We start from the raw sequence: 126,436 nt of genomic DNA on the forward strand, positions 1-126,436 counted from the left end.
ATTTATATATATATATATTTACGTTATTATTATTATATACGTACTCTTTTTTCTTCATTGATTATTTTTGCTTAATGTTATATTTTAATATATATGTATATATATATATATATATATCTATGTATATACTTGTAATAGTTTATTTATATATCTATTATTATTATGTGTACATTTCAAACGTTTTATTCGATTACCTTTTTCTTTACTTTGTTTTTATTTCTTTGATGATCATCTTTTTATTCATTGTATTTATTTATTCGTTGGTTGTATGTAGATTATTAATGTTTCATTTATTTATTTTACTCTGCTTATTAACCCTTTTTTTCACTATTTTTATCTTCATTCTTGTTTCCTTTATTTTTCATTTTTTTTATTTTCGTTCTTTAACGTCTGTATTGTTAAGGGAATTTCAATCAATCAAGGGTAAGTAGTTCAGATCGATGTTTTACCTTTTAATTTAACTTTCAATTCTCTTAATTAAAGACAACTGGAAATTACATAGTACCGAAAGGGCAGTTCAAGGGTGCTAATCCTTCCTTGGCTGTAATCGACTCCCGAGCCCGACATATTTCCGGTAAGACGCAGATCAGGTAAGAAATAGGGTATCCGATCAACCCATTTATTTTTAAATAAATGATCGGTGGCGACTCTAACCCAATTCATTCAAGTCGAAGCCCAATTCCGGGGCCCAACCGAAAGACGGTTACGACAGCTTGGCGACTCCGCTGGGGACCTTTTTTAAGTGAGTCAGGCTAAGGTAATTTCCAGTTGTCTTTTTAATGAAAAGGGTAAGTTTGAACTTTAAGGTAACATTTCGATCCTTATTACTTACTTTTGGTTATATTTTTTCGAGTAAATAGTTGGACTGACCGTTTTCTAATGATTTCAGTTTTCCAAACTTTTTCATCCAAAGGCTCTATACCCGAGCTCCGAACCCTTTAAGTGGGGGTGAAAGCGACGCATTCGTGTGAATTTATTCACCGCATATGCCTAGCAAGTAGCCTTCGGGATTCATATACCTTATGTCTTTGTGTGAATTTATTCTCCGCATAGACATAAGGGAATGTGTCCCCTCGAGTTTAACTTAGTCCACACAAGCCTGTGATGGGTTTAGGACTAAGGGTCTGATAAGCCCAAGGGGGCACCAGCAAGGAGAACTCGGGTACCGTTTTTAGAACCTAAACCAAGAGACTTCGAAGGAATAGAGCCTACCCCAAAACCACATTCCAAAACCTAGGACAATTGATTCCTAACCATTTGTTTTTTTCTTATGTTTTTATTGCCATTTATTTCTTGTTATTTTTATTTATTTCCATTTATTTTTATTTTACTAACCATTTGCCTCTGTGTTTGTTTTTAGCATTTGCATCATAACAAGAGGCCATTGTTCCCTAAAAAGACGTTCATTACGCACAAAATAATCTGAATTAATGGATAAAGGTGTTGTAATACAAGAGATTAAAAACCCTGAGGTACGACTATGGTCCGAGAAGACTCAGAAGGAAAAGGGAGACAGTCTTCAAGACAGCTATGTGTCAGAGCTGGTTAGCTACGCCTCGATCAGCCTAAAGCAGAATGACGTACAAGAGCTCCGGGACATCTGGGACAGTTGGAAGAATGAGGTGAAACAGAAGTTCAGCCAACGGTACGGTGATGTTGCACTTTTGCTTCATGTTAAGATTGATGAGCCCTTAATTAGAGCCTTGGTTCAATTCTGGAACCCGGGATACAGTTGCTTCACCTTTAACCGGGAAGACATGGTGCCCACCATAGAAGAGTACACTACACTGCTGCATTGTGAAAACATCAAACTCGAGCGGGCCTACCTTAAGCACATTAAAAGTCAACCTTTCAAAAATACACTAGCTAAGGTTGCCGGAGTTGATGAAAAATGGGTAACTGACCGAGCTCGATGTAAGGGTAGTGGAGAAGGAATCGCTTGGCTTCATATCAAACAACTAATGAAGCACCATCCTGATGAATGGAAGACAATAGACATGTTTGCATTAGGTCTGTATGGTCTAATTTTATTCCCAAAGACCTTGGGATACATCGATGCCACCGTAGTGGAGCTATTCGAACAACTCTCGAGAAGGGTCAATCCAGCACCAGCCATCTTGGCTGAGACCTTTCGATCTCTCAATCATTGCCGAAGAACTGGCGGAGGAAGATTCACCGGGTGCATTCAGCTCCTTCAAGTCTGGATTCACAGCCACTTCTGGAAGACTGACGGGGTTGCCTACCGCCGTTTCAGCACCACCTATTCACCTCTAGGTGAATTTATTACCTTAAAATGGCATGAAGGCGCCTCGAAAGAAAAATGGATGAAGGTCTTTATACATCTTCAAGACCGAGATATTGTTTGGAGAGCCCCTTGGTTATTCCTCAGTGATGTTCTTTTTCGATGTGGTGACTCCGACACTGTGACCTTACTTGGACTTTGGGGAGCAGTCGGGTATGCTCCGCTATTAGCACTCAGACAATATGGAGCACGTCAGTTTGTCCCAGCAACATGCGGGTTAGCTAGGTCAGAGTTTGAGTATCACGGCGACAGCTATAAGAAGATGATCAAAGAAGTAGCCGATTCGTGGAGGAAAGTATTCCGGATGGATGTTGTAGCTGCCAGAAGTATGCTCACTCCGGATTATGTGGAGTGGCGAAGATTGAGAAAGAATGACAATATCCCTGTGCCAGACTGTGATGACACCCGGACCATGGAGGAACATCTCAGGCACGTCCCTTCTGAACTCGAGATAGCCAAGACCGAGTTTGAAGCCGTGAATAATGAGCTAAAGCAAAGAATAAAGGAACTTGAAGCTGAACGTTATCAGTGGAAGCTTGATGCTGACTCTCAGAAAGATCGGGCAGAAAAACTGGAAAAAGAACAAAAAAGAGTCCGTTTTGAGCTCGAAGACTTGAGAAAGGGGTATCAAGATAAGGTCAAGGATAACTCCAAGTTGAAGGTAACCTCTGAATACTGGAAAGACGAAGCTCATAGCCTGAAAAGGAAGTTCGAGGGGCCTGATGAGAGAGCTTGGAAAGAACAAACAAAGACTGCCCAAAGGCGCTTGGCAGATAGTCAATATCAGAACCAACGCTTGAGAGTTCGGGTAGCTGACTTAGAGAAACAGCATGAGAAAGATGGCAAGACGATAGCTGAGTTAGAAGCTATTATAGATGGGTTCAACAGGCAAGCAAACGAGCTTCAGATGGTGCCCTTCGACGGAGAACTACAATGGCGTTTCCGTTGGGAACAAGCACAACGAAGGGTGAGGGCCCGAGACGCAACCATCCGAGATTTCCTGGATCAAGTGCAAAAAGCATCCCGTCATCTTCACGGCCTAGCAAGGGAAGCTGGTGTGGTTCGACAAGGCATTCAACCAGCGACAGATGAAGGCAGAAGACTTGTCAACCTACTGGAAGCTGTTCGGGGTCTAGAGGATTTAGTCCGAATGTACCTTTAATCTGTTTTTATGTCTCTAAAAAGATAAAACATTTTTGTCTGAATAAGGATTATTTATAATAATGAACACTTTTCTGGATCAATGCCTCCAATTGCATACATCATACATTGCATTTCTTGCATTTTATATTTCATGTTTGTTTATTTTATATTTTCCATGTTTTTACATTCATATTAACTAACAGAACATGTCTCAGACACCGAGCTTACCACCGCAAGCATCAGATACACATCACCCGCACAATACTCGAGCAAAAAAGAGACAAATGGAAGCCAGAATGGAGAAGATCGAAGAACACATGGCAAGACTTCAAAAGGAGCTAGAAGATAAGATGGCTCAGAACAGTGAAAGTACTCTTGAGTCCATCAAGAAAAATCAGGAGTCCTTGGTCGACCAAATCGTAGCCAAGTTGTCAGGTCTACAGCAAGCTAGTGCATCAGGGGGCATCTCTTCCGAGGGGGTGGCCATACCACCAACCCCGCAAGTGGTTCTCTCACCCGGAATATTACCCGGAGACGCATCTGCTACTAAAGGGAAAGCAGCACTACCCGGGGACTCATTCGCTACCAAAGCGAAAGTTGCACCTGCTGTGAAGATACAAACTTCTACAATCATCCCTGATGATCATTCGGATGATTATAATGTCCCAGACTTTGACGAGGAAGATAAAGCCAAAAAGATGGAAGAAAAGATAAAAATATTAGAAGATCAAATAAAGATGGTCCAGGGAGACCATGATTATTATGGAGTGGACGCAATGGAGCTAAGCCTAGTTCCAGACTTGGTGCTTCCACCAAAGTTTAAAATTCCTGAGTTTGAGAAGTTCGACGGGAACAGCTGCCCTTCAGCCCATATCACTATGTTCTGTCGAAAGATGACAGGATATGGAGGGAATGATCAACTCCTGATCCATTGTTTTCAGGAGAGCCTGTCCGGTTCAGCTATTCGGTGGTACAACCAGCTTAGCCGAACTCATATCAAGACGTGGAAAGACTTAGCCAAGTCTTTCCTGGAGCAGTATAAGCATATCAACGATATGAGACCAGACCGGGTCATGTTACAAAGCCTGGAGAAGAAACACAATGAGAGTTTCCGACAATACGCACAGAGATGGAGGGATTTATCTGTGCAAGTTCATCCACCTTTGGATGAAAAGGAAACTAGAAAGCTGTTTGTACAGACCCTGAGGGCACCTTACTTCGGGCATTTGGTAGCAATCACGTCGGGGAGTTTTTCAGATTTAGTCATGGCCGGCGAAATGATCGAGTTGGCCATTAAACAAGGAAAGATTGAGGGAGGAGACTCCAGTAAAAAGCCTCCCACGAAAAACAAGGAGCGAGAGATCAACAATGTGAACACCTACAACGTCAACAAGGGGGTTACGATCTCAAGCTCAAATTCCACAGCAGCTGTACCATCCGGTACTTCTAGACAGAACCAGAGAGAACCGAGAAGAGAAAGGGAAAGGGAGCAGTTTGACCCCATTCCCATGACGTATAAAGAATTATACCAACAGCTCTTCGACACTCATGCAGTGTCGCCTTATCCTATGAATCCAATAAATCCCCCTTACCCGAAGTGGTATGACGAGAGCGCTCACTGCGAATACCATGGCGGTGTGCAGGGGCATTCGATTGAAAGTTGTCTCGCATTCAAGAGACTTGTGCAAAGAATGAGAAACAAGAATTGGATCACTTTCAACTCCGGAGCACCAAACGTCGCCCAGAATCCCTTGCCCAATCATCAGGAGACAGGAATCAATGCCATTACTACTGAAAGGGGAAGGAGAATTAAATCAAGTGTTTCGGAAATCAAATCTCCTTTGGCTTGGGTATGGAGCCAAATGGTAAAGGCAGGATTTCTTGCACCATATCCAGATACGACAGAAAATGAAGACGGTAATCATTGTTATTACCACAACAAAGAAGGGCATAAAGTGCAAGATTGCTCGGAGTTCAGATTGTTAGTCCAGCTCATGATGGATCGAAAGGAGCTGGAGTTTTATGAAGAAATTTTAGATTCTTTGGAAGCAGATGTTTGTGCCACCGGAGAATCATCAGATAGAAAATTTGGTAGGGGTAGTCCTTTGATAATTACCCCTAAGGCAAGCATGACAGTAACGACACCAGCCAAGGTGGTAATCTCCGCGCCTCGCCCTTTTCAATATAAGGACAATCGGCAAGTGCCATGGAAGTACGAGTGTCAGGTGAGTACTTCCGGAGGAGGTAATAGTAAAGTGGGGCAAAGACCACTGGAGCCGTTCCAGGAAGATGTGCTAGTTGTCAATGAACCTATAAAGGAGGAAGAAGCTAAAGAGTTCCTCAAGATCTTGAAGCACAGCGAATACAACATTGTAGAACAGCTCCACAACTTACCTACACGTACTTCAATGCTAGCACTATTTTTAAGCTCGGAAGCACACCGAGAAGCGTTGTTAAATGTCCTTAATCAAACGTTCGTGCCACAAGACATACCAGTCAGCAAGATGGATCGACTGGTGAACAATATTCAAGCTGATAATCTCATCTCGTTTTCAGATGATGAGATTCCATCCGGAGGAAGAGGCCGAACAAAGGCGTTACATATTACTACCTACTGTAAGGGGCACGCTTTACCAAGTGTCTTAATCGATAATGGTTCAGCCCTGAACATGATGCCTTCGATTACATTGAAGAGGCTACCAATCGATACCTCTCATATAAGAGCTTGTCAGAATGTGGTCCGAGCATTTGATGGGACCAAAAGAGAGGTAATCGGAAAAATCGAGGTACCATTGACCATTGGACCAGCCACCTATGAGGTTGAGTTCCTTGTGATGGATATCATGCCGTCCTATAGCTGTCTTTTGGGAAGGCCATGGATTCATCAAGCAGGTGCAATACCCTCCACGTTGCACCAAAAGGTTAAATTTGTTATTGACGGAGCCTTAGTAACTATCAACGCTGAGGAAGATATCGTGGCAAGCGTGACCACGGAGGCTCCATACATCGAAGTAGACGAGGAAGCGGTAGAATGTTCGTTCCGCTCCTTGGAGTTTGTGAATGCCACATTCGTGGCAGAAGGAAAGAGAATCCCAAGACCTCGACTCTCCAAATGCACAAGGATGGAGATCAAGCAAACCCTAGGCCGAGGCGCAAGAACCGGGAGAGGTTTTGGGAAATATTTGCAAGGAATGATCAAATCTGTCCGTCCTATCCCAAAATTAGACCAATTTGGGCTCGGATTTCAGCCCGGTTATCATGAAAAGAGAAAGGAAATCCAAAAGAACCGGGAGAGAAGGTTAGCCAGATTAACTGGAAACGAACTCCAATGGAAGCCTATGGCATTCCCGCCGCTCTTCAGAACATTCAAGTCAGGTGGTTATGTGTTTGAGACCACCACATCCGAGTTAGAAACGGCTCTGGAAGATCTGAACGTTAATGCCGTGACCACAGAAGATGTTGACAACGGAGATAGATCCGGGATATGCCTTCTGCCACATGGGTTCGTGCCTAGCAGTTGGTCGGTGGAAGAACTACCTGTGGTTTACAAGAATCTTTCAGAGTAATATTCGAACTATCCCTATTTGCCTATACCCGGGGCAATAGGTGATCTTTTGTAAGGGTGAATAAATGTTTTGTTTAAGTTTAATAAAGGATGCATTTTTTTCTTTTCCATGGCAAACAAATTTTTCTTTTATTTATTATCCATCTCCCTCATTCCAGTACTTCATTTCCAGTTACTCTCAAAGTTAGTTCTTGACCATTCCGTGTGGGATATTATCCTCTCAGACATACACATCTTCCTCCTTTCAGGTTCCCAGATAACGATAATGTGGGCACTAATGACCCTGATCCGGAGGTGGATTTTGAATCAACCATATGTCTTGGGGAATTTGAAGAATGCGATAATGAAGAAGAGTACAACTTGCCTACCGAATTGTTGAGAATGATAGAAAATGAAGAAAAGCAAATACTGTCACATGAGGAGGCGATCGAAATCTTAAATTTGGGCACTGAGAAAGATCGAAAAGAGGTTAAAATCGGCACAACTCTTTCGACTGAAGCAAGAAAAAACCTGATAGCCTTACTTCAGGAGTACGAAGATGTGTTTGCTTGGTCGTATCAAGACATGCCGGGACTATACACAGATATGGTAGTTCACAAACTGCCAATCAAACCAGAATTCAAACCAGTGCAGCAAAAACTAAGAAGAATGCGACCAGAAATGCTCCTTAAGATCAAGGAAGAAGTCAAGAAGCAATTTGATGCCGGTTTTCTCCAAGTGGCCAAATACCCTGAGTGGGTGGCCAACATAGTGCCTGTGCCGAAAAAAGACGGGAAAGTACGCATGTGTGTCGATTACCGGGACCTTAATAAGGCCAGTCCCAAGGACAACTTTCCTCTGCCACACATAGACACTTTGGTGGACAATACGGCCGGGAACGCCTACTTTTCATTCATGGATGGATTTTCGGGGTACAATCAGATCAAGATGCATCCTGAAGACATGAAGAAGACCACTTTCGTCACAATGTGGGGAACTTTCTGTTACAAAGTGATGCCTTTCGGATTAAAGAATGCTGGGGCAACATATCAGAGAGCTATGGTTACCTTGTTCCACGACATGATGCACAAAGAAATCGAGGTTTATGTCGACGACATGATTGTCAAGGCACAAACCGAGAATGAACATGTCAAGAATCTGAGGAAGCTCTTCCAGAGATTGAGAAAGTTCCAACTGAGACTAAACCCTAGCAAGTGTACCTTCGGGGTAACATCTGGAAAACTACTAGGCTTTATAGTCAGCAGGAGAGGCATACAGGTCGATCCTGATAAGGTTAAGGCTATCCAGAATCTACCTCCACCACGAACCCAAAAAGAAGTCCGAGGTTTTCTGGGCAGATTAAATTACATAGCTCGATTTATATCTCAGTTAACCGACAAGTGTGATCCAATCTTTCGCCTTCTTCGAAAAAATAACCCTGGGGCATGGGATGAAAACTGTCAGATCGCATTCGAGAAGGTAAAAGAGTACTTATCTCACACTCCTGTCCTGATGTCCCCTATCCCAGGAAAACCTCTATTCTTGTATCTCTCTATATTCGAGAGCTCCATGGGGTGTGTCCTGGGTCAACACGACGAGTCTGGGAAGAAGGAAAGAGCCATCTACTACTTAAGCAAGAAGTTCACCGATTGCGAGGTCCGATATCCTCCTATTGAGAAGGTTTATTGTGCCCTGGTCTGGGCTACAAAAAGACTTCGACAATACATGTTGTATCACACCACTTGGCTGATTTCCAAGTTAGACCCACTAAAATACATGATGGGTGTACCTGCTCTATCCGGAAGGTTAGCCCGATGGCAGATGCTTTTGTCTGAATTTGACATCGAATACGTGAGCCAAAAAGCGGTAAAAGGCAGCGCCATATCCGATTTTTTGGCAAGCAGAACTGATGAGAGCTATGAGCCGCTGGACTTTGATTTCCCAGACGAGGACTTAATGGCCATATCTTTAGAGGAAGCAAGCATTTCAACGGACGGTTCCTGGAGAATGCACTTCGATGGGGCATCAAATGCACTAGGACATGGCATTGGGGCAATTCTAGTCTCCCCAGAAGGGAGTCACTACCCATTTACCAGCAGACTGAACTTTGATTGTACCAATAACATGGCAGAATATGAAGCCTGTGTCTTGGGAATTCGGGCCGCACTGGGGCAAAATATAAAGACTTTACGGGTGTATGGAGACTCAGCCTTAGTAGTCTATCAGCTCCGAGGAGAGTGGGAAACCAAGGATATAAAGCTGTTAGAGTACCGAAAACTAGTGTTGGATCTGCTCGAAGAGTTCGACAAAGTCACCTTCCACTACGTGCCTAGAGAAGAAAATCAAATGGCTGACGCTCTAGCTACCTTGGCAGCCACATTCAAGGCTGGCGGGGAGTCTGAAATGATGTCAATTAACATGCAGTCGTATGAGTACCCAGCTCATTGTTACCAAATTGAAGAAGTGAAAGACGCTAAGCCTTGGTACTACGACATACTGCAGTACATCAAGCATCGGAGTTATCCAGAAAAAACCACTAAAATCGAGAAGAGAACCCTTAGAAGGTTGGCAGCTGGATATGTCCTTGACAGAGAGGTTTTATACAAGAAAAGCAATAACCAAGTTCTGTTAAGGTGCGTCGATGCTGAAGAGGCAAAAATGATAGTGGAAGAAGTACATGATGGGGTTTGTGGAGCACATGCAAATGGGCATATGATGTCAAGACAAATAATGAGATGCGGATATTTTTGGTCCACGCTGGAAAGTGATTGCATCAACTATGCTAGGAGATGTCGTAAATGTCAGATTTATGGAGACAAGATAAATGTTCCACCCCATCCACTTCATGTAATGACGTCACCATGGCATTTTTCTGTGTGGGGCATGGACGTTATCGGGCAAATCCATCCGAAGGCTTCGAATGGTCACCATTCTCGTAGCAATTGATTATTTCACGAAATGGGTAGAGGTTGCGTCATACGCCAATGTCACTCAATCCACTATTTGCAAGTTTCTGAAGAAAGAAATTATATGTCGGTATGGTCTACCTGAAAGGATTATCACCGATAACGCAACAAACTTGAACAACAAGATGATGAGTGATGCTTGCGAACAGTTCAACATAAAACATCACAATTCCACTGCTTACAGACCAAAGATGAACGGAGCAGTAGAAGCAGCCAACAAAAATATTAAGAAGATAGTGGAGAAAACAACTGAAACCTACAAAGACTGGCATGAAAAGTTACCTTTTGCTTTGTTCGCTTATCGAACCTCGGTACGTACATCGACTGGGGCAACTCCATTTTCACTAGCCTATGGAATGGAAGCAGTGCTACCCATTGAAGTCGAGATTCCGTCTCTCAGGGTCTTGTCAGAAGTCGAACTAGATGATGCAGAGTGGGCACAATCCAGATATGATCAGCTTAATCTGATAGATGAAAAAAGACTGAAAGCCATTCATCATGGTCAAATCTATCAGAAACGAATGATCCGAGCACACGACAAAAAGATGCGCCCGAGAATATTCCGTGAAGGGGATCTAGTGCTAAAAAGAATTTGGCCAGTCCAGAAAGATTTCCGAGGAAAATGGACGCCGAATTGGGAAGGACCTTATGTCGTGAAGAAGGCTTTCTCCGGAGGAGCCCTTATCCTGGCTGAAATGGACGGACCTGAGCTGCCGCATCCTATTAACTCGGACGCAGTCAAGAAATACTTCGCTTAGGATGAAAACCCGAGAGGGCGTCCTAAGTTGAAAAAAAAATAGAAAAAAAGAAGAAGAAGAAGAAGAACGTTTAGGGTGAAAACCCGAAAGGGCACCCTAAATTGAAAAAAGAGAAAAGAGGAAAAAAGAAGAGAAAATAAGGTGGGTTCAAGATGAAAACCCGCAAAGGGCGTCTTGCAACTAAGGATGGGTCCAAGTTGAAAACCCGGAAAGGGCGATTTGGATATCAACAGAGGAAACATCCCGGCACATGAATCTTCTACAAACTCAACAAATCAGAGAAATGTTGCACCCTCCCAAACGTTGTCGCATTTTCAAAGATCCTTCGGCAAAGGTTGCATTCAAAGTCACCAAACGGCTTTTCAACTCAAAAGTGCCCACGTTATCGAGATCTAAGACATTCATTTACACATCATTGTGTATTCGTTTTCTAGAATGTTTGCCATGTATTATTTGTTCTTCTCCTCCCTTATGAATAAAGACCATCTTTCCTCCAATTCCTTTTGAGCATCTTGAATTAGATTTAAACCTAATGGTTTATTTATTTTTATGAAAGATAATCGCATATTATTGTACAAAGATTCATTGAAAAGTATAGGTACCCAGAAGCCGATCAAGGCTCATACACATGCTTGAGATGGTTGAGGAGCATCTTCAAAAAAAAAAAATCAAACATTTGAAGAATTCAAGATCAGAGATCGGAACTTCAAGCTCAAGAGTCAACAACGACAGGCCACCGGAGATCGAGATTACTCTCCAGAGCCCAGAATAACATATGTTGCATATGCATTTTAGGCATACCTAAGAGCATGACATCCATAACATCACATATATGCATATCTTTGCAGGTTTTACCCAGAGCCAATTTCAACTTCACAACGAAGGATATTGGACTCCAGGCAACGTAAGTTCAACTTCACGACGAAGGGACCGCTGGTTGTCAACGAACATTTCTCAATTTCAGAGCCAATTTCAACTTCACAACGAAGGATATTGGACTCCAGGCAACGTAAGTTCAACTTCACGACGAAGGGACCGCTGGTTGTCAACGAACATTTCTCAATTTCAGAGCCAATTTCAACTTCACAACGAAGGATATTGGACTCCAGGCAACGTAAGTTCAACTTCACGACGAAGGGACCGTTGGTTGTCAACGAACATTTCTCAATTTCAGAGCCAATTTCAACTTCACAACGAAGGATATTGGACTCTAGACAACGCAAGTTCAACTTCACGACGAAGGGACCGCTGGTTGTCAACAAACATTTCCCAATTTCAGAGCCAATTTCAACTTCACAACGAAGGATATTGGACTCGAAACAACACAATTTGCTCAAGAGTAGATTTCAACTCCACGACGGAGGATATCTAACTCGAAGCCAAACTTCACAACGAAGGACTCATACTCAGAATCTTCCAGTTTTGACTCAACCTCACGACGAGGGAGTCATTTCATGATCGAATTTCAACTCTATGACAAAGGATAGTTGATGTAGACGAAATTTGTGTCTTTTAATCTTTGCTCTATTTTTCATTACACGATAATGAGCAAAGAGGGGCAACTGAAGACACTTAAATTCGTCCCTCATAATACATACATATAATATTATATTATGTTATAAGTTATAATATATATATAGTTTATTTACATTTTTTTTTCTCTTCTCTCCTTTTACAGGCCCAACAGTAATGACCCAAGTGACCCACTGGAGTTAGGGTTCCCAGAACCCTAGCAGTTTCCCCATCCAGCGCCGCATCACCAAGATTCCAGGGCTATCACGTCGCTCCAAGACCCCCATCACCGCACGTCTCGCCTCCAAACGACCGGAACTCTCGGCCACGCAAAGAAACAAGCAACAACAACCAACATCAGTGTTTTACTCTAATTTAAACTCTAAAAATAGCCATTTTTGGGCTATAAATATCATGTAAAGCACACAAGTTTGGGAGGACGAAAAATACACAAAAAAATATACTAGGCACGAGCACACAAAGAGAGATCGTGAGAGTCACAAAACTCAGAAGGTTGTAAAATCATTCGAAGCATTTTTCTTGAAAAGAAATAAAGGGTATTTTTCTTGGTCTTTTACCTTTGTTTTTGATTCGGTTCCCTTGCACTGCTTGCATGTTGTTGTTGTTGAGTCTCCTTTGAACCATCAAGAGAAACCTTTTGGCCGATGAACTCTTAGGGGAAGGATCGAGACTTTGATCTCAGTTCTACCCTCCCCCGAGGCCTATTTCGAAAAACCAGTTTAAGATTTGGGTTGAAGGCAAGGAGAGCTTTCGAAAAAAGCTTACCTTTTCGTGTTTGGCCGCCGATGAACGACGGCCGCCGCGGATCAGCGGCGGTGGCAAGGCAGCTTGAGGCGGCGCAGGGCCGTTTTCTGGAAATGAATGGTGGTATTCATCAGTTGGATGAACAAAAGAGAGTCTGAGTGAGGGAGGGGAGCCTTCGACGAGAGAAGAGAGAAATGAAATTTCAAAAAAAAAATATTTGAGTCATATAGTTAGCCCAGCGGACCAAACTGGCCCGACCCGTGCTTATATCAGATCCGCGTGTTTTGCTAAAAGGGGTAAACTTCGTTTTGGCTCCCTCTGTTTTGAAAAACATTCAATTTGGTCCCCAAATCGGTTGGGTAAACTTCATTTTGGTTCCCTCTGTTTTAAAAAAACATTTAATTTGGTCCCCAAATCGGTTTAATTCCCTTGGTTATATTCTGATTCTGCCATCTAACTTTATTTTGTTTCATTTTACCCTTTATACTTATATATTTTATTATATCTCGTATTTACTCTTTTATACATAGATATTTGGATTTTTATTTATTTACACTATAATATATTATATTCCTATTAGTTTATATATATACATTACTTATTTTTCTTTTATTACATGCTATTTATTATATATATATTACTCATATTTGCTTTTTTTATTTTCTTTGTTTTTATATTTTTTATGGATGTATATTTTATTTACCTATCTATTTATATTTTATATTTTTTTATATTAATACTTTTTGTTGTGTTTTACAAATTATTATATATGTATATATTATTTTTAATTTAACTATTACTATTATATTCTTTTTACTAAGTTATATATATATATATATATATATATATATATATATATTTACGTTATTATTATTATATACGTATACTTTTTTTTCTTCATTGATTATTATACGTATATTATTTTAATTTAACTATTACTATTATCTTCTTTTTACTAATTTATATATATATATATTTACGTTATTATTATTATACGTACTCTTTTTTCTTCATTGATTATTTTTGCTTAATGTTATATTTTAATATATATGTATATATATATATCTATGTATATACTTGTAATAGTTTATTTATATATCTATTATATTATGTGTACATTTCAAACGTTTTATTCGATTACCTTTTTCTTTACTTTGTTTTTATTTCTTTGATGATCATCTTTTTATTCATTGTATTTATTTATTCGTTGGTTGTATGTAGATTATTAATGTTTCATTTATTTATTTTACTCTGCTTATTAACCCTTTTTTTCACTATTTTTATCTTCATTCTTGTTTCCTTTATTTTTTATTTTTTTTTATTTTCGTTCTTTAACGTCTGTATTGTTAAGGGAATTTCAATCAATCAAGGGTAAGTAGTTCAGATCGATGTTTTACCTTTTAATTTAACTTTCAATTCTCTTAATTAAAGACAACTGGAAATTACATAGTACCGAAAGGGCAGTTCAAGGGTGCTAATCCTTCCTTGGCTGTAATCGACTCCCGAGCCCGACATATTTCCGGTAAGACGCAGATCAGGTAAGAAATAGGGTATCCGATCAACCCATTTATTTTTAAATAAATGATCGGTGGCGACTCTAACCCAATTCATTCAAGTCGAAGCCCAATTCCGGGGCCCAACCGAAAGACGGTTACGACAGCTTGTACCATTTTTTTCATTTTGTTAGGCAGAACTTGTTGCCATTCTTTCCATTATTAGCAAAAACACTAAAAGTTTATTGATAAATTTAGCTCTCAATGTCTACTTCTTTTGTTATTTTGACCATTATTTGTTTTTAATTAAATTTGACTATCAACATTCTAAAAATAAATGAAGTGTTATTTTGAATAAAAATATTAATTGTTGATGACTTGATGTTTTATATCGTAATCTATGTATATTTCACATAATTTTTTATAATTTTAAATTATTTATTAGTATGACATTTAGTATAAATAATATTATATTAACATGAAGAACTGTGGAATACTACAATAATTAGACTTTAAATCATTTAAAAAATTAATATTTTAATCAATATTTTTATTAAAAATTTAGTATAACTTTTTTTAAAAAAATTGAGGATTAAATTTATTATTATTCCAAAAAGCATCTCTCCCTATTTCCCTTTTCCAAATGGGTAATGCTTAGGGCAGCGGTCACCCCTGCCCAACATTTTCCCACTCAAATATTAACACCCAACAATTGTAAGTTTGTGAAAGATATCCCCAGAGTTTCATGTTCCATAACTTTGTCTTGTCTCTTGTAATTTGATTTTCGTTTGTGTTTAACAACAAAACCCTCTTCCCCTTCATTTTCTTCAATCTGATGCTTGGTTTTCTCGCCTTCAAATGATCCATTTTTGGCCTGTGATTTCTTTTAGTATATTTACTCATCTTTTCAGTCGAATTTAGTAGAGCTTAGCTTTAAAGTACTCACCAGGTTTAACCGTTTAACAAGTACTGGGATGACAGTTTCTTCTCTCCAATGAATCTCGTACCCTGCAAAATTGTTTGTTAAAGGCCTTCAACTTGTTCTCTCTTTCTCCCAAGTTTAGTATTCCTTTTCCCTTGTACTTCAACTACACCTCTTTAACTGTTCATCCACTACAACTTTTCTTTTTTATTCTCTCTTTCAATGGCACCCACCGGCAGAAGAGCCAGAAGAACATTGAGAAAAACGATCAAGCCACGAAGAAGTCATTACCGAAGGAAGCTTGCCAAGCCCACTATTCAAAAGACATCAGTGCTGTTGGAGGATTTGGTTTCCAATTCTTCCACCATAAGTTCAGATAATCTTTCCAAGATGGAGGGATTCAATATCCAAGGAGTTGATGATCATATCTCTACCACTACTATAAATCCTTGCTCAACGCCGAAAGCTCCGAGGTTTCGGATACCGGAGGTGGATACATGCCCTCTGGCACCCAAGAAACAAAGGGTTCTCTCCAATTGCTCATTGCAAAGAACACCTATTGCTTTCTTTGCTCCTCCGGATTTAGAGCTCTTCTTCTTCTTTGCACATAGGGATATCTCAGTCTGATGCCACAAACATAAACACCCTTTCAATAGTTTTAAGATTAGGTGTTTCTTCAGTTTGATTTCACTGAGTACAGTTTAAGAGCTTCTTCTACGAGTGTTTTAGGAAGAGGAAGGAGGAAAAGTTGGTAGCTATTTTGCTTAGTTTTTTGGGGCAAATTTTGTTGGGTTCTCAAGTTTGTAGGGTATGCTAATCACTAAATTTAGCTTGGGCTCCATCTCCAACTAAGTTTAGCTTTAATTCCTTCTTTTTTTTATATATTTTTCAAATGTATGCTGACTTTTGGAAGTGTGCAATATTGTAACAGTGTGGGTGTAATTTGAAGGTTTTTCAGTGTGATTTTTGTTTGTTTAAGTCAACTTTAGAAAGTGAAAGAATTGATACGTGTTCCTCCATTGTGCAAATCCTTGATGAAGTTCGTCAAGTTTTACCTATTTCTTATTTTGCCAAAATGGGATTATTATGACTACAAGACAGCAACTTTTGAGGGTCTGAGTTTCCTCCTACATGGCTAAGAGAATCCAATGAACAGACTCGTGCGGGTTTTTATCATTTATCAAAGTGGAGAATCCAATGAACTTTCTTAATTGGGCACTCTATCATCATCTTTCACAACTTCCCCCTCTCAATTCTCTATTTCTATCATTCTTCTTCCATTGCATGCCCTATAATGTATTTCTTTTGGCTTCTTTAACTGCTCAAAAAATATTATTATAGAATCATAATAAAATTATAATGATAAATAATTGTGTTTCCTTTTAAATTCATTAAGTGACTTCCGTGATAAAAGAAAATATTATTTGAGTTCAAGCAATTACATCTGCTGATAAGGGATATCAATGACTAAGAAATATTATATACATAATTTTATAATCACATCAGACTATTAATTTTTTTTTTCTTTTTATGCATAATGGTGATCTTTATTGACCGAAATGATATACATTCATTTAATTTCTATAATAATGTGATACATATACTTTTAATTGTGTCTAATGTGATGATACGTATACTTTGTTAAAACATAGGCTTAATTGAAAAACAAGTACTCAAATTATTCCTCTTGTATACTTGCCTAAAATTTTTGTTTCATCAAAGTAAGTGCCTAAAGTACTCATGTCAAAATACATATCACATTAAGTAATTTAAATATATAAATATTATGTTAAATATTTTATCAAACTACAAATGTAAAATGTAACCTAATTTTTTTAAGATAACATGTATTAGTAGCATAGTAATGACATTTGATTCTTGTTATTGTTGTTGTGGGTGCAACTTGCGAGAGCAGTCAGTATCGAAGTCACAACCAAATTTAACCTTTATGGACAAAGTGATATGTTTCACCACGGGCCTAGAGATGATGTGTACATGTATTTATAAAAATGCAGTTAGGAGTACAACTATCACTGCCTTGATGTATGATTAGATGACTGAAAAAAAAAGAGAAAACTAGTGGCCGATGCTTTTCATTTCAATGCCCCTCTTTGTCTCAACTTTTAGAAATGAATAATTGTAGGGGGGATGGCATACTTGCATTCAATATTGCTGCATGTCCCTCTGCTTAGTTTCAATGATGAGGTCCCCTTTCCCTCGGAGAAATCCACCTTTTTCACGCTGCATGTTATGATCCCTTGTTGTTTTATTAAATATTTTGAGTAGATTACAATATAATATTTATTCAGAATTTGTTAATCATTAATTACACTCGTAGATCTCAAAGAGAATCTATAACCTCTAAAATAATCTTTCCTTTTATTATTAGGCCCATTTAATGAGTTTTTATTGTTTGTTGTTTCTCTCATATATATTTATTCCATTCTCACTTAACTCTAAAATTGAACAGTCGCCCATTATTAAAATAAAATAATGTTTTTGGGATAGTTCGTGCGAATAATTAATGAGGGAGAATATGGAGCCTCGGAATGAGGAATTTTTCAAGATAATTAACTAATAGTTAAGTTCAGTGCATATGGATTGGTGTCTTTTCTTGTGAAGTTTAATTTCAATTTCCAGTGAAGAGTTTATGTTAATTATATAAAGCTCGCACAGGCTTTTACCTTGATTGTTGAAGTCAGTTTTGTTTAATGTTATCAGCTTTGCCTAACCTTTTTCTAGAATCCGAGGTTGCTCACTCCTTTCACAAATAGATAGTAAATTAGTAGCAGTAACTTTCTTTTAACTCTAAAGTTATCACCGAAGGTAACTTTTTAATCAACGTACGTACCATTGTTTTTTTAGAAACAAGAAATTCGTTGTGTTGCAAGCTAATTCCATATTACTCTCCTTTGCATGGTGGAAACCAAGTGTGTTTCTTAACCCTTCCATCTTCCCCTTTTTCTATTAGAAATAGTATAAAAAATTACTGAATGATAAATAACAAAAAGCACAGAAACGGCTCTTCACAATGAACAAAATCAAAAGGGCTTTATGTTTAAAGGATCACTAATTGTCATTTATATAGAAGGCTACCTTTAAGTATCAGCTGCTTTAGTTTTTCGTTTTAAAGTTCATATTTAAGGAATGATTATCTCTTTAGTAGTAATATTTTATTCAATGTTCAAACATAATTATTTTTATTTAAAAGTGTAATGTATCTTCCGACTATATTTAATACTTGTTGATTACATGTTGGTGTAGTTAAAGCTGCAAGAACACTGGACAGTTGCCTTTATCATTAATATTTTTTTGGATTGACGGAGAAAAATGTAATCTCTCATGACAGTAGTGAGAATAAGTATGAATCCATGTGTTGCCATGCAAATGCAACTGTCATTTTCCAGAAAAGAAAGATCAATGCTACCTAGGGATGGCAACTCAACCCGAATCCGACGGGTTCCGACCCGATCCGACCCGATCGGGTCAGATTTTTTTAAAAAAAATTTGAGTTCGGGTCGGGTCGGGTTGGGTTTTTTTAAATGCACTGTTCGGGTCGGGTCGGGTCGGGTTTATGGTAAAAAAAATCCGACCCGACCCGACCCGAAAAATATATATAATTTTATCTTATATATTTAGGGATAATTACAATAATATCCCTCCATATATAATTTTTTTCAATTAAGTCACTGTTTTCATTGAATTAAACTTTTTTTTTTATTATTTCGGGTCGGGTCGGGTTTCTAAGTCATATATTCGGGTCGGGTGAAACATTAATTTTGTCGGGTCGGGTCGGGTCACGGGTGGAGAACCCTTTCTTCTCGGGTCGGGTCGGGTGGCCCAAAAACCCGACCCGACCCGACCCATTGCCATCCCTAATGCTACCTTCATCTTTTCCTCTTTTGCTTTTTTTTTTTTTGTAATGAACACAGAATTGCTTTATCATGACCAACATATAATCTTAGCCTTAATTTACATCTATCCTACGCTGTTCACTTTCTTTCATTTCTAAAGAATTCCTGTCTTACTCTTGATTTTTTAGTTGTTGTGTTGATCTAAATTAAATTTATTTTTATAACAAAAATTACAATTTCAAAAAAAAAACAATTATACTTTAATTTGTGAGCACTTTTAACAATTAAGTATCAAAGTTGGCAACTCCATGGTTGATTTTGCCTGGAAACTGAAGTATTTATGGGTTGTTAACATTATGTATTCTTTGTTTAGGATCATGGGTGGTATTAGGAGTATCTGAATTTCTTTATCCAAATCCGGGTGAAGGATAGATATACTATGGAAATTAATATACTTTGAAAAGGCTAAAAGGTTGTATATACGTATCTCAAGACATTAAAGCCAACACTGTTAAGCATCTTCTTTTCTCAATGTGTTATTGTACTGCTTAAGGATCAGCGATGGATAAAAAAAAGGCTCTGCAGATTCTTTTTCAGTTGGATGCATCAATTGATCAATGCTGCTGCCTCTTCTATTCTTTTGCATTTCAATTATTAAATGAGCACCGAAAATGAAAAGGTGCAATTCCATTTCATCTTCTTTTTTTTTCTGACCATCCAAACAGATTCTTCTGGAAAAAACATGTGCCGGCTTTTGTCTAACTTTGCTTAGGCCATTGCATCCAAAGCAAAGAAAAGCAATTGCTGTGGCTCTTTAGACTGCACCAGGGATTCCATTACTACTCCACTTTAATTGATTCCCTCATAACATACATTCTCCCCCCCCCAACCCCAATTAGTATTCATTCCTAGTTAATTTAATAATGCTAATCCTCACGGTAAATCAGATAATTTTACATTTTAATAAGAGAAAATAAATACCATTAAATTGACATAATATATAAATATCAATATTATGTAGTTTATATTTAATAGCTTATGTTGGTAATACTCGGATTTAAATCATTTTTAATGCGGTTTAATTTACTCTTTTTCCATACATAAATTCGATAGTTACCAATTGTTTTGGTTGTTTGATTGCATCTTAATTTCAACTGCTTAATTTCAATTGTTATGATCGTTTGATTGCAGCTGTTATAGCTGCTTAATTACAATTGTGATCCAAGAAATCACCTTCTTTCTTGTTTTTTCTAAAATATTTTTTTATTTCTTTTAAAGCTTTATTACTTTCGAGTTTTGAAGAGAAGAGTAGTACGAGAGATTGCGCTAACTTCAATATCTATTATAATGATTATACACATCGGAGTGAATTCACTTTCAAAACAATAGTTTACCACAATACAATTGTTTATCTCCGTTCTTTGTTATTTATTTAAATCGTCCTATCAGTGTTAACGTCTCATCCTATAATAATCTATTTTTCAACAATATATATCAAACTTTGATATGCACACTGAAAATATTTTTATTTTATGAGAAAAAAATGCCTCAAGATACTCATCAATCTATGTAGTATATACCATATATCCGGTTGCAAAAAAAAAGTTTAAAAAAATGGATATTCAAAGGTAAGAATTGAAAAAATCTTTAATAGCACCCAACACTTAAGACATTTAAGAAAGCAAAGTTAGCATAACTTCTTTAATGTATACTCTTCTTTCTCTTCTTTTCCTTCAATATCTTATATTCCTTCATATTTTTTTCTTTTCCTTTTCTTTCCAAGATAAAAGCACTAACTCTATTTGGCATCTCCCAGTTAGGGTATCTTCAAAACCAATCTTTCAGAGGGTGGAGAGGGATGAACTTTCATGTATCTCCATTTGTTTTGTTTTTTCATAACTTTGGGCCACAGATGCCTTTGTTGAACATATTCTGGTGAGAGAATAAAGTATAAATTTGTCTGGGAATAAAACATCCTATTCATTGACAAAAGTTGGAGGTCCTGTTTCAAATACATGATAAAGGAAGAGATAAACTATACAAAAACAAAAACATGCATGCAAGATAAATGTACTGTGATTATTTTATGTTCTGGGGAAGAAAACCTCATTTTGCACCAAATTTAATTGACCCGAGAACTGCACACAATTATACTGCAGTCTGCAAGCAGATAATATGTGTGTGTGTGTGTATAAATACAAAGTGAATATTGAATAAACTCTCTTCTTTTCTTTGACCTTCCTATTCCAAGCAATGTAAGGAATACAAAGAGAATATTGAATAAATGATTGCAATAATTGTACGTAGTTCCTTGGTGAATTATAATGATTGATTCTTATCGTAATTATAAGGATATATAAATTTCTGTAATTGTAGTTTCGTTTACTATTGTACTGATTGATTTTAGTTGTAGTTATATAGATAAGGTGTATACATACATTCATATAAATATGTGGGTCTTTAAACTTTAGTGCTGTAAATTCTCTGGTTCTCCTTTGCTGAAATAGGGGAAGTGAAACAACTTTCTCCTCTTTTGCTTGTATTCTTCTTTTCTGTCTTCTTTCCTTTAAAACACATTCAAACATCAAAAGCATTGATCTATTGCCATTCCTTATTCACTGAAGAATAATGTTAAGGGGGGCTTTAAGATGACAAATTTTATGTTAACTTTGGTCCACAGATTCCTTAGTTGAACATTTCTTTAGTAATGTAAGATAAAGCATTAATATCTTTCTCATTTACAAATATTTTTAGCCTGCAGGAATATCCAGAATCCCGCCATAGAATTTGGATTAAAAGATTGATTAATTTCTTACATTCTTTCTGTCAGATGCAGAAAGAAAGGATTCGTTAATTGCATATTCTGTTCTTTCTCTAAATTCTCTCCAAACATTAATTTGCCTCCTTTGTACTGGAAAGCATATTAATTTGTTGGTAATTAATATAAAGAGGAAAAGAAATGAATGTGATGTTTTATACCAGAAATTTATGTTGCTGCTCTTGGTCCACAAATGACCCTTTATTCCACGTAAAACTATGCAAAGTGTTCCCTTCAAGGGAAAAAAAACTATGCAAAGTGTTTATATGCGATGTGAAGATGGTCTTGAAGCCAAAATCCATCAAGCATCTGGTTTCATCCCACCCCAAATCAAAATCGGACATTACCCATTCTGCTACAGTTGATGATGTCCCAATTCCATACATAAGTAGGGATGATCGGTCGATCGAGTGAGGAGTTTTGCTCACCACTAATCATGAGCATGTTCTGAAAAGTGAAAAGCAATTCACTTGGTTAAAGTACAAAACATCTTTGTACAACTGAAGAAAGCAAGGTCTTGTATATTTGAACACTAAATAAATGTTCCTTCCCAATTCTATCAACCTCAAGCTTCAAGTTATTTGATCTTTGAGCATGTTAAATTTCGCATGTTCTGCACATGTACAATATTTGTTGTTCTTGAAAAAAAAAACTAGTATATAAAATTATCATAATAATTTTTAACAGCTTATAATGATGTCGATTACCCAAAGTCTTTAATTCATCAACCAAATGTCATGTTATGCTTGAGAGTCGGCAGCTTTCAAAACCAATTAATTTGGCAGCTAGTGGCGGATCCAGAAATTAATTATAAATGGGGGTCTAAAATTTTAATTTTCTTTTCTTAAAAAAATTTCTTCCATTTTTCTTTAACATATAAATTTCACTTTTTTTTCTTAAATAATGGGACACTTGACCCTAGGGGCTTAGTGCATCCGTCCCTGGCAGCCAAAGTAATAAATAAGAGAATCGATGCATTGGAGGTATGGATATAGCAATTGAGTACTAATTGAATGAGATAATTTTTGTTTTGGACCTAAACTGATAGTTTATTTATAAGTTTGTTCCCTGAATTTAAATAATAAATAGTCTAACCATTTTAGAATCTCAACAATCCCATATCATTCCACAACTAGAGAAATTAGATAATTTTAGAAAAAGTTATTTCTCGTTTTATCAATAGAGAATTTTCATTGTTTTTTTCGTGTTAATTAAAAAAATTGTAATTCTTAATTTTATCATAATAAAATTATCTTATCATCGCTTGTGATATTTTATCTTATTTTATTTAGTAGATTTTTCACGTAAAATTTATGTATTATTTATCTTCATATTTAGTTTACCAAATTATCAATTACAATTTTACTTTATTCAACAATCGTATTCATAATAAGTGATTACTGAGCAATGTTTGAATGTGTTTATCTATTTATCGAAGTTCAAAGTGATTTAGAAGCCGGACGCGTTAAAGGTCCTACACTAAACATGGCCACTAAAGCATTCAATTATGGTACTCCGTTAGATTCTTTTCATGATGATATTGTGGAACTAAAGAAAATGTGTAAACATGCACACATATAAACAGATGAAGATATATAATGGAATATGGTGAGTCGGAATGATTGGCTCTACAAATGATGGGAATGCGAGAAGCAGATGAAGATGCATTCCGGTGGCTCTTAAATTCCGATGCCACCATCCTCAGAGCTATGACCCGTCTTTACAATAATATACAAAGTAATGAGGTACATATATTTAGCTGCCTTCTTCTATTCAGAGTTAATTCTAGACGAGGCCCTTGCTTTCAGAACATTGAACTTGGAATCCATGATGGTAAGCCAATCATGCCATGATCATCTCAGAGAATTTATCGGAAATGCCTTCAACTTTCCTTACCACAAAGGCGTGCGAAAAAGATCTATTACGAAAAAGATGAATAGAGAAATGATCTACTGCTCAAGTTTGCGAAATATGGTTTAATCGAGTGCAGTTGCTGCACCAGCAGGAACTTAGCCTTTTTTATAGGTACATTTACATCATTTGATTCAAAGATACCTAAGCATACTTTTATACGTATAATTACATTTGACAGCTGGTGGAAAGAATTAAGCATAGCTTCAAGATTTCCGCATGTGAGACAAAGAGACCTGTCGAGTTTTTCTTCATAGCTGTTGCAGCCCTGTTTGAACCACGTTTCGCACTTGCCCGCAATGTATTATGTAAATGGTATATAGCCGGACGCGCTATTAGACGACACCGACGATGCTTATTTGAACAACTCCAACAGTTGACCAAAGCAATGGAAAGGTTGGTCTGTATATTAGTGGTCTTTAAAAGCTTTAACTCTAAATTCAAAATTGTTGAGAGAGATCTCCTGATTTTGCTGTCGGTTCGAATCCCCGACAATCTGGTATTCTATTTAAGTTCGGATATTTTATCTCCCGACCCTCTAGCAGACTTGATCTTGTCAGTTAAGTCTCTTATCCCCTAGGTAAAAATACACTTTTTGTTACTTTTTTTCTTTTAATGTTCAGATACAGTAAGGATGCCATGGATGAGCTACAAGGGGACTACTTGAAAAGTCTATACGAGACTATCTTAAATATTTCTTATGAATTAGAGGAGCAAGGAAGGAAGGAAGTGATCGAAAGTTGTGTAGAAATAATGAAGGATGCATGGAAGGACATGAACGACGGTTTAATGGTGAAGCCAACGCCTGTCCCAAGGCAAATCCTCATGGCAGGTTTTAACATTGCAGGTGTTGTACAAGGATGGTAATGGACTCACATCACCACCAACATTACATGGCTCAAGTGCTATTTGATCCAATATCCCTTGAAGAATAGCAAATGTGTGATTTCCCGCTATTTAATGGGAAATGTATGGCTACTCATGTATTGCTGCACTCTCATACTTAGAAAATAAATTGCCTTTTTGAATATAAGTTGTAGTTTGTGGGAAAAGACTGAATCTATAACAAGCACCTCACACCTTTTTTGAACAATTCTGCCTAGGGAGTGGGGAAAGAGAATTGTACTCCTAAAGGATATTTAACTTGCAACCTAGGAGACAGTGGAGAAGAATTTTGCTCCTTTTTCGTTTTGAATTGAGACATTTCCTTGGACAAACTTGTATTTGCCACATTTTGTTGATCGGATTAGCACTATTTTGAGTGCATTTTGAGAAGATAAAATACTGATCCTTTACTAACCTCGCAATGGTGAGTTAATCAAATCATACTATTCAGTCCAGAAAATAAAACGTAAATGGAGATATGGATGAACACTTTACCAAAAGGTTAACACAAAATAAATATTTTCATGGGATGTATATTACAACTTCCAACTGCTCTACTGTTTGTGATGTAAACTTATCCTTTTCAACATAGGACTGTTTTTCTTTTTTATTTTCTGTTGATATTACACTCCCATTTTTCGACAAATTCCAATGTAAGGTGGCACTATAATCCATCTACCGAGCTTGAAATGATCTACCCCGCGGTATCATTACGATGTTGATCAGTTTCCTCAAGAATTCCGTTTTCATCGGTAGAGAATACAGTCTCTGATGTCGCCTTGCTTTCCATTGAATTGTCATTGCTTTCTGTTGCATTAACCATTGTTTGTTTCTCCATCATCCCGGATAGAGCCAGGCTTGGAGACCATTCAAGCACATCGTCGATTATGTTTGACATCCGTTTCTGATACCTGCAAGAGTGATATAAAAACTTCAGATTGTGTTTAGACAAATGATTCCAAGAACTCTAGCCCAGAAACATTTAACTGTTTACAATATAATTAAAATTCATTTATGGGGTCAAAACCACTCAAAATAGAAGGGGAAAAAACTATAAATGTATAAAGACTACGATCGACTTCATAATTCTAGATTAGAGAGCAAAGATGGCTTTCACAACTAAATTATATATACCCTATGGATCATGATGACCCAATTTTAGTTACGAATACTATCAAGCTAATATATTTTACGATTTTCACAAATCATATCAGCCTTTTTACAGCAATAAGATTAGTGAGAAACAAAAATAAAAATTCTTATGCAAATTTTTAAATAAGAGCAGATTCATGACTGACCTTGCTCTAGCAGCCTCGTCCGGAGCATGGTGCTTCAGCAACAATATGACCAACACAGCTACTACTGCATAGAACAGTCTTGCTGTCCATTTTGGCCGCGTTTCTTCATCCTTTTTGGGACAAAAACGGAATAATTCTCGCAATGTTGCTTCCTCAGCAAGGATGTTCGGGAAGAACCAAACACGCTTTCCGAGAATGATCCATGCAGCGCCAAATATAGCAGCTCTCACTTCAAAATTTAAAATCAATGAAATAAGTAAGAAGGGGAAAAACCAAAACAAGCAATTGACAACCGGTATAAAAGCAAACTAAATTCAGAAAGAACTGGTAATTTAAACTGTATCTTAAATTGGCTATGCAAACATAATCTAATACGAACTAGGATCACAATCAGGCAGGTCAAAACCTTCATCTGTTTTAACTTGACAACAATAAGTGTACTTAGCAACACACTTCCACTTCTTCCCTACAGTTGATGGAAAAGTGGTCCTGGGTCCACACTCCACAATGCATCTCTGGCTCACTATTTTACTTCCTTTTGATGTTTTTAGTGATATAGTTTAATGGGAATCTCAAGTGGAAACTGGGAACTTAACCAATAGCAGGACTTTCATCTTCTTGTGGCGTGAGTTTGAATTTTGCCATTGTTTCCAAAAAACCATAGCTATATCATATGCTATTGTACAAGAGAGAGAGAGAGAGAGAGAGCAAAGCAAATTTACCAACTCTTTATATTCAGTGTATAAGAAAGATATTAATAGGCAAGACAGACATGGTATCTTTAGCAAATAAAGCCCTAAACAGACAGTAAAAGGTCTGATGAAAACAGTTGCAGAACCTTGCTCAATAGGTATGGAATTGTACTAATGAGATCATTGCAAATGCCAGTCACTAACCACAAAATCAAACTAATAACTAATACTAGCTTCAACCAGCATTATAGAATTATGTTTCTTTTTTGCATAAAAAGGATCCAATATACTAAAGAAGAAAATAACACAGAAAAACTTACATAAAAGCATGGTGAGAATAAGTAGAAGAACTCCCGCACATGAGTAGAGTATTAGTAATTTGCATCGATGTGGGTATACAGGAAACAAACAAATAGCAAGTGTTAACACAGGCCAGAAAAATGAGAGAAGTGTTTGCCATAACGGCCGCCGTGTCACAAATGTCCATGCAAAAAAAGGCATCATTTTCAGAGAAGACTTGCTCCTGCAAAAAGTATCAGAATATGAATAATTCCACGAAACAAAAAGGGATCAGTTTCCAAAGGACATTTGATTCTGCAATATATTGTTTCTGCAATATATTGTTTCTGCTTTGGTTACAGATCATGAAAAGCATTTTCTTTTTGTATGTGAAACAATCAAAATGTTATGATAGATAACCAAATATATATATACTGCTTCAAGAGCAAAATGAAAGAGAAAACAAAGGATGCCAAGCATCAAAGGCACTGTAATTGGGAGGAGGGAGGAGGGAAATAGAACTTTTAAAAGGAGCTATGTAGAAAGCAAATTATAGTGAATGGTTATAAATAAATAAATAAATAAGTCAATATCCTAATTAAGACCAAATACATATATATATATATATAAAGATAATAAACCACGGGAAAATGAACTCTTTGCACAACGAGATAAGCATGATCAAACACATACATCAAATAAATGAAAGCAGTAAATGATATATCAAATATTTTAATGTTAAACTAGTAAGGTACTCACAGGGAAAATTTCTAGATGTGCAGGCCAGGTAGACAACTTTTTCTTCCCCGGACGAACAGTTTTTACGACACGATCGCAACGCACCAAAAGTTTTTTTTGCAACAAACTATTAGCAATATCTTCAATTTCCAGATTTCTATCTGACTCCAGTATATCTTTAAGCTCAGGATGATTTTTCATAAAGCTTGCAAAATCCTTCCCCCTGAAATATTCAACACGAGTTTCCTGCAAGATAGCCCATCTAGACTCTAAATCTTTATGGTCCCTCACTTTCTCAGCAAACAATTGAAACACGTCTTTCTTGGCAGTTTGTTTCTGGGTAGGAAGGAAATGATACATAAATTAGATTATATAAAATTGAAGAATCACAAGCAAACAAAAGAATCGGGCAGCACGTGCATACCGAAAAACAGGTAAAGCCTAAAAGGCCATAACCACAAATCATGACAGAAAAATAGACAGATGAGCACAAAATGTTAGTGTAGATTTTTAAAGCTTTAATAAGTTCAAACGTAATTTCATTTCACCAGGGAAGCAACATTTTCTGAATCGTTGGACAAACTAATACGAAAGTAAGTCAACATAATTTCCTCAATTTCTTTTGTGTGATTACTACTTAAGTTCCATCTAAAGTTGAGTAATTTTAATTTTTAGGTGGGATTCAGACGCAGTCACTCAGAACCTTAATTTTCTTTCAGTGGAAGTCGAAAAATTGGATACCACAAGATGGAACATTCTAGTACGAAGTAACCCTTCCAAATGTAATGAATAATTCAGACATCTGATATGTGTATACATTTCTAGGAATCTATCCATTCGTTTCTTTACAGCAAAAGATAATTAAAAAGAACGTTCCAACAAGAAAAAAACTGCATTGCATCAATACAATTAAGCTGGTTCCAAGAGTTAATACTAATGATATTAACAATTCAAATGAAATTAGATAGTTTTCTTTGCTCACGAAATGATTATAGAATTTAAATTCAAACCATAAAAACACGGATCAAAGCCAAATGAAACATAAAAAAGTAGAAAACCCTAGATCAGAGAAATAAGGGGAAAGGCGGACCTTTGAAGGGGTGAAGGAACTCTGATCTCTGCTGCCGTTTTGTACGGCGGCCGAAGATCTCCTGGCTTTCTTCTTCTCCGCTGCTCCAGGTTTCTTCATTTTTCCGCTGTATTTTTCTCTGCTATTTGGTTTCCTATCCTAGTATTGTATTTTCCGTTGTTTTCTCTTCTGATGCTTCAGTTTTATGGTTTTTTTCGTTTCTGTTTCTTCTTTCTCCTTTTCACACTTTCCTATTTTTCTTGCATTTATATATTGTGTATTACCGAATCCCAAATGAAATCCTGGATCTTTTCTCCAGCCAATAGAGTTCAGCCATGTCAGCATCATTATGACCTGGATTTCTCTTTTGCTTTCTGCTATATATAGAGAGAACCAAATATACATATTACGAAAATGAATAGATAAAAACGATATATTATATGTTGACTTCTTTATTAGCACACAAAAATTATAAATAGATAAAAATTTATAAATTTATAATATTTTTTATTATTTTGAAATTTTTGAAAATTTCAAATAATTTTTGTATATTTTTTTCAGAACGTGAAATCAGTAAATTTATATGATTAGTTTGAATAAAAGTATAAATAAATGTGTGTATTCAAACTAATACTTGATGATATGATTAGCTTGAATAGGCCTACGCTTATAGTATAATGATTATCATTGATAAATAGATCAAATGTATATGTTATATGTGATATAATATTTGATAGTTACAAATTGTATGAAATATATGCTTAAATGAAGGCTGAGTAAGCAAGTGAAGTGAATTACGTGAGGTTGAGATTAAAAGAAAAATGATTGATGTTGTCGTAACCGGTTTTCGTCCGGGCACGAAATATTAAATTTGGCGGGGAAAGTGATGTGAATAAATAATTTTGAAAATAATTTGTGAGTCGCCATCGACCTTTTGGATCAGGTAGGTCGAATACCTAAAATTTTTTCTTTTAAAAGAGTTTTTTTAAAAAAACATCAATTAAAAAAATGAACTGATCTGCGTTTTATAACCAAAAATTCGTTCTTAATAATAAAAAGGGATTCGTGGTCGGTTACGTTTAGGGAAGGATTAGCACCCCTACAACGCCCAAAATTGGTACTTTTTAATTATAAATTGTCTCTATTATTAAAATTATAAAAATTCAAAAATATATTTAATTTATAATCCTATTATTTCAAAATTATATATAAAAAAATATTTATTTATTTAAAATATCAGAAAAGAACTTCTAGGTGCCTTAAGACAGCTCTTTTCTTTGATATTGATAAATATTAAATTTAAATAATATTGTTTAAAAAATATCAGAATAGGACATCCAGTTGTATTAAGACTGTCCTTTTCTTCGATATTAAAAATAAACATTAAAAAATTTATTCCAGATTTATTATATATATATTTATGAATACATAAAAATATTTAAAAATATAAACAAATAAAATTAAAACAATAAAAATACCACTAAAACAATATATTTTAAAAGCAATAAAATAAATGAAAACTTATAAATTAAATGACTAAATTATAGTAAAATTAAAAACTTAATTCAATATTAATCAAAGTATTAGGGATTAAACATGCTATTTCTTTATTTTATTTATTTAGTGACTAAAATAAAATTATCTAAAATTCGGATATTATAATAAAATAAATTAAAAATATAAACTAAGGATTAAAATATTATTTATTAAAATTAAGGGATTAAATCTGCTATTTATCCTAAATATATTATTTTAATATAAAGGACTAAAATGAATAAAAATTAAAATTAAAGAACCAAATTAAAAGGATTATAAATTTGATTTAGTGACTAAAATGTAAAGTTTACAAATTGGGATGACTGCGGACGTGGTTTAACTATTCTATAATTACGCGCATAGTCCTTCCCAAAACGATGTCGTTCGGGAAGGACTATATGGTCCAAAACGGCTGGCCCGAAGGGCCAGCCTTCATTTTTCATTTCTGTTCTCTCTCTAACTGAGAGAGAACAAATTTCTCTGCCTTCTCTCTAGCTTCCCTCATCGGAGGGAAGCCGGTCACCGGTCGGCCACCGTGTGCCGCCGTGAATGCAACCGCCGGCCACAGCATTTGGTGGCCGGAAAAATTTATTTTCACCCTAATAGATAGATCGAACCGTCCTAAGGACGGTCCCGGTGTTCTTTTCCCTTAAAAAGCTCCTAATAGGAGCGAATCTACAAAAATACCTTCGATATTTCGAAGGTTCTGACGAGATCCGGTGGTCGAGGCTTCTTCGGTAAGTTTCTTTCCTTCCTTTTCCTTCTGTTTTTGGTTGCTGGATGTTTGACTGAGATCGTTGGTTTAGTAGTTTTTTTTTTCCTTTCTCTGTTTTTTTTTTCTGTCTTCCTTCTCCGTTTTTTTTCAGGTTGGGGTGGTGGCTTTTATAGCCACCACCGGTGTGGCCATCGGACCAGTCCGAAGATGGGGTCTCGGTGAGTCACCGGACTACCAGTGGTGACTCACCCCGTAGCCATGGCATGGACGGCTGGCGTTGATCTTCTGGAGTCTTCATTTGGGACGTGGCAGCGGCGGAGGCGGCGAGAAAGTGTCGGCAGCCGCGTGGAAACGGGGGTGGCGCCGCGTGGCCCTAAGGTATCAAACCCTAGGGTTTCCCTCTGGAGCCATCTGGACCGTTGGATCTTGCCAGATCCAACGGCAGCAAGCTGAGGCGGCTGGTTTAGATTAGGGTTAGGAAACCCTAACTGGAAACCCAAATGTTTAGGGTTTCTGGTTTGATTTGGACCGGTTCTGGTTTGTTTGTAACTGGGCCGGTCCAGTTGTAATTGGTCTGTAATTATTATTTATATATATATGTTTAATATATATTTAATAATAATAATAATAATGATGATAATAATAATAATAATAATAATAATAATAATAATAGTAATAATAATAATAATAATAATAATAATAATATTAATAATAATAATATGGATAAAAAATTAATATCTTCAGATGTTTGGTTGTAAAATTACATTGAATAGTAAGATTGAATCATGTACATGTGATTTGTATGTTGAATAATAAATGCATGTATGGTGATTTTGATAGTTGAAAATGAGTGTAAATGGTTTCTTGCAGTTTAAGAATGCACTTTAAGTCCTTCTTGAGCGTCAGAAAGTTATCTTATTTGTTTAGAGGTCTGAATTTCGAAACTCAAAGCTCCAATTTTGAAATTATAATCTACCTTATTTTTTATTTTTTATATATTATTTAATCAAATATTAATTTATTTCTTTATATATTATACCTTAAAGAAATAAAAAAAAAACAACTGATGTTTCAAAAATATGTATGTTTTCACAATGGTGCCCTAACTTAAACATAAGCACACAAGAGTCCAACCAAAGATTCCGACCTTTGACCTAAACAAGGTTCTTGGGTTTGGATTAATCTATAAATGCTGCAGTATAAAAGTATTTATTTTGATCTTATCATTCACAGGTTGCTTTAATTACTTGTGATTCCCCAATCACCCTGCAAATTTCAACTTGGATTTGGTAAGTCTATCTCTTTCATCCATCCCTACTTCTTCCTTTAATTAGGTGGTGGTGGTGGACCTGGTGGTAGTTGTTCTTGTTTTTCCCTTTACATTTGGAATTAACAATAAATTAGGAGAAAACCAAAATTAGAAACAAATTTAATTTTTCTTATTTTCTTTCTGTTACTTTGAAGTTTGGATATTTTAAAACAAAAAAAATTATAAGATTAAAAATAGAAAAACAAGGGGGGAAAAAGAATGAAAGGACTTCTCCTTCTTCTTTTTCTCTATTAATCGAATTAAAAAGAAGAAATAGAAAGTGTTTGAAAGAAGAGGGCTTTGACACTGCATCTCTCTCTTCCATATCATCTCCTTCCTCACATTTCACCAAAAATATAGAAAACTCTGTTCATTTTCCTGAACACCGAAAGGAGTTTAATTTATAAAACCCTTCTGGGTTTTTCTGCTTTCTCAGTGCCCATAATTGTTAGAAAAAAGGTATCGTTAGAAAAAAGGTGGGTTTTTTTCCTCCCATTTTTCCCTAAAACAAATTGCTTGTCTTTGTTTAAGGTGGTCCATTTTTAGACAAATTTTCTGGGAGTTTTTTTCTTGTTGGAGAGGGTTGTTGGCACTTCGTGGAGAATATTGTTTTTCTGGGTTTGTTTCTTATGTTAAATACGTTTCAAAGCTCCACTCTTCCAACTTTTTTAGTTTTATTTTTTGCAGAAAAAACTCATTTTTTACCCTTAAAAACTACCTGATGTTGTAGATCTAAGAATTGTGCTTTGGCTATGGATATGGTTTACCTCATAAGTTTCTGATCATGGTTCCTTATTTCATCTGTTTCGCCTACAGGATTTTTCCAAGAAATTTCAACAAAGTTGAGAGCTGTTGATTGTTTTGGAGCTTTTCTTCTTCTTCTTTTTTATCCATGGGAAATTGCTGTGTTACCCCCAGTTCGAGTGTTGAGAATAAGTTGAAGGGGCAAAAAAAGAACAAAGCTAACCCTTTCTATGGAGATGAATTTGCTGTCAACAATGGATCTGCAACTAACTTCAAGCTAAGGGTTTTAAAGGAACCGACTGGTCAAGATATTTCAGCTCAATACGATCTGGGCCGTGAGCTGGGGCGCGGTGAATTCGGGGTGACATATCTGTGTACCGATGTGAACTCTAGTGAGAAATATGCTTGTAAATCGATATCCAAGAAGAAACTGAGGACTGCGGTTGATATCGAGGATGTGAGGAGGGAGGTAGAGATAATGAAGCATTTGCCTAAGCATCCTAATATCGTGACATTGAAGGCTACCTATGAGGACGATGATGCTGTTCACATTGTTATGGAACTGTGTGAGGGAGGAGAGTTGTTTGATAGGATTGTCGCAAGGGGACACTACACTGAACGAGCCGCTGCAGGGGTTATGAGGACAATCGTCGAAATTGTTCAGGTTGAATTCTGAATGATCTTTCTGTTGTTGAATTGGTATTGTCATGCACTTCATGTTTATGGTCTCACATGGTGTTCATACTCCCATATAGTTATTCGTCATATGTTTGCTGGAAACTAGTTTAAGCCTTTTAGTATTAGAGGAGCCTCAGATCTAGTATCTCGGTGTAATTTCTAACTATAGTTTCAGTGATAAATGAGCTCTTCTTGTTGGTGCGAACCTCTTTAAAACGAAACAGCGATTTCCATCTATTTATTGGGTTGGTTTTTGTTGGTTTGATTTATAATCCACCTTTTTATGCTACCTTTTGCACGTAAACCTAGTTTGGTAGATTGAATCTTGTCATTTGATATAAAAGCTACAGCTGTGGACAATTTCAGACATTCCTTTGGATTGATTATCTCGGTGTTTTGCAAATAATAAAGATACAGACTCTTGTTTTGTGCTTCAAACTTTCTTTCCTTACACGTTTCACTGTCTATATACCATTATGCAATTTCAATCTCTTTTCTCTATCTGGATGATTGTTCTTTTATTTCTGATGAAAACAAATAACCGACTGTATTTGATTTATGATGTTGCAGATGTGCCATAAACATGGAGTCATGCATCGCGATCTCAAACCTGAGAATTTTCTGTTTGCAAATAAGAAGGAAACTGCGCCATTGAAGGCAATTGATTTTGGGTTGTCGGTCCTCTTTAAACCTGGTATTGCATATCAACTACTTCATTAGTTATCGATTAGATGAATTTCACAAGTCTTCTCTCCTTCCATCTTTGATGGAAATTGATTTTTGAGTGCTTTTTTGTCTTCTTTTTTATAAATATGCTCAAGAGTCAGGCCGCTCAAGTTTGCCTCAAGAATGTTCTTTGTTAACAGGTGAACGATTCAATGAGATCGTAGGAAGCCCATATTACATGGCACCAGAGATTCTTAAACGAAATTATGGCCCAGAGGTCGATGTTTGGAGTGCTGGAGTTATCCTCTATATTTTACTTTGTGGTGTGCCTCCATTCTGGGCAGGTTGGTCTTTAAATTTTCTACAAGTTCTCTTTTTTATCATTTGACTTCATGAAGGTTACATCTCAAGATAAATGTGAAGCCAGTGTGTGCTTCCAGAGATTGGAAAAGATAAAGAGACACTGAGCACGAGCAGAAAAATAAATATAAGAACATTGCTGGTGTATCTTTTTGCATACATTTTCTCTACCTACTCCCATGCCGTCAGAAAAATATATATAAAAAACATTTGTGTTTGCATGCAGAGACTGAGCAGGGGGTAGCACAGGCAATTATTCGCTCTGTTATCGACTTTAAGAGGGACCCATGGCCTAAGGTTTCGGACAATGCAAAGGACCTTGTAAAGAAAATGCTTAATCCTGATCCAAAGCTACGTCTTACAGCACAAGGAGTGCTTGGTAACCTTCTGTACATCTTACATACTTTATGTATGTTGATATATATTTTCCATGTATGAAAACTCATGCAAACTACCATAAGCAGAACATCCATGGATACAAAATGCCAAAAAAGCACCCAATGTTTCATTGGGTGAAACTGTGAAAGCTCGGCTCAAGCAATTTTCTGTAATGAACAAGCTGAAGAAGAGAGCTCTAAGGGTAATGATTTGCATAACTCTTGTAGTTTATCTACTGTTAAGTTAAAGGATGCAAATTTTTGGGGTCTACCTATTAACCTGCTCAATATTGGCTACGTACACTTACAATTTTTACTTTTAATGACTGGTACATTAAATTTTTCGATTTGCCAGGTGATTGCTGAGCATTTGTCGGTGGAGGAAGCAGCTGGCATAAAAGAGGCCTTTGATGTTATGGACACTGGAAAACGAGGCAAAATAAACCTTGAGGAGCTTCGGGCCGGGTTGCAAAAGCTTGGCCAACAGATTCCTGATGCAGATTTGCAAATCCTAGTGGAAGCTGTAAGATTATCTGACCCCCAAAATTTTGTTTCCAAATCCTCCTGATCTAAGAACTAAAAATATGACTAATGTAACCGATTTATGTGGTTTTCGAGTTGGAGGGTTATTGAAAGTAGGCTTCGTTATGCCCTACTGTTCTGCTTGATTCTTCTCCTTCTGGGAGATGCATCTTGCATGAATTCCATATTCTGCTTCTCCATTTCTTGCATAAACTCGGTTTACAGAATTTGACCTCCTATAATTAGTGTTTCATATTTAGAACTTTCAGTTTCATCAATGGAATAACTGCAACCTGCTGTTAACAGGCTGATGCTGATGGCGATGGTACTCTGAATTATGGGGAGTTTGTAGCAGTTTCAGTTCACCTTAGGAAAATGGCCAATGATGAGCACTTGCATAAAGCTTTTGCCTTCTTTGATTTAAATAGAAGTGGTTTCTTAGAGATAGAAGATCTGCAAGATTCCTTAAATGATGAAGTTGATACCAGTGAGGAAGTTATCGATGCCATTATGCACGATGTTGACACCGACAAGGTGATATTTTCTTGCTTGGTTATAGTGGATTCGATTTGAACTTGTCAAAGCTTTTTTCTCGACATTTTTGCCATGAAAATATCCATGCCAAGGGCTGACACATCATCTTATCGATGCTTATCATGCTTGTCTCTGTATTGCACCTGATCCATTGCTTTAAACCACCACTACAATATTTTCTTTTACGAACTTGGTTTCGAGTGTAGATATGGTTCAAAGCTTATTCTTTTATGTTGCAGGATGGGCGCATAAGTTACGAGGAGTTTGTTGCGATGATGAAAGCTGGCACCGATTGGAGGAAAGCATCGAGACAATATTCACGTGAAAGATTCAACAGTCTAAGCTTGAAGTTGATGAGAGATGGTTCATTGCAATCAGTCAATTGAGTACAAGTCAAATGTAGACGAATCAAAAAAAGTTAAAAAGTACCGTTACTACGAAAAAGAAGACGACAATCTCCTTTATTGTTTGGTTGATACTGCCAATTTCGTTCATTATTCCATTTTGTTTTTCGAGTGGAACCTTGGAGGTAGATTGATGTCCATGTGTTTTATTAGCCGAGTTGGGAATCTATGTGATGAATTAGTTAAAGAGGTTAGAGGGGAAATGTTAAAGTGATGTGATCCACAATTTTGTCTGTGGTTGTAAGTATGTCCATGTCCACAGTCTGTCCAACAGGTCTTTTTCGTTGAGAAAAGAAGAGTTTGTGGATACCATTATGTGCCGTCTGTTGAAAGATACAACTACTTTGTGCTTTTTTAGGTCATTTCCCGGATAACAGAAATCAGTATTGATTGTCCAGTGTTACTTGTATCTAAAGAAACATATAGCTTTCTGGTAACTGGTGGTGATAACATGTAGATGAGGTATTGGTATTCGTAAATTACAGAAGAAGAAAAAAAGACTAAACAGCTTAATTGAACCAGTCAATTTGAATATCTTAAAACATCATTGAAAACTTCCTTCATGTGTATAGCAGTCAGCCATTGAAGGTCTCCTGCACTTCTAGTAATTTCTGTATATTCTTTCAATTTTTTGTCTCAGACTTTGATCTTTTATTCCAAAAAAGAAAATAAAAAATCTTAAATCTCAAAGACTTTGATTTCAATATCTCATCTACTCGAAAGTGAAATCGAAATGTCAACTCCCAAAAGTCGATTTTGATTTCTGCAACGGCAAATTGAATAAAAAATCAAATTGTAGGACTTTAATCACTCATCAACCACGGAAATGGTTTTCTGACAACCATAATAAATAAATATTTATTTATCATTAAACCTTTTTTTTGGGTACACATTTATCATTAAACCTAGATATTAATCAATTATTTTATATATCATTGGATTATTATCCGACAGAGATGAAGCTAGGAGCTTGTCCCAAATATGATAAAAATATTATTTTTAATATTTTAAATTTAGATAATTTATATATATATACACACATTAATCTAGATTAAGTACAAGACAGTATATATTCAAAGATAACTTTCAACCATTTGACAATGAATATAAAGCTTAAATATAAATAGAATTTGGTATTATTCATGTTTGAACCTTACAAATAGAAAAAAAAATAGCATTTAAAACAGATTCGAGTTTGAATCTTACAGAAGCAGAATAGGATAATTGTTCATTTCTAGTTAAGTATTAAATTATTTATGTTTAAAGATTTAATAGAAATTAAACATGGTCGTAAAAAAATACAGATATAATTACTAAATACGAAATAACAATATATTTGTAAACAATTACAAAAATAATACAAATGAGTTAAAACAAATTTGAATTACTGCAATCTTCAACTTCAATACTCCCACGACAATTAATACAAGAGGTTATCTAAATTACGTTAGAAAAACATTAATAAATGGCTTCTTCAAATGCACATTTTTTAGCATCAATTGATGAACAGCGTATAAATCTCAGATTCAGAAATATTTTCAGGACGGGTACGTATGTATTGTATTAATAATATGAATTTTTTATATGAGCAGACACAAATAAAATTTTACGATAAGTCCAATTAATAAAATAAACAACAAACCTAAATAAAATTGAATTTTCACGCTTACCCTGAATAACACGTCACTATTATATATAATCATTCATTTTATGATTACTACCCCACCCCTTAAACTTAAGTTTCTTCACTATTTAAGTTGATCAAGTTACGGATAATTACCTGCTTTTTAATTTTATGGATGAAGTGAGAGAGGAGGATTCTCCGATAAAAAGATGCAAGTTTTCATACAAGCAAGTACATGAATCTCGCACGTTGAATATAGAGGAACATAAGGTTTCTCACTTGCGACAGATACTAGCAGTGGGCATTGTCACACAAACAGGAGCATACTTTTTCTTTGCTTCAGGTGTCCCACGTTTTGGCTCTTCACCCATGGCAACGTTTGCAAATGAGCAAGCGGCAGCTGCTGTAGCTGCAAAGATCAACTCCCTCCTCCCATTGCTGCTCTCTCGTTTCATTTCCAAGTCGACCTTCTCGCTTTGACCTGCGCTGGCTGCCTTGGCCACGATCGCACCTCTGCGAGCACGTCTCCAAGGAAGTCTAGTCAAAGTGGAGTTTGAGCTTGGAAGTAGAGAGCCTGCCATGCTCATTGAAGCCATGTCTGTGCAATTAAGGGAAAACGGGTTTTGTTTGCGACTGAGATGCTTGATTTGGATTGTATTTGAGGAAATGGTATGAAAAAGGCCAAAGGGACTTGTTGGTTACCCCTCATCCATTTCCTTATCCAAAGAAATGATGGGGCAAATGGGTTATTGCCACGTGTAGGTTTATCTGCAAATTCGTTCTGTTATTTTTTTTTTTTTGGTTCTTGTGATTGTCAAAACCGCCTTTATCGAGTGCTAAATTTCTCTAGATAGTTCACAGCTATTTTTTAGAAGAAATTTGACATTAGCTTGGAAATATTACAACACTATAGAACTTTGATCAAACTCCAAGTGCCAAAAAGAAAGGGGACATTGATAGAGCACTCTGTTAAATCACTTAATTGAGGATCTGAAAATGCTTTCAATGAATACTAGCACAAAAAGCAGTTGAAATGTAGATAGGCAGCTACTGCATGCCTCAAACTCACAGGAATGTTATCCTTTTCTTTAATTTTTGCTTGCACTAAAATCGGCAAATGCTACTTTTTTATTTATTGAATCCCAAAATACGCATCAAGGAACAAGCAGGGCACTAAGAAGAGAAGAACTCATAATATCAACCATAAGCTTTGAAGAATAAAATCCGTATTGATTCAAAACAAAACTTCAAGTTGCTGAAAAAGTGCAAAATATCTTATGACAGCCAAATAAGTAAACAAAGGCATTGCCTGCCTTAACAGGCAAAAACAACTTGCATTGCTACCCTACGGAGCTCAACATCATCAGGCATCCAACACCCTCTCTGCATCTTCAAGTACAAGAGTCTTCACCGGCTTTCCCAATAGATCAGTATACTCCTGGAAAGGAGACCTTGTGAAACGAGTCTCTTTCCAAAAATCAGGAGTCAAGAAACCGTATGTTTTCAAAAGACACTCAAAGGTAGCCTGCAATTTAGATTTCCAAAAATAAAAAGTAATCAGGTATCCAAAATAACTCATCAAGGCATCTTTGAAACAGATCATTCCACAAATACGAAGGCTATTTAGAACAAAAGCATATAATGTTGTGATAATTAAATAAAAATACCTTCAAGAATCAGATAGGTTGGAACATATAATAATTACAATTTACAAACATATAGCCCAAAAACCACATACTTCCACCAAAAAATATTTGATTTCAAATAGTATGGAAGAAACCGACATCAATTATAGAAGTGCTGCATCAACAATTGAGTACAAAAATCTACAACCACAAAAACGTGTAGGGCAATACACGTCACAAAACAATATATCATAAGAACAGTATCACAGTAAAATAACTTGCACTTATTAACAGCGCATTTGAAAACTAACTGCTCCATTATCGGATTCCAAACCATGAGCCAAGCACAAAAAATAAAATAACTTCAACACATTTCAACTCAAATAATGGATAGGGTGTATAAATCAATGAGATTTGTACGTATTCAACTAATATCGCGTATGGACCCTATGTAGATGTTGCATGTCCTTTATGTAAAAAGGAGTTTCAGCTATTGTAGATGTTGCATGTCCTTTATGTAAAAAGGAGGTTGAATCTTCCTCACATTTATTTTTTACTTGCTTTGTGGTGTGGACCCTATGGAAAAAAATTTTGAAATTTTGGGGAGTTTGTTCGGTTTTACAGGTCAATGCTCAAAGTTTTATGTTAGCTTGGGAAGATATGGTGCCTAATTCTAAAATATGGTCCTTTATTCCGGGAGTGGTTCTATGGACTATTTGGAAATTTAGGAATGACATTGTGTTTGATGGGGGAAGGTTAGATCAGATTGATCTATTTTTTATGGCAAGATGTAGGCTGGCTACTTGGTTCTTAGCTAACTTCAAGGATGTGTCTATTGTAAAGGACTCTCTCTCATTAGTGATCCATCTCTTGGTGATTGTTGCTCACATTCAAGGTTTCCAATCATCAAAAATGTGTCTTGGTCTCCTCCAAAGGGCTTTATAAAACTGAATGTGGATGCAGCAGTGAATGGAGATTGGAGGGAGGATGGCTCAGTGATGGGTTCTTTCCAAGAGGCTGCTGGTCCAGGTCCTCCTCAGTTGATAGAGCTTATGGCAATTAAGAAGGGCTTAACTTTCTTTGCTTCGATTCATCAGCGGTTTAAGGAACGTTTAATTGTTGAAACTGACAGTAAACTAGCAGTGGATTGGGTCAAGAATTATGATCGTTGTCCCTATGTCTACATAGACTTAGTGAAAGACATTGTTACTATGTTAAGAGATTTGAATGGTATTATTAGATGGGTTGCTAGGTCAGCCAATGTTGAGGTTGATAGCTTAGCTAAGGCTGGTATTAGCTAGTTTCACTGATTTATTCTGTCACAATGTTAACACCATCAAAGATTCAATTACAATCACACCATAAGTTCAAGATAACAATACTTTTTTTTCAACATAATATGATGGGTCAGTATAAAGATGTAAGAAAAAAAAAACAGAAACCCATAAAACATCAGACAACTCATAAATAATGAATATCCCAAATGAAGTGAGACAATCAATTATATGTTGAATAGTAAACAATTTATATAGAATTAATCCAGCATCATACATACACATTCCAACTCTGAGATAGCTCATCAAAGACCAGGCAAAGAATCCCAATACTTTAAACACTCATATCAGTGATTAGCATAGAAAAGTAAAAAAAAAAAATGAAAAATTAGCTCATACAATTAAACGTTAAAGCCCATTTCCAAATAAATACAAACAAAATCGAAATCAATACTATATAACAACAATAGCCAACATTTTTCGTAAAAATATATTACTAAAAATGAAAAAAAAAAAGACAATACCTTTACAAAGTTACCAAGAGTCTTAGTAGAACCACGGGAAGAAGTGAAAACATCTTCAATCCCAGCAAACTGAAGCACCTTCTTGGGCACCCTAGCAGCCACGATCCCAGCACCTCTCGGCGCAGGCACCATCCTAACAGTAACAGACCCACATTTCCCAGTAACTTTGCACGGCACAGTGTGAGGTTTCCCGATCTTATTCCCCCAATAACCTCTCCTCACCGGTATCACAGACAATTTCGCCAATATGATCGCCCCTCTTATAGCCGTTGCAACTTCTTTGCTACATTTCACTCCCAACCCGACGTGTCCATTTCCATCGCCAACGACGACAAAGGCCTTGAACCGGGTACGCTGCCCGGCACGGGTTTGTTTCTGGACTGGAGTGATCTTCATGACTTCGTCTTTCAATGAAGGGCCAACGAGCTGGTCGATGATTTGGTACTCCTTTATGGGGAGAGAGTGGAGGTAGATTTGCTCAAGGGACGTGATTTTACCGGCTTTGACCAAACGTCCGAGCTTTGTAACGGGCACCCATTTCTCTTCTTCATCTCTGCGGCCTCGACGCCTTCCTCTTGGACCACGGTCGGATCTGCCACCGAAGCCACGCCTGAAAGCTCCACGCTCACCTCCGCCTCTTTCTGCCATTTCTGTTTTTTGTATTGAATGTGTTTACAAGAACGAGGGTTTTGTATAGAGAAATCCGATTGCAGCGCGAAATAAGAGCGGCGACACTGAAGACTTTATATCTAACAAGAGCCGGAATCTAGGGTTTTGACATTCATATGTCTGGCCCAGTGTGAAGTGGTTTTCTTCTTTTATTTTTAGGTTCGACTCGGCCTTTTGATTTTTTGATCTTGGGCTTCAAATACCAAAAGATAAAAGAAAAAATTTAATGTTGTTATGATGCAACCTTCTTTTACGGCCCAATTACTTTTGGATTAGGAATATTTTTTAAAACCCTTTTGATATACGGTTTCTTGATCGAGTATTTCGAATAAAATTATGTAGAGGCTTGTTATAGGAATATTCACAACTCAATTTTAGAATTAAAACTTTTAGTCTTTGTTTAAGATACCTATAACTCATTGAGTGACTTAAATGATAAAAGAGAATGTTATTTTCCCTAAAGAATCCGAGTTCAAACAGTTATGTATGCCAGATATGTGTATTATCAATGACTAAAAAAACTTCTGAACATATATTATCTTATCATCACTCTATACTAAGTTTTTATACTTTTAAGATTGCATTGATACTTGTGAACTTTAATATAAGTTATCTCCAATCAATTAATATATTAGAAAAAAACAGTGAAATTTTTAAGGTATGTAATATGTATCACCTTCAACTTAGGATCCTTCCAAAGCTTTTAGTGAATTGGAAACAAGTAAAGATGCTATTAACTTTAACCCTATAATTTCAATTCACAATTCATAAAAAAGTTTATAAATTAACATATTATTAAAAAAAATAACGAATTTTTGTTAGTCAGGAGTCAAATTTACATAAACAAATAAAATACCCCTAAAATAAACAAAAGTTAAGAACAAAATAGAAAAGGTAAAAATATATTATTATTTACTCGTCTTTATCAAATCTTGAAATATTGCCTATGGTACCACAAGTCAATCGTTTTATTAAAAACAAAATAATTTATTATTTGTTTTAACGCGTGATATCATTATATGATTTTATGTATTAAGCTGTGACTACTACTTATTTAATACAGTAGAAAGACATATCACTGAAATAGATGGAATGAAACTGTAAGTATCAAAAAAGATATTTTTGAGTTATAGATACATTAAAAGGTTTACTATAATTCAGGGATCATTCATGCAACTATCCTTAAGTTTTGATATACGAAAGCATATAAACAACTAACTAGATATAACGTCGAATACATTATCATGAACACATTTATTGTTTTGAATTAATGAGTAACATTTAAAAATGAAATTCCTTTAACGGCACGTACTTCTTTTCCTTTCGGTTCGGCAAGATTTTATTTTAATTAGTTCAAATCAACTCATGTTATACACTGAATTTTAATAAGTCTTCTAATGAAGAATATTTAAGTACATAAAATATTAAATTCAAAATCTATTTAAATAATATTTTAACATACTCATGCGTGCGTATACTTTATTTAATTGTGTGGTGACTGAAGTAAATGACATTTGGTCACTGTCAAAAGTGAAAATGGACAGCGTGACTCAGTGAGTCAGTTCACAGCCAAATGAAATTCACAAATTGCCTTGTTTTGTGTGATCCGACCTGCCCGCCCCATTCCCCATTAATTAGTACTAATAACAAACCACAATTTGCCAAGAATTTCAAATTATTTCGGTTGCGAGACAAACGAAAAAGCCTTTGAGACCAATATTATCTTTTGTTGTCATATTTCGCCGAGTGGCCTCAAACTATATCTCATATTTCAAATTATTCTCAAAATTTTAAAATGATTTTAATTAAGTTCTTAAAGTATCGATATGAGATGTATCAAGTCCTTTCTTCCGTCTAGTCATCAACTTAGATATTAAATGTAACTTGATCTTGATATTAAACATATCTAAAATATTTAAATAAAAAATATTTTTCATGAAGGATTGAGATCAAACTCGAGATTTAATATCAATCATTATTGTATACTACACATTTGGTTGACACATGAAGAATAAATTCTAAATACATATCACATAAACAATTTATATTGGAGGGGTTATAAAAAATACATAATCTTCTAAAACTTTAATGAACTGTCTATTATTTTAACACATTACATACAAAAATTCCACGTAAGTACACACTCATTTAGCATATAACTAGGCTACCGGAAGATTTGATCGATTTGATATTAATACTTTAGAATCTCAATTAAAAACATTTAAGATCAATTGAAACTTAGATTATAGTTTAAGAGCTCCTCATGCAATTAAATTTTTTAACATAAATATGATATGATTTATTAAATCGGCCAAATTCCTAAATAAAAAAGATACTAGAATGTGATTGCATTAGGTCTATTTTAATACGTACTTATTGAACTGGATTCATGCCTATCAAATATAAAATATTAATTTTCTAACCAAATAAGATGATAAGTCTTGTAAACTAGTTTAAATTTTAATATTACGAATAAAATAAATTATATAAAAATGACTTATATAATACATTTTTATAATATTTAAATTATTTGATTAATAAATTAAATATAAATAATTGTATAATAATATAATATATTAATTTGTGTTATATTTTTTTACAATGTCCCAAATCACTAGCTTTATAAGGACTGATTTATTCTGTAAATTCTAATTTCTAACTCAAATGAAAGATATTTACATTTTGAATTGGGTGAAAAGGGTAAAAGTTAAAGTAGTATTTTATAAGCATGGTTAATTTATTGTGAATAGAAACTGCAAAGAATAATTGGAGTAGAGAGAAGACACTCACTCTGGCTACAATATTAAAGGCCAAATCTGTCCTTTACTGCCTCTACACATATTTTAAATATCCATTATCATTTTGTACTTTAAATTTTATCCTCATTGTATATTTAATGGTTTACAACAAATTTTAAGGAAAACTGAAATTTTGGAGGAGTTAATAAATTAAGATCATACTGATAAAATATGTAATTAATGGGGACAAAAATGTTAATTTGAAACGACACTTAGGAATGAGGAAATTTTAATGATTTTAACTTTATTTTTTATATTCACTTTAATTTGAAAGGTTAATTTTAAATGTTTTTATTATGTACCCAAAAAATAAAGAAAATTTTAAATTAGCTTTAAACGATTGAGAATTTCGCTTTTCAATCTGAACGAGATAATGCTTACTTTAAACTGCAATTTATTCTTCGAAATCTAATTGTTATATTCTATAATATAAATAAAAACAGCTTTAACGGCACGGACCTTATTTACTTGTTAATCATTTACACACGCAGACTATTATTGGGTGAGTGAGAGGACAATATGAGTCAGCTGAACTCAGTTCACGCAAAAATGAAATCAACTCACTGTCTTCCTTGTTTTGTGTGAGCTGACTTTGGTTTTACATTATTGTACCCAGTTGCATGTACAATTTTTTCTACAATTTGAAATTTAAAACAAGGATTAAAATTATATTTTTATTTATTTTAGATATTAAATTATGTATCTAACCTTTATTTCATTACTATTTAAGATGTTTAGCGTAACATCACTTAAAAAAGTCATTCGATTAATGTTTGTCATGAAGTATGTTTTTTTATTTCTTTTATTTTTCTAAAAAAAATCTAAATTTAGATATAATTATTAGGAGATAATTAGACTATTTTCTCAATTCGGATAAAGTTGAATTAAATTTTTTACCTTAAATTCGAATCTAACCTAATATGATCTCATCCTTCAGAAAAATAATAAACTTTTAAAAAAATTACCGAAACAAGTTAAAAAAAACAATACAACATAAATGTTAGATCTACTCATTGTCAACAAATTAAACTATAACAATTCATGCAATAACGAATAGTAACGGCAAATTGGTTCCAAAAATTAGAATAGATAGCCCAACTACAATTTTCTGATGCATGAATTCATGGTACGCCACAATATTAATTTTGCTTAATTAACAAATAGTAGTGGTTAGCTACTTGCTTAGGTAAATAAGTAGAGTTTATGTACTATAATAAGAAGGATTAATTTGAAAATTTGATTTTACCCAAAAATAGGAAATAAATATACCCAGTACTCAACAGATAATGAACAAAATAATCCATACTAATCAGCTATTTGAGTGTACCCACCACGTTATAATTGGTATTAGATTTGTTTTTACTTAGGGTTTTTTCATTAAAAAAGAAAAAACGAAGAAATTAAAAACAACCCAATGGTCGAAAGAGAGACTCAGATTCCCATAAAAATAGAAAAGGAAAAGAAAATAAAGAACAAGGTTCGAGAAAATAAGTACCCAGAAAAACACCAACACCAAAAGAGGAAGCAATGAAACACAAACAGCATACACCTTTCATTTGAATAATTCCTGTTCCTTCCTCTTAACGAGGTTGCACGCCACCTCTTTATTTTTTTATTATTATTATTTTAAAAATGTTCATTGGACATACGATATTTGTATTTTTAATTGGTATTTGTTTTATGCGAGGTGTATTTATTTGGGTGTTGTGATTATGGATGATTACGGGTTAAGTTATTGGCTCATTCAAATCTGATTTGAAAATTAAAATTCTCTATTTATATTTAATTCGATTTAGTTTTGAAAGTTCACATTCAATTCGAAATTTTATCCCGTTTTAAGTCAAAGTTCACGTCAGACCTAAATATATATATAAATTTCATTTTTAATAGATAAAATGAAGACCTAATTTAAAAAATAAAATAGAAACGAGTATTATTATAATTATTACTATATATATAATAGATAATTATAATATTATGTTAGATAAAAAAATCACCATAAATATAAATTTGACTCAACACGATCTGACTTTTTTTTATAGAAAAAACTCAACCTGATTTGATTGAAACATGAATTTTGAAAATGAAAAACTAAATTAAATCCCATCAAAACTCATTAAATTCGGATGAAACGATGCTTCCTAATTGTGATTTATAAAACAATGTGGGACTTATAGGGCTCAAGCAAGGCAATTCATAATTGTGTTAGGTCGGGTTATACAAAATAAAAAGTGTAAAACAATATTTATTTTATGAGAGTGTATTTCTATATAATGTAATATGTGATCCAATTTATAAAGATATATATAAATTTATTGAGTGGTGGCAATGTTAAAGAATATTATATTTTCAAAAAGTTTTGAGTTCAATTAATTATATATAGATAACGTGTGTTATTAATAAGTTAAAGAAATATATTATTATATTGGATCTAGACATAAAAATTAAGAATAAATACTAGTTAAACGATATTTATTTTTTGTACTCATATGTGAGATCAAATCTATTAAGATACATATGGAAATGATAAAATTTTACAAAACGTATTGAAACTCAAAAATATAATTTTAAATTATATTCTCGTGATATGACCCGAATTTCATCACAAATTAGATTCTGATTAAATTGTTACCATCTCCATTTGATTTGTCTTGGGTTTAGGTTATTTATTTTTGTTTGTTTCCAAAATTCCATGTCATTATTACTATGAACTAATACAAGCTTAACACATACTATAGTCATTTAACCTGTAAACTTACCGTTGCAATTTAAATTTTCAAAATGCTAATGTATTTTATTTCAGTTGGTTTGCTTAATGTACCACAGTAATAACATAACCCCACCTGTTTTATAATCAGTTATTTCTCACTGTGCTTTGGGTTTCCCTGCAAAATATTTTTCTTCTTTTATCAAATTCCTTAAAAAATATCATTTGAAATACCCAAAGGTACAAAAAATTCACAGTGGGGCTTTATGCTTAGCTTCCATATCCACACGGTACTGTCATTTTATCTGATGTGAAACCAGACCCCCAAAAAAGGACAAAACAACCTCTGTGTTTATTCATTCATTTTTGTTTCAGACAAACATAAAGAAGAACAGTTTGCAAATGTTAACAGAACTCTCACTGTCTCTAACTAAAACCGAGTACCCAATCATAGAAAATCTCTTAAATTTTCAAAATATCTCCTCTCAAGAAAAATAATGTGTTAGTAATGCAGTGAAGGTGAAGCCACCACTTATAGTATAACAGAGGGAGCACAGCTTTTTCAAAACCAAGCCAAGATTGAGTTTTTTTTTTCCTTCCTTTTTTTTGCATGGAGAAGATATCAACGGGAAAAACTATAACAAGGAGAGCGAAATGGAAATACCCACCGGCGCAGCCAACTCCGAGAATCATCCATTTTCCACCCCGGCCTCGAAGGAAACCACTCAAGGCGAGTCCTTCGAAACCACCTGGTTCGCAGAAGGAGAGAAAAGGGATGATGTTGGAGAGTTTGTTTGATCAAGAAAGGTCTTTTACGAGAGGGGCTGTTCCGGTGAGTCCGAGGGAGAGTGACGACGAGAGGAGAAGAGGGAGAGTGGCGGACGAGGAGAAGCGAGAAAATAGCAGCAGCGTAGCCTTTGTTGAAGAAGAGAAATGGAGGTTCCAAGCTGAGATGTTGAGAGCCGAGTGTAACTTGTTGAGGATGGAAAGAAAGATCGCCGTTAAGAAAACCGAGAGAAGGAGAGTTCACATGGAGAGGACTTTGAAATACGCTGCTCAAATTCTACTTTCCGTCGGTTTCTTGTTCTCCCTTCTTTTTCTTTGATTACTGTCTGTTTGGTTCTCGAGAAAATATCACCCAGGTTTTAGTTGACAGAATGTGGGATGCAGGCATTTATTTATTTATAGTATTTTCCCAGTTTACATCTGTATTAAATTTTTTTTATAGACCAGATACTTATTTATTGTTTATTGTTTGATACTGTGTGCTTTCCGCTTGTCTTGATTTGCTTAATAATGGCCTTTTGACTTTGGTTTGTACAGGGAAGAAAGAACATTTGTGAAGGAAAGGACGTAAACGTGGTATTATTGGAGCAGCAGATCAATGGATTAATGGAGAAAATAGAGAAACTGCAGAAGAGATCAGGTGTTAAAGACTTGGAGGTGGAAAAATGCAGTAACTTTGATCAAAAAGTTTCTTCTCTCCAGAGGCAGATTGAGAAGTTCGGATTTAAAGGAACATCTGATGAAGAAATACGCGTGAAAGAGATTCGAGATATGACCGACGCGAGCTTGTCGATCGGAATCAGCAGCGAAGGGGATGATCATAACCGCAACGTGAGAAACGATTGTCTTCTTTCTTGTTGATTTTGGTTTGGGAATTGATTGCTGAACTGGACACTGTTTTTGCAGGAGAAAATGCCCCACCAGACTAGTGTGTGTTCAGGGCAATGCAAGGCCATTGTGCATAGGATTGTAGAGCAAATTCGTGCCGAGACAGAACAATGGTCCCAGATGCAGGACATGCTGAGGCTGGTAAGGGACGAGATGGATGAATTGCATGCCTCTCGCGATTTCTGGGAAGATCGAGCATTCGATTCCAACTATCGGATTCAATCCCTGCAATCTGCTGTAAGATTTTCATAAGCTACTTAAGAACTACAAAACAATCATACTTCACTTGTACTTGCTTAACATGTTTGTTGTGCTTTTCATTAGGTGAAAGAATGGAGGCAGAGAGCTCTCTCATCCGAAGCAAAGGCGAACGAGTTACAGGCACAAATATATGTCCTTCGTCAAGAGGTCGAGAGATTGATACGGGAAAGAGATAGAAAAGTAGTAAGGGCTCGAATTACTTCACCGATCTATAAAGAAAAACAAAATGAAACAGAGAAGTGGGTACTCGTGTGTCGCTTAAAGGAAGACGAAAGACGAAAACCCCAAACATGCACAGCCGGACTTCTCCCAATCAGACGTTCACCCCTCAGAGAAATCGGTAACAATGCAACCTTGAAGAAACAGCAGCAGCAGCAACCCCTGCAGCATGGTGAAACAATCTTGCCATTGTTTAGCCTTCATAAAGAGGAAATGAAACGCTCATTGTAGACGAACTGAATCAAGATCTATGATCCTATATATCAAACAGTTGGTTCACAATTATGTAACGCTCACAGTTTGTGAGTCGAACATTGATCGTGCGCCCGGTTTCGGAGTTTTTAATTATCCATTTGCCTCGGACGGGATCCATTTCTTTGTAGGAAAAGAAAGATATCAAAGTAATGGAACATTTACTGATTTGATGAAACCTACTGCAATTGTTTACTCCAGCCTTTATAATCTAGATTAGCCTGTCTATCAGATTAAAGGCTAAAAAATCTTAATTATGACAATAATTACTCTGAAACTGTTAAAACTAAAAGCTCATATAATAAACAATATGCTTCCAATAAAACAAATTGATAAACAGGTGTCTCATAATGCCAGGATTTCCATGTACATCCAAAATCAGGGAGTAATAACACAATTGAAATGAACTATGGTAAAAAAATCTACAAATATCCATCCGTTCCTCAATTAAATAAAAGCTTGATTGTGTTATAATCGTTGGGGAACAGTTTACACAAGTAAATGCTCATCAAAATTGCTTTAAATTTCATTGTAAAACGGTTTTCTTTGACTAATTTCTTCTTGAAGACTAGCTGAAATACGATTCTTGATAAATGCCAAATCTTGGTTTTAATTCTACTATAAGTATCCCCATACATCCATCTTTGATTTTGTATCTTCTTCAACAATGATGAACAACAGTTCTATCCAGGGTCGCCGGAAGATCGAAATGAAGAAGATAACAAAGAAAAATAATCTTCAAGTAACCTTCTCCAAACGTCGTTCCGGTCTTTTTAAAAAGGCTAGTGAACTTTGCACACTTTGCGGGGTCGATGCTGCGATCGTAGTCTTTTCCCCTGCTGGCAAGGTCTTCTCTTTTGGCCATCCTCACGTTGAGTCCACCATCGATCGGTTTCTCAGTCGAAGCCCTTCGGTTCACAACGTAAATGCGTCTTACAATGTCGTCGAAGCTCATCGAGATGCTAACATCCGTGAGCTTAATGCACATCTAGGTCAACTTGTTGACATTTTGGAAATTGAAAAAAGGAAGGGACAAGCACTCGACGAAGTAAGGAAGGCGGGTCGAAGGCAATGGTGGTGGCAAGCTCCGATTGATGAACTCGGATTGAGTGAGCTTCAATTGTTGAGAAATGCACTCCAGGAGCTGAAGAGGAGTGTGGAGAAACAAGCCGATTTGCTGCAGGCTGCGGTTGAGTCGAGCAATTGCTGGCAATTTTTGGCCCCAAATGGTGTGGGAACTAGCGGTTCGGGAAGTGAAGGAAATGAAATGCATACTTCTTCTGGTATTACTCCATTGCAGAAATTTGATCAGAACCTATATCTTGTTTTTTAAGGAATTTATGTTGGAATAAAAACAATTACAATGAGAAAGAACAAAGGGATACGATGTGAGAAGGGAAAATAAATACTTTTGTTCTGTTTTGGTTTAAATACATTCTGGTTTAAGGATTTACATACATTTTCGGTTATTGATTCAATTATATATTTTTTTTAAAATTTTCTCATTCTTATACATTGTATTTCAATTGTTAATTTAATTATATTTTCTAACCATTCTAATTTTTATATATTTAGTATGTATTACTAAAAACTACTAATATAAAATTTTCATTTAATCCTACCTAATAATACACAAATTTATTATAAAGACGCTCATTTTAATCTAGTTTATTTTGTTTACAATATTATGATTCAAATCTTATTTAGAAGATTTTATGTTTCGTATAGCGAAACAAATGGGTAATTGACATTACTTGTAATTATTATTGGGATAAACTACATTAGAAACAATTTAACTTTCACGATTGTATTAATTTTACCATTGAAATCACTCAGTAGTAAAAGAGAATGTTATTCTTTCTAGATGATTCGAATTCAAAAATTTGTATTTACAGAGTGTGTTAGCAATTAATTAAAAAAATTAAACAAATACTGCATTGTAAACACCCCATACTATTAAAAAATCACCATTAATTTTGATGCTATGCGGCAACTAGTAAAAAATAACCAACAATATCATTATTAAACACCAACACCGAATACCAATCAACAACATCAACGACTATGACTATATTCGCGAAAAAATCCTTGAAAGGGAGAACAAGAAGTGAACAAATTGCACAAATATATTCATGAAGATTTTGAGTAGGTCAAAGTTTAAGAAATTCACAAAAGCATTCAAAATGAAATGATATATCCTTTATGAGATATATCTTAAGAATATTCTAGAACAATATGAAATGATATATGTCTAGGAATATCATAAAATAATATAAATATTTATAATATTTTATATTATATCTAAAATTATCTATAAGAAGAAACTAGATATTTGTAAAGTTAATATAGCTAAGATGTTGACATGTATCAATAATCTAATAGCTACTAAAATTTATAAATAGGTGTGAGAGTTATCATTTTTATACAAGCCTAAAGATTGCAAAAAGTATTAGTTAAAGAAATGAAGCCTTTAAAATGTGATCGACTCAACCGTTTGAATGATATACGATTAGTTTTACCGTCTGAATAATATATGATCAATTTTGTTACTTGAATGATCTATGATGACTTTGTTATCAAATATTATTATACACTAAATAATTATAAAATAAAATGTTTACCAACATCAAAGATTTAACATAGAATTAATAATAAATCCTAGGTCATCTATATTGTTGTGGTGAAATGTACAAATTTTCAATGATGTAAATAAAGATTCTAAATAAAACCAAACACTCTGTTTGAGTAATAAATATAATATAATTTATTTTTTAAAAGATAAATATTTGATTTGTTTGTTTTAGTTTGTTAGATGATAAATATATAATTTGATTTGTTTGTTTTAATTTATCTCTAAATATTTTTTAAAAATATATTATTATCATATAAAAATAATTTAAAAAACATTTTTAAAAAATATATATTTCTAAAAATCTTTAATTACAGTTGTTATATGAAATTAAGATATTTGTGTTGAAAGATAAACTTTCAATAAACTTTTAATAGCTGAATAATTAAATAAATCTATTTCGATTAACTTGTATTAAAAGAATTTATTCAAAATTATTTTACTTTGAATCAAACGAATATACTATCCCTAATTTTCATGCATTAATTATAAGATTGCAATTTAAATGTTTTAAATACAAACAAGAAAAAAAATGAAAAAACATTTACTCTACCAACAATTGAATTTAATCATACAAGTGGACGAAGATGAAAATGTAAGGAACACTTTTGCATGATACTAAAGACTATACTTTTATGTGTCAGTTTCAGTCGTCGATGTAATTTAATTTAAGTCATTGAATTTAGATAAACTCAAATATAAATAGATGTCTCTTCTCCTCATTTATAATCACTTCAATCGTTTTATCTATTAAAGTAATACAACTCAACATTTATTATATTTCTCCTTTGTCGCTTTGTTTTTTAATTTTTCAATTTCTTTGTGCTTTGTTATATCGTGTATGAGCTTTTGGTGGTTTGTGAACTTTAAATAATTTGATTTTAATGTCTAATTTAATTAGATAATGTTCTATGATAAATAAGATAAATAATCACGTTACCCTTATGACACTTGAGAAATAAACTTTGTTTCAATTTTATCCCCTAACTACAACTCTTGTTCTAAAATGATCTTTAAATTATAGAACATTTTAAGTTCATCCTAAACTATATATATGACAATCACATCCCATGTTAATCGTTAGACCAAACTATATTATTATATATTTGAAATAAATTAAAATTTAGGTTAAAAGATGGTTGAAACTAATAACATATTTGGGATGAAATTGGAAGATTTAAAATTTTGAAGACTAATTTAGAGTGAGGGATAATTTAAAGATATAATTAGAATATTCAAATGCTTAATAACTAAATTAAAAAGAGAGATATAATTTGAAGATAAAATTGAACTGTTTAAAAAATTTGACTAATTTAAAATTAAAAAAAGTGATGCAATTAATATTTATTTACTTACTATATATATCAAACAATAATTCTTTTTTTTATTGTCTCATTTATTTTATATAAGAAATAAATAAAATGATTTCAGACATTGTGATTGAAGCATAAATGGAATGTTTGGAAAAGGTTTGAACAGAAAAAGGAGAAAGTGATGGTTTTCATTGAAGGATAAGATATGAAGATATCCACATATATTGCCTTTCAATTTCAAGCATGTTTTCCCCCTTTGTTATTAGGGTTCTAATGCATTGCAAAATAAAACTCCACTCCTATTCCAAGCTTTGATGTGTCCCTCTTTGCCTCTATACAAATACAATGGACAACCAAAAACACACTTTCCATTCCCATCATTATCTCCACTCACTATTTCTTAAGTACTCCACTTTAATTTGTCCTACAAATTAGTATAATTTTGGTTAATGAAAAACCTTGACTTTTTTCCTTTTAATAAGGCTTTTCTTCCCAAGTTCTCAGCTTGCCTTTCCCTTGTTTTGGTAACCACGTGTTATATATAAAACCTCTACATTAATGCTCTATAGTTGAGAACCCCTACCTATTCATATGCTACATTTGGATTTGGATTGATTCGAGATGTGAAAATTTAAAATTTTAAAGAAATTACGAGAATACTTTAAAAGTGGGATCCTAGTGGGATGATTTGAATAGTGGAGCAGCACCTCAATTTCACATCAAACGCATGCTTTTTATTCTGTGAAGGTTTTGATAGTCATCGGACAATTCAATTATTTTGAAGATTTTTCTACCTTTACCTTTGTAACCACTTCTAAAGGTGGAAACAGCTCTGGTGGAGAAGAAGACATACTCTCATGGCTTCCCCTTCCTCACAACTCTTGTCTCTAAACCACCCAAAGTTCACTCTACATGCTACCTTCCGACCACCTCCCATAACAAAATACAACTCCGACCACAAAACCAAAAAATCTTTACCTCCAAAACGCCATCAAATGTTCAACAACATCCTTGTCAAGTTTAAGCACTCCTCGGGCAGAGGAAACTTTGGTCTTAAACGAAGACGACGAGAGGCCACTTTCCCAAATCTGGAAGGAAATTCAAGGCCTCCACGACTGGGATGGACTGCTTGACCCCATGAACTCCCATCTCCGCCGCGAGATCATCCGCTACGGCGAATTCGCTCAAGCCTGCTACGACTCTTTCGACTTCGATCCACACTCCAAGTACTGCGGTTCTTGCAAATACCAAGGATCCCGTTTCTTCGAAAAGCTCGGGATGGCCGACCGTGGCTACCAAATCAGTCGATACCTCTACGCCACATCGGACATCAACCTCCCCAACTTCTTCCAGAAATCAAAACTGAGCAGCGTGTGGAGCACGCACGCTAACTGGATGGGATACGTGGCTGTATGCACCGACGAAGACCAAGTCAAACGGTTGGGGCGACGAGATGTCGTCGTTTCCTGGAGAGGAACAGTCACGTATCTCGAATGGATTTATGATCTCAAAGACATTCTTCATTCCCCGAATTTCACCGACGACCCTTCCATTAAAATGGAGTTAGGGTTTTATGACTTGTACACCAAGAAAGAATCAAATTGTAACTATTGCTCGTTCTCGGCTCGTGAACAAGTGTTAGCTGAGATTAAAAGGCTTGTCGAGTACTACGATGGGGAAGAACTTAGTATTACAATTACAGGGCACAGTCTCGGGGGCAGCTTTGGCTATAATAACAGCTTATGATATTGCAGAATTAGGGCTTAATCTTGTTAACGATGGAGAGAATACCGATAAAATACCGATCACGGTGTACTCTTTTGCAGGCCCTCGAGTGGGAAATCTTAAGTTTAAGGAAAGGTGTGAAGAGCTAGGAGTTAAGGTACTTAGAGTGATAAATGTACACGATAAAGTACCGACGGTGCCGGGGATTTTCGCCAACGAAAAGCTTCAGTTCCAAAAGTATTTAGAAGAGACTATTTCTTTTCCATGGAGTTACGCACATGTCGGCGTTGAACTTGCACTGGATCACTCCCACAGCCCGTTTCTGAAGCCGACTAATGATCCCGGCTGCGCGCATAATCTCGAGGCTCATTTGCACTTGCTCGACGGCTACCACGGAAAAGGGCGACGGTTCTGCTTGGCTAATAAGAGGGACATTGCGCTTGTTAACAAGGACTGCAACTTCTTGAAGAGGGAGTATGGGGTGCCACCGCACTGGCGGCAGGACGAGAACAAAGGGATGGTAAGGAACAGCGACGGGCGTTGGGTTTTGCCGGAGCGGCCGAGAGTGGAGGCTCATCCATATGACATCTCTCACCACCTTCAGAAAGTACTAAAGATTGCTTCGGGTTCTTCTCAACTCAAAGGAGCACAATAATTATATACCTAATTATGTTTTTCATTCTCAATTATGAATTATGGAAAAATTTTCTCATTTCCTTTTTCTAAGTTATATACACTGCCAGTAAAATAAAAATATCAATATATAATATTATTTTAAAGATAACAGTTCTAATTAATCAATTTTCTTCGTATTCTATATATTTTTTTAAATTAACTTTATATGATTTCTAAATTTAGACTGATACATGTGTTCTTCACTTTACTTATATTTTATATTTTTCAAATTTAATTTTATATGATTTTTTTTAAATTTAGAGTGATACATGTGTCCTTCCCTTTACTTGTATTTTATATTTTCCAAATTTAATTTTATATATTTTTAAATTTAGAATGTGGTACATATGAAACATGTCAATTGATATCAATGATTAAAGAGAGTGTTTTTATCTCTATAAATTCTGAGTTGAGTGGCTACATATGCAAAATGTACGTGTGTCATCAATAATATAAAGAAAGTCTAAACAAAGTACTATTTTGTAATCTATTTGGGGGGGGGGGAGAACGTGGTACATATGCTATTAATCTTGTGAGGAAATTTTTAGAAAATGGTTCTTTGATTTTATTAATCAAAGGTAAGTACAAAATAATATATGTTTAAAGATAACTTTCAACTATTTAATATTGGACACTCATATCCTTGACATTTTTTGTACTTGAATCCAAAACCTTAAGAATTAACAACAACACCTTTACCACCAAAGCCACTTGATTCGTACTAAAAATGATATTTTTTAAACGAATTCGATGATCACTCAAGAATTACGTAATTTACATTACATACCTTGGTATTTTTATTCATTCTAATTTTACATTATCTTATTTTGGGTAAACTATATGTATAATACTTAAATTTTCATTTTGTTTTAATCGCCTAATTATTATTATTTTTTAAAAACCATATTTCATGTTACATTTTGGTTTATTTTGATCACTTGTTGTTAGAAAATCAACATATCTACTGACATGACATTACCTTACGGTGATACATCAATATCACTGTTAATTTTTTAATGTGTGACCAAAATGAAACTAAAACTTAACGTTAGGAATGATTTTGAAACAAAAAATAGTTAGATAACCAAAATAGAATAAATGTGATAATTGAGGTACTAAACATGTAGTTTGGCCTTTTATTTGTTAATTCCTTTTCAACACATCCCTGAAAAGGTCGTGGGTTGTGCGTCATGTTGGTTGATTAAAACGTAGGTTTTGTTGGTGGAAATATCATGATTGCATTTATTGATAATAAGAAATCAAATTTATGGGTGATTACAATTTACAATTGTTGAGGAAAGTAAGGCCTTCTTCATTATTTTATATTTTTTTGAAAGCTGGATTTCATTCATACGTTAATACTGTTAAAGATTACGTCATTTTTAATTCATTGAAAAAAAATAAGAATTAATTTTCAACAAGACGCATCGTGCAAAAATGTACACCGTCCGATTAATCTCGCGATTCATAAGGCCTTTTTCATTAAGTTGGTCAGTGAGGGGATGGTATGAATATGCGTAGGATGGTCATGGCGACTTGTATATATATATATATACATTTATTTAATTTTTCAATTATGTAAATAGTGAATATAAAATTTCAATTGAATTTTAAATATCTAACTGTTTGTAAAAATATAGATTAGCTAATTTTATTTTAAAAAATTGATGTTTAGAATAAATATTTCATAGATTATTCTGTTTCGGTTTGTTCCGTAATAAAATGGGTGAAAGGATTTTGTGGTGCACTAAGCCCACTTGTCTCAGATTCGTCAACATCTTACAAGCGTGTCTGTCCATGTAAAGCGAGTCCTTTCAGAGTTTATACAAACGCATGTGTAAAATTAAATTGGGTAAACTACTTAAATGGTCATTTAACTTTCATTTTTGTACACTTTTGCTCAAAAATTCAAAAAGTTAAGTTTTCGTCACTAATGTTATCGTTTTATTAAGTTTTGATCATTGAGTCGTTGAGTGTCGTTAGTTTGACGACGTTGCAAATTAGTAAAATGGTTTGATTTTCATTTTAACCCCTGAACTTTAAATAAAATACTAATTATGGATCTTTTGGTAAATCCAAAATAATTTAGGGACAAATTATCAATTTACTCATTTTTAAAACATTTTTCTTCACTTGTTTTTGTCGAAACCCTACCTTCCTCCCCCTTGCGCCGCACACTGTCTGATGAATTTCGTATGCACAATCGTGACTGGCGGATATTATTGCATCACCAAGCGTGACTCCTAATCTCACCCGCGCTCTTTCTGTTGCTCCATTTTCTCCAACGTCCATCTGCCAGTGCAAGAAAATATCCTTAATATCACAACCATTGAGACCCTAATTTAAGAACGATCGATAGTGCTCGACAAAACGCTCAGATCAGAACGTAATCCTCCATCGGTTTCAACAAAGATGATAACGCTTTCATTAAAACTAACTAGCATAAGGAGAACTTATACCGGGGAACTTAGCATAAGGAGAAGGGAGGAAGGAAGGTAGAGTTTGAGTAAATTGATGATTCATCCTAAACTATTTTAAGTTAATAAAAAATCCATAATTAATATTTTATATAAAGTTCAAGTATTAAAATAAAAGTTAAACCATTTTACTAATGTGCCACCTCATCAAATTAGAACGTAAGTGACCAAAACTTAACTTTGTTAAATTTGACGAGCAAAAGTGTAGAAAAATGAAAGGTAAGTGATCATTTTTTCAGTTTACCCAATTAAATTCATTATTTTGAGATAAATTCGATTTAATATCGGATTATTAATATATTTTCTATTAATAATCTATTTTCATTCTCTAAAATTTTATAAGTTCATATCCTCCTAAAAAAATTATAAGTGCTTCTCATACATAAAATGCTTCGTTTTTGTTTTTAAGTAAGCACCTAAATAACGAGTAATCTCTAACTTAGCACATCAAACATTTAAAAAGTTTTTTATTTTTTCCTATTTTTCACAACTGAAGACGATGGTCCAGATTCAATCACATACCATTCTTAACATTAAGAGTAAAATTACCAATTATTAAATAAATTCCTTGGGCTTGACACTTTGAAATAGTAAAAACAAAAATAAAATTCTAACCCACATCTTCCTATTCCTTACTTGAATGAATGAAAGTTTCTTTTACGTAAAAGAACATAAAAGCATAGACCATGACTAATTAACAATAATACCCACGAAATTACATATTTCAGTGTAAAAATAAAAACAAATATATCAGTAAGACCTAAAACGTGTTTGACCATTTTGGCTCCAAAATTATCAAAGTCAGTCCCACTTACCCATTCCACACGCCCTAACCTCTCTGTACATATATGTGGATTCAACATATGGTATTTATATGCGACTGTATTTTAATTCGAATGATATACTTTTATAAATAATAATTTCAAATAGGTTTAAGAGTTTTTTTTAAAAAAAAGTTTACAAGATAATATATGTTTATAATCTTTTTTGATCATTAACAATGTATATATACAATGTAGATGCAGTTGCTCGAACTCAAGATTTCAAGAGAGAATAATATTCTCTTTAACCACCGAGACTACTCGATGATTTCAATAGGTTTAAGAGTTAGTGTGATTATAGGTAAAATTATATAGGATTTATATATGCATACCAGTTGGTTGGAACTTATTATATTACAGGTATTGCGCGTTTTTCCTTGTCATTGAATTCAAACCTTTAACGTAAATAACCCTAGTATTACTGAAAACAATATGTCAACGGTTGAAAGAATAGTAAATTCATAATATTCAACTTTGAATATTTGTAAATATAGCTTTGGTTTCCCATCATTAATCAAACTATCTCTAACTCAAGAAAGCACTGTTTGGGACACCAGTTTCCTTCTACAACTTGCAAATTCACAATGGATCGAACTTTGAAAATTCAAAACCGTATTGGCCAGGTCAAAGCCCATGTTTCTGCAACAATATATATATATATATATATATATGAGCAAACCAGACATTCAAATCCAAGCCAATTACTCTTAACCTAACAAATGGGAGTCCTCAAACAGACAAGTGTTTTCAAGATTTCACTTTTAATCACCTTTTTGTTCATTTCATTTACTGCACGACTCGGTGCTGCCATAAGGCCTTGGCACTGGCAAGGAGAGCAACTGTTCAGGCAAGTCCTGCCCGATTTCAGGTCACTTCAGAGGGGACCGGTGCCACCGTCCGGTCCTTCTTCTTGTACCAACATCCCCGGTCGATCGGGCCGTTGCATCAATGGAATCAATGTTGCCGGCCATCTCCTTCATTCACCGCCGGTGTTTGAGGGTACTACTTCCATGGGAGAATAATCATATCAATAACTATGAAGAAAGATTAATCGATTTCTTCATTGTTATTCTGTGAAGCAGCAGAGTTTTCATACACTAAAGATACTGGAAACTGTAACTAAAACATTGTTTAAATCTTTTCTTCTTTTGTTTTTCGTTCTTTTGTATATATTTTTCTTTTTTTGTAGGACATAGCCTGTGAGCCTACTATAAAAAAGTTTAAAGTTTAATTGGAGTTAAATTTCTTCCATTAATAAAATCTTTTTGTATTCAATCTTTTGAATAAGAAGAATTATTTTTAACTCTAATCACTAAAGTAATTTAAATTTGAATAAGATTTTTTTACATAATATCATATGTATAATTAAAAATAATTTTGATTCACCTATATTTATTAAATGAGATACATTAATCCAACACGTTTATTATGGATTATCAAAATACGAGTGTGATTGAACATGATAATTTGATCATTTTGATTCACAACATTTTAATATACACGTAATTAACCCATATTTAATTAGATGGGATACACTAATTTGATCATTTTGATTCACAATATATATACACATATATAATTTATTCAAAAATAAATAACTTTTAATTTGTAAACTTAATAATTTATTTCAATTTAAGTTTTGAATTTCTTTTATTCATATTAATTCTTTGAACATGATAATTTTATCATTTTTAATATTTTAATAATGTGACCCTATAAAATTGGTCAAGTTCAGTGGCAAAATCTCATAATGCCTTCTATATAAAAAAATCCCATAATACCAAATTATCAAAAGATTAATAATAAAAAAAATTGTAGGCAAAAAACTGTTCAGTGACTAAAATGAGAGAAATCAAAGAGTTGAGGGAGTAAATATTACTTTACCCATTTATTAAAACAGTACAGGTTTCAGACGGAAACCCTTGGGACAGACAGAAGACCGGCGTCCGTAGTTTGCTCAGATCCTCAGTTTGCCAACTCACACACCAACAAACAAAACAACTACTAACCTAAACACATTAACACCCAGCACAAACAACGTAAGTACAACAAAAACAAAGCACTCCCAATCACCACCACCACCGGCCACCAATGTCGATCGCCGCCTGTCTTTTCACCCCTTCCCCATCTTTCTCTCCTCTCCCTAAGATCATCCCTAAATTCACTTCATCTTCCCATTTCCGCCTCCACCTAAGCCTTCCCTCCTCCTCCTCCGCCACCAGTCCCCGCCACCGCCAACCTTCGCTGTTTTTAACCTTGTCTGCCCTTCCCGGAGGCGATGGTGGCGATATCAACCACAACAACAACTCGGGTGGCGGCGGAGGAAACAATGACGATGGACAACGCAAGGGTGGTGGTAATGAGAATGCTGGCGATAAGAACAAGAAAGAGGTGATGATTGTGCTGGCGGAGGCAGGTAGGTCGATGGAGAGTTTGCCCAAGGACTTGGCGGTGGCGATTCAAGCTGGAAGGATTCCCGGGTCGGTCATAGAGAGATTATTGGGGCTCGAAAAGTCTGGGTTTATGCAGTGGTTGATGCAGTTTGGGGGGTTCAAAGAAAGGCTTTTGGCCGATGATCTCTTCTTAGCTAAAGTTGTCATGGAATGTGGCGTTGGGATCTTCACCAAGGTTTGTCTACTCAACTTTTTCTACCAAGTATTAGTATTTTCATTGCATTGAATGGTTTAACATTAACTTTTAACTGAAGTTCTAAGATATAGTTGAATTTTAGTAGCAAATTATTTCAATATCTGTGATTGTTATAACTTTATGTTCTAACCTTTCAACAAGCATAGAATTATTAATATTTACAAATCAGGTTCGAATATTGGATATCCAAGTGTTGCTATAGTAAATCCCCTATCTATTGTAATCCGAAAAAAGAAAAAGAAAAACGGATTGGATAGTGACATACTTTTAAAGTATTGATTTCTGTGATGACCTTTGAGTCTTTGACTCTCTTTTATTCTCCATCCTAGATGACTCATTTAACTTTGTTGATTCAATCTTAACAACTCTTATACTTGTGTTTGGTTCCTATTTTCTAGACCGCTGCAGAATATGAACGTCGAAGATAAAACTTTTTCAAGGAGCTCGAAATCTTTTTTGCAGATGTGGTATGATTGTTTTCACCTCAACCAATTCTTTTGATACTCAACCTTTTTAGCTTTCTTTTGGTCTGATAGATTCAATTCTTTTGAAAAGGTGGTTCGATTGATGATAGATTCAAGGAATGAATTTGAGGATATTGATTTCATGGCTGATGCTGAATTTTGATGCCACTTTAAGACTATTATTTCAATCTTTGAATTTCTCGTCCAACTTAGAGTCCATTCTAAACATCCCGGTGCCATTTTGTGGATGAACCCCTTTAATGAAAATAACATCTAATCCATTTAATACTCTGTTCTCTGTAAAAGATAAGCAGTTAACTGCCCTGTCATTGTTAGATAATTAAGTCAATATCATGCATTGGTAATTAGAAATACATCACATATAGATTTCAAGCATCAGTAGGAAGGAATGTGCACTACATTTTAGTTTTAAAACCAAAAATCTTCTCCTCATAAGGATGATTAGATGAAAATACTGAATTCACAGCTGAAACATTATAAATAGTTTTCTGTTAACAAGAAAAAAGATAGAAGGGGATACCACTAACAAGTCATGGCAGCTTGATTTGGCTCGAGTATGTGGATTCTATGATCTTGCGAACTAGCCTTCAAATGTAGAGCTTGCTGCAGAATCTCTTGTCACCCATCAAGGTGGTCGAGCTGTAGGTTCCCCCTGAACCCATTGATGGCATCGTGTTTAAGAAGTTGGTAGTTCAAGGTTTAATGAGAATGAGTTCTCTTTCTCACGTGCAATCAAAATGTGCCTTCTCTGCACATGCATGTCCTCCTAGCAATCTAACCACGGATTAATGAGAACTTAACAAGAAAGCACACCTTTTATGGTTTTTCATGCTCCTCTACTAGGCTAAAAAAAATCATATGAGACAGTAGAGATGCAGTTTCGTTGAATGATGAAGGTGAAACAGCACAAATGAATTATAATCAAGTTTTCTGCTAAAGAAATCAGATCTTGAGAATTAAGGATTTAGATATTCTGAGTTGGCTTTATCAACTCATTAAATGTCAAAAAAAAAAAGTAATATAAGATCGCTCTTTGCCTTCATAGTAAGAGGACCTCCGAATTACTCCCAAGAGAATGTGTCTCATGTTTTCTAATAATTGGAAGATCATAAGGCTGTGGGCTGTAGTACTTCATTGAACTGCAAAACAATATGAACTAATATAATAGGTGATGGTTTGTTGTGTTGATGTAATGAAGCTGTTGATTAATGATTATAATTCAGAAAGATATTTTTGCAGCTGTTTTCTTTCATTTTGTCTTCTGTTTTTTTTTCCCGGAATTATAATTTTGTCAGGGGTTCAACACCGATGATTAGCAATATTTAGTCCAAGGAAATTGTATAGTGAGGAAGCAATGAGACTTTCTTTGGAAAATTTGTACTATTTTAACATAATAAATTTTTTCTGTATAATGTATATTTTCCCGATCCTAAGAGATTCACTAGCACTGTAATGTGTAGATGATTATGAATTACATGTCCGACTTTTTTATTTCAATCACTTGAAATTCTGTACTTGCTTTTTCGGTAATGGCCATAATTGCAGATTTCATGCTTGTTTATCTTCCCGCTCCTACGGTTTCTCTCCGGCCTCCTCTTGCAGTCAGTGCCGGGGCTATTTCCAAGTTCTTCTATAGCTGCCCTGATAATGCTTTTCAGGTTATCATCATCATCATCTTTGGCAATGAAGTTGCATGGAGAGAATTTTCTGTTTGACAGTCATGAAATTTTGTCTGCAGGTTGCTCTCCCCGGGACTTCGTATTCATTTTTGCAGAGATTAGGTGCCGTAATGGTAAGGAGATCCTTTGTATCTTGTAAACTTTTAAAGATCAAGATATCTGAATATCTGAGATATAAACAATGGACCATTTTTTCATGTTTTAATTGTATGTGCTTTGCAGCGAAACGGGGCAAAGCTTTTTGCAGTAGGCACATCTTCTTCGCTGGTAGGAGTTTTTTCTTTCAAGTTGCTGAGAAAATTGTTTGCAATTTAATTTATGCATTTCTAAAACTTGTTTTTGCTTCTACCTTGTCAAATCTTATCATCTTCTCAATTTCTATAAAGAAAATTACTTTTGCAAATTGATTTAATTGAATTTCTTTATTTTCTTCATAGGTTGGCACAGCGGTTACAAATGCCTTGATTAATGCCAGAAGGGCTGTCGACAAGTCATCCGCTGAAGTTGAAAATGTTCCCATACTATCCACCCAGTGTTGCCTACGGTGTTTACATGGCAGTTTCTAGCAACCTCATATTATCATCTCTCAATTTTTTATAAAGAAATTACTTTTGCAAATTGATTTAATTGAATTTCTTTATTTTCTTCATAGGTTGGCACAGCGGTTACAAATGCCTTGATTAATGCCAGAAGGGCTGTCGACAAGTCATCCGCGGCTGAAGTTGAAAATGTTCCCATACTATCCACCAGTGTTGCCTACGGTGTTTACATGGCAGTTTCTAGCAACCTCAGGTGCGTAATGCGTAATGTTCATGGAAATGCTTTTACTGTTTTACCATTACTATTAACCAGCTACACAAAAGGAGGGTTGCTCTCTCATCCCATAATCCCAAAGCTCTGTAGAGCTTTAAGTCGGAATCTCAACTTCCCAACCACTGGGGCGTCCTCGTGGTAGCTAACGGTGTACCATGGTGTATGCTTTTCGCTGACGACATTGTCCTAGTTGCTGAAACAAATCTGAGTTGAATAGTAGACTGGCTACCTGGAAGACTGCTTTGGAAGAAAAAGGTTTAAGGATCAATATTGAAAAGACATTTATGTTCAAACTTCAATGGAACCAAAACGATGAGATGTAGTATGCATAGAAGGACACGTTCTCCCCTCAAAGGATTGTTTCAAGTACCTAGGGTCTATGATACATAAAGATGGGGGTGTAGATGATGACGTTACACACCGTATAAAGGCGAGATGGCTAAAGTGGAGGGCCGCTACTGGAGTTTTGTGTGATAAGAAGGTGCCTCTAAAACTTAAGAGAAAATTTTATAGAATGGCAATAAGACTAGCGCTGTTGTATGGATCAGAATGTTGGGCAACCAAGAAGGATCACGTAAGGAGGATAGGGCCGCAGAAAGAGAATGCTTCGATGGACATGTGGTAGACTCTGTGGGATATGACGACAACTCTGCTATTAGGATGTCCTTGGGGGTGGTGTCTGTTTCCAAAAAAATTGAGGGAGGAAGACTACGGTGGTTGGGCATGTCCTTAGGCGACTACTGTCGGATGCGGTTAGGAGGGTAGAGTCGATTACATCGACGGTGCCAAGGAAAGGTCGACCAAGGCGGAAGTAGAAGACTGCTTGAGATCTGATTTGATGGATTTAGCCCTTACCGAAGACATGACCTCTGATAGGAAAATATGGAGGCTAAAACTAGGGTACTCGAGTAATGTGGGTCACATCTATGGGTGTATCATCTCTGTCTTCTTTTAATGCTTTGTAGTAATTTTCATGACTTCTACTTTTTATACGTTTCTGTTATTGGTATTTATGAAGGATTAGACTGGGGCTTGATATCGTTGACTTCTGTGTCATTCTCTTCATGTTTCCTCTTTTAAATTTAGCCGGGTCTTATGTTTTGTCTATATGCAGAGATTCTTTCAAGTAGGAAGACTGCTTGAGATCTGATTTGATGGATTTAGCCCTTACCGAAGACATGACCTCTGATAGGAAAATATGGAGGCTAAAACTAGGGTACTCGAGTAAGTAATGTGGGTCACATCTAGGGTGTATCATCTCTGTCTTCTTTTAATGCCTTTGTAGTAATTTTCATGACTTCTACTTTTTATACGTTTCTGTTATTGGTATTTATGAAGGATTAGAACTGGGCTTGATATCGTTGACTTCTGTGTATCATTCTCTTCATGTTTCCTCTTTTAAATTTAGCCGGGTCTTATGTTTTTGTCTATATGCAGAGATTCTTTCGCAGGGATTATTTTGCAGGGATTAATTCCCATTACAGACGCACATATGATTTTAATGACTGCATGAATACTGTTTAGCTATGATTTATGTATTATTTATACATGCATTGCTTTTATCTATATTTTTAATTTTCTGACTGCCGGAGGTCTTTCTCGGAAGCTACTCTCAACCTGGCATTGGGGGCAGCCTACTACCCTACCTCCCCCTTACCCCATACATATGGGAATTGAGTTTTGTTGTTATTATTGTTGTTTTGATGTTTGAAATTGTGTTTAATTCCAGATTTGTGCCCATGAAACCAACATGTCTTGAAATACCGATTGCATGATGCATAAATGGTAGGAATTAAGAGTTGTCAAATTTTGGAATATTTTGCTGAGGATCTGTGTTTTGTTCCTATAGGTACCAAGTGCTGGCTGGTGTAATTGAACAGCGTATTTTGGAGCCTTTGCTACACCAGCACAAGCTTATATTAAGTGCAATATGCTTTGCTGTTCGAACAGGCAACACGTACTTGGGTTCCCTATTGTAAGATCCGATATCAATCTTCAAAACTACCGTACTCACTAGGATAGTCGTTTTGTTGCCAACAGCTCAAATCTCACCATTTCCAATTCGGTTTCGTAGGTGGGTGGATTATGCTCGTTTGGTCGGCATTCAAAAGGCTCACGAACAAGAAAACACTGCATTGGAGTGACTAATGTCGGTTCCTTAAACTCGGCCATCGTAGTTCAGGGATGGGAAAGCGTGATTAAGCTGACATTTCATTGCTTTTGAGTCTTCTTTTGCTCGTCATTTCAGTTACAATAATATAATCTTTAATTCAAGTTTTACCGTTGTTATAATATCAGAATGATTATCAACAAATAAATAAACACGATAAAAAAATCAAAGAACACCAAGATTTATGAAAGAATAAAATATGAGTATTTTGGAGAAAGGAAAACTTAATATTTAACCCTTACTCTTAGTATTATTTATAAGAATAAATAATTGATTACGAATAACTAAATAAAGTATAAATATATTTTAATAAAATTATCTACTTTTAATCAAACTAGGTTAATTATTTTACTAAATTTATATATTATTTAATTTGTGTCTATTTGAATTCGAGTCAAACTTTAACAAATACTTTTGAAGACTTTATGTGTTGATATTGTGTTCGTATTATTTTTCATGTTGTGTTGTGTAAATTTCATATCAAATGCTTGAAAACAAATAATGTGATCATCTATATATTAATTTTTTTTTCCAGGATTTCACTAATTAACAATGGCCAAACCGAAATGTTTTATTTTCCCATAGCAAGCGTTCAAGTAAATTGCCATTATAAGATCCTAAAAGTTCTAGATCATAGGGGAAGGAAGAAGAAGACAAACCGCCGCATACTAAGTGCTTTATGCGTTTGGGATTACTTTTTGAGGAGCACAAACACTTTCTCACTCGATAAGTATTTCCAAACATGGGAAAGTTAGCTTAAAAATCCCTTTTGGAAAGTGATTTCCCACTCAAACCAAACTTTTTCCTTTTCCTGAAATGCTCAATTGAGAGGGAATGTCCAGATCTATCCTAAATTAAAACCATAAATCAATTAAATTAAATTGATTTTTTAGTTATTTTGTTAACTATTTTTTTAAAAGAAAGCTTAAAAGATATTTTTTTTAAAATGATTTATATGCTTAATATATTTTAATAAAAATACAAGATTTTTATTAAAATTATAATTAAATTTTTATAAGAGATTAATTGCACGATGATTTCTTAATTTTTCAAATAAAATTAAAAATGTTGAGGGTGCATGTCGATATAGGGTATTAATGGTATATATTAATACGTAACACTTTATTCTAAAATGATCTTCATTATAGAGTATATAATTAGACTACTTTTAGATGAATATAATTAGGCTTTTTCTTTTTAGAGACGGACTCTTTTTCAAACATGAATGTTCTTTTACTTACGCAAAAAATACATTTTTAACCTTTCGAAATTGAAACCAATCTACCCGAACCAATGCAACCTAAATTATGTTGGTTGGGATTTGAACCCATTGATACATGCTCCCACATTGACCCAGAATTTCGAGACGAAACGTCTAACACTTATATCCCACTTATGTCCGAATAAACATATTTAAAAATAGATTTGATAATATTAAAATTTAAATACAATAAATAAAAGTCATCGTAAGAATTAAATAAAAATAAAATATTACAATATCAGTATCGAAGGCAATATAAATCATAAAATCAATGATATATACTTTATTTAGTTATTATTTTATCTTTAAATCACTCTTTAGTTGTTAATTTTTGTGGCTGATTTATTCGTTTTGTTCCATTTTTTGTACAAGACACTAGATTCTAGAAACTACACTTAAAGGACTAAATTATGTTTTTTTTTTTTCGTAATCAAGGCTGGATTAGTCGGCATGACTCCGTGCATGGCGCATTTGACGAGACGATGATTCAGCACATTCTAGAAGGTCCAGTCAACGCTTCTAGAAGAACGAATGGATCAGTCGCACGTTTCTGAAAGTCGAATTCAAGTTAAACTCGTGTTTTTAGGATTTTAGTTTAAATATTTTAAGAATTATCTTTAAGAATTATCTCTTATTTTTAGGAATTATATTTTCTTTGTTTTTAGGATTTTTGAATGCTATAAATACCATCTTAGGATAAGCCTAAAAACACATTTAGAATTCATTATTATTCTTTCTGTTTTTATAAAAGTTTTTTTTTTCTAAGTTTTTTTTTCTTTGTTTTTATTTTTAAAGATGCTAAGTATCATACTTAGCTAATTTATTTATAGTCAAGGGCTGAAACGATGACTCAATCCCTATTGTAAGGATTGTAAATCACTAAAATAACTTCAAGTTGTTTTCTCAATTTTCTGGAGGAATAAGATTGGTAATCAACCTATCTTTTTAAAATCAAAACTCTTTTTAATTAAAAAGTCGACGTTGGTTTGGAAGTTGTTATGATTTATAGTTGGGAGGAAGAATCGGCTGGTAGCAAGTTCGACTTCCTGTAAACACACTTAGCGACGGTCCGCCAAGGAAAATTGAGATCGAACTTGATTCTCATTGAGGCAACATAGTCTGAGTTAGGTTTTTCCAAATCTATTAAACAATTTGGTGGTGACGACGATAGTCGTAGTTAGTATCCATAAAGGAAAATAGATTTTGGGTTATCGATTCATAAGAGAGAAAAACAAGTTAGAGGGGTTGAGTCCTGTAAACTGTAATCAGCGAATAACCGAAGCAAAAATTTATTCCGATGATCAATTGGATTTTGAGGCAAAAACTTAAGCCCGAGGCTAATTTCACTATAAGTTTCTCTTTATCTCAATCACTTTAAATTTATTTAAATAATTATTTTCTTTTATTTTTATCTTTTATTTTAAAAATAACTTTTAAACCCCTTATTTAATCTCATCAAAAACTCTACCTTATCTCGTCCTTATCTAAATCAGAAAGTTTACTTCATCAGAAATATTAGAGTCCTTGTGGACCAACTCTGCTTCCCTACTATACTCTCTCTCTCTCTTTATTTATTTATTTTTACATTTTCCCTACCCTAACATAAGTCTCATTACACCTTGATTTAAATAACCATTGATTATTGCATTATGTTCACTTTTAGTAGTGGAAACTTGATTAGATTCGAAGCATGTGGTAATATCTTGATTAGTTTTGGTTTGAGTGTGTAACACCCCCAACCCGTACTCGACCCGGATACGAGTCCGAGATGTCATATTGACTTTTTAAAACAATATTCTTACAAAATAATAGAACATTTGGACTTATATTAAGAAAATACAATAATATACTATTGAATTATGTTTCATTATAATAAATTTAAGGTAAAAATATTTTATGAATAGTACTATACTGTATGAATAGTATCGATACTATGCAAATAGTACCGTAAACAGTACTGCACGCTAAGTATCTACGTATCTACGTGTAAATGACTTATACACTCTGTTATAGACTTAGTGAGGCATAATGATAATGTCATAATGATATGAAATGTAATGAAATCACATATTTAATCCATGCAAGTTACATAACCATGTATTTTACCCATAATATGATCAAATTAACCATCATGAATTCATATAATAAGTTCACTAGCCCATGATACCATACTGAGAACCTGAGGTATGTGAGTACTGTGAGATTGTGCACTATGCTGTCACCACAACTCATATAAATTGCACTGAAGTGCCACGTAGAATTGCACCGAAGTGCCGCGTAGAATTGCACTGCAGTGCCATATAAATTTTGTCCATAAGGACCACATAGAAATTCCTTAAGAATCATATACATATACCAAGGATCAAGTAGGTGTCTCAAACGACCTCATACATGTTCCAAAGAATACATATATGTCCCGAAAGACCACGTAAAATTGTCCCGAAAGACCGCGTAGACCCTCTACTCTTGGCATGCCAACTATACCTACATAACATGAGCTTTCACAATTCACATAGTTTATATCTCGTAAACATGTAAATTCTTACCTTTATCACATAGCTCGTGTAACTTTTCAAACATATTCACTTAGAACATTGTCACATAATGCATATAATATGAATTCATGTCATGTATCATAATATGAAATGTAATCATGTATCAAAGTATTAAATCTAGACTTATCACAAGTCTAGAACTGAATATATTATTATATTCATGTTATGCATATGCACTCACCTATTTTCCTTGTATTTCCCTCGATCAATCTTACTTGTCACTTGTTCCGGAACTCGTTTAGGCTCTGTATCTACATAAATATAATTTTCAAGATGATTATAAGAAGCCTAAACCTTATACTTTGATGCTATTAACTTAAATTAATTTAATAAGCCAAATTCTTAATTTCCTTTAGGAGTGTACAGATGCATTATGGGTGTATCGGTACACAAATTAGGTTCGAAATTCCCATGCATCGATGCTTGCCCGTGTGTATCGATATACCCCTGAATGTATCGATGCACCTTAAATTTGTTCTTCAAAATTTGGTCTTAGTGCATCGGTACTTATTCATAGTGTACCGATGCACCTGTCCAGAAAACTCGAAAATCATTTACACTTCACCCAAATTTTCATGTATACAACCCTTATTATACTACTAAACTCATCTATAACAATGTTAACTAATCTCTATCATTCCAACACTTTATAATCTCTCATTTTTCATCCAAATTCTTAAAGCTAAAAATCATACCAAATTTTCCATGTAATCCAAACTTACTTCTAACACTTATAATGTAATATCCCAAAATATAGGTTAGTGACTAAATTGTAAAACTTCAGAATGTGTTGATTAAAGTAGGATATTTGAATAGTTCAATGATTTATTCGGAAGTATTTCCTGAAGGTTTTAGTAATTATTAAAGGAATCAAAGGGTAAAATGGTCATTTGATAGGAAAGATTTTTATTTCCTTAATATATAAGGAAACCACGTGCTAGGGATGGAAACAAAGCAGAGTTATCTTCTTCTCCTTTGTTCTTCCATACGAGAGAGAGCCACAGCAAAGGTGAGTTTTCTATTTTGTTGATTAATTGTTGATTTTAAGGTTGAGTTATGATCATTAGATGATAACTAAGCTTAAGGAAAGCTTAAGTTATCTTAAAATCAAAAGATGAAGAAGTTATGAAAGATTTTAGTGAAGGAGTTTTTAAATGAATTTCTGTAAAAGAATTGATAAGTTGAATTTGAAGTTAAATTCAACTTTTCATTAGCTTAATTAAGAGATATAAAGTGATAGAATTGAATTTAGAGTATATTGAATATTTGGTATGATTATTGAAGTTTATAAAGAGGAGAAGATTTTGAGGTTTAAGATGAAATAAATGGATATAAATTAGTTTAAGTTTGTATATTTGAGTTAATAATATAAAAGGGGATGAAATATGAAGAATTGAAGCAAAAATATTGAATTTTCATGTAATGAACAGTGAATTCTTGCTTGAACAAAATTTCCAGAATGTGCAGGGGGTATAGATTCTCCCCTAGGGGGTATCGATTCCCCCTAAATGAAAAATAGAATTTGGTTCATTAAACCGGTTTAGGTTATTAACATCAAGTTTAAGGTTTAGGCTTCTGATAATTATTTTGAAATGTTATATTTATGTAGATATTGAACCTAAACAAGTTCCGGAATAATCAAAGGATTAGGATCGAGTCAAAACAAGCAAGGCTAAGGTGAGTGCATTTTATAGTTAAAGTGTATAGAGATAAGACTTGTGATAAGTCTATCTCTGATAGTTAAATTCATGTTTCCATTTTTATGTACATGCATATATATATATATATTATTGTTATAGTGATTTCATGCATAATTCATTATGCTTTAATATGATATTAAGTGAATGAATGCTATTACCAGAGAAACAATCCAGGTATGTGAATAATGGAAATGATTATATGTGTTACATGAAAAGTGATGAAAATATATGAAATGAAAAGTGTATTCATGTTTAAGCCCATGTTATATGATATGAGAGCTATAGGTATAGTTGGCATGCCAAGAGTCGAGGGTTTATAGTAGTCCTTCGGGATGTATCCAGTGGTCCTTCGGGACAAATATTTACTGCCCCTAGTGGGAATTTATTGAGCTGTGGTGACAGCATTAATGCACAACCTCAATATACTCATATACCTCTGTTCTCAATAATGTACATGGGCAATTGAAAGATAAATTAAAGTGAAAGTGATACAAGAAGGTAAGTTTCATATGTGCATGACATGATTATATATATTATAGTGAAATATATATATACATGCATACTGAAATGTCATGATCAAATGGTAAGAATGCATATTCATGAATCTATTGTTACATGTTCATCTATTGCCTCACTAAGTCTATGACTTAGCGTATAAGTGATTTACACGTAGGTACCAAGAAACAAGAAGAGCAGTAATAGAAGTGGCAAGGACAACATCACTACTAAAAGATCAGATCAGAAGTAATTGATAAAGTAGGTATTTTGGTTGTGTATATAGTGTTGGCATGTAATAAGTTGTTAATAAAGAATGTTCTGATCGATTTTGTACTTTGTGGTCTCTTTTATGTAAATTAACGTATTTTGTTTTAATGAAAGTTTAAAATTTCCCTGTTTTTCTTTAAGTGTCAAAGTTTGAAAAGTCAATGTGAAACCTCGGACTCATATTCGGGTTGGATACGGTTAGGGGTGTTATATTTAACTTCTTATTCACACCTATGACAAGTCAAATTAAACTTCTAAATTCATTTATACATCTTTATTCAAAATTTCAGTTATCCACTTCTTATCTTTAATCATTCGTAACTTACAAATCTTTGAGTTTTTATTACCCTTTTCATCTCCATCATATTTCCTAAGTCTTCATTAATCAAAACCATACTTTAATCTTAAGGATTAACCAAAAGAAATCAAACTCACCTTGGCTTGGGTGCTTCACGATGGAGAAGAAGAAGATGAAGAAGAAATATCTGGAAACATTGTTTCCCAAAACATGCTCCACATGGGTATTAAAATACCCAATAATTATTATTTAATTAATTTCCTTGTTCAATGACCCATTTGCCCTTTGACTCTTTCTTCATTTACTAAACTATCCTATATAAAATATTTCAATTAATTCCTTCATCTTTTCAATTTATCCAATTTGGTCACTAATTTTTTTAAAATTTCACACTTTGGTCACTAACCCGGTATTGAGGATGTTACAGAGTGATTTCATTTTACTCTAAACACTTTGAGTAGATCTGTGTGAATCTTTTTAAGGTATTGAGTTATGTTTCATTAAAGTTGGCAAATAATTGGGATATCATGCTTGCTTAAAATTTTTCTTAGTTGTGTCTTTACTTGATTGTACCTTGAATTCGGCAATTGTCATGGACTTAATTTGATTGAAAGTTTGAAGAATAAATTGAAATTGAAGATGGCAACTTGTGATTTTGATATGTTAATTGAGGAATGCTTGAGGACAAGCATTGAATAAGTGGGGGAAATTTGATAGGTGTTTTATTTAGTTCTTATTTTATCTTTAAATTGCTCCTTAGTTGTTAGTTTTTGTGGTTGATTTATTCGTTTTGATTCATTTTTTGTACATGATACTAGATTCTGGAAATTGCACTTAAAGGACAAAATTATACATTTTTTAATTTTTGGAATCAAGGCTGGATTAGTTGGCATGACTCCAGTCATGACGCATCTGACGAGGCGATGAGTCAACACATTCTAAAAGGTCCAATCAATACTTCTATAAGGTTGAATGGATCAACCGCACATTTCTGAAAGTCGAATTCAAGTTAAACTCGTGTTTTTAGGATTTTAGTTTAAATATTTTAAGAATTATCTTTAGAAATTATCTTTTATTTTTAGGATTTATATTTTCCTTGTTTTTAGGATTTTTGAAGGCTATAAATACTCTCTTAGGATAAATCTAAAAACACATTCATAATTCATTTTTCTTCTTTCTCTGGTTTTTAATTTTTTTTCTTTTTCAAAGTTTTTCTTTGTTTTTATTTTTATTTTTAAAGATGATAAGTATGATTGTTATACTTAGCTAATTTCTCCATAGCCAAGGGCTGAAGCGATGACTCAATCCCTATTGTGAGGATTGAAAAACACTAAAATAACTTCGAGTTATTTTCTCAATTTTCTGGAGGAATAAGATTGGTAATTGACCTATCTTTTTAAAATCAAAACGTTTTCTAATCAAAACGTCGACGTTTAATCGGAAGTTGTTCTCATTTATAGTTGGGAGGAAGAATCGACTGGTAGCAAGTTCGACTTCCTGTGAACACACTTAACGGCGGTTCGCTAAGGGAAATTGAGATCGAGCTCGATTCTCATTGAGGTAACATAGTCCGATTCAGGTTTTTCCAGATATATAAAACAGTTTGGTAGTGACGACGATAGTCGTAGTTAGTCTCCATAAGGAAATATATTTTGGGTTATCGGTTAATAGAGAGAGAGAGAGAGAGAGGAAGTTAGAGGGTTGATCCCTGTACACTATAATCAGCAAATAATCGAAGCAAAAATTTATTCTAAGGATCAATTGGATTTTGAGGCAAGAGCTGAAGCCTGAGGCTAATTTCACTATAAGTTTCTCTTTATCTCAATCACTTTAAATTTATTTAATTATTTCTTTTTTTTATATTTTGTTTTAAAAACAAGTTTTAAACCCCCTATTAATCTCATCCAAAACTCTACCTTATCTCGTCCTTATCTAAATCAGAAAGTTCACTTCATCAAAAACACTAGAGCCCCTATGGATCGACCATGTTTCCTTACTCTATTCTCTCTCTATTTATTTTTAAGAAGGTGAAATTATTTTGATAGTAAAACGATACATGCCAATCAACATTTTCAAAATATAGGCACATATCACCCAAAATAAATGCAGCTCGAAAGATAAATACATTACAACAAAATATCATTATACTAATGTGTCGATCCTCCAAGTGTCAAGTCTGGGATGCCTATCCAAAATATCTAAAAGAGAGAAGTTTAGGGAAGTGAGCTAGGGAGCTCAGTGTGTTCCAACAGTGCAAAAATAAAACATGTAGTTTAGATTTCAAAATCAGTTCATCAATAAAGTCATGAAACATCGGTAGAATTTCCAAATCAGTTCAGTTCTAAATTGTGAAAATGCCAATAGTGTTTTTAGCATAAAAATACATAATCGCCCTCCAACCGAACACTATTGTAGTTCCCTAAAACTGTATCTATAAGGACTTACCCTAGGCCCAAAGGGCACAAGTGCCAACCTAAGGGAGCACCTTGGGTCCATAAGGTTTTACCCAATGTACATAGCAGAGGTATCACCCTAAATGAGTACCTTAGGGTCCATAAGGTCTTACCACTAGGCCCATTAGGCTCAGGAGCCCACCCAAGAGTCGCCTTAGGTTCATAAGGAATTAACAGTTTGATCTGTCTGAACCTATATAAGGAATTATCAGTTTGACCGAGCTGAAACTATAAAGACTTTATACTAAATCCTAGAGTACCTTGGAAGAAATATATTTTTCAGACAAACCAGTGGTAGCAGGAAATCAGAGTTCAAACATATTTATTTATCAGTTAAAATAGTAACCAAAGAATAGGAATCATACAATCATGCTTACTTTAGTAAAACAAAAATCAGACTTTAAATTAGATAAATTATACGAAAATAGGTCAAATAGATAGTCACATTGCAAATCAGATAAAATAGTCATGTGCACATGGTATTTCAAACATATATTTAAAATAATTATATGACACACAATGAACACACCTCGCAATAAAAACACAATCCAGAATATATATCGAGCACTAGCTTCACTACGTTCTTCGATTGTACGATAACCTAAGTCATAACAGTACAAAGTTATTATCGGAGTAGTATACTAAATTGAATATTTAACAGGTTACAAGACTATACGAGTATTCAAGAGCTCTTACAGACGAGAGGATCGAGAGGAACCAAGTCGAGCAGTCGAAAAATCAATAGACCCATGAGTACCTTAAATATACGATAATATTAATTAGTCCTTGACCCTTCAGTTAAATTTGATGCATTGAAATAAATACTTAATTTACATATGCACATTTGAGTTTACGGGTCAATTTGGAGGCTTTCGGGTTTGAAATTGGCAAAACGAACTTCAGATTCAGACTCAGGACGTTGAAAAACATAATACGACTTTTCAAAAATTTTAACTTTTTGGTCAAGTCAAGTCAACGGGTAGAAGTTAACGGTTCAACTTCAATGGTTCAAAGTCAATGGGTTGACTTAGACGAGTTAACTCAATCCAGTTTGACTCAGGCGAGTTGACACAGTTCGGTCTGTCTGAACCGGTTCGATCTGACTGGATCGGTTTAATAGGCAACACGATCCTAATGGCCAGAAAATATCCATGTCGGCGTGTGTTGACCACACGCAACCCTTATCGGTTGAAAAAATGCCACAAATCGGTCGAATATAACACTAGCAGGGCAAAACTAGGTTAATCGAAGCTTACCCCAGCGTGGATCAACGGGAAAACGGTCGAAATCGATTAACGAAAAATAACCTATGCACGTCGAAACTTTCGAGCAACCTCCATACAGACTGTGATGGCTCGATGCGTGGAAGGTGTGGTTGAGGTCGGAATTGGTCGGCGATCTCATAGTTTAGGGAGGTGTGGTGCACCGCCGGCACGCTTGAACGGAATCGAGGAAAACCAGCGATGGTCGATTGGTTTTCACGATGAGACTTCGCGATGAAATTAACGACGAACGACGTCATCCCACTGTAAAATGGTGGTCGGACTTTGATCGTCGATCGACGGTGAGCATGAAGATGGCGGTGACGAGCTGAACGACGATCGGATGACAACAATTTGGTGATGTCGACGGGGAAAATTAGGGATTAGGTTTTCAATTTAAGGATTTTTTTTGGGGGTTAATCGGTTTTAGCCTTCGATATATATATTTATTAAAATAAGACACAAATAGTGCTAGAGTTTAATGGTAGGGTGATGGGCGGCTTTATAGGGTGATAGAGTTTCAAACCTTCATAACTACCTAACTCATTTCTTTATTTTTTTTCTACATTGATAGAAATTAGGATAATTTAGGGTTAGATCCTTGAATTTCCTACAACTTTTAAAACGAACTAAAAATTTCAAAATTTTGTAATTTGATCCCTAAACTAAATTAAATAATTTAATTGCATTATATATATACATAATTTGCGGTGTGTCAAAACGGTAATAAAGAACATTTTTCTTTGTATCTTTCAATTAATTTTTTTATAATAATATGATGTGATTATAAAATAATATTTATTTAATTTTTTTATTATTAATAATATAAATATATTATATAATTTTTTGAATTCAATATACCTAGAAGAATTATATTCTCCCTACTCATTAAAATCACATGATCAAGGGTATCAAAGTTGAGGGCTTTATATTAAACATGCAAAAATTTCATCAGCATTTCCGTTGTAAATCTCCCTCACTGTTGACCACATAAAATGTGGAAAAAATCTGCCCACACTTGGACAAGGTGGTCACATGAAGTTCAAAAGACGAAACTGACCAAAAACGAAGCACACCACTTTCCCCCAACTATTACACGCAATTAATTAGGCAAGACTAATGAACTGATCTTTTTTGCCTGTAAACGAGTGAAAATACCACTGTATCTCTTTTCTCCACCTACTTTCTTCTCCATTCGGTTCATCTTGGCTCTTTGTTACTGAATTTTATCGAAAACAAAGTCAACATGTTCATTCAATGTGGTTATGTTAAATACTTCAGTTCACACAGATCTGCCTTTGCATGCAGCATAAATCTCAAAAATTCTGGTGAGTTACTCGTTTCCTTTGAGTACAGATGAAACCCAGATTTCGTAATTGTTCTTTCATAGATTTAGCCAAATTAATAGATGTTTTGGGTATGTTTCTTTTGATTTTCTACACACTCTTGTATAACTCAACATGCAAAGTCGCACCCGATGTTGTGTCGCCGATCAAGGTGAAACTGTTGAACAAGATGACCGATCCTGTGCACTATCCGACGAACATTTGCCACATTAAGTTTGTTCTTGTCGGCTGCACTAAAACATGGCCGGCGAGAAGACCCTACACCGAAGCCTAGTGGAGACCGAACAAAACAGGGGGAGCATCTTCATGGACTTACGGCCGCCACCTAATGAGTTCCTCCCCTGGCCTGAAACGTCTCCGCCATTTAGGATAAATTCGGACGCCAGGAAACTGCCGGTGTACCCGAAGCTCGCGAATTAGATCGAGGCTCGGATTTTCCGATCCGTTCTCGACTTGTTTAACCTCGGAGATAACCAGGGAGTGAGTTTAATAATAAAATGATATGATTGATCATAAAATAATATTTATTTAAAATTTATAATTATTATTAGTAATATAAATATATTATATAATTATTTGAATTCAATATACCTAGAAAGAATTATATTCTCCATTCTCATTAAAATCTCTTGATAAAAGGTATCAAAGTTGAGGGCTTTATATTAAACATGCAGAAATTTCATCAGCATTTCCGTTGTAAATCTCCTTCACTGTTGACCACATAAAATGTGAAAAAAATCTGCCCACACTTGAACAAGGTGGTCACATGAAGTTCAAAAGACGAAACTGACCAAATACAAAGCACACCACTTTCCCCCCAACTATTACACGCAATTAATTAGTCAATTAGACAAGACTAATGAACTGATCTTTTTTGTCTGTAAACGAGTGAAAACACCACTGTATCTCTTTTCTCCACCTACTTTCTTCTCCATTCGGTTCATCTTGGCTCTTTGTTACTGAATTTTATCGGAAACAAGTCGACAATCAACATGTTAATTCAATGAGGTTATGTTAAATACTCCAGTTCACACAGATCTGCCTTTGTATGCAGCATAAATCTCAGAAATTCTGGTGAGTTCACTCGTTTCCTTTGAGTACAGATGAAACCCAGATTTCGTAATCGTTCTTTCATAGATTTAGCCAAATTAGTAGCTGTTTTGGGTCTGCTTCTTTTGATTTTCTACGCACTATTGTATAACTCAACATGCAAACTCTCACCCGATGTTGTGTCGCCGATCAAGGTGAAACTGTTGAACAAGACGACCGAACCTGTGCATTATTCGACGAACATTAGCCACATTAAGTTCGTTCTTGTCGGTTGCAAAAAACATGGCCGGCGAGAAGACCCTACACCGAATCCTGGTGGAGACCGAACAAAACAAGGGGGAGCATCTTCATGGACTTACCGCCACCTAATGAGTTCCTCCCTTGGCCTGAAACGTCTCCGCAGTTTAGGCTCAATTCGGACGCCACGAAGCTGTCGGTGTACCCGAAGCTCGCGAATCCGATCGAGGCTCGGATTTTCTGATCCGTTCTCGACTCGTTTAACCTCGGAGATAACCAGGGCGTGAGGTGTTCGTAATGGCGGACGATGACACTGTGTTTTTTGTAGACAATTTAGTTGTAGTGTTGGGCAAATATGACCACGCCAAGCACTATTACGTTGGGATGTACTCGGAGTCTGTCATTTCGAACTTCATCTTCTCCTTCGACATGGCATACGGTGGCGCCGGATATGCTCTGAGCTATTCACTGATGGAACAACTGGCGCCATTGATGAATGATTGCCTCGAAAGATACCCCTTCAGTCATACCAGTGACCATTTAACATCCTCTTGTTTATTCGACTTGGGGATTTCTCTTACCCTTGAAAGGGGTATCCATCAGGTAATTGCCCTTCATACTTGGTACGGTTTTAGCCTACTTTTTTCTTGAAATATTGAAAACTTGTAAGAATGTGGTTGTCTCGAATCGAATTTATGAAGTTCGAGTATATGTAATCTCTTTAATTTTCCCTATAATAGCCTAATGGAGGGGTTTAGGTGACCTGGTTATTAGGATTTGAATCCCAGCGTTTGCATCTTTTTTTCTTGTTAGTCTAATTTGGGTTTGATATTGATAGGTTGGTGTTCGAATTTCAACATCTGTAATCCATCGATTGTATAATATCCGAGTTTAGTCCAGTCGGATTCAACCCAATTGAACTAATAACAATTTGATTGTGTCGAATAGATTAGAGGTTCGAATTCTAACATCTCCGGTACTAAAATAACAATTTGATGAAATCAAACCAGAGTTCACTTCAGTTTGGCCGAAACCAAACTGAATTAATAACAATTTGGTTGTCAAATGGAACCCAGGTTTGGCCCAATCAGGGTTCATAAAATACCTGGAGAGGTTAGAATTTGAACCTTAAGAGATTGTATTGAGTCCGGATTTAGTTAAATTGGGGTTCATACAATACCCTTAAGAGGTGAATAGTAGATTTGTAGAATTGCAGCATTCACAACCTCTTCCGTTATCCTGAGAATACAACCAAACAGAAAGATTTCTTATTGTGATATTATAAACTGCAGGTTGATCTTGTCGGTGACATATCAGGCATGCTATCAGCTCATCCGCCGTCACCAATCATTACGCTTCACCATTTCGACAACATAGACCCAATATTCTCCAACAAGAACCGAACTGACGCTGTAAAACATCTAATGCAAGCAGCCATAGTCGATCAATCACGTTTAGCACAGCAAACAATATGCTACGACAAGCAAAAGAACTGGTCCATCTCGGTCTCGTGGGGTTATTCAGTTCATATATATGAAAGTATCATCCCTCGAAGTATTCTAAAGAAACCCCTGGAGACATTTAAACCCTGGAAGAACGGTCCACCTCCATTGTATATGTTCAACACCAGGTTGGTCACAAACAATCCGTGTCAAGCTCCTCATGTATTCTTCATGGAGAACGTTGGAAGAGTGAAAGGGGATTCCTTAGTTGTCTCTAAGTATAGGCGAAGAGCTCGGCGTGGGTTACCACCTTGTTTCTTCTCTGGAAACCATACCGCCGATGACGTCCTCAGGATTCGCGTGTCTTCAAACGCATTGGCTCGTAAGCAGGTTTGTATCGGACACAAGTAATGAACAATCTGGGCATCTTTAAAATTCGTTCTTATTAATCGATTTCTGTCCGCTTTTTTTCAGCCTGGAAAAATCGAATGCTGCAATGTTATGGCACGAGTGTTATGAACATCAAGTTAAGGGAGTGTAGGAAGGGTGAAGTAATTGCATAGTTGGGATGATCATGAACAAATTAAACAACCAGATCAACAATGTAATATAAAATCGTAAGAAACCTACATATAATACGAGTTATTGTTTTTTTTATTTAATTTATTTTGATCATTTAAATTATTCTGTTTCATCATATTGTGCTGAATATATATATATATATATATATATATTTTATGATTTATTGAATTCTGATATCTGCAATCTTATCGATGCTTCATAATTAAGTTGACAAACTTGTCAAAGATAAGTTTTCATCGGTTACCCAAAATAATTATATAGAATCTGGGGTTTCTCAATCCTTCATGTGTACGTTCTTTGTTTTAAATTTTTACATTAAATGGACAGTTTCAACTTTCTAGTACTTGAACAACGACAAAATTAAGATCTTGAAAACTTTGATGTTCTACTTAATAAAAAAAAAGACTTGTTTTAGATTTGGGGTTGTATACAATATATTAACTCGTCCTCAAATTTAAGGAGAATTGTAATTCTTTTTACCACTTAATGAGATCGCTTAAGTAATGGGTTTGGTAGATGTACTGTTAGAAAGGAAAACATTTTCCCTGTGTAATTTAAACATTTCCAAACTATATCTGACAACTTTTTTGAAAGGGAGATTCCTCTTTTGATCACATTAAAATATAAAACAACAACTTTGGTTAATGTCATCGGCAGCTGGGCAAATAAAATGCTCTTTCCTACAACCTAAGGGGAAAACATTTTCCTCAAGAGGGTAAATGATCAAAATGATAACATAAATACAAGTTACAGCTATTTCGGTTTTACTGACCCTATCTACAACGACACTGACAACATATGGCATGTTCAGGTTAGATTCCATCTAGAAATACTTGAAAGTTTCGGAGATGACCTTTTATATCCCGAGGGCCATCGACTGACCGCATCCTTCACAGGTTCCAATGGAGGCCGTCGTGGATGCTCCGTAGAAAGTCATTAGTAGAATCAACTTGACATGCTGTAGGCACAGGCCAAGGTGCCATACTGCACAAAAGAGCATCCCCAGCAGCCAACAGTTTCCGGTCCTTCCCATCGAATCATGCCCAAGCCGGACTTCTGCTATTGAACTGCACCACTATCTGGACAGTTACATGCTCCGGCAGTATCAGGGGTCGAAACGACAATGAATGTGGACAAATCGGTGTGAACAAAATACCAGGGACCTGTAATTGTCGGAGCATATATTTGTCAGTTATATGGTGGAATGATTATATTCAGACACTAAACAGAGAAACAAATGGTGTCTGAACGATTAGTTAGGACCTACGGAAAAATCCCACGTTTTATGTCACCAATCATGCATAAAAAGAATATAAACAAGCAAAAAGAAGTAATTATTAATCATTTGTCAAAGATACTATTACTAGTATAATCTCTTCTTCTGTTTGAATATGATTAGCATTTCATCAAAACTCCGACATTACATATTATACTCTGAAAAACATGTTTTTCCAGATTTAATGGCGGCCATGAAGATATCAGAATGTACCCGTGGATGGATCATTGATCCTCCAGCTGCCAATGAATATGCAGTGCTACCAGATGTGGTTGATAAAATTAAGCCATCCCCTTGCACGCATGTGACAAAGGAATCGTCGCAATAGCATTCCAGATTCGTGACGTACGTACGATTATATTCCACGGTCGATTGTAACCCCATTCAGAACAAGAAAAGGTTCTTCTGTTTTGTACTCGTTGTTAGCTGCTTCTCTAACAACACGGCACTGCCGTAATGTTATACTGAAGGGTGCCCTCAGGTCAGGACTGAATCAAGGCATTCCTTGAAATGTTCACTATCTAGATCAAGTCAAAAAAAATTTCCTTTTACTTCCGATTTACGAGTCAATAGGCATTTTTAATTCGAACCAAAGAACAATGTTCAATCAACCAAAGTAAATCATCAATTTGATCATCTTTTATATGGAGGTGCGTAATTTCACTGTCTAAAGAGCAAAATACTAAACAATATATCAGAAGAACTGAAAAATCAAGGAATTTATAATAATGATGATGATGATAACAGAGCCAATCTGATTTTATTATTCAGAAACTAGACGGGCTGAAATTAATTTTAGTTCATTAACAAACACAGCCTAACTGAAGTTACATATATGACAAGGAAAGGAAATTGTAACCATAAAAGGAAATACGGTCCATGTCTAAATGCTTTTAAGCTTGATTATAACTTGTAATAAGATATGAAGTAAATATTGCAATAAGTCCTCTTTCAGCTTCAACATTTCACTTGGAAAGTTATCAACTTTAGTTCTGGAAACCCTATGAACTTTATTTTTCTTCTTTTGAAACAACTAACGTAAAAGCCCTTACACATAACCAAGTCAATAATAATTGACAAAAATAGAAAACACACGTTAAATGCATTTCTAAGATACATAAACTATTGATGCGTGCAATTGATGACAATGATCACAACTTTACCTCATGGTCATGTTAGTACATGTTAATTCATTAAAACACACAAAGAACATTAATAAATGACATGATTGCATCAAATTTTAGGAATTCATGGTTAATTGCATCAAAATAGACATGCAAACGAGGCAACTAAGATCTGTAATTATATATATTAGACAAAAATAAAATAAAGAGAGCGAGAGAAAAATTGATTACAGTGGAATCAAGCTTGCTGGGAGACATGGCTGAGGGTGGATGGAAGGGAGAGAAGGAAAACAAAAAAAAAAGGTGAAAAGGGGGATGCTTTTTTCTATGGAGCTGTAAGAACTGCTGCAGCAAATTGATTCTATTGCCGTTGCAGACCTGATTTTGATTCGGTGAATTCTAAAAAGGGTAGTCATTGTTGTTGTTGTTGTATATATAACCAATTTAATTAATTAATTAGTTAATATAACCCAAGAAAAAGAAGAAAAAAACCATTCCCCTTTTCCTTTATAATCTGTCTTTCCCTTCCCCATCTTCCATTTTCCAACCTCCCCTCATAAAAATTGGTAGGTAGTCGCCATACGGATGTGAGATAAATCTGCTACGTGCTACACTACAGTGATATCTCATTCTGATATCCACTTGGCGCTGGGATCATGCGCGTTCATTCAAAGTGAATATATGACGACGCTTGTGATGATGGAACCCTCATGTTACATAGATGAACATCTCTTCTTTTTTCTTCCTTTCCTAGAATCGTATATATCTTTATGACTTATTGGGGAAGAAGATTAGGTCAATACTAGATTTTAACTACTATTCTCCTGTACATTAACCATGTTAATAAAGATAAATGTTTTACTCTTTGAAGTTAAAGGAAATGCCTTAGATTAGCCAGAAATGACATAGGAATCGCAAGGGGCATCAAGTGTGCAAGCGGGATGAACGCTTCAACAACCGCAACCATCAATGGATATAGCCTGGCCAGAAACCACAAGACCAAACTTGTCCCTCGCTATAATCCCAATAGGCAATACCAGCGTGCGCAGGTGGGTTTGCAGTAGCACCGTCAACGTTCACCTTAAGTGTATGCATGGTAGGCCGACACCAGCGATACAGGTGGAGGAGACAGGTGGACAGTAGCTGAAAGATAGGCTGCCAGTAAAGGGTGACACTCTTGGAGCAGGTGTCAGCTGGGTAGTAACCGCCCCCCATTCTCGTAGACATTCCGGCGACGCCAGATGGAGTATAAGAGCACAAACACTTCAGCAAATCAGGGAGGCTTATGCAATTCAGACATCAAAACTAATCAGTCTCCACAGGAAACAAAGGTACCAGATAAAACTGAAGCAAGGAGACCAATGTGTTGCAGAATGCGGGAGGCATCACTGATAATTGTTTAATAAAGTAATCGTGAATAAGTGATGAGATTTTTCCCTCTCAATCTCAGCCCAAAAGCCGAAACCAAAAGCCTACTTGTTTCCTCAGCCTCAGCCCAAAAGCCATTGCATCTTGCTTTGTAAAGTTCTTTTCTTTTTCCCGAACAAATCCAAATCAGAAACCAAAGTTTTCCCACGAAATCTCTACTCCCCCTCCCTCCTCGATGGACTCTCTCCAAGCCACTTATAAAGACGATTACGACGAAGAAACAGCCCCCCATCCACCTCCTTCCGACTCCTCACCACTTCCGGTCACCGGAGAACATCTAAAAGATGTTCTACTCACCGAGCCCATTAGGGATATAGAAACCCCAAAAGGCATCAGCACTAGCAAACCGGAAACCTCCCAGCTTGCGGCGGCTTCGTCGGATTCTCTCTCTGAAGACCCTACAACAACCACCACGACTGCTTCCGATGACACCCAAAACCCGCTTAAAGTTCCCCGGAACTACGACGAATTCGAGGACGACGAAGAACATCTACCCAAAAAGCAAAAACAGCTGTCGTCTTTAACAACTCCTCAATACCCTAATTCAATCCCCGCAATCAACGATGATAACCCCAGCAACGCTGCTGTCGGAAACAGTAACAATAACAGCAATGCCCCACCAAATCCTTCCCCTGCAACAAAAGCTAAGACAACAAAGAAGTCTAAGAAGAAAAACAATAATGTATGGGCAACGAAAACGTCGAGAAAAGGGAAAAAGAAGAGCAAAGTGAATAACCAGAATGCTGGGAATGGGGAAGACGCGGTTTTGATCACCCCTGTTCCAAGATTCCCAGACAAAGGGGACGATGCCCCTGATATGAAAATATGTCTTTCCAAGGTTTATAAAGCTGAAAAAGTGGAGTTAACTGAAGATAGGATGAGTGCAGGTAGCACAAAGGGGTATAGAATGGTTAGAGCCACGAGAGGAGTGGCGGAGGGAGCTTGGTACTTCGAAATCAAAGTAGTGAAGTTGGGGGAGACGGGGCATACACGGCTGGGGTGGTCTACTGATAAAGGGGACTTGCAGGCGCCGGTCGGGTATGATGACACTAGCTTTGGATATAGAGATATTGATGGGAGTAAGATACATAAAGCTTTGCGAGAGAAGTATGGAGAAGAAGGGTATAAAGAGGGAGATGTTATTGGGTTTTATATAAATTTGCCAGAAGGTGGGTCGTATGCTCCCAAGCCCCCTCATTTGGTTTGGTATAAAGGGCAGAGGTATGTGCATGCCCTTGATGCAAAAGAGGAGCCACCTAAAGTGGTGCCTGGTAAGTTTCTACTGCTATTCTGATTAAAGCTTGTTCTTTGTGCATTGGATTTGAATGAACTGAATTGGATATTTATGCTGCTTTTATGTTTATTCCTCTTATGTTTTTCCTTTACCATGTCGTTTACTGTTTCTATGTATGCTCTATTTTGATAATATCTTAGAAGAGAACGCACCATGTAATCAGATACACTGCATCTTCTAGGATGGCACTTTCAAATTTTGATGCTCTAAAGTGTTCGGAAAATAATTTGTTCTCAGCCCCATTATGCTTGTGTGCATCCATTAAATTTAATTATTGATCCAACTGTTTGTTCTTTTTCATAGTTTTTCTACCTTGGTTTTGAATTGATTTCTTTTCAAGCTGGCACTACTTTGGTTGCCTTAAAATTGGATAGTTTGAGAATATTAATCTAATCAAATGACAAGTGGAGTATTTTAAAGATTTAAGATATAGTTTTTAATCGACTTTAGAAATAAGTTTTGGTTGACAATATGCTTTGATCCTCTTCTCAGTAACCAATAATCATCAGTCATCCAGTTACCAAACTGTAGGCCTCTCCTTATGAAAAGATATAACAAGATACGGGTCCTTTAAGCAGTATTCTGAGAAGTGACATTTAAAAGCTTTTTACAATGCAAAATATATGGCTTGTTTTTGTATGATTTGTTAGACTTTGCGCTATCCCACCATCACTTAAATCATGTGGAAATTTTGAACAAAATGTAAGTTAGGCCTTTGCTATATGGAAAGGATATAGCAAGATATGAATCCCTGTAATATGTTTCTGAGAAGTGACATATGGAACCTTTAGACAAATCAATTATGTGGGCAATTCATAATTGCCGGATGTCTTCCACGGAAGTTGCTCTCAACCTAGCGTTGGGGGCAGCCTACTACCCTACCTCTCCCTTACCCTATTACATATGGGAATAGGGTCAGCTAACTGTAATTATATGGCTTGTATTACAGGATTTCAGTTGACCGTTGCAGTATCCCACCCAAACACAAATCCTGTGGAAGATTGAACAAAAATGTCTGATCAGAATAAAATCAACTCTGTTGCATGATTTTGGTTTGGATTCTGGCTTCTGTATGGTCATTGCATGGGGTACTAGGTTCTCTCCTTTTTGCCCTTTTCTACAGTAAGGCATGTCATAATGGGTAAAGTTAGAACACTAATTTTAAAGTCTAACCAGAATCTAACTGAACCTATCTGATTGGTTGTGATATGTTTTGCCTGTTAAAACTGATCATGGTAATATTCGGAGCATTTTATCAAAAATGAATTGTTTGTTTAAACCTGGCACCGAAGTAGAAATCTAGTATGCTGTGACTATATTATGCAGTTTTTAACTTGCATTACCTTTTTAGACAGGCCATTGGGAAGATTTTAAACTAGCCGCACATCCTAGCTTTTATGCTTGAAATGCAATACATGTATTTTTTTTAACTAATTTTCTTCTGAAAGGACTATGTTCTGTGTTTGATGAGGATTTGTTTAGATTATTTACAATTAGCAGGAAATACTGCTTTTCATGTGCTATGCTTGAAGTTTGATAATTACTGTTGATAAATGTCGACTTTCCTGCAGGAAGTGAAATTTCTTTTTTCAAAAATGGGTTATGCCAAGGAGTTGCTTTCAAGGATTTGTTTGGTGGTCGTTACTATCCTGCTGCTTCAATGTACACCCTTCCAAATCAACCGAACTGTGTGGTGAAGTTCAACTTTGGCCCTGACTTTGAATGCTACCCAGAGGAATTTGGTGGACGACCACTTCCCAGGCCCATGGTTGAAGTTCCTTATCATGGGTTTGACAACCAAGTGGAAAATGGTGTAGCCAATTAGAAGAAACAGTAGTGAGCTTGAATCGGACTCTAACATCATTAGAAAATGCCTGCTAATTTGAGGGGCTGTTTTATATTGTAGTTTTAATACTTCCGAAATTAGGTCTGCTGAGTTAATTGATTAGTTCTGTAAACTCTGACTTTTCTTTAAAGATGAGAGAAAGATGGGCTTCCTGCTTGCAAAGTTGCAATACCTAAAACCACTTCATGAGCTGACCAATGTCAGATTGTCATTTTATTTTACTTTTGTTTCGTTTGTATATCTTGATATGATTCTTCAATGAAGTTCTTGTCTGCCATGCTTATGACCTCCTTTTTGTTATTTTGAATGCTTCTTCTGTGATTTAGTTCCTTACGCAGATCACTTGGATGTATTGCGGTATTCTTAATTTTGCAATTTCTACTTTTTTCAGACAGGATTCCAGCAACTCTATGAGATTACAGCTTGTATGTATGTGTCACTGAAACTTTTCTTTTGGCTTGCATTTTTTTTAATTATAGTTTCTCAATCAGACCTGATTTTATCACTTCACCTTTTCCTGTTAGTAGAATGGAAGTGCTCTGGTTCTGATTCTTTAATATGAGTAAAGCAGATAGTTTGCGCGGAAGGATATTAAATGGTAGCAATTATTTAGCTAGTGAAGCGGATTGTTCTTCCTTCTAAAACGTTGAATTCTAACCTTTGGCTTTTGCTTGTAAACCTTTTGCAGTTCCTGAGAGGATAGAAGGAAGGACTGAACTTAATGGGATTGCCCCCTTACAGGTAAATTCTAATTCTGAATTAAGTAGGAAAATGAAATAAATTCCATTGGCATCAAGGAACGTGATTTAGGGTTGCAAAATGAGTAGAAGGAAGTTGGAATTCTAGAAAATGTAGTAGGGTTATATAAAACCTCCAGTTTCTTTATATTAATTCAAAGAAAATAATAAGAATAAGGCTTAAGGGTCACTTTTGCCCCTGTAGTAGACTTAATTTATCATCCCTATCTTATTTTCGCATCAATTTAGCCTTCAAAGTTGTTTAATTGCATCATTCTATACCCTACTCCTAACTTAAAACCCTAAATCGACAACTCTAAACCCTAAACCCTAAACCCTAAACTTTAATCTCTAACTTAAAACCCTCAATTTAGGATTTTAAGTGAGGATATGGTATAAAATGATGCAATTGAGCAACTTCAAGGGTTAAATTGATGCGAAAATACGATAGGGACGAAAATAATAAATTAGGTCTACTATAGGGACAAAAGTGATCCTTTTGCCTAAGAATAATAATGTTGGCAATAAACATATTTTTGAATCTAAAAACGGTTGACGTATCCAACCCAGTACAGAATCGAAATTCCTAGCTATGGCACAGCTTGTGTGCTAGATTTTGAGGATGCTTCAGTTATTATTAAGCTGGGAAGAATACAAAGCTATGGTAGAAAAAGATGGATCATGGATGTCACCTGTAAAATACCCATTCAAATTCTGAAAAGAAAAAACTGTAAAAGAATCCTATGTAATCCATCTTGGGGACTTTGAACCTACAGTTTCGTTAGCACTTAGGTAACTCATGCATCAGCAGTGCAAAAAAAACAACAGAATATAGTACACTTAAATAAAATGTCACATTAGATGTTAAGATATTGTTCTGCTACAGCAATTTTCAGACAAAAACACTAAGAACAATGGGATCTTTTTTTGTATCTGTTTATATCCTATCGGGTAAGGAGGAAGGAAAGTCGCTGAAGAAGCACTGAAAAAAAATAAAAATAAAGCTGATATCCATGATTTTATAAGTAATGCTACTATAATCTCCTTTCCTTGTTTATGTAATTGAATCAAAGTAGGAGCATTACTAGAGTACTCTTGATTTGTTGATTGTTCTAGTGAATTGGAGAGTTTAGGCCCTCTTGAGAAGACAATGAATGTAGAACTTGGTGCCTCTTGGATGGGAAGGCTAATGTTTTCCTAAAAGAAGGTCGTTTTTTGAGGTGTTGTATCGTTCGCTTCGTATAAAGAGTCCGAAACAAAGGTGAGACTCTTTCCTTGAACTTGAGAATGATGAAGAAAAGCAATCTATAAGCTATCAAAATCATCAAAACAGCTGCTAAATCCCACCACTTTGAATGCTCCAGACTGATGCCAAGCATGGTTGTGAGGACGACATCGCCTTTTAGTTTCGGACCACCAGGTATGAAGCCATCAAACTCAAGCCCGACCATATCATTCTTGTATGCTCCCTGCATTCTCCATTCTATAGAAAATTCACATTGTTTGATTGGGACATTGCTGCATTCAATAAAAATTTACCTGTAATGCCCATGCGCCATAGTTGATATATGAAACAGGGTAACGCCAGAATATCTTCGGGAGATCCGGCAGCGTTCGGAAATATCCGGCTGTCATCATCAGTAAACCCTGTGTAAAGAAAAAAGGACGATTTTTATGGTGACATTAATGGAGGAGCTCTAAAAATTTCTTAAAAAAGTATAGTTCTTACTATATAACCGGCTCCAATTATGACTCCCATCATGAAGTTGGGAACTAATGATGCTATCATCATCATGCAGCTCTCTACGGTTGCAATGGAGCTAATGAGATCGAGTGCGACATACATGAAATGTGAAATTCCGGGCCGGAACTTCACCATGTAATAGGTAATTGATGCAGTAGCAAGGGACATCACAGTCAAGAATGGAAATGAGGAGAGGAAATTTGAGAGTATATAAACAGCAACCCCATAATGTCCATTGCGCCTTTCTCGATAAAAAACCTATGATAGAACATCAAACAGAGAAAAGAAGAGTTATTGAAAGCTTTAGTATCATTAGTTCTTCAATGAGATTACTCACCTTGAGTTCTTCAATGAAGGATGGGAAGCCTCCTATGGACATGAATGTCATGAAACCTGATATGAAACCGCCGCAGGCACCACGAGCTAAGACTGCATTGTAGTTTGTTCCAATGTTGAAGAAAATAGAGCCAACACAAATAGATAAGGCCACATAGATTCCTATCCTTAACCAGTAATACCCCAAATCTCTAGACATGTTTACAAAGGACCTGTTTGTCAAAGTTGATAGTTGTTTCAACCATTTTGCTTCACTGCTGTGTTTTTTTCCAATAACGAGTCCCACCTGAAATATAAATAAGAAAAATCTAAGGAACTGTTCGATCTATTAGCCCCTCGACATATTTAAGCTCTATGTTACTCGGACACAAGGTTGAATATAGGATTTAGGTATGTATTAGATACTCCTATACCTGTGTACATGTTAGAGACAAATGTCTGGCATAGGTATTTCAAGTAAAATGAAGAGTCGTAGGAACGTTGGTAAACTGTAGGCTTACAATGGTCCATGACTAAGCTCGGAATGCTTACAATGGTTGAAATTTCTCGAATTCTCGCTTTTGCCTTTGCCGCATAATCTGAGCTTCTGTATTTCTTAACGAGCAATGCTTTTATCTGTGCTGTTGTTAGGTTTGTCAAAGGATCTAATGTATTTGAAAGTTCCTGCGGTTCATAAATGAAAAACATATTTAACCATGAAGAAGTTGAGATTAATCAATTGCAGGAAGGAAACGAATCAAGTTTCTTAAGACCAAAAACGGTTAATTATAATATAGGGTTTTTGCATGGCCTGAACATCTTATTTATAACTTCCTTGTTCCTCGTTGAAAATATCAAACTGTTTCACAAAACTATGATACTACATATGTTATTTGTTGCCTGTTAAATCCTGGGAAAATAAATTTCAAAAAAATGCAAGGAAACCAACTGACTGCTACATGGGGAAATGACTATGTTGTTATCTCCTTGGAAAATGAAGAACGAAATGCTTACGATCACACTGTGAGATCCCTTTAGAGTCTCTGCGACAATGTCAAAATCAGAATTTATGCAACGAAGGAAGTGATCCGAAGGATTTCTCCGACTCGGACATGGGAATCCTACTTCAGCAAAGAACTGCAAAATCAATGTGATTAAACACTATTATCTACAAACAAGTTTGATGACATTGTTGAGATATTTATCTTGTTTCACTACCTTTGCAGCCATTTTTGCCTCCCCAAAATAAACTTGTTCACCACCAGAGAGTAGGAACAGGTCATCGAAAAGTGAGAAAACTTCGCTGCTCGGCTGATGGATTGCAGTGATGATAGTCCTGCCATCACGGCCAACGTTCCTAAGAGTTTGTATCACAAAAAACGCAGAGGCACTGTCTAGGCCACTTGTAGGTTCATCAAGAAACAAGAGATGAGGCCTCGTGAGGATTTCGAGTGCAATGCTTAGCCTTTTCTTCTCCCCGCCACTTATGCCGCGTAGGTGCCAGTTTCCGATAAGCCGGTCGGCACACTCTTGGAGACCCATTTCTGTGATTGTTCCCTCCACAATGTCATCAATATCTTTTCTGGTCAAAGATGATGGTAGCCTCAACTGAGCCGAGTAAGTTATGGTCTCTCTTACTGTTAGTGTTCCCAAAAGTATGTCCTCTTGAGTCACATAAGCCTGAAGTTTCACAACAAATAACTCTTTATTCAATAACCAAAATTTTCAGAGCAGTTCAATATCTTGTAGTCCAAAAATAATATCTTTACGATACTTACCACACTACCGTAGTCTAGCCTCTTCTTTCCATTAAGAAGAACATTTCCAGTCATCACAACATTTCCAGATAGTCTACCTGCATACACTTCATTCGATTACCTTGGTGTTCAACATTAGCATGAAGAAAATACGACGAATACACATAAATAAGAGTATAATATGAAAATATTTAACGATTACCTTGGTGTTCAACATTAGCATGAAGAAAATACAACGAAAACACATAAATACGAGTATAATATGGAAATATATAAATATCATATTTTATTTTGGTACTGACATTATACTTGCAGGTTGTAGTGGTCTACAATGGCTAGGTAGTGGATGTTGCAGCACCCTAAGCTAAGGACCCCCCCCCCCTCCTTTTCTTTGTTTTTTAATTTTGACGAGTAAATTGAGGCAACATTTAATATAGCAGGATTGAGAGTAAAAACCATTTTCCATTTTAATGTAGGATTTTATCTTTGGTAGTTCAGGTCATTTATCAGCAGCTTTAACATTTAACTTCCATACCTGCATCTTCATCAACCACTACCAAATTTAACCTATTCATTCATCTCTCTCTTTATGTACAAACCATTTATCAATATCACCCTCTTTCACTTTTTTTTTTAAAGTAGGAAGTTAATTGAAGTTTGATTTTCATTCTAACAAAAGTTAGCAGATTTCCTAATTAGAAGGATTTGAAATATTAGCGTGGAGTATTAAGCTTAACGTCCTCCAAGAATGGAAAAAAATATAAATGCAAATATTAACAGTGTAATAAATGCGCAAGTAAAAAGTTAGATTTCTATTAATTATTAGTTGATATAATGAGATAAAATCTTAAGATATTTTAAATTAGATTGAAAATATAGCTTTTTTATAGATATTTTATAATGTTTGATTAATTAAAAAAAAACTAGACTCACAGTAGCTCAGAGGAAATAAATACTCCAACTGTCTCCATTAATATCTCTACTACTTTTGTAATATTCTATAAATGGTTGAATCCATTGTTATAAATAGGGTAATAAATCAATCCGATTTTATTAGTCATAATTTAATTAGATTTCATCCGTGAATGCATTGATGTTGCCTCGTGTTCAACATACAATGGACACGTTCGGGCACCGGAAAAAAATCAAAACATAAAATTTCAACATGATCGAGACACGAGAGCACAAGAGTGGCGGAAGAGGGCGGACGCCGCCAATAATGCTGTTTAACTTTTGAAGCAATTAAAAAAATAAGAAGACAAAACACACATTAACTTGTGAAGTGATTCAAAATAAAGGATTTTTTTTACAACAACGTCCTCGAAAGATCAAGGTTCAAATATTAGTGTTTTAAATTCTAATTCAATGGCATGTTTAACAGTCATGGAATGAAGTTTAGTAATCCCTGAAATGGATTTATTAACACAGAAATGGGTAAAATTTTAATTAGTTGCTTGAACAGAAAAGATGGAATGAAGTTGTCTTGCATGCATGCTTTAACATGTGCTATAGTGGAACCAAAAGAACAAAACCAATATATATATGTATGTATGTATGTCGATAGAGGGGAGACCTGCTAAAGCATCGAGTAGAGTGGATTTTCCAGAGCCAGAAGGACCCATGATGGCCATGATTCTACCAGGTTGAGCACATCCCGTAACCCTATCAAGCAATCTCCTGGTTGGTCCATTACTGAAGTTGGACAGCAACACCGTCAGATCTTCCCACACCAAGTACATATTCCCTTCATGATGATGATGAGGAGGTTGTGCACCTCCGTTAACACCGCCGAAGCCTGCAGCACCACTCACCTCCTCTATCTCCACCTCAGCCATCCAAAACAACAAGAAGAACAATAATACCCTGTCTCTCTATACAAAAAAAACGAAAGAGAAGAAAAAAAGAAAGCAAATAATAAATAATGCTTTTGTGCAGTGTACTTCACTACTACTTATGCTGAAATGAATATGAGGATCGAGTGTCGGAAAAGGAACAGATACTTGGCAGATGTGAGTGTAAGAAAGTTAGTTCGAAAAATAAAGTTATTTTACGCGTTATTAGAGTTTGAATTCTCAAGTTCAATCTCAAAGAAAGATTAACCCTATTAATATACAAAGTAAACCTTATTGATAGAACCTTCAGCCAATAAACCTAACGTTGGATTCGATCATTGAGAAATTAAAAGGTAAATGGTAGAATCAAAAAAGTAATATGATAGCTTGCAAAAGTGCAGGTGAAATAAATAAACATGTGCAGGGGGAATGAGATTTAGCCACATCAATTTCAACATTAACTCCTGCAGTAATTGGCAGATCCTCCATCCAACTCCTCACTCATCTTTTTTTTTTTACAATCTTTGACAATTTCAACGATTTATAAATGTTATGTTTTATATTTTTTTCAAAAAAATAAAATTATAAATTCGTGTTAAATATATTACAATTCACTTATGATTTTTTGTAAAATCAAACTTTAAATCATTTAAAAGATGTTAAAATTTGGATCAATATGTTACTCTAAATCAGATCGATTTGATATTAATCCTGATCAAAAATTGATCGATCTAAAACTGACTCCACTTGATTTATCATAAACTTGAACAAAACTGTAACATCCCAAACTATGGGTTAGTGACTTAATTGTAAAGTTTCAGAATTTGATGATTTAAGTAGAAGAATGTATTAGTTCAATGATTTATCTGGAAATAAATCCTAAAAGTTGTTAGTAATTATTAAAGGAATTAAAGGGCAAAATGGTCTTTTTATCTAAAAGATAATTATCTTATCTCATTATTAAGAGATAAGCATGTAGGGAGATATTTCTCCAGAAACTCTCTTATCTTCTTCTCCCGTATCTCCAAACTCAAAGGTGAGTCTTCTACTTAGTTAATTTCTGGTTAAATTTAAGGTTGGGTTTTGATCATTAGATGATAACTAAGCTTAGGGAAAGCTTAAGTTATCTTAAGATTGAAAGATAAAGAAGTTATGAAAGATTAAAGAGAAGGTGTTTCTAAATGAATTTCTAGAAAAGAGTTGATAAATGAATTTTGATATGGAATTTGACTTGTTATCAATCCAATTAAGACATACGAAGTAATATAATTGGATTTGAAACATGTTGCAAAATTGATGTAATTATTGAATTACATATGAATGATAGGACTTTGAGTTTTAAGATGAAATAAATGAGTATAGATTGGTTTAAGTATGTGTACTAGAGTTAAGAATGAAAAAGGGGATGAAACATGAAGGTTTTAATCCAAAATAAATGAATTTTCGAGTTCAAAAAGAGGATTCTGGGCAGAGTGCATCGATGCACATTCATAGTGCATCGATGCATCAAGGTTAAAACCCATAAATTGTTTGAAGGTGTATCGATGCACAGGTAATGCATCGATGCACTCTTTTAAAATAAAAGACATCGAATGCAATTTGTGCATCGATGCATAAGGAGTGCATCGATGCATCCCAGTAATAATACAACATCGAATGCATTTTATGCACCGATGCATCAGTAGTGCATCATTGCATACCTTCATTAAAAGATGAAATTGCTCTCTTAGTCTAAAGAGTGATCCATTAGAATATATTAGTTATAATACTGATATAAATCCATGTGTGATTATGTAGATACTAAAAGTAAGCTTGTTCCGGAACAATCGAAGGATTAGAATCGAATCAAAGCAAAGCTAAGGTGAGTGCAATTTAATTTGTAATTATGTTATCGAATAAACATTGGCTTGCGATGAGCCAGTGATGGAGTTACTATGGTAGGAAGTGACTCCTCACATATATTTGATTTGTGATTGATGTAATTTTACGTGTGCATGATTACATGTATATGCGATATGTGGTATTGACATAAGTGACTATAGGATCACGAACTATGTAGAATAGCAAATACTTATGTGATAGTAAGAGAAAATGATATAAACTAGGTGGAGTAGATATAAATGATAAGTTAAACGACATTGACATATGTGATTATGAACATGTGATATAAGATATAAGCTAAAGAATTATAGCATATGAGATAAGACAGACATATGTGGTTATAAAAACATGATATGAAAATAGGAGAAAAAGAAATTGTAATATATGATACATGTGATATGATATGAAATATATGGTTACACATACATGTGGTATGTGATAGAAGAGAAAGAACAAGTGATATGAAATGTTATAGATGATAATGCCCATGTTATCTGATATGAGAGCTAGGGGTATAGTTGGCATGCCAAGAGTCGAGGGTTTACCTATGTTCTACGGAACATATGGACATTTTACCTAGGCTCTTTGGGACCTATGGACAGTTGCCGAGGTTTTTTATGACCTCTGGATAGTTACCGAGGTCTTTGTGACCCCTGGATAGGTCCTTCGGGACATTTATATGAGCTGTGGTGACAACATAGTGGTGCACAACCTTAATAGACTCACATATCTATAGTTCTCACAGGTGCACATAGGCTAATAAGAGATAACATTGAATGTAATGTATGTGATGTATATATGTATTTTGTGATATGAATTATATGATATGATATATGTGTGTTAGTGATTATTGTATATGCTATAAGATATATGATATGAACTTAATTGATCATATAAACAAGAGAATAGAAATATGAAAGGTGCATAATAGGAATTATTATATGTATATGTGGGTGTGATGATTGTATGTGATATGTTAGTAGAAATTTTTCAATCATTATTACGAGTTGGAATTTTATTATATGTTTTATGCCTCACTAAGTCATCGACTTAGCGTGTGATTGTTTCACACGTAGGTTTGAGAAGAATATAGAGAGCAATGTGGAGCAAGACAGGCCAGTAACTCCTTTACAAAGTTCAGATCAGAAAATATATGTATTTGGCATGTAAATAAAGATTTGAATTCGATATACTCGAATTGGTTTTGTAAAATCATATGATACTAATTTATGTAAATTAGCCAATTGTATTTAGTAAAAGTTTTAAAATTATTCATTATTTTGTTCAAGTAAAGGTTTTGAAAAATTAATGTGACACCTCAGACTTGTATTCGGGTCGGGTACGGGTTGGGAGTGTTACATTTAATGGTATCAGAGCTACGGTTTAGCCGATTCTAGGCTTAAATCGAAGTCAGAAGTGTTTTAAAAAGTATATATGCCAACTCAAAGTGAAAAATTCTGATCTGATAGTGTAAGGAGTATGTTGTCTTGCTAATAAAAATAGATTATTATGTGATAATAGAAGTATGATAATAAGAGCTTCGAAAGAAGTGAAAGGTAATAAACCTGAAGGTAATAGCATTCACCTGCCCTGGCCAGGCAGGGAGAAGAGCGAACACCTCAGGAAGTGCCTGTATAAAATTTGGAAAATTATTCTTCATGTTGAAGAATATTCTGATGTGTTTTCAATTTATACTTCTTTAACTCATATAATGAATGTATCAAATTAGTTGATAAAGTTGCGAGCACCCAAGTTCAAGGGTGGATTTGAGGAAGATTCTATTGTTATAGACCTTTGGTTGAATGATATGATAGAAGGTTTTCATTTCTTCAAAGTGGAGATGTTGAATTGAGTAGTTTTGTTACTACTTTGGTAAGTTAGAGTATGGTGGACAATTGTCACCATAAGAACATTAAAGGATTAAATGATGTGATTAGAATTGTATAAGAGTTCAAGAATAAGTGCATTGATGACCAGTTTATAAGACAGATGAAACTGGAATACACTAGCTTGAAACAAGGGAATTACACCTTGTATGAGTATGATTGTAAGTTTAATAAGCTAAGCATAATTGCTGCTGAGTTAATTCCGACTGAAAATGATACATGTGATTTGTTGTTTAGGACTTGCGCCTTAAATTAAAAGAGTGTTACTAGTTTTGAATTTGTTCTTGTTTCAAGAAATGGTTAATTGTGTTAAAGCTTTAAAGAGAAAAGAGCTCAGAATGAAAAGTTTGGAGAATAAAAATCTCATATGATTAAGAGAATTGGTGCTTCATAGAGTTCAGTACTATCAAAGAGAGGTAGAGATTCTGGTTTTTAACTTCAGATAAGGTATGAATTAGTTGTATTCTCTGCCAGAGAATCAAATCTGATATGAGTCAGACAGACTCAATTAGTATGGTCTGGTACTGAAAGATTAAACAATGATTTAATTGATAATAAACCAAGGTTAAAAACAACCTTTGTGAATTAGATTAAAAGTTCTGTTAGAGTTATGAAAATTGAAGCGGGAAAAGTATTATAAAGGGGTGAGATGAGTATTGAGATTTGGTAATTGTTGAAATAATTCCAATTGCAAAGAATGTATATGAATGGTTAGATGAAGGTTTTCGCTTTATATTGGAAGAATCGATGTTGATTAACAGAGTTATGAAGTTGAAGTATATTAAGTTAAAGGATTAGAAGATGATGAAGGAAAATACAATTATAAGAGATAGTAAAGAATGAGGTTATGTATAAGTGAAGTTGGTTATTAACGTTATAAAGAGGTGATAAAGATATGATTTGTATATAAGAAGATTTTGATAATGAAAGTGTTAGGATTTTCGGAAGCTCGAAACGACAACCGAAACGGTTTGCAAAGAGGGGGTCGGAATGGTTTTGTGTTTAGGGAGTAAGGAGATTGAAAGATAGAAAATTGCACAGCGATTTAGAGTGGTTCGACTTTATCAACCAAAGTCTACATCCACTACCTTAGCTCCTCACCAAGGATTTTCCAACAAATTCACTAATTTGTTCTTTCTTTTGAGGACAAAGAGATAACCTTACAACTCCCTAGTTTTTCCGGGCTAAACTAGAACCTTTCCCTAGCTTTTACACGGGCTAAGCTAGAACCTTTCCCCTTTACAAAAGGATAATAAGTGTAAACAAGAAAACCTCTCTAAGGTAGGTGTTTACAAGATTGAGCTCACAAGAACAAAATATACAAGAGAAAGATGAAATAAGAATGAAAAATTCTTCTTTGTGTTTGATTGCTTGGATAGTTGTTCTCTTGCTTCTTCAAGTGTCCTTAGCTTGTATTTATAGCTTGGAATGAGTTTGAAGTCGTATCTAGCCGTTGGGGATATTTTGGAGCCGTTTGGGAATGATTTTTCTACTCAAAAAGGTTGCCCAGAATGGGGGGAATCGGTACCCCTTCATAGGGAATCGATACCCCTTCATAATATTCAAATATTATGACCGTTGGGCTGATGAACAGTGAGGGAATCGGTACCCCCTTGGGGGGAATCGGTTCCCCTTTTACAAACTGGAATTTTTGAGCCTCGGGTTACTGTTCAAACAGTTATTTACTGTTCAAATAGTAATTTACTGTTCAAATAGTAAATTACTATTCGTAAAAACATTTTTGTGCTCATTTTAAATTAAAAGAACTTTGAATTATTTTTGTAAATTTGAATAAATTCAATTAAGTCCAAAAACATTTTGTAAATTCAATTCAAGTCCAAAAAACCATTTTGTAAATTCAATTCAAGTCCAAAAACCATTTTGCCTTAAATTGTTATATCGAAACATAGTTCAACAATCTCCCCCTTTTTGATATAACAAAACATTTGAAAAATTGTTTTTGGCAAAACTCCCCCTTAATAAAATGTTTAATGAAAAAGATCCTAGTTGTTGGAAAACATATGAAAATGTTAAGCTCCCCCTTTTTCATTAAGAAATTGAATTTTTTTTTATTAAGAAATTGAATTTTTCAAACCAAACTTCTCCCCCTTTTTGTTATATTAAAAATAATTCAATCTTTGATGTTCAAAATAACTTTGGAGAGTAAGTAGTAAATTTTACATTTAAAATCATTTGAAAAATCAAAAGCTCCCCCTTAATAAATGCATTCCAATTAAAATTTAGCTTTTAAGAACTTGACACTTAAACAAAATTGAATTTCAACAAAGAATAACAAACAAGTTAGTAGCACATGAAATTCAATTTATCCAAGACTAAAATACTTTATGCAATACCAATTGTTGAAATTTGATATAAATATCAATTGTTAAAATTAAGTGCATTTGCATAAAGTTTTCGAAAAATGTTATGCATTAAAAAAAAAATTGATATCAATTGTTAAAGAGATATCATTTTCATTTAAACCACATGCATAATCATTTAAATTTAGGTCAAAAATTTTAAAATTTGTAAAATTAAATTATTTGAAAAATTGATATCAATTGTTAGAGAGATATCATTTGCATTAAAACCAATTTTGACCAAAATTTTATTATGATGAACTAAAAATTCTTAAAAATTAATATAACTTTAAAATGTTCATCATAATCATCTTTTCAACATACATGAGATTAAAACAATGATGCATAATCATTTAAAACCAAAACTCATGCATGCTTAAAATCAAATGAGCAACCAAATAACCAAAATTAAAAGCATTAAGCTTAGAGGTTACCCATTCCTTTTTCATGTGTGGCTAGAGCATCTTGAATATCATTATTTTCATCACAATTGCTCCCACACACCTACAAGAGACATTCATTTCGATTTTGGTATCCAAATTGCTTTGGATCCTTGGACGTTAGTTTCAATGCCCCTTGTTCCTTTCGGAACCCATACTTGTCTAATTTTAAAACATTTTCCTTTCTTCAAAGGACAAGTATGTTCCAAATGACCATGAAAATGGCAATGTGAGCATTTTGCCATTTTTACACATAATAGGTTATTTTTAGAAATTAATTCTTTTTCTTTTGTTAAGCCTTCAAGCTTAACTTCTAACTCAAAATTTTTTTGTAAATCATTTATTTTGATTTTTGAAAGCTCTAAATCATTTTTCAAAATTTCATTTTGATTTTCAAAATCAACTTTTGCTTTCAAAATCAAATTATCTTTAATTTTGAGTTTTGAAATTAATTTCGTATATTTGGAATTCATGGTCTCAAATCCCAAATACAACCTATTATAAGCATCTTGTAACTCATCAAAAGTAAATGAATTAAATTCATTTGAGTTAGAAGATACCTCAACTTCTTCATGAGTGGCCATGAGGCATAGGTTGACTACTTCATCTTCATCATTGGAATCATCTTCATCACTCCAAGATTCAACAAATGCCTTCTTCCCCTTTTTCTTTAAAAGAGGACATTCATACTTGACATGCCCCTTTCTTTGACAATTGAAGCACACCGGGGGACTCTTCTTCTTGGTTGATTCATGTTTCACTTCCTTGGAAATCATGAATCTCTTGAGTTCCTTCAAGAGCTTGACCATCTCTTCTTCTTGTTCATCGTCTTCTTCATCCACCTCATCACTTGATTCTTGATAGCTTTCATTGATGCCTACGTCCTCATTCTTCTTCTTGTTTTTCTTCTCTTCCCTTTCTTCATCTTCCTTCACCATCATCTCATGAGTGAGAAGGGAACCAATTAGCTCGTCGAGAGTGAGAGACTTAGGTTTCTTGCTTCGATAATGGCCGTCTTCTTTGATTGCCACTCCTTCGGAAGAGAGTAAATCATCTTCCTCACAAGCTTCTCATTTGGGATTACTTCTCCATATCCCTTGAGACCGTTGACAATCACAGAAAATCTATCCGTCATAGCTTTGATGTCTTCATCGGGTTTCATCTTGAAGTTCTCGTAGCTATGGTTGAGAAGACTTTTCTTTAATTCCCTCACTTCGTCGGTTCCTTCATGAGTGACTTGGAGCTTATCCCAAATCTCTTTGGCACTGGAACAAGATGAGACTCTTCCATATTCATTTGGGCCTAAAGCACAAAATAGAATATGTATAGCCTTAGAATTAAGCTGAAAATTTTTCTGCTCTTCTCTACTCCAATCGTTGTACTTGCCGGGTGGAAATGAGTAACCGTCCATGATTGAGTACCAAGCTCCTAGATTGTATGATTGAATGAAGTACATCATCTTATTCTTCCAATGTGCATAATTTGCTCCATTGAAGAAAGGTGGCTTGTTGACCGGTTGTGAATCCATAATAGGATATTCTTCAAGATAATAAGTACCGGAGGAAAAAGTCATTTCTTTGTCGGTTGCGTCGGGAATTGGTAGAGCTTCTTCGAGGATCGTCTCAAGGTGGTTAAACCTTCTTAACGAGTTAGGCTCTGATACCAATTGTTAGGATTTTCGGAAGCTCGAAACGACAACCGAAACGGTTTGCAAAGAGGGGTCGGAATGGTTTTGTGTTTAGGGAGTAAGGAGATTGAAAGATAGAAAATTGCACAGCGATTTAGAGTGGTTCGACTTTATCAACCAAAGTCTACATCCACTACCTTAGCTCCTCACCAAGGATTTTCCAACAAATTCACTAATTTGTTCTTTCTTTTGAGGACAAAGAGATAACCTTACAACTCCCTAGTTTTTCCGGGCTAAACTAGAACCTTTCCCTAGCTTTTACACGGGCTAAGCTAGAACCTTTCCCCTTTACAAAAGGATAATAAGTGTAAACAAGAAAACCTCTCTAAGGTAGGTGTTTACAAGATTGAGCTCACAAGAACAAAATATATACAAGAGAAAGATGAAATAAGAATGAAAAATTCTTCTCTTGTGTTTGATTGCTTGGATAGTTGTTCTCTTGCTTCTTCAAGTGTCCTTAGCTTGTATTTATAGCTTGGAATGAGTTTGAAGTCGTATCTAGCCGTTGGGGATATTTTGGAGCCGTTTGGGAATGATTTTTCTACTCAAAAAGGTTGCCCAGAATGGGGGGAATCGGTACCCCTTCATAGGGAATCGATACCCCTTCATAATATTCAAATATTATGACCGTTGGGCTGATGAACAGTGAGGGAATCGGTACCCCCTTGGGGGGAATCGGTTCCCCTTTTACAAACTGGAATTTTTGAGCCTCGGGTTACTGTTCAAACAGTTATTTACTGTTCAAATAGTAATTTACTGTTCAAATAGTAAATTACTATTCGTAAAAACATTTTTGTGCTCAATTTTAAATTAAAAGAACTTTGAATTATTTTTGTAAATTTTGAATAAATTCAATTAAGTCCAAAAACATTTTGTAAATTCAATTCAAGTCCAAAAAACCATTTTGTAAATTCAATTCAAGTCCAAAAACCATTTTGCCTTAAATTGTTATATCGAAACATAGTTCAACAGAAAGGATAAATGGATAAAGAAATGAAAAGATGGTGTTTAAAGGATTAAATATGATAAAGGGTTATAAGGAAGTGCAGATTATAAGTTGATTAGAAGTAAGAAAAGTATGTAAGGTTATATGAAGAGATTATGTGTATCGTAATACAGACAAGGATGAAAGAATGAGTAAAAGTTTGGATTGTGGTGAATTAATTAGAAAATGAGGAAAGAAATTAATTGATTGATTTTTTATTTTGAGTGATAAGAATTGATGTTACTGTCTACATGATAAGTAACATTATATGAATTTTAGAAAGGTCAAAGAAAAAATGCATAATTGAATGAGAGAAAAGACAGCAATGGATTGATATTACGGGTTATTGTTTATACGATAAGCAACAGAAGATGAATGTATAAACGAAAAAGATAGTTGGAAAACTAAAGGATTGAAAAGTAAGTTTCTGATGATGACAAGAAAGAATAAGTCAGGGAAGCAACATAAGAACATTAGAATATATGTTCTTATTAAGATGTGCAGTGAAAATTCAAGGACGAATTTTCTTATAAGGAGGGGAGAGTTGTAACATCCCAAACTATGAGTTAGTGACTTAATTGTAAAGTTTCAGAATTTGATGATTTAAGTAGAATAATGTATTAGTTCAATGATTTATCTGGAAATAAATCCTAAAAGTTATTAGTAATTATTAAAGGAATTAAAGGGCAAAATGATCTTTTTATCTAAAAGATAATTATCTTATCTCTTTATTAAGAGATAAGCATGTAGGGAGATATTTCTCCAGAAACTCTCTTATCTTCTTCTTCCTCTTCTCCCGTATCTCCAAGCTCAAAGGTGAGTCTTCTACTTAGTTAATTTCTGGTTAAATTTAAGGTTAGGTTTTGATCATTAGATGATAACTAAGCTTAGGAAAAGCTTAAGTTATCTTAAGATTGAAAGATAAAGAAGTTATGAAAGATTAAAGAGAAGGTGTTTCTAAATGAATTTCTAGAAAAGAGTTGATAAAGGAATTTTGATATGGAATTTGACTTGTTATCAATCCAATTAAGACATACGAAGTAATATAATTGGATTTGAAACATGTTGCAAAATTGATGTAATTATTGAATTACATATGAATGATAGGACTTTGAGTTTTAAGATGAAATAAATGAGTATAGATTGGTTTAAGTATGTGTACTAGAGTTAAGAATGAAAAAGGGGATGAAACATGAAGGTTTTAATCCAAAATAAATGAATTTTCGGGTTCAAAAAGAGGATTCTGGGCAGAGTGCATCGATGCACATTCATAGTGCATCGATGCATCAAGGTTAAAACCCATAAATTGTTTGAAGGTGTATCGATGCACAGGTAATGCATCGATGCACTCTTTTAAAATAAAAGACATCGAATGCAATTTGTGCATCGATGCATAAGGAGTGCATCGATGCATCCCAGTAATAATACAACATCGAATGCATTTTATGCACCGATGCATCAGTAATGCAACGATGCATACCTTCATTAAAAGATGAAATTGCTCTCTTAGTCTAAAGAGTGATCCATTAGAATATATTAGTTATAATACTGATATGAATCCATGTGTGATTATGTAGATACTAAAAGTAAGCTTGTTCCGGAACAATCGAAGGATTAGAATCGAATCAAAGCAAACCTAAGGTGAGTGCAATTTAATTTGTAATTATGTTATCGAATAAACATTGGCTTGCGATGAGCCAGTGATGGAGTTATTATGGTAGGAAGTGACTCCTCACATATTATTTGATTTGTGATTGATGTAATTTTTACGTGTGCATGATTACATGTATATGCGATATGTGGTATTGACATAAGTGACTATAGGATCACGAACTATGTAGAATAGCAAATACTTATGTGATAGCAAGAGAAAATGATATAAACTAGGTGGAGTAGATATAAATGATAAGTTAAACGACATTGACATATGTGATTATGAACATGTGATATAAGATATAAGCTAAAGAATTATAGCATATGAGATAAGACAGACATATGTGGTTATAAGAAACATGATATGAAAAATAGGAGAAAAAGAAATTGTAATATATGATACATGTGATATGATATGAAATATATGGTTACACATACATGTGGTATGTGATAGAAGAGAAAGAACAAGTGATATGAAATGTTATAGATGATAATGCCCATGTTATCTGATATGAGAGCTAGGGGTATAGTTGGCATGCCAAGAGTCGAGGGTTTACCTATGTTCTACGGAACATATGAACATTTTACCTAGGCTCTTTGGGACCTATGGACAGTTGCCGAGGTTCTTTATGACCTCTGGATAGTTACCGAGGTCTTTGTGACCCCTGGATAGGTCCTTCGGGACATTTATATGAGCTGTGGTGACAACATAGTGGTGCACAACCTCAATAGACTCACATATCTACAGTTCTCACAGGTGCACATGGGCTAATAAGAGATAACATTGAATGTAATGTATGTGATGTATATATGTATTTTGTGATATGAATTATATGATATGATATATGTGTGTTAGTGATTATTGTATATGCTATAAGATATATGATATGAACTTAATTGATCATATAAACAAGAGAATAGAAATATGAAAGGTGCATAGTAGGAATTATTATATGTATATGTGGGTGTGATGATTGTATGTGATATGTTAGTAGAAATTGTTCAAGCATGATTACGAGTTGGAATTTTATTATATGTTTTATGCCTCACTAAGTCATCCACTTAGCGTGTGATTGTTTCACACGTAGGTTCGAGAAGAATATAGAGAGCAATGTGGAGCAAGACATGTCAGTATCTCCTTTACAAAGTTCAGATCAGAAAATATATGTATTTGGCATGTAAATAAAGATTTGAATTCGATATACTCGAATTGGTTTTGTAAAATCATATGATACTAATTTATGTAAATTAGTCAATTGTATTTAGTAAAAGTTTTAAAATTATTCATTATTTTGTTCAAGTAAAGGTTTTGAAAAATCAATGTGACACCTCAGACTTGTATTCGGGTCGGGTACGGGTTGGGGGTGTTACAAAAACTCAAACCTAAAATTATATAATTCAAATCAAATTTAAGTTAAATACAATCCAAACCTTAAATAACCTAACATGAACTCGATGTACACATTACCGATGTCCAGAGCACACCATTGTAGTTGTTGTCAGGAACACACACAACTAGGGCTGTAAATGAGACAAGACAGACCGCGAGCTACTCGAGATCGACTCGATCAAGGCTCGTATGCTCCCAAGCCCCCTCATTTGGTTTGGTATAAAGGGCAGAGGTATGTGCATGCCCTTGATGCAAAAGAGGAGCCACCTAAAGTGGTGCCTGGTAAGTTTCTACTGCTATTCTGATTAAAGCTTGTTCTTTGTGCATTGGATTTGAATGAACTGAATTGGATATTTATGCTGCTTTTATGTTTATTCCTCTTATGTTTTTCCTTTACCATGTCGTTTACTGTTTCTATGTATGCTCTATTTTGATAATATCTTAGAAGAGAAGCACCATGTAATCAGATACACTGCATCTTCTAGGATGGTACTTTCAAATTTTGATGCTCTAAAGTGTTCGGAAAATAATTTGTTCTCAGCCCCATTATGCTTGTGTGCATCCATTAAATTTAATTATTGATCCAACTGTTTGTTCTTTTTCATAGTTTTTCTACCTTGGTTTTGAATTGATTTCTTTTCAAGCTGGCACTACTTTGGTTGCCTTAAAACTGGATAGTTTGAGAATATTAATCTAATCAAATGACAAGTGGAGTATTTTAAAGATTTAAGATACAGTTTTTAATCGATTTTAGAAATAAGTTTGGTTGACAATATGCTTTGATCCTCTTCTCAGTAACCAATAATCATCAGTCATCCAGTTACCAAACTGTAGGCCTCTCCTTATGAAAAGATACGATACGGGTCCTTTAAGCAGAATTCTGAGAAGTGACATTTAAAAGCTTTTTACAATGCAAAATATATGGCTTGTTTTTGTATGATTTGTTAGACTTTGCGCTATCCCACCATCACTTAAATCATGTGGAAATTTTGAACAAAATGTAAGTTAGGCCTTTGCTATATGGAAAGGATATAGCAAGATATGAATCCCTGTAATATGTTTCTGAGAAGTGACATATGGAACCTTTAGACAAATCAATTATGTGGGCAATTCATAATTGCCGGATGTCTTCCACGGAAGTTGCTCTCAACCTAGCGTTGGGGGCAGCCTACTACCCTACCTCTCCCTTACCCTATTACATATGGGAATAGGGTCAGCTAACTGTAATTATATGGCTTGTATTACAGGATTCAGTTGACCGTTGCAGTATCCCACCCAAACACAAATCCTGTGGAAGATTGAACAAAAATGTCTGATCAGAATAAAATCAACTCTGTTGCATGATTTTGGTTTGGATTCTGGCTTCTGTATGGTCATTGCATGGGGTACTAGGTTCTCTCCTTTTTGCCCTTTTCTACAGTAAGGCATGTCATAATGGGTAAAGTTAGAACACTAATTTTAAAGTCTAACCAGAATCTAACTGAACCTATCTGATTGGTTGTGATATGTTTTGCCTGTTAAAACTGATCATGGTAATATTCGGAGCATTTTATCAAAAAATGAATTGTTTGTTTAAACCTGGCACCGAAGTAGAAATCTAGTATGCTGTGACTATATTATGCAGTTTTTAACTTGCATTACCTTTTTAGACAGGCCATTGGGAAGATTTTAAACTAGCCGCACATCCTAGCTTTTATGCTTGAAATGCAATACATGTATTTTTTTTAACCAATTTTCTTCTGAAAGGACTATGTTCTGTGTTTGATGAGGATTTGGGTTAGATTATTTACAATTAGCAGGAAATACTGCTTTTCATGTGCTATGCTTGAAGTTTGATAATTACTGTTGATAAATGTCGACTTTCCTGCAGGAAGTGAAATTTCTTTTTTCAAAAATGGGTTATGCCAAGGAGTTGCTTTCAAGGATTTGTTTGGTGGTCGTTACTATCCTGCTGCTTCAATGTACACCCTTCCAAATCAACCGAACTGTGTGGTGAAGTTCAACTTTGGCCCTGACTTTGAATGCTACCCAGAGGAATTTGGTGGACGACCACTTCCCAGGCCCATGGTTGAAGTTCCTTATCATGGGTTTGACAACCAAGTGGAAAATGGTGTAGCCAATTAGAAGAAACAGTAGTGAGCTTGAATCGGACTCTAACATCATTAGAAAATGCCTGCTAATTTGAGGGGCTGTTTTATATTGTAGTTTTAATACTTCCGAAATTAGGTCTGCTGAGTTAATTGATTAGTTCTGTAAACTCTGACTTTTCTTTAAAGATGAGAGAAAGATGGGCTTCCTGCTTGCAAAGTTGCAATACCTAAAACCACTTCATGAGCTGACCAATGTCAGATTGTCATTTTATTTTACTTTTGTTTCGTTTGTATATCTTGATATGATTCTTCAATGAAGTTCTTGTCTGCCATGCTTATGACCTCCTTTTTGTTATTTTGAATGCTTCTTCTGTGATTTAGTTCCTTACGCAGATCACTTGGATGTATTGCGGTATTCTTAATTTTGCAATTTCTACTTTTTTCAGACAGGATTCCAGCAACTCTATGAGATTACAGCTTGTATGTATGTGTCACTGAAACTTTTCTTTTGGCTTGCATTTTTTTTAATTATAGTTTCTCAATCAGACCTGATTTTATCACTTCACCTTTTCCTGTTAGTAGAATGGAAGTGCTCTGGTTCTGATTCTTTAATATGAGTAAAGCAGATAGTTTGCGCGGAAGGATATTAAATGGTAGCAATTATTTAGCTAGTGAAGCGGATTGTTCTTCCTTCTAAAACGTTGAATTCTAACCTTTGGCTTTTGCTTGTAAACCTTTTGCAGTTCCTGAGAGGATAGAAGGAAGGACTGAACTTAATGGGATTGCCCCCTTACAGGTAAATTCTAATTCTGAATTAAGTAGGAAAATGAAATAAATTCCATTGGCATCAAGGAACGTGATTTAGGGTTGCAAAATGAGTAGAAGGAAGTTGGAATTCTAGAAAATGTAGTAGGGTTATATAAAACCTCCAGTTTCTTTATATTAATTCAAAGAAAATAATAAGAATAAGGCTTAAGGGTCACTTTTGCCCCTGTAGTAGACTTAATTTATCATCCCTATCGTATTTTCGCATCAATTTAGTCTTCAAAGTTGTTTAATTGCATCATTCTATACCCTACTCCTAACTTAAAACCCTAAATCGACAACTCTAAACCATAAACTCTAACCCTAAACTTTAATCTCTAACTTAAAACCCTCAATTTAGGATTTAAGTGAGGATATGGTATAAAATGATGCAATTGAGCAACTTCAAGGGAGCAACTTCAAGGGTTAAATTGATGCACATGAAGGTAACATACAAATTATGCAAAATGAAATTAATGAAATTAACAAGGGTTTATATGTAAATAAACTAATAAATCACACTTGGTCAAATCAATCAATATGTCCATTATCAAAACAAACGGTGATCAAAACATAAAATAAAAATAAATTAACAACCCAGATAATAAAATCATAAACCTTAATTAATAATGAAATTAGAATATTGCAAATATAAAAGGTCCTAAAATGCTAATACTCCATTTCAAAAACACGGGCTTGAATACTTGTCCACTGTCCACGTTTCTTTGGTTTTCTTTTTCTCTCTTCAATTCTCTGCTTTGTGTATCCTCAAGCTTTCTGCAACAAACATGGGGGCTTTGATGGACACGTTTTCCGCTACTCATAAAGGGAGGAACGATAAGAGCATGCTTATCAGAGGAAATCTCAACATCCTTCACTAATAATCAATCAGATGTAAGCCACGAGTGTAATGGCAAACTCAAATGAACATTTTTTATGGTAAAACCAATTCACCTCGCCAAATGTCAGGAGAGGGACCTTTGAATCAACAGATGCAGCATCGAACTCTGCCGGGGTGCTCAAACCTGAAGCGTGAGATCGGGAACCATGATTGATATTGTATCGAGTAGAGAGCATGGCTGCAGCAATATGGTGAGGATCTCTCCTATCATGGCCTGCGATATCAAACTCATTCTCCAAATCATCATCGCCACCCTCTTCCTCATCCCCACCCTCTTCCTCATCCCCATCTACACGAGCGCAACCTGAGGGTTTAAACAGAACATACACACCATAAGAAAATGGAGCTATAAAGAAAAGGGTTTAAAAAGCAACAAACTTTTGAGGGTGCTTACTCTTGCAACCTCATCAGCATTTATGAGAATGAACTCATTCCTGTTGTGAGAACCAGCAATGAGTCTTCCTTTGGTGTCCATCTAGCTCCCAAACCCCGACAATAAAAACAAACCCAGGTTAAATAAAAGCTTTAAAAGCAACAAAAACACACTACAATGGAGCTATTCTCTCTTTCTGTCCATCACTCAACTCATAAAGACCCAAGCTTTACCCCCTCTTCGACTCTCTGTTCCTCTCAGGCACCAATTACAGGGAAGAAGAAACCCACATTGTAGATAGAAGCAAGTGACGGTGACCGGGAACGTGGATCCGAACAGGGTGTTGAAGAGGGTGAAGAGCACGGGGAAGAGGGCGGAGTTCTGGCCGTATATCCCACTCAGAGCATGTGGCCTTATATCCACGTATTTATATCCCACATATGGAAGCAAGTGATCCGCAAGTGATCTTATAAATTAAAGCTTAAACTCAACGGTTTAATTTACGGAGCCGTGCGGTAAGCACTTGAGCTTGAATCGAGCTTGAGTCTCGAGCTTCAGTTGAGCATTTGATTTTTTTTGAGTTCGAGTTGAGTTTTAATATTATCTTTCGAGTTCGAGTCGAGCTTAAAAATTATAACTCGCGAGTTTTCGAGTTAAGTTGAACTTACATTTAAAGTTTTTGAGTTTGAGTCGAGCTCGGCAATAATCGAGCTAGACTCGGCTCGTTTACACTCCTACACCAACTTATTTAAGTAATTGTTTTTAAACTTTCACAACAATTTCATGTCCTGAAAAAGCTTGTAGGTGTTCATAAATTGAATTAAAATAATACCATTTATGGAAGGCGTGTGGGGTCAAAAGAAGAGAGCTTTCCCATACCACTGATACAACAATATTCTTGATATAGGAATTTCCATCTCTATGATAAAAAAAAAGGAATATGTAGAAAAAAAATAAAAAATAAAATAACATGAATATATATATATATATATATGTAAATGCAAGAAAAAAATAAAAAAAATAAAAAAAATAAACAAATAAAATGAATATGTATATAAATAAAATATTTTAAAAAATAATAATAAATTAAAAAATTAAAAAAATAAAACAAAATAAAATAAAACATATAAAAAATAATAATAATGAAGTATATATAATAATAATAGTAATAAATAAAATAAAAATTAAAAAATGAAAGAAGATAAAAAAGAAGTAGAGAAAATAAAAAAATAAGTAAATATGTATAATAATAACGTGTAAACCAATATATATATATATATAAAAATAAATTAAATTAAAAAAATAATAAAAATGATTAAATTGAAAAGAGAGTCAAATTCAAGGGTCAATTTGTGAAAAAAAATTCGGGCTTAGAATCGAATTTAGGGTCCAAATAAGCTTTTTTAAAGGAATGAGGACCAAAAGAGAAGTTTACCCTATTTATTTTGGAAACATGCGACGGGTTGAAACCGGGTAATAATAACGTGTAAACCAATATATATATATATATATATAATAAAAATTAAATTAAATTAAATTAAATTAAAATAATAATAATAAAAATGAATAAATTGTAAAGAGAGTCAAATTCAAGGGTCAATTTGTGAAAAAAAATCAGGCTTAGAATCGAATTTAGGGTCCAAATAAGTTTTTTTAAAGGAATGAGGACCAAAAGAGAAGTTTACCCTATTTATTTCGAAAACACGCGAGTCCTAGTAGGCAGGTCGGGTAAGCCGCGGGTTGAAACCGGGTATAGGCTAACTATAAAAGCCAACCAATTTTTTTTAAAGCTTCATTTCTCATTTTCCTCTTCAAAAAACCGAAACCCCCTTCCCATTTTCATTTCTCTCTCGCCTGTTCTTCATATATGAAGAACACGGCGAAATTCAAGAATCTGACCACCATACACCGCTTCGTCGCCGCCGTTGACTGGCGCCAGCCACCGGTCATCGACGGCAAAACTATATTTTTTTTGCTTTTTCGAAAACTTTCTCGTAAGCTCTCTTCAAATATCAAAACAACTTTTCAAAACAAAACGCCTCAAGGGGAGTAGATCTAGAAAAAAAGATCCGAACATCCCCTTTTCAATCATCGGCGATGTCGTATTTTTCAAACTGAAAGCGATAAAAAGGAGACATGCAAGAAACAACGGGGACTGAAAAAAGGTAGGATTTTTACCTTCTGTTTTTTGAAATATTCTTTCGAATGCTTCGGTTTCACGTATTTTATATGTATCGTATATGTAAATCGCGTAAAAGCTAGCTTGTATTTCGTGTATTAATCGTGTGTTACAAATGGTGTGGAATACATAGTTTTATAGCCTCAAATTTGGCTTTTTTTAGAGTCTGATTTAGACTCAACTACTCTTATTTTTAGCGTTTTATTCATATTAGAATACTGCTCGCTAGCAGATCTGTTGTTTGTTGCCGAGAAACCCGGTTGTTGGAGGTGTGAGGCGTGCGGCTATGAGAGTCTTCGAGGTGAGGGCTGTTGACTCCATGCGATTCTGAGAGGAACGCTAGGGTTCTGGAAACCCTAGCCTATTGGTCCGGGTTGGGCACAAGCGGACTTGGAGGCCGGTTCGGGTGCTCCAGTGGGTCATAGTCATTGCTGGACCATTGTTGGGCCACTGTAGCGGGCTGTTTGATTTTGGGACCTATAAAACAGTAAAATAAATAATATTATATATATATATATGTAACGCATAAATAGATGAAATGGGGTGTCTACAACATATTCATTACGGAGAAATCTCAACCCTACAATTCTAGGTAGTGTAATGTGGAATATTTCCTAACTAATGCTTACAATAATTAAACAAGTAATAACATTGATGTTAGATGTAGTTTTTCTATTGGTGATGTACATTTCTTTTAAAAAAAATTGACTATAATATATCCATTAATTAAAAAAATATCATCAACAACGTCTTGTGATATATATGTTAGACAAATTAATTTATGACTATTATAAGTAAAATATAATGGTGAACGATAAGTGATAGCCAGATGAGCAATAGAATAAATAGTTGAAACAATGACATATAGAGACGGATTACTTTGACATCCCCGAACATCAAACACAAAGGAAAAAAACCTGAAGAATACTCAAAACGGACGAATGAAAAACCAATCTCTCCTTATCTGCAGTCTCATCTGGCACAAATATCTGACAACCAATGGAATGTCATATACAAAAGAACGAAGAAATCAAGTATCGGGAAAACAAGCAACCAAAAATCACTTAGAATCAAATATAAAAAATAAGACTAATGAAAAAAACCTGCATTGAGAGTTCAAAAACACCGATAGTTATGATATCCTTTACCAGATAAATAATCAATAAAAATTATTATTATAAATATATTTAAATACATTTGAAAACTAATAAAATCAGACAATAATCAACTGAAAATAGAAAAAGAAAGAATAAAAATGACATCTTAAATGTCATTTGTTGGAGAATATATGCTTGCTTTCGCAGATGACGTGTCGATTTTGATAATTAGATTGAATTATCTTTCTTAAATCAACTCGATTTAAAAATAACTTCTATGATGTTTTGGTTCAAATCATCTAGCCATAGCAATGAGTGCAGCAAATCATGTAAATGTATTTCATGCAATCAGGACAAATATAAGATTTCATGTGGATAATTTTTAAAATTTTAAAAGAATAAAAATAGATTATCAATAAAAAATATCTAAAATATATAATAATTTAAATTTTTCAGAGGGCGATGTACGAATGTAAACCATTTTCTTATTGGTTTGGAAAATTTTATTTCTTATATTTCACTTTCTAACAAAAGGACATCTCTCCTTTTTGTCTCTCCATTTTCTTTCCAAGTTCCAACCTGTAGTGTGTATTTTCAGGGCAATATAATTTCATTTTTCAAATTTTATATATATACATTAGAATAGAAGTGTTGAAATGAATCCAAAATTGAATTTGTGTTAAAAAAATCATTTATCCTAAATTTATTTTTAAATATTAAAGGTGTGAACTTACAAATTTTATAATATAAATCAAATTTAATAAATATCAATTTTTTTATATTTTAATAAATACTATTATTTTTATCAAGAGAAAACAATAATTAAAACTTAATCGATCTAAGGATGTCAATTTTGAGATGATAAGAACCTATTGAATGGTTTAAATAATAAAATATAATATTATTTTTATAAAAGATTCAAATTTTAATAGTTATATTTGTAAGATATGTATAATATGTACGTTATTAAAAAAATATTACTTTTTAATTACCCGTTATTAAAAAATTGAGGTGATAAGTGTGGATCGATGGTGATGTGGAAGTATTAGGCAGGAATTAATTATTTTCACCAAACTCCAATTAATACAATCATGTGATGCTCTATGCAGGGAGGAATTAAGAGTAAAAGACTGATAGCTGTTTCCCTAATTTATTTCAATTTTCTCTCTATGTGTTTGCTATGTCCTTATTGTATTTAAATTATATGCTCATGTGTCCTGACAAGTTTGAATAGAGAGTAACTAACCAAAATGAAAAAAAATAAAAATAACCCCTATCAAAATATGTTTGCTTAATTATGAATTCAAGGGGCTGATTTAGAGGCACAAATACACAGATATTATTTGAAATTATAGTGTATATTTTATATAATTTCTTAGATTTTTTATTTTTAAATTAAAATATATTAAATATTTAAATATATCTTATTTTATGCCATCCTATATACAAACATTTTCATTTTAATATTTACAATAAACAATCTTAGATTAAGATAAAACAAAATTACAATAAGAGAAACGTAGAGTACCTTTGATTTTAGAAAATATGAGTTATTTTTTTTAAAAAAAATAGATAACATTGAGAAAAAAAGTATGTTTGGTCGTAAAATTATAAAACTACTTACAGAAAATAAAAACAAAAATAAGTAAAAATTTGAAAACACAAGGAATATGTTTTTCACTATTTTCACTAAAATTATTTGAAAAAATTAGAAAACACACACACAAGAATTAGGAATTTTCAATTAATTTATACGAGTTTACATCCTTCTAACAATAATTTTTTATTTAATGATATCTAAGGCTCTCCAACTTTTACAAATAAATTAATGTGGCCCTTGAATTTTTTTATACTCAATATAGTCCTTTAACTAAGGAAGAAATTGAATTTGACCCTTTAACTAATGGATCGAACTTTGACAATTACGACGTTGACATGGTGGTCCACATCAACATCATGAATTGCACATAAGTGTTGTGAACTCTCAACATTTGATTTCGTCGATAAAAGAGTTATTATTAATTTTTTTCTGAGTTTAAATGTCACACTGAATGGAAAAAAATCAAATACCACGTTGATTTTTAAAAAAAGGTTCAAAGGACTTAAATATATTATTTCAATATTAATGTTCAATAGTAATTTATGAATTTAGATAGAAGATGATGATTTTTCATTTCCTAGAAGCTAAACTAGTTAAAGAAAAACAATTAATTTCACCTTATCGTTCAATTTGAGGGGATTCACTTCCTTATACCCATATGAGGAATAAATTCATACGAATGTATAAGGTATGTGTATCCCATGGTATATTTGCTAAAACTCATACGAAGAATAAATTCTTACGAGAGAAAATCATTCACCCCCACTTAACTGGATGAAGCTCAGGTACAGAGCTTATGTCATGTAAATTTGTGTGACGTGTACGAGAAGAAACATATAAACCTTTGACTCGAAAAAAATGGGGGGAAAAACTCTCAATAGAAACTTTGGCACATCTGAAAACAAAAATTAAAACATTAGTATGGCAAATAAAAATAAAGAAATTAAAATAAAGAAATTAAAACTTTAATAAATGGATCATAAGTTAACTATAGACTCTAACCCATAATTTCTACCACAACGACAATGTATAAGCGACTGGCAGCCTGACTCTCTAAATTGTCCTCAGTGGAGTCGTCAAGCTGTCATAACTATTTTTTAAAACAAATATTTAAAAAAAATTATGACTTTATTAAGAAATTTAGATTTTTGAATTAATTTGAGTAAATTGATTCGGAGTCGTTGTCGACCTTTAGGTTAGGTATGTCGAATACTTAAAAACATCTTTTAAACAATTTAGAAAAATCGTTTAAAAGACAAAAGTTGGTATGTGTTTACCAAAAATTCAATTTTTAAAGGATCTGAAAGTCGATTACGCATGGAGAAAGATTAGTATCCCACATCGCCCAAAATTAGTACTTAGTTGCTTATATTTTGTCGTAAATGATAAAAATCGTAAATTCAAATTGGTATTTAAAGTGTGATCCTTTTATTGAACATTGAATAAATTATTTCAAAATATTTGTTAAAGGACATTCCTTGCTTTAAAGAGAAATCGCGGGATTTGCACATCCTTCGATGGGAAGACTATCCCATTTATTTCTCTTTTACACGAGAAATGTTCCCCTCTCAAATGTCAAGAAAAAAACACAATCGAATATAAATGGAATATTGGTAACTATATAAAATGAATTACTATTTAAAGAAATATATATTTCATCCTTTAAATTAAAATGAAAATGCATTAATTATCATTTTTATAAAAATAAACTCGACTCATTTCAAGTTCATTTTTCGTTCGAATGTCGAGTAAAATCACACTACTTCGATCAAGCAGTGTTTTTCACGCCCATTCTACGATAGAGTGTTCTTGAAAATATTCGAGCGAGTGACATTAAACATATTAGTAAGTAAAATGAGCATTTTGTGATTGTTCAGAAATATTAGTTCTAAAAAATACATACATAAATATATGAAGATCGAAATATATTAAATAAATATATACATGATATAGTATATACATATAATAAAATACATAACACATAATAAAATAAACTAAGGTCCAAATCAAGACTGTTAATAAGCTACAGGGGCTAAACATACATGTAAGTCCAAAGAACCAACCACACATCAAGCCTAAAACAGTGGCTAAGATGGAACATGAATTGGAATTAAGAGTCCAAAATATAAACTACATTTATATTCACAAGCAAACATGGAGAACTAAAATGAATTAAATGAAAAATACATAGCCAAAATGTAACAAGATAGAAACTATCCTAAGGCATGAACAAGGGATCAAAATGGGAGCAAACAAAATTAGCATCTCAAATTAAAATACTCAAGTAAATATAATAACAAACAAGTTAGGACAAAAATGAAACATAAATAAATACCATGCTCGAATCAGAAAAAAAATTCATTTGATGATCAAAATAAAAACTCATTAACGAGGGAGCCCTTCTTCTGTAAATAACCCCAAAAGGGCGCAGAGCTTCCCCAAAAACGACGGCGTTTTGAGGCTCGTATATATGCCCATTTTATGGGTTATGAAACCCAAACCATTCATTTTAATTTATTCTTTTTTACAAAGAGAGGGGAGAGATATTTTTGAAAACCCTCTCCTCCAACGTCACTGGACGGTGAGTCTCCACCGCGAAGACTGTCTTTGACCATCATCGGCCACTGCTCGTCGGTGACAAAAAAAAGACGAGATGGCCACCAATCGATGCATCTCCACCTCCTGAGTATGGATATGGGCTTCGATTTTGAAGAAAATGCCCCGATGTCGACAAATCGAGGCCGAGACTATTCGGATTTCTTGCCTTTGATCTCGCCGCTGGACCGTTAGATCAACTTGGTTCCAAGGTATGTTGCTCTCCTCAGCCTCCTCCTTCAATTGGCCGTTCAGATCTGTTGTCCAATCACCAGAGCTACCGTTTATGAAGACCCGAAGGTAAACTCTCCCTCTTTTTCTTTTTATCTCTATTCTCTGATTTTTTCTTTCTTTTTCTCTCTGTTTTTTTCCTCTCTTGTTTTGAAATCTCAGTTTCATGTTGATTTATGGCCGATTTTTAGGTGAAATCTTCAAATCATCATAGGGGAAGGGTTTCCCTATATTTGAGCATGTAAAAATCCCCAATTTTTCAGGATTTAAATCATTTTTATGGGTTTTTGATTTGGTTCTGACTTGATGATTTGGAACATTGTTTCGTGTTTGTTAATGAAGATGATTAATTGCTTGGGAGTTTTTGACGACATCTCATATGACAGGGAGGTCCTCGGGTTAACGCATGCATCATACGCACATCATCAGACGATCAAGATCTACTGGTAGCGGCGACGGCTGTATTAGGGTACAAACCCTAATCTTGTAGCACTGATCTGGACTATTGGATGGGTCTAGATCATGCGACTGAGGATGCTGCGGCGCTGCGGAGGGTTGCAAAATCCTAGCTGCTGACGCGTGCAGACGGTTAGATCTTCCACAGATCCAACGGTTGATGGTGAGCAACGGCTGATGCTAAGGGTGAAAACCCTAGCCGGGTTTGGGCTCATACTTGTGGGTTGTACTCTATTGGGTCTGAATTGGTGGGTTATGTATGTGGGCCTGGTTGTATTTTATAATTTGGGCTTGTAAGACTTGGTCTGTAAAAATAATAAAAATGATTAAAATAATAATAATAATAAACCCTGGGCAAAAATGAGTATCTACAGACCCCATCTTCATTTGGAACAAATCATTTAGAGTTTGGTGTCAAGCTATAAAGCCTATAAGGACCACTATTTCCATCATCTGCGATCAAGCACCCAACGATCCTATGGTTGGCTAAGACTCGTAGGATACGGTCCAGCATTGAGGGTGCATCGAAGTTCTTTGTAGGCAACTGTACTGCGATCTCTTTCAAAGAGAGCTTAGCATTTGACCTGCTTTTGTGATGATTGGAAGACATCGAGCTGAACCATTGCATGCATCGACATGGGAAGCATTAAAGAGTTGACAATCTGGAGGGTTATGAGTGTTCTAAATTGATAATATTTGCTTGATAATTTTTTGATCTTGTGAATTTATTATTGTTGATTTAGTTGTATTGTGCTTATTTTCATGCAATTCTTATTTTCTAGAATTAGTAGTGAAAAGGGAGTGTGCTGCAATTTTTTTTATTTGGTCATGGCTGAAGACATAGGCATAACACGACTCTTAGGAGATTTATTTTAAATTTTAAAGTTTGAATTTGAAAAACATTTGGAATTAACTTTATGATTATTTTTATTTTAATTTCCAATGTTTATCTCTAGTATTTTAGAAGTTATAAACACCCCTTAGGGTAAGGCTGAGAACACACTTGTTTTTAAATTCAGTAAATTTCAATGATTACGATTTTTATAAAAGTTCTATTCTTCTTCTTTCATTTTCATTTTTTTACTTTTTATTTTCAAGTTTTATTTTTCAATATGCTAAGTATTACTTCTGTCTTGCTTAGCTAATTTTGTCATAAGTCGAAAGGCTAAGCGATGACTCAATTCAATATGTGAGAATTGCAAAACACTTAACATCTTCATGATGTTACTCTCGGTTTTCTGGAAACTTGGATAGTTAATCGACCTATATATCCTATAAAATCAAAACATTTTCATTTCAAAAAGAGCTCGTTGGTCTGAATATTATTCTAATTTAAGGTTGGGAGGAAATATCGGCTTGTAGCATATTCGACTTATTGTGAACACACTTAGTGGCGGTCCGCTAAGGGAAACTGAGATCGGGTTTGATTCTCAGCCAGACAACATAATCCGAGTCGGACTTTTCCTAAACTAAAATTGTTTTTGTGCTAACGACGATTATCGTAGTTGGTTCAATTAAAAGTTGGATTTCCAAATATTGACCTTGGGAAAATCGGTTACTAAAGTGAAAAGCAAGTTACAAGGATTGTGCCTTGTAGACTGTAACCGATGTGAATCCCGAAGTGAAAATCCGTTTTCGATGATCAGAAACGAATTGAGTCGAAGCGAGGCTTGAGACTACTTTTTACCATAAGAATTTTCAATTTATATTTTCTATCTTCGTGATTTCCATTTTTAATTACTTATTCTTATTCAATATTTTTTTATCGAACCCCCTCTTTATTTAATTTACTACATATTGCTTGGTTGTAGCAATTGAAATCGAAATTTGAGAATTTTCTAAATCCTTTTGGATCGACTCTGCTTCTCTATTACACATTTCTTTCTTATATATTATTGAGGAGGAATTTATTTTGACTGTAAAACATGCTTGTCAGAGCGCATACGAGAGGATTTCCTCATTGTTTCCATGAAATTGAATTTGCATGAAAGATTCTTCTGTTATTTCAATGAGATGTTCGGACGTAAAAGAGGCTAGAATCGGGTTTATAGACGAAGACATCAAGTTTTATAGGAAATTCTCCAGTCAACAATCGTCAGAGGGGACTAAACAGTATCTATTAAATTTTATAAGTATATGTTATATATTAAAAATAAGTGATGGATTGAAAAATAAAAGTTAATATTTTTATTTTTATTTAAAATATTTGAGACCACAAGTATTAGTGGTTATGTGTATCAGTTGTTGTGAGTTGAGCTCAATGTAATAATTTCATGTTTTGTTGTGCGTAATTTTCGAGCTTTAACTTAATTAGTAGTAATCTGTGGTGTTGAGGAAAACAATTCAGACACTAGCGATCATGTGTGACGCTTGAGAAAATAATTTGACACCCGAGATTTATTCGATTGTTGGCGGTCATAAGCGATACAGGACTATCCGAATACATACCCGATTATTTGATTTAAATATTTATTTTGATTTCTTAAAAACGTTTTAAATATTTGTTTTGATTTAAGCTTCAACTTAAAATTAAATTAGTCCTTTTAATCACGATTAGAGTTTGAAATGTCAAGCTATAGAAATGTTGAAGGAAATTGGAATATTATCTCTCTGAATTTACAAACTTAGACAAAGGAAAGCATGGCATGGTAACTGGAAACACGAACACTCACTTTTTGTATTGTCTATCATGGTGGGCGATGGTGCAATAGCCAAGACCACAGAAGCCACAGCCGGAAAACTTTGGAGAAGGAGGATCGATGGTGGGCGATGCCGCCTTCACCGTCCATTACATATATGCATTGCCTCCGTCGGACCCGCTGCGTCTCATCATAATATCTGTTCCTTGATTTCTTTGAGTGTTGCGCTTCAATAGGGTCAGGTCTCCCGATAAAAACTTGTCGTTCCATGTAACCCGGACGAACCCTGCCTTCTGAACGACGTAGTCGACCTCTGCAATTTTATCTCCATGATCTCGTTCCCTTGTATAAATGTGGTGGTTTTCAGATACTAATAATTTTGGGGATCATGTTGTTGTGTGTAATGAGAAAAAAAAAAAGCAAGACAAATTATGGGTTGTTATCCTCATTCCCTGCACTTTGCTGCGGTTGCGGACATATAATCGGATTTCAAGTTATATTTTTATGGTAAATTTAGAAAATGAAATTAAAATAATAAAGCAAAAAACAATTTAGATAAAATAAAAAATAATACAAACCCAATTAAATTATTTTCCTCTTTTTTCACTTGTTTTTTTGCATTCAATTTATTCAAATTCCATTTGTATTATTCTTATGATACCATTTAGATAAAATAAAAAATAATACAAACCCAATTAAATTATCTCCACCTTTGAAACAAAGTGCTTTGTTTGTGGTACCCCGCAGATATCTGAGGATCCATTTGACTGCTTCCCAGTGTACCTTGCTCGGATTATTCATGTACCTGCTAACAGCTCTCACTGCTTGAGCAATATCTGGTCTGTTACAAACCATGGCATACATCAACTTCCAATTGTTGAGGCATACGGCACCTTCACCATGTGTGCACGTTCTTCCTCCGTTTTGGTGACTGTTCTTTGGAGAGTTTGAAATGAACACCTAAAGGTGTACTTACTGGTTTAGCATCTTGCATGTTGAACCTGGAGAGTACTTTGTTGATGTATTCAGCCTGTGATAATATCAAAGTCCCCGACTTTGTGTCTCTCTTGATCCTCGTCCCAAGAATCTGTTTTGCAGCGCCCAGATCCTTCATAGCAAACTACTTCGACAATTTTTGCTTCAAGTTTATAATCTCTTGCATGTCTGAGCCTACAACGATCATGTCATCAACGTACAACAATAAAATAATGAAGCTATTGTCGAACCTCTTGATGTAGCAACAATGATCTGCTTGGCATCTGGTAAAACCATTGATACCCATGAAGCTATCGAACTTACTGTACCACTGTTTAGGAGCTTGTTTTAAACCATACAAGCTGTTCTTCAACCTGCATACCAGGTTTTTCTTGTGTGCCTCTATGAAGCCTTCTGGCTGCCTCATATAGATTTCTTCCTCCAAATCACCATGATGGAAAGCTGTCTTTATATCTAACTGCCCAAGATGTAAATTCTCTGCAGCTACAATTTTCAATATCAGTCTGATTGTAGACAGCTTCACGACTGGAGAGAAAATTTCATTGTAGTCAATACCTTCTTTTTGTTGAAAACCTTTGACAACCAATCTCGCTTTGTAGCGTTTGCTCCCATCGTGCTCTTCCTTGATCCTGTAAATCCACTTGTTGTGAAGCGTTTTCTTGCCTGGTGGTAATTCAGCTAATTCCCACGTCTGATTTGACATAAGCGAGTCCATCTCATCTTTCATGGAAGACTCCCACTTGACTGAATCCTCCACTTGCATTGCTTCATCATAGCACTCTGGTTCACCATTGTCAGTCAACAACAAGTAGTGCAAAGAAGGAGAATACCGTTGGGTTGGTTTAGGAATTCTGGAGGAGCGTCTCAGTTCTGGTGTGACTGGTTCTTCTTGAACTGCTTCAGGACTGATCTGAACATCATTTCCAAAAATCTCCTCGAACTCAGCAAATTCCTTTGTTTCAGCTTCAGTATTGGAGCTACTTGATTCTATGGTTGATCTGTCTTTGTACATCACATTCTCATTGAAAATGACATCTCTGCTTCTGATGATCTTCTGATTTTCGTAGTCCCAAAACCGGTAACCGAACTCATCACCTCCATAACCAACAAAGGCACATTTGTTGGACTTAGCATCAAGTTTACTTCTTTCAGCAGAGTCTATGTGTACATAAGAAATACAACCAAACACTCTTAAGTGTGAAAGGTTTATTTCTTTCTTGCTCCAAACTTCCTCTGGTATTCTGCCATCCAAAGGAACTGGGGGCCCACGGTTGATCAAGTAAGCTGCAGTGTTGATAGCTTCAGCCCATAGAAATTTGGGCAATCCGGCATGTATCCTCATGCTTCTGGCACGTTCATTCAGAGTTCTGTTCATGCGCTCTGCTACGCCATTATGTTGTGGTGCCATGGGAGCTGTTGTCTCCATCTTGATCCCATTATTTGCGCAGAAATCTCTGAATCTTCTATTTTTGTACTATCCTATTTTTGTACTCTCCTATATTGTCATACCTCAACCACTTGACTTTCAAACCAGTCTCATTTTCCACCATGGCCTTCCATTTTCTGAAGGTATCAAAGACTTCTGATTTCTTCTTCAGAAAACAAACCCACACCTTCCTTGTAGAATCATCGATTAAGGTGACATAATATAATGAGCCTGCAAGAGATGGAACTGGAGATGGTCCCCATACATCAGTATGAACCAACTCTAACTTTTCAGCCTTGGGTGTCTTACCAATCTTTGCAAAGCTGACTTTCTTTTGTTTGCTAAAGATGCAATCCTCACATAGTCTGACATCTAAATTCTTTAGATCCGGTAACTTCCCCTTTGACAAAAGTGTCTTCATCCCTTTCTCGCTCATATGGCCAAGCCTTTGGTGCCATAGGTTTGATTTTCCATCAGCATCTGCTACTGCAATGATATTCTCTAAATTTGAGGTTATATAGAGAGTATCAGTCTTCTTACCACGAGCAATGACGAGTGCTCCTTTGGTAATCTTTCATTCACAGCCTGAAAAGGTTGTGTTATATC

At 34.7% G+C, this 126,436-nt stretch overlaps 11 protein-coding genes, 1 long non-coding RNA gene and 3 pseudogenes across 13 annotated transcripts; 8 read left to right on the top strand and 7 right to left on the bottom strand.

The window, feature by feature from the left end:
• Positions 1-15,415: 15,415 nt before the first annotated feature.
• On the top strand, positions 15,416-16,342 carry LOC120194961 (cyclin-dependent protein kinase inhibitor SMR9-like). The gene has a single exon (XM_039197116.1). The coding sequence runs from the start codon at positions 15,628-15,630 to the stop codon at positions 16,030-16,032; it is 405 nt and encodes a 134-aa protein (XP_039053047.1). The 5' UTR covers positions 15,416-15,627; the 3' UTR covers positions 16,033-16,342.
• Positions 16,343-25,363: 9,021 nt separating this feature from the next.
• On the bottom strand, positions 25,364-29,170 carry LOC120194939 (annotated as a pseudogene).
• A 3,567-nt stretch (positions 29,171-32,737) lies between these two features.
• LOC120194982 lies at positions 32,738-39,203 on the bottom strand. The gene is made up of 3 exons (XR_005523023.1): positions 39,053-39,203; positions 38,530-38,537; positions 32,738-32,757 (listed from the first exon to the last, which is right to left on the bottom strand). It is a non-coding gene; the product is annotated as an uncharacterized LOC120194982 (long non-coding RNA).
• On the top strand, positions 32,828-36,807 carry LOC120194912 (calcium-dependent protein kinase 7-like). 2 transcript variants are annotated; one of them, XM_039197086.1, is made up of 9 exons: positions 32,828-32,968; positions 33,337-33,917; positions 34,502-34,625; positions 34,798-34,941; positions 35,184-35,336; positions 35,422-35,537; positions 35,690-35,857; positions 36,163-36,390; positions 36,630-36,807. In XM_039197086.1, the coding sequence occupies exons 2-9, from the start codon at positions 33,402-33,404 to the stop codon at positions 36,774-36,776; spliced, it is 1,596 nt and encodes a 531-aa protein (XP_039053017.1). In that variant the 5' UTR covers positions 32,828-32,968; positions 33,337-33,401; the 3' UTR covers positions 36,777-36,807. The 2 variants fall into 2 exon arrangements, with proteins under 2 accessions (XP_039053017.1, XP_039053022.1); XM_039197091.1 differs by lacking the exons at positions 36,163-36,390; positions 36,630-36,807 and adding an exon at positions 36,082-36,117 and having other exon boundaries at positions 35,690-35,884.
• LOC120194971 (photosystem II 5 kDa protein, chloroplastic-like) lies at positions 38,609-61,220 on the bottom strand. The gene is made up of 2 exons (XM_039197125.1): positions 61,194-61,220; positions 38,609-39,024 (listed from the first exon to the last, which is right to left on the bottom strand). Exon 2 carries the CDS (start codon positions 39,012-39,014, stop codon positions 38,694-38,696), a length of 321 nt encoding a protein of 106 aa, XP_039053056.1. The 5' UTR covers positions 39,015-39,024; positions 61,194-61,220; the 3' UTR covers positions 38,609-38,693.
• Positions 39,616-42,574, bottom strand: LOC120194948 (40S ribosomal protein S2-4-like). Its single transcript, XM_039197107.1, has 2 exons — positions 41,842-42,574; positions 39,616-39,943 (listed from the first exon to the last, which is right to left on the bottom strand). The coding sequence occupies exons 1-2, from the start codon at positions 42,487-42,489 to the stop codon at positions 39,782-39,784; spliced, it is 810 nt and encodes a 269-aa protein (XP_039053038.1). The 5' UTR covers positions 42,490-42,574; the 3' UTR covers positions 39,616-39,781.
• Positions 48,579-50,469, top strand: LOC120194930. Its single transcript, XM_039197096.1, has 4 exons — positions 48,579-49,087; positions 49,339-49,632; positions 49,708-49,926; positions 50,014-50,469. The coding sequence occupies exons 1-4, from the start codon at positions 48,626-48,628 to the stop codon at positions 50,398-50,400; spliced, it is 1,362 nt and encodes a 453-aa protein (XP_039053027.1). The 5' UTR covers positions 48,579-48,625; the 3' UTR covers positions 50,401-50,469.
• LOC120194761 (agamous-like MADS-box protein AGL62) lies at positions 51,076-51,754 on the top strand. The gene has a single exon (XM_039196974.1). The coding sequence runs from the start codon at positions 51,089-51,091 to the stop codon at positions 51,752-51,754; it is 666 nt and encodes a 221-aa protein (XP_039052905.1). The 5' UTR covers positions 51,076-51,088.
• LOC120194771 (phospholipase A1-Igamma3, chloroplastic-like) lies at positions 55,309-56,743 on the top strand (the record flags this gene model as incomplete). Its single annotated transcript, XM_039196982.1, is given in 2 exon segments — positions 55,309-56,076; positions 56,078-56,743. Coding segments are annotated over 2 exon segments (1,434 nt in total), but the record flags the coding sequence as incomplete, so codon positions are not given.
• Positions 61,221-62,105: 885 nt separating the features above from the next.
• On the top strand, positions 62,106-67,948 carry LOC120194999 (annotated as a pseudogene).
• A 12,655-nt stretch (positions 67,949-80,603) lies between these two features.
• Positions 80,604-82,762, top strand: LOC120194990. Its single transcript, XM_039197139.1, has 3 exons — positions 80,604-81,387; positions 82,077-82,616; positions 82,701-82,762. Exons 1-3 carry the CDS (start codon positions 81,082-81,084, stop codon positions 82,743-82,745), a joined length of 891 nt encoding a protein of 296 aa, XP_039053070.1. The 5' UTR covers positions 80,604-81,081; the 3' UTR covers positions 82,746-82,762.
• An 839-nt stretch (positions 82,763-83,601) lies between these two features.
• Positions 83,602-86,423, bottom strand: LOC120194782 (annotated as a pseudogene).
• A 312-nt stretch (positions 86,424-86,735) lies between these two features.
• On the top strand, positions 86,736-89,819 carry LOC120195018 (protein TRAUCO-like). The gene is made up of 2 exons (XM_039197164.1): positions 86,736-87,907; positions 89,502-89,819. Exons 1-2 carry the CDS (start codon positions 86,812-86,814, stop codon positions 89,753-89,755), a joined length of 1,350 nt encoding a protein of 449 aa, XP_039053095.1. The 5' UTR covers positions 86,736-86,811; the 3' UTR covers positions 89,756-89,819.
• A 1,653-nt stretch (positions 89,820-91,472) lies between these two features.
• LOC120195008 (ABC transporter G family member 13-like) lies at positions 91,473-96,238 on the bottom strand. Its single transcript, XM_039197157.1, has 10 exons — positions 95,903-96,238; positions 94,351-94,427; positions 93,791-94,252; positions 93,587-93,709; positions 93,125-93,256; positions 92,595-92,879; positions 92,243-92,515; positions 92,053-92,160; positions 91,624-91,982; positions 91,473-91,582 (listed from the first exon to the last, which is right to left on the bottom strand). Exons 1-9 carry the CDS (start codon positions 96,162-96,164, stop codon positions 91,626-91,628), a joined length of 2,079 nt encoding a protein of 692 aa, XP_039053088.1. The 5' UTR covers positions 96,165-96,238; the 3' UTR covers positions 91,473-91,582; positions 91,624-91,625.
• A 15,734-nt stretch (positions 96,239-111,972) lies between these two features.
• LOC120194793 (cellulose synthase A catalytic subunit 2 [UDP-forming]-like) lies at positions 111,973-112,713 on the bottom strand. Its single transcript, XM_039196994.1, has 3 exons — positions 112,617-112,713; positions 112,292-112,542; positions 111,973-112,209 (listed from the first exon to the last, which is right to left on the bottom strand). Exons 1-3 carry the CDS (start codon positions 112,711-112,713, stop codon positions 111,973-111,975), a joined length of 585 nt encoding a protein of 194 aa, XP_039052925.1.
• Positions 112,714-126,436: the final 13,723 nt, after the last annotated feature.

Source organism: Hibiscus syriacus, unplaced genomic scaffold (assembly GCF_006381635.1).
Source record: "Hibiscus syriacus cultivar Baekdansim isolate YM2019G1 unplaced genomic scaffold, ASM638163v2 tig00004502_pilon, whole genome shotgun sequence".
NCBI lineage: Eukaryota > Viridiplantae > Streptophyta > Magnoliopsida > Malvales > Malvaceae > Hibiscus > Hibiscus syriacus.

What these genes read in the sequence shown, in the direction of transcription:
- LOC120194930 (XM_039197096.1), top strand. Translation starts at nt 48,626, where the DNA reads ATGGAGAAGATATCAACGGGAAAAACTATAACAAGGAGAGCGAAATGG. An exon ending in CTGCTCAAATTCTACTTTCC is followed by an intron (nt 49,088 to 49,338) that starts GTCGGTTTCTTG and finishes TGGTTTGTACAG; the next exon opens with GGAAGAAAGAACATTTGTGA. An exon ending in TTCAATCCCTGCAATCTGCT is followed by an intron (nt 49,927 to 50,013) that starts GTAAGATTTTCA and finishes GCTTTTCATTAG; the next exon opens with GTGAAAGAATGGAGGCAGAG.
- LOC120194761 (XM_039196974.1), top strand. Translation starts at nt 51,089, where the DNA reads ATGATGAACAACAGTTCTATCCAGGGTCGCCGGAAGATCGAAATGAAG.
- LOC120194912 (XM_039197086.1), top strand. Translation starts at nt 33,402, where the DNA reads ATGGGAAATTGCTGTGTTACCCCCAGTTCGAGTGTTGAGAATAAGTTG. An exon ending in TGAAGAAGAGAGCTCTAAGG is followed by an intron (nt 35,538 to 35,689) that starts GTAATGATTTGC and finishes TCGATTTGCCAG; the next exon opens with GTGATTGCTGAGCATTTGTC. An exon ending in TGCAAATCCTAGTGGAAGCT is followed by an intron (nt 35,858 to 36,162) that starts GTAAGATTATCT and finishes TGCTGTTAACAG; the next exon opens with GCTGATGCTGATGGCGATGG.
- LOC120195008 (XM_039197157.1), bottom strand. Translation starts at nt 96,164, where the DNA reads ATGGCTGAGGTGGAGATAGAGGAGGTGAGTGGTGCTGCAGGCTTCGGC. An exon ending in TTCGAGAAATTTCAACCATT is followed by an intron (nt 92,880 to 93,124) that starts GTAAGCATTCCG and finishes TTTATATTTCAG; the next exon opens with GTGGGACTCGTTATTGGAAA. An exon ending in TAATTGGAGCCGGTTATATA is followed by an intron (nt 92,161 to 92,242) that starts GTAAGAACTATA and finishes TTCTTTACACAG; the next exon opens with GGTTTACTGATGATGACAGC.
- LOC120195018 (XM_039197164.1), top strand. Translation starts at nt 86,812, where the DNA reads ATGGACTCTCTCCAAGCCACTTATAAAGACGATTACGACGAAGAAACA. An exon ending in GCCACCTAAAGTGGTGCCTG is followed by an intron (nt 87,908 to 89,501) that starts GTAAGTTTCTAC and finishes ACTTTCCTGCAG; the next exon opens with GAAGTGAAATTTCTTTTTTC.
- LOC120194961 (XM_039197116.1), top strand. Translation starts at nt 15,628, where the DNA reads ATGGCACCCACCGGCAGAAGAGCCAGAAGAACATTGAGAAAAACGATC.
- LOC120194948 (XM_039197107.1), bottom strand. Translation starts at nt 42,489, where the DNA reads ATGGCAGAAAGAGGCGGAGGTGAGCGTGGAGCTTTCAGGCGTGGCTTC. An exon ending in CTCTTGGTAACTTTGTAAAG is followed by an intron (nt 39,944 to 41,841) that starts GTATTGTCTTTT and finishes TCTAAATTGCAG; the next exon opens with GCTACCTTTGAGTGTCTTTT.
- LOC120194793 (XM_039196994.1), bottom strand. Translation starts at nt 112,713, where the DNA reads ATGGACACCAAAGGAAGACTCATTGCTGGTTCTCACAACAGGAATGAG. An exon ending in AAGAGTAAGCACCCTCAAAA is followed by an intron (nt 112,543 to 112,616) that starts GTTTGTTGCTTT and finishes TTAAACCCTCAG; the next exon opens with GTTGCGCTCGTGTAGATGGG. An exon ending in CTCTCCTGACATTTGGCGAG is followed by an intron (nt 112,210 to 112,291) that starts GTGAATTGGTTT and finishes TTATTAGTGAAG; the next exon opens with GATGTTGAGATTTCCTCTGA.
- LOC120194971 (XM_039197125.1), bottom strand. Translation starts at nt 39,014, where the DNA reads ATGGCTTCAATGAGCATGGCAGGCTCTCTACTTCCAAGCTCAAACTCC.
- LOC120194990 (XM_039197139.1), top strand. Translation starts at nt 81,082, where the DNA reads ATGGCGGACGATGACACTGTGTTTTTTGTAGACAATTTAGTTGTAGTG. An exon ending in TTGAAAGGGGTATCCATCAG is followed by an intron (nt 81,388 to 82,076) that starts GTAATTGCCCTT and finishes TATAAACTGCAG; the next exon opens with GTTGATCTTGTCGGTGACAT. An exon ending in ACGCATTGGCTCGTAAGCAG is followed by an intron (nt 82,617 to 82,700) that starts GTTTGTATCGGA and finishes GCTTTTTTTCAG; the next exon opens with CCTGGAAAAATCGAATGCTG.